The 144,179-nt window shown below is 35.4% G+C and overlaps 2 long non-coding RNA genes across 2 annotated transcripts; one reads left to right on the plus strand and one right to left on the minus strand.

The window, feature by feature from the left end:
- Window positions 1-44,324: 44,324 nt before the first annotated feature.
- On the minus strand, window positions 44,325-100,863 carry LOC126957498 (uncharacterized). The gene is made up of 3 exons (XR_007726795.1): window positions 99,790-100,863; window positions 44,758-44,820; window positions 44,325-44,628 (listed from the first exon to the last, which is right to left on the minus strand). It is a non-coding gene; the product is annotated as an uncharacterized LOC126957498 (long non-coding RNA).
- LOC126957496 (uncharacterized) lies at window positions 79,378-105,718 on the plus strand. The gene is made up of 3 exons (XR_007726793.1): window positions 79,378-79,450; window positions 96,681-96,734; window positions 105,519-105,718. It is a non-coding gene; the product is annotated as an uncharacterized LOC126957496 (long non-coding RNA).
- Window positions 105,719-144,179: the final 38,461 nt, after the last annotated feature.

Genomic DNA, 144,179 nt, shown 5'->3' on the forward strand with positions numbered 1-144,179 from the left:
ATCAATAAACGTAATCCATCACATAAACGGAACGAAAGACAAAAACCACATAATTATCTCAATAGATGCAGAAAAGGCCTTTGATAAAATGCAACATCCTTCATGTTAAAAACTCTCAATAAACATGATGGAACATATCTAAAAATAATAAGAGCTATTTATGAGAAAACCACAGTCGATATCATATTGGATGGGCAAAAGCTGGAAGCATTCCCTTTGAAAATCAGTTCAAGACAAGGATGCCCTTTCTCACCACTCCTATTCAACATAATATTGGAAGTTCTGACCAGGGCAATCAGGCAGAGACAGAAATAAAGGGCATTCAAATGGGAAGAGAGAAAGTCAAGTTGTCTCTGTTTGCAGATGACACAATTTTATATTTAGAAAACCCCATCATCTCAGCAGAAAAACTTCTTGAACTGATAAGCAAATTCAGCAAAGTCTCAGGATACAAAATTGATGTGCAAAAGTCACAAGCATTTCTTTACACCAACAATAGGCAAGCAGAGAGTCAAATTATGAATGAACTCCTATTCACAATTGCTACAAAGAAAATAAAATACCTAGGAATATACCTTATGAAGGATGTGAACTCTTGAAGGATAACTACTAATCACTGCTCAAAGAAATAAGGGAGGACACAAACAAATGGAAAAACCTTTCATGCTCATGGATGGGAAGAAACAATATCATGAAAATGACCATACTCCCCAAAGTAATTTATAGATTAAATGCTATTCCCATCAAACTACAATTGACATTCTTCACATAATTTAAAAAAACATTATTTTAAATTTCATGTGGAATCAATGAAGACCCGATATAGCCAAGACAATCCTAAGCAAAAAGAACAAAGCTGGAGGCATCACACTACCTGACTTCTAACTATACTGCAAGCCTACAGTAACCAAAACATCATGGTACTGGTACCAAAACACACATATAGACCAATGAAACAGAACAGAGACCTCAGAAATAACACCACACGTCTACAACCATCTGGTCTTTGAAAAACCTAACAAAAACAAGCAATGGGGAAAGAATTCTCTATTTAATCAATGGTGTTGGAAAACTGGCTAGCCATATGCAGAAAACTGAAACTGGACCCCTTCTTTACATCTTATATAAAAATTAACTCGAAATGGAATAAAGACTTGAACGTAAGACCCAAAACCATAAAAATCCGAGAAAAAAACCTAGGCAATACCATTCAGGACATAAGCATGGGCAAAGACTTTATGGCTAAACCACAAAAAGCAATGGCAACAAAAGCCAAAATTGACAAATGGGATCTAATTAAACTAAAGAGCTTCTGCACAGCAAAAGAAATTATCATCAGAGTGGACAGGCAACCTACAGAATGGGAGAACATTTTTGCAATCTATCCATCTGGCAAAGGTCTGATATCCAGAATTTACAAGGAACTTAAACATATTTACAAGAGAAAAAAAAAAAAACATCAAAAAGTGGGTGAATGATATGAACAGACATTTCTCAAAAGAAGACATTTACACTGCCAACAAGCATATGAAAAAAAGCCCAACGTCACTGATCATTAAATCAAAATGCAAATCAAAATCACATTGAGATGCCATTTCACACCAGTCAGAATGGCCATTATTAAAAAGTCAGGAAACAATAGATGTTAGCAAGCCTGTAAAGAAATAGGAATGCTTTTACACTGTTGGTGGAAATGTAAATTAGCTCAACCATTGTGGAAGACAATGTGGCAATTCCTCAAAGATCTAGAATCAGAAATACCGTTTGACCCAGCAATCCCATTACTGGGTATATACCCAAAGGTATATAAATCATTCTACAATAAAGACACATGCACACATATGTTTACTGCAGCTCTATTTACAATAGCAAAGACATGGAACCAACCCAAATGCCCATCAATTATAGACCGGATAAAGAAAATGTGGTGGCTGGGTGCAGTGGCTCACGCCTGTAATCCCAGCACTTCGGGAGGCCGAGGCAGGTGGATCATCTGAGGTCAGGAGTTTAAGACGAGCCTGGCCAACATGGGGAAACCCAGTCTCTACTAAAAGTACCAAAAAAAAAAAAATTTTAACTGCACATGGTGGTGTGTGCTTGTAATTCTAGCTACTCAGGAAGCTGAGGCAGGAGAATCACTTGAACTGGGGAGGCAGAGGTTACTGTGAGCCAAGATCACACCACTGCACTCCAGCCTGGGTGATAGAGAAGGACTCCCTCTAAAAATTAAAAAAAGAGAAAAGACGTGGTATGTGTACACCATGGAATATTATGCAGCCATAAAAAGAAATGAGATCATGCAAGGACATGGATGAAGCTGGAAGCCATCATCCTCAGCAAATTAACACAGTAGCAGAAAACCAAACACCGCATGTTCTCACTCATAAGTAGGAGTTGAACATTGAGAACACATGGGCACAGAGAGAGGAAAAACACACACCAGAGCCTGTTGGGGGTTGGGAGTTGAGGGGAGGGAACTTAAAGGATGGGTCAATAGGTGCAGCAAACCACCATATCACAAGTATACCTATGTAACAAACCTGCATGTTCCACACATAAAATAAAACAAAAATGGAATGTCATATGTATGGAAACCCTACAAACTCCACCAAAAACTATTAGAACTATTAAATAATTTCAGTAAAGTTGCAGGATTCAAAATCAACATATGAAGTCTGTAGTGTTTCAGTTGACTAACAAGGAAGTATCTGAAAGAGAAATCAAGAAAATAATTTCCTGTATACAAAACACACACGAAAAAATAAGAACAAAATTCTAAAATGTGTATGGAACCACACAAGACTCCAAAAACCAAAACAATCTCAAGCAATAAGAATGAAGTTTGAGGCATCACAATACCCGACTTCAAAATATGCTGCAAAGTTAGAGTAATCAAAGCAGCATAGTACTGGCATAAAAACAGACACATAGACTAATGGAACAAAATAGAGAGAAATAACAAATTAATTGATGCATTTATGGCCCATTGATCTTCAACAAAGGCAGCAAGAATACATGGAGAAAGGATAATCCCTTCATTGACTGGTGTTGGTATATCTGCATGCAAAAGAATGAAACTAGAACCTTATCTTACATCATATACAGAAGTCAACCATTTTTTCGTGTGGCATTGAGTTTATGATAATTAACTGCCCAGTTGGTTGGGTCATTTGGTCTTCAATGTGAATCTGTTCAATAGACTTTTCTTTAAAGATAAATTGGCCCCCACTCTCTTCTGGATTTCTGTAAGATGTTGTCTGCCTTTGTGGGTAATCCCCCTACTATTTATCACTTTGGTTCTGGCAATTATGGTCTTGGAGTTGCTCTTCTCGAAGACTTAAATGTAAGACTTGAATCCATAAAACTAGTAGAATAAAACATAGGAGAAAAACTCCACGACATTGATCTAGGCAATAATTTTTTAATATGAACTCAAAAGCATAAACAACAATAGGAAAAAAAAAACAAATGAGATTATGGCAAACTTAAAAAATCTTTGGCACAGTCAACAAAATAATCAACAGAGTGAAGAGGCAACCTACAGAATAGAAGAAAGTATCTCCATATCATACACATGATAAGGCTTTAATCTCCTAAATATATAAGCTGGCCAGGTGTGGTGGCTCACACCTTTACTCCCAGCACTTTGGGAGGCCAAGGTGGTAGAGCACTTGAATCCAGGAGTTCAAGGCCAGCCTGGGCAACATAGGAAGAACCCTGGTCGGGCTGTCTGACCAGCACCGATCGTCCGGCACTCCCCAGTGAGATGAACCCAGTACCTCAGTTGAAAATGCAGAAATCACCGGTCTTCTGTGTCGCTCGCGCTGGGAGTTGGAGACTGGAGCTGCTCCTATTCGGCCATCTTGCTCCGCCCCGCTGGGCAATAATTTTTTAATATGAACTCAAAAGCATAAACAACAATAGGAAAAAAAAAAAAAAAAAAAAAAAAATCAAATGAGATTATGGCAAACTTTAAAAAAATCTTTGGCACAGTCAACAAAATAATCAACAGAGTGAAGAGGCAACCTACAGAATAGAAGAAAGTATCTCTCATACACATGATAAGGCAAAAATTCCAGTAGCCTTTGCAACATAGGAAGAACCCTGTCTCTACAAAAATAAAAAATAAAAATAGCCAGGTGTCTCTAGCCCCAGCTACTCAAGAGGCTGAGATGGGAGGATTGCTTGAGCCCAGGAGTTTGAAGCTACAATGAGGTATAATTGTGCCAATGCAAACAGTTCAATGGTAAGAAAATAACCCGATGTAAAAATAGGCAAAATATCTAAATTGACATTTCTCAAAAGAAGACATACAAATAGCCAACAGGTATATTAAAAAATGCTCAACATCGTTAATCATTAGAGAAATGCAAATTAAAACCCAATTGAGATATCCACTTATACATGTTCGAATGAATATTCCAAAAAACAGAAATAAAAAAAGAGCGTTGGAGAGGATATGGAGGAAGAGGATCCCTTAAACACTGTTGGTAGGAATATAAATTAATGCAACCATTATGGAAAACAGTATGAAACAGTATGGAGTTTCCTCAAAGCATCTTAAAAGGAGTATCCTATAATCCTGCAATCCCACTACTGTGTATATAATTAAAGGAAATTAAATCATTAAATCCAAGAGATATCTAAACTCCCATGCTCATTTCAGCATTGTTCACAATAGCCAAGATATGAAATGAACCTAAGTGTATATCAATAGATAAACAGATAAATCAATGTAGTACATAAACACAATGGAATACTCTTCTGCCTTAATAAAGATGGAAATCCTGTCCTTTGGGACAACATGAATGAACCTGGAGGACATTACGTTAAGTAAAATAATCCAGGCACAGAAAGACATACTGTACGACCTCACTTATACATGAAGTATAAAAAGTTTAGCTCACAGTAGAGAGTAGAATGGTGGTTACCCGGGGCTGTCAGGGAGGGAAATTTGGGAAATGTTGGTCAAAGATACAAAATTTCAGTTAGCTAGGAGGAATAAGTTCAAGAGACCTACTCTACAACATGGTGACAATAGGTAATAACAATGTATGATATTCTTGAAAAATTGTCAGGAGAATAGATATCAAGTGTTCTCACCACAAAAATAATAATTATGTGAGGTAATACATAGGCTAATTAGCTCAATTTTATCATTTCATGATGTATACATATTTCAAAACAACATATTATATACAATAAATATATATAACTTTTTGTCAATTAAAAATAAAATATTTTGACTCTACCACTTATGGTTTTAAAATTATACTACACTGCTTTACATAAATGCAGGATTTTAAACAAGACATTTAAACAGCCTGGATATACGAAGTACCTTTAGATGCAGGTAAGGAATGAACTAGAGCAGTAAAGGACATTAGGGAAAACCAACTGAGGTAACAGGAACCAACTAAGATGGTGAGATGGCTGATATCTGCGTATTCTTACCAAACTGATCATCTACTCCAGATTACATTCTAACATGATTTTGACATGGTTTCCATTTCCTTAAATGACTGCTGTCTGCAGCTTCTTAAATCCATGTGGTAGACATCCTGGAGAAGAATGCCTGAAATGAAACAGCTGCAAGGGTTCAGATGCCCCTGTCAATCTCATTTGTCATTTTCCATCAAAGCCATCTTAGTCCGACAGGCAGTTCTGTGGTATTCTTAGTTCAGGTCTACTTAGGTGGCTGAATCACTATGACCTTTCTTTTTATGGCAACCTATTCGAACTGCTTCACTTGCCAGGGACCTCCCATTCACACTGTTGTTCTCTTCCCTCTTACCTCAAATATTGCCTTAGGCGAGATATTTTCTGAATAATATTCTCTAATAAAGGTAGTTTTCTTATTTAAAAAAAAATGAACTATAAAAATATATATCACCAGTAGTAGCTCCTGATGGTAACGTACGTTCAAAGCTCATTTAGAGAAAAATTTCAGAGGTCAATGCATGGTACAAGTTAGAATTATGCTATATTGCTTGTGAATACATAGCTCCAGCATAAGAAGCTTAGAAACTCCCTTTACTTGGTGTTTTCTACCATTTCTGATTTAGTTTTTTTACTGCATACCACAGGAAACTAAAATTGCAGCAATTTCCAGGGTCAGATGGGGAGAGAAGTCCTGGATGAAATTTAGACAGAACCACACACTTCCCTTCCCCAAACCCCCCAAGATGTGGCCCCTGGAAAGGCCTTTCATAAAAAGGACCTATCAGTTAAACGTCTCCTTTGTGGGCAGATCTGTCTCCGGCTAAGTCTAAAGGTGTATATAGAGAGTGGAAGTTTTTACAGCAATTGCTCAAAATTGTGTTTTAATTTCCATACACACATTTGGAATCTTGTGTTATTTTTAGTTTTTGCCATCACTGTTCAAACAAAGCAGCAGGTTAAAGCTTTTTTTTTTTTTTTCCCTAAATCATATGAAAACCACATATAACAAAAGTCCAGTGCTATTTTAGACCAAGTAAATACAGACAAGTAGACCTTAGACCTCCTCTTGCCTTTTGGCTCTGCTTCAGTTTGAAGTAAGAGAAGCTTTTCTGGAAAAAAAAGAAAGAAAATTATAATTCTTCAAATGAGTCTAAACTTAGAAGACCTAACAAGTAATATTCCTGCGTAGAGTTGTTTTAAATTCCATGTGGAACAATCTATAAAATACAAGACATTAGGTACTGTGCCTTTTGAATTTTTTTATTCTTAGGACAGTACATGTGGATGCATATTCTGACAGCATGTTTTGAAATAATAATGGAGATTAATTCAGTCCTTTATTAACATAATCAGCAAATATTAAATGCGTACCATGTACAAAGCCTTAGGTTGGTTTGGGAGAGAAACAATGTCTTAGTGTAGAGCTGGCCCTCAATGAGTCACAGTCTAGAAAGGAGATCAAACTATAAACAAATCATAACAACACAACGTGGAAAGTGTTAATGAATGTATGTATAAAGTGCCATGAGAACACCGAACAATGAGCAAGCAACTGTGCAGAGGAGTCAAGAGAAAGCAATTAAGAAATTCTGGCTGGGCGCGGTGGCTCACTCCTGTAATCCCAGCACTTTGGGAGGCCAAGGTGGGTGGATCACGAGGTCACGAGATCAAGACCATCCTGGCCAACCTGGTGAAACCCCCTCTCTACAATAGTTAGTCAGGCTTGGTGGTGCATGCCTGTAGTCCCAGCTACTCAGGAGACTGAGGCAGGGGAATCACTTGAACCCGGGAGGCGGAGGTTGCAGTTAGCTGAGATCACGCCACTGCACTCCAGCCTGGCCACAGAGCAAGTCTCCGTCTCCAAAAAAAAAAAAAAGAAAGAAAGAAAAAGAACAAGAAAAAAGAAAACACATTCTTTACCAAAAGGATAGTATTTTAGCTGAGTTATCAAAGTGGGTCAAAGTATCTGATACAATTTAAAAAAAAATCAGACTAAAGAAAACAAAACATACATTATAGACAACCAGAAGCAGTTTGTGTTGGATTTTAGGATGAATTTTAAAAGTAGGAAAGAACCAAAGTTTCTTGACGGCAGCTGAGGAATCTGAGCATATTCTGGAAGAAATGAGGAGACTGAAAAACTTTAAACTATTAAATAATAATTGTGAGACCTGTTAGCAAGTGCAGCAGTATAGACGGGAAAACAAAAAGACCTGTAGGAATGGAGAAAAGGGCACAAAACCAGGAACTATCCCTGAGAAAGAATCAAAAAGCTTTGGCACCTGATTAGTTGAGGGCGCTGAGGGAGAAAATTGAATCAGAGATCATTTAAATAACCTCACAGGAGGCTTTTAGTTACAAGTAATGGAACACCAAGCTCAAAATGGCCAAAATAATAGAAGTCTCATAAAAACAAATTGTACAAGGTTAGAAGAGTCACAGGAAGGGTTTCATCAGGGCAGCTCTGCTTCTCTACAACTTCCTTGAGCTGCTTTCTTCCAAACAGTAGGTTTTCTACTAGGCCGGCCCTCCTCATAGCAAGAACATACTGGCAGACTTAGCTGGGCCACTTGCTTTCTGGTTAACAGACAGGAGAGAGAGATAGCATCTGTGAGCTTTGCTATGAGCATCTCTGAAAACAACCTGAGCTTTGTCGTGATAGGACTGGAAAAGGTCTTTTGCTCACCCTGAATCAATATTTGTGGGGGTGAGAATGTAATTTGCTAATTGACTTAGCCCAAAGTTTCCAGAGGTAATCACTATTGCAAGATATAGATTTATCCCAATTAACTTAGACTTACCACGTCCCACCTCCTCAGCTGAGAACCAGATACAGTCCATTGAAAACATGTCTGCTACACAAGTGAACCAAGGGTAGGGTATATGTGTGGGAGACACTGCAATGTCTTCCAACAGGCTGAGCACAATGAATGTTTATACATATTACTTTGTAAGTAAATGGTCAAGACTGCTTTCTACAAGCATATTTTCAAGATTAAAACATGAACTGCCTTTTTACCTTTCTGTTCCTGCAAAATGACAATATTCTGTACTGATAGGTTTCTCCCTGACATAAGAAAAGACAGGTATTTAGATTTCTAATATTATCTTTCTTAGAAAGATGATATCTTGGAATATCAGCTAGAGAGTTATAAAATTTGGGTAAAGTCTGCATTTCTCCTTATTATGTTTATTTAGGAACAAATCAGTTAAAGATTCTCATTTTTAAAGAATCCCCTAATATATGCTCCCAGTACAGTGACCAATAAAACTCTTCTACCTATTTTACATTATTTGTTGTAAGTTTTCAACTAACTTGCATGCTTCTATTGGAATTATACTTATTCAGAATATGTACCATGAATCTTCTGTTACAAAAAGCACATTAATATGTTTAAAATTCTAACATAAAATTGACATATGTGTGAATTTTCTATAATTCAGTATAAGTAAAAATGCAGAGATTAACTGTTGTGTTTATTTTTTAAGTTGGTTGCTTGCCAATTTATTAGTAAGGTATCATTAACTAAAATTCACCTGATTAATAAGACTCAAACATTTGTTTGGTTGGTACTTTGTAAACTGGTGTTCAGAAGATTCAATAGGGAAATATATGTAGGGTCAGCCAGAGGGGTCAAATCCTGGTTCTGTCACTTATTAGCCATGTGATCTTAAGTATGTCAAGTATATTATTTATATCTCTGGATATCAATTTCATCACCTGTAAAATGGAGTCTCATGACATATGAGATAATAGTAAAGATTATACATAATAAAATGTGTAATGAGCCTGCCCAACAAAGTGCTTGTGTTCTGCCTTTACTGCTTGACTACTATACAACGAACTCAAGTATATTTGAAGAACAGGACACAAAGTAAAAGTTCAGTAAACACCTTTATACATTTTACAGCATATGAATGGTAAGGTTTTTAAAAACTTCTATGGTTTTTTAAAGGTACAGGAAATGTTTAAAAGTTAGATAAATCATTGTGCTACTTAAGAGAGCTAATTGCAGAAAAGGAACACCTTCATTGATTTTTTTAATCCAAAATATTTGAGTACTTAACATGTGTTAGGCACTGCACTAGGCCCTGGGATACAATAATGAATAAGACAAATTCCCTGCCTTCATGAAGCTTACAATCTTGGCACAACCAACAAACAACTAAACAAATAATTTATTATGTATCATCAAATAGTGTTAAGTATAGTGATGAAGAATGAGATACAGTGAAAACCTAGAAAGTGACCTGGCAAAGAGGGAAGTTAGCAGGCAGGGTGTCAGACTGAATACTAACAGAACGCTTCTTGCTAACTCTACATTAATGTCTACCGTACAGATTTTCTTTCAGTCTAACCAACAGAAATAACAGCTAAGCTCTCCTTACTACAATTTTTATGAATGAAGTCTTAAAAATATTGTGGCTTGATTTTCAAAATCAGTTTAACCTTACTGTTTGTTGGTTAATATGAAGAAATTATAAATTGGTTTAAAATTAAGGTAGATTGTCTTGGCAGTTGAAAGCATATGTCAACTTTTCAAAATATTAAGTTTTTAATCCAGTAAAGTAGCAAAAGATTTACTTTGTAAAGTTTAATATTTCCTTTGCTATCTGAGGACTACACATTTTTGGATTGTGTAAAGGATACAATGCAGTTTTAAAGTGTGATTTGATTTACTTTGGAATTTAACAACAGCTGATTTGTAATCCTTTTAAACACCTTCTCAATCAAGCAATACAATTTGTTACAGAGAACTGACTATCTTTGAGCTTAGCTGGATGTAACCACTAAAATGAAAAGACTGTTTCACCATGAATTGTATTGCATTGAAAGTGTGTTGATTATGAAAGTCATCAAAATGTTATCAATGTTTAATAAATACATGAGAAATAACCTGATCAATTATAACAGTATCTAAAGATGGGTGCAGATTGATATTTTATTATCAGTTTAGCATAATAAAACTTTAAAAATTATCTCTAAGGATCCCTTCAAATTGCTTTTAAAAGAGTTTTATGTTTAAATACTGATTTCTATAAATTGAGAAATATACACATGCATATTACACACAAATACATATACATGTAATGCATGTGTGTAATTGAGTCACATTTCAATTCTGCTTTTTTCTAAAATCTTGTTTGTCTCCACTCCACCAAAATCTATATAGATATAGATTAAAATACCAGATATTGGTTAGAGAAAATAGAAATGTTCAAGTTTTCTAGTGTTCCTGAACAAAGTCTAGCACCTACCTTATTAAATTCACCTGCAAAATATCTTGACTTACACAAAACTACAGGAGTTTCAATCCCTGGTGCATTTTCAGAATGCCCTCAAATGATACCATGGTCTAAACATCAATATGTAAAGATGAAGTGGCTGCTGGGACAGGAGCCAAAAGAATATCTAATCCAAAATCTTCTGCGACATTTGATGTTTCTTGACCACACCTTCTTCTGGATTGTTTCCCTTTTCTTTGGTTTCCATGACACCATTCTTGTGTACTCTTATGATTTGCCTCCCAATATCCGGGATGCTTTGGTTTTGTCTCTTCAATCATTTCCCTTTCCCCACTGCAGAACTTAAGTGTTGCTGTTCCACAGGCTCCTGCACAACACACTTTGCTCTTTATTAACATCTATCTACCTACAATTACATATTAAGAACTGCTTCAGGCAAGGCAATGGAGAGGATGGGAAGTAAGGTTAAGCATAGACTCTGCTCCAGATAAGCTTGTAATATTGTCAGCCAAATAGATAAGCTTGTAATATGGTCAGCCAAATAGATACTCAAGTTCATCTTGGGTTCTTGCTATATCAGAATGTTTAAATTTATTTAACCACCAGAGTGATATAAATATACCATACCTTAGAACAGAGCTTCATAGTGTAGTGTTGTTCTCAGGAACAAATATAATGAAACCAAATTATTCATTTCCTCATTATTCCACAGAGTCATTTATGTATGCCCCGTATGATATCTAGAGAATTTTTTTTTTACTCATTCATGAAAATCCCCTAAGGTAGGTTAAAATTACATTCTAGGGAAAAGAGCTTGGCTTTTGGATTTCGACACCCTCAGATATCATAAATAGCATATTTGTAACTAATGAAGTGAGTGAATGAGTTTGGCTAAATGTATAATATATATAATAAAACATATATATATATATATAAAACAAACACAATTTTAGTCACACACCAATAAGCACACACACTGAGCATAACAAAATATAATTAAATTCAACATTTCAAAATTAAAAACGCATGTCAATGTTTTAATTGATGATTTTCTGATTCTACTTATGTAGAAGCCATACCCCAGTGTACCAAATTAAAAAAATTCTTAAAAGTCTTTCAATTTGAAAATGAAAATCCTGTGATTTCTAATTTTGAATTATTTTATGGTTTAAATTTAGATATTATTTTTCTTTAGTGATATTTTTGTTTTATAATTCTTAAATGGAAATAAACCATGGATGAACAACTTTTAAATAATTATTTTTAACTGATAATATCTGAGTACAGGTGACTGTATTTTCATTGGTAAACACAAATATGCAAATTTTCTCATTAATATTCAGTGATTCCTACAGTTAGTGTTCTCTAGAAAGAAACAAGAAAGCCTCTGAATGTTATAATCCTTAAGAATCTCAAATACGCAGTAATGTAAGGTAATTACACATACTCTACTTTTGCTCTTTATTAATTTTCAGATAAAATGAGGCAAGACCAGAACTCTTATTCAAAATATAAGGTTTAAGCCAGGCACAGTGGCTTATGCCTATAATCCCAGCACTTTGGGAGGCCGAGGCAGGAGGATTGCTTGAGCTTAGGAGTACAAGACCAGCCTGTGCAATATAGCAAAACTCCGCCTCTACTAAAAATACAAAAATTAGCCGGGCATGGCAGCATGCACCTGTAGTCCCAGCTACTCAGGTGGCTGAGGTGGCAGGATCACCTGAGCTGGAGAGATTGAGGCTGCAGTGAGCCGTGATTGTGCCACAGCACTCCAGCCTGAGCAACAGGGTGAGAACCTGTCTCAAAACAAAACAAAACAAACAAATGAAAACAAAATAGAGGGCTTATTGAAGTAAAGCTTCTCTAATGAATTAAAAAGATCTAAAATACTATTTTCTTTTCCCTACGTTTTAGCTGAATGAGGCCAAATAAAAAAAAAAAAAATTCAAAATTCAGCCCAAGAAAATGTCCCAACAAACAAAAGATCTGCATCGACTCTCCATTAACAAATTCAGGAAATATTTATTAAGAGCCAGCTATTAGAACTGGCTACAGTTCTAGGCACTTGGAAAAAGTAAGGAGTACATCTGTGTTCTTCACAGAACACAGATAATAAATGATAACAGTAAATAAATCATATTAAATAAAAGAACAAGTAGAAGGGAACAAGTGGGTTCTTAAAGCAAGAGAGGGAAGCAATTTAAAGAATATAGGCCAGTCATCATTAAAAATGTGGCATTTCAGCAAAGATTTGAGGCAAGCAAGGGGGTTCACCACATCAATACCTGGACCTATAAATGGAGTATTTTAAGCAGGGGAAAAGCCAATACAAAGGTCCTGAGGCAGAATATGCCGAATGCATTCTAGGGCAAGGAGGGAACAGGGGATGGCACAGAGTAAGGAAGGGAATGCAGGCAGGAATGAGGTCAGCAGGTCAGAAGGCACTGGGGTGTGTGCAGAGATCACACCGGGCATTGTAAGTCATTTGTCTGCACTTTGGCCTTTACTATAAGTGAAATGAGGAATCTTGCTTTTTGAGCAGGTGTGAGGCATGACGTTGTCTGACATGCTGTGAAAGCATTGCTCTGACTTCAGGGAGCCATAGTTATTCCACAGTGAGCTTACAAAACAGGCATCAGCACCAACATCCCAACAAATCCAAGTACCCACAGAATCATAAACCACACACTCCAGAAACACCTGGTATCACTCTTCTCCATTATTATTGTTTCATTCTTCTAAAAAAGTTGTGCTGAGGCAAGCAACCAGCTTAACGATGGACTGTGAACACCACAAGAGATTTTTACAGATTATCCCATTTCATTTTTCTTCTTTTTAATGTTAAAATTATTTCATTGCTTTTAGAATTATAAAATTACATGTGCTTATTGAAATTTTTCACAATACACAGAGTAAAAAGTACAAAACCATCATGGTCTTCTAAAAAGTAACTACTAATTAGCATTTTGTTTTATTGTATATTCTTCAAGACTTTTTAATGCATTTGTATATCTTTATTTCTTCATTGTCTTTAATTTTATCATCACCTATGCTGATATCTGTATCAGCTTCTTCATTCATCATAGATGGCAAAACAGAAGCCCTGAAAATTCAGCCCTGAGAATTTGCCCAGAGGCACAGAGCTGGCCAGAAAGAGAATGAAGTCTAGACCTGAGGTATCTAGAACAAACTCCTACAAGTTTTCCCCACACAATAGATTTCTCACCACAATTCTGGATGGCCAAATTTTATTGTCGTCCTCTACAAAAACACATACATTTCTGTAGAAATTACTATGACCTATTAAAGTTAGTTATTATATGTTAAAGGAAAGAGAATTTTGACTGGTACTAAAGGAGAAAGAAAAAACTTCAATTTGGGGGCACCTCATTAGAATAGGCAGGATAATGTGTAGGTTCTGGCGTTGTGGAATTAGAGTAAGAGGACAGGATTACAGCAGAAGTTGAGAGAATCTGAAGATGAAATCTGCCAACCTTGAAATTTTACATGACGCCACATCAGAGGCTAGAGGAGGGAATGCTCTTTCTCTTCGTTCTATGTCACGTGATTCTGTGCTCCTCAAACCCACAAATCCATACAGTAGTGCTAGTACTATGACCAAGTATATTTCAGATTCAGAGGCAGTGTAGTATGGTATAAAACATTCAGGTTTGAATCCTGGGGAGACATAGGTTCAGATCTCACCTCGTTGGCTTCCTTATTTATAATCCAGAGTAATTATGCCAATCTAACAGGTTTGTTATGAATCCCAAATAACATTATATACTGTCTGCACACACACACAGACACACACACATATGCACTCACACCACTGCTTGCAAAATAAATATTTATTAAATTCTGGATACCTTTTTATCCAACAAGAGTTTATAATACTGTATTTTATTCCTGTTTCCAAATAATATGCAGATCTATGGGCTTTTGGAACATCTAAGATGGTTATTTTCCCAAATTTTAGACCAGAGGTTGAAGGTGAAAATATCTCTTCAGAAATAATATTTTCAGTGAAACTTTTTTCTCCATTTCACTTTATATTTGAAGTGAATCTAAATTATTATTACATTACTAGCTGCCTTTGCTCTTACTTAAATGCATTTTTTCAAGTTTTCACATGAGAGAATTTCCAAACTCTATCTATCTATCCATCTATCTATCTATCTATCTGTCAGTCTGTCTGTCTGTCTGTCTGTCTGTCTGTCTATCTATCTGTCTGTCTGTCTGTCTAATATATGATGTTGATAATAAAATCATTACTTGTGGCTTTAGACATACCACCTTTGGTTGTGTTGTATTAAACACAGGATCAATATCAAGACTCTATCATACAATTACACTCAATCAGGATTTCTCAAGATCACTATTGACACATTAGACCAGATAAATTTTTGTTGTGGAGGGCTATCCTGTGCATTGTAGAACACTTAGCAGCATCCCTGGTCTTTCCCACTAGATGCCAGTAGCACACACACACAGTCATAACAATTCAACTCAGTCACAACAATTAAAAATGTCTCCAGACATTGCCAAATGTCTCCTGAGGGCAAAGTCACTCTAGGTTGAGAACCACTGCACTACAGGTAGCATTGTAAAAAGACTAAATATCAAAACTAGTTTTACGCAAAATCCGTTTTGGGAAAACAATAGAAACGCCCTTATAAACATTGGAAGTGTAGCATCTTAAAAAAGGAAAATCATTTCTTCCTCCTCAATGCAGACACACTGCCACACCAGAAGTTAAAACAAAACATCCTGATTAGATTAGTGCCAACTTCACTGGTTGCCAGAACTGACTCCCTAACAGGGTGGAGCATGAAAAGAAAGTTACTTGTCTCTTCAGGCACAGACTGCCTGCAATAGCCTTTATTTGGGCAGTAGCCTGAAGAAACCCAACCTTTATTGAAACCATGATTGGTGTAAGTTTATTGTTTTTCTTTGTGGAATCTCAAAGGATACAATGTTTATTGTTCATTTCCTCTACACAGTGTCTGTCTATCCAGCCTAAGTAATGCAGGGTCCAAACTTGGGTTTGGCAACCTTTAGCCTCCAAACTGAATCCCATAAGGATAGTACTGGTGAATGCCAGGTCTGGCTTAAAATTTAAATCCCCTTGGCCAAGACTCATAACATACATGGTTTGACCAGATGTTCGGAGTTATTCCCAAAAACTCAATCCTTCTCTAGACTAGAGGAAAAACAAACCCACAACTTTCTTATTCTTCCTTAAGTTCTTAAAGTTCCTACCTTCAAACATGTTGGCATGCTATCAAGAGTGGTAGTGCTCTGGCAGGATTAGGGATGGTTAATGGCTACAAAAATATAGCTAGGTAGAATGAACAAAATATAGTATTTTGATAGCACAACAGGATGACTACAGTCGACAATAATTTATTGTGTATTTAAAAATAACTAAAAGAGTATAATTAGATTGTAACACAAAGAAAGCATAATTCCTTGGTAATGAATCTCCCATCTGTCCTGATGTGATTATTGCACGTTGTATACTTATATCAAAATAGTTCATGTATCTCATAAATATATATGCCTACTATTTACCCACAAAAATTTAAATTTAAATTTTAAAATAAAAGAAAGAATTATGTACTTGGGATCCTTACAACTTTCATGCTGCCCAAAGGTAATGACTGTGTCATACAGCAAGTGTTCTAGAAGAATATGGTGGCTGGACTCTTGTCCCAAGTCAATACTATACATCAATGTCACACTAGAATATGTTATCTCCACTTTTAGATTTTTCTGAGATAATTTTGATGAAAATTCAGAGGCTGCTCACATCACAGCTTTTACTGCTATTTCTACATGCTGAATAAGCTGGTAAAACTTCTGCTCATTACCCACCATCCACACAAGTCTCATATAGCATCTACATTAGTCCATGACACCTAAGCATCAGTGGTAAACAAGTGAAAACCAGATCATCTAAGCTTCACTGTCTCTGATATCCTTGAGCCTTTCTTTTAAGTTATACATCCCTTGTAGCTTTTTCTTAACTCTAAAGTTGGTCTATTCTGATAATGGAATGAGAAGGTCAGGTCACAAACGTGCTATGTTTGTGCCATGGCTGCAAAACCACCCTACTGACCAAGCTGGGGAATGCGAGTCCCTAGTGCCATCCCATGTGTCTGGCTCCAGGCCTCAAAATATCATCAGCAAGAAGCATCCAGTTGGCTACTATATCTCTCAGACATGCTCATAAACACACACCTATATATACCCACATATCACATTTCTCTGCCCAATGAGGTAAGGATGCCTTTTTTTGCCTTAAGTTTCTAGTAATAACCTAAACTACGGTAGGCTAAAATGTCATCCGGCTCATGGTCATACCCACAAGTGCTTTCTTAAGAGGTTTTCTGACACCATGGCTTCCAATTTCACTATTTTAAAATCCTCTTGCACAGTAAAACCCCCATACTTCTAGTATTGAAAAGATAATACAGAAAAACACTCTGCTCATGAACAAGGAGGCAGTATCAAAATGTCATCTGTGCTGGTATATATGTTTTTTTAATTTTCTGGGAAAACATTGTTTCTCTTCATCTGTTAAAAATTTAAAGTGAATTGAAAACTCTTTGGGAATGCAACCTCTGTGTGATTGACAGTGACAAGCACACATACCTTGAAAGCTCCACTGTAATGTTTATGCTTAATAAAAACAAATACTGTGGCATCTGAGAGTAGCCTAGTCAGCCATGCAGCTCTCTACCTGGCGTCTTGTAAATTAATCCGGGTGTTTATGCTGTAGATCATTCATGATGAACATATTGCTATAGCAACATACATTTCTTCCATTTTTTTCCTGTTAATTACACTAACATCACCATCAGCTACTAAATCTTTGAATTACTAATGAATGTATGTGAAAAGCAATGTCTTGATAACACGTTTTCAATATGTCCTCATCCTCAAAGAAACGATGCATGTAATTTGATTACTTTTAATTTACTGCTAAAATTTGTCAATGTAATGTTAATCCATACTGAAATTTGAACACATTGAAAGATACAAGAGGTGTCTCTACAGAATGTGTATCTCAAGGAGACAGAACATGGTGAACTGGTAGAATTCTTCCTCTGTTACCACACCATCTTCATTTGTATATATGTTAATTAGCATCTGGCAACCAGGAAATATTATTTAAACCTATGAGATGCTCAGGCCCTTAAGTTTCTGTGGCTCAGCACTAAATATTAAAATCTATTTAGATTAAGCTTTTTGGTACAGCATCTAATGAAAGAGTACAGAATTTTTAGTTGATATACAGTATGTAGGTACGACACTTTTAGAAAAGTCATGTTCATCAGTACTGTAAGATTGAAGAAAGACCTATCCCAAGTAATTCTCCAAATCACTGCATCTTGGAAAGGTCCCCTTTAGTATTGTTTCAGTTGCGCATTGATGTTTTGGTAAAAGTCTCTATTCTTTCAGGTCAATGTCTTTCTATTTAGGTTATCAAAGGAGATATTTCCTAGACATCTACTGATGTAAATTATTAGTCCTTACTCCAAATATGTCTAAACACACCCACATTATTCAGGCCAAAAGGCATGGCTCAAATCATTAGTAAAGCTGGACTTTTCTCAGAAGATCCAAATAGAGAATATTTCTATTCTCTAGAAAAAAATAGAAAATAGAGAAAATATCTCTATCTCTATTCTTTGAAAATAGAGATTTTCACCCACTCAACACATACTTGAATGTCAGGCAGAGGCAAATGAAGAGCAAAGGTGGTGTGAAAGACAGTTGGAGTCTTTTAGCTAAATAAACTAGTTCAATAAAATGTGATCATTTAGTGGCTGTTTTAGCCAGATTGCCCCTACACAATTTCCTCTTCTAGGTTTTGCTATCTATTCTAAGCTAACCAGAAGTGAAATGATAACCATCAAGAATGTGAGAAAGGAATTGCTCCACTGGAGGTTTACCATGCTACCCAATATCTTAATTTTAATTTTCTTTTTCCCAAGCTTGAGAATTTTGGGGTATTCTTGTACATCTTTTCTTTGTAAAAAATATGGTTATATAAGACTATTTCTGATGTTCATGTCTGGGAATGAGAAGAAAATATGAGGTTAAATAAGAAAATGAGGATCTATAATGATGATAGTAATAGCAATCGCTAGCATTTTTAAAAGTAAAACTCTATGAGAAGTGTTTTACCCTCACTACCGTATCTGTAAAATAAACACTGGATGCAGGTATCCTTACCTTTATCAGTTGATGAAGAAATGCAGTCAGAGAGGTTATATAATTGCAGGTTGTTGCACAGATCATAAATTGTACATGTGATATTCAAACCCAGGTCTTTCTTATGTCAAATACCCAGGCTAAAGGATATTACATAAGGCAAGGACATATCTAAAGGAAGTTTTCCATCCACTAACTGATAGAGAAGAACTGTAAAATAAGACAGACACAAAGTTCATTTCGGCAAATGTCAAATAAAAGCCGAAATATACCTTTAGATGTGTCTACTTAACTGTTCATGTCTGGATGCTCTGTACCATTTCTCCTATCTTTACCTTACATTGGTATGGTTCATTTCTTGCAATTAATAAACTAATATTGGCACATCATCATTAACTAAAGCCTCTATTTTATTCCTATTTACTTTGTTTTTGCCCAGTGCCATTTTTTTCTGCTCCAGGATTCCATCTTGGATACCCCATGACATATTATCATCACGTCTCCTCAGGCTCCTCTTGGGTCTAACAGGCTTCCCTCATGTTCTATGACTTTGAAAGTTTGGAAGAGTATTTGCTAAATATTTTATAGAGTGCCCCATAATGAAATTTTTCTGGTGTTTTTCCTCAATTAGACTGAGATTATGGACTTTTGAGAGATCACAGAAGTGATGCTATTCTCACCATGTCATATCAAGGGTACATGCTTTTAACATGACTTTTCACAGTTGATGCTAACTGTGATCTCCAGGCTGAGTTGATATTTGTCAAGTTCCTTCCCTATAAAATTATTTTCCCCTTTTCCATACTGGGAAAGAAATTAATACACACAACCCACACACAAAGAGCAGACAGTTATGATCCATTTTCTTGAAAGCAGAGTATCTACAAAAACTATTTGGGATTCTTCTGTAAGGGACATTTGTCTCCTTTCCCCACTTATTTAATCATATATTTATATCAGTTTGGATTCATGGACATTTATTTTATATTTTGTTACTGTTGCTCAACGTTTTCAAGCTTTGACCACCAGGCTCCTTTACAGATGGCTTCTGTGTCTCTTTGATGTATGTCATCTACGTGTGTGTATGTGTATATGTGTGTTTGGAGGTGGGGCCTGGTGTTCAACATTTCCTGACTTTCTGGCACTTTGAGGTGCTATAGTCCGCTTACATAATTTCTGCCAGTCTTACTATTCTTTTCAATTTGACAATTATTTGCTAAGTTCTAGGCAGTATGTTAAGATTATTAAGATTTGTATTAGCTGGGTGCAGTGGCTCACACCTGTAATCCCAGTACTTTGGAAGGCCAAGGCAGACAGATCTCTTGAGGTCAGGAGTTTGAGACCGGCCTGGCCAACATAGCGAAACCCTGTCTCTACTAAAAATACAAAAATTAGCCAGGCATGGTGGTGCACACCTTTAATTCAAGCTACCTGGGAGGCTGAGAAGTGCTTGAACCCAGGAGGCAGCGATAGCAGTGAGGCAATATCACACCACTGCACTCCAGCCTGAGTGACAGAGTGAGGCCCTGAAAAAAAAAAAAAAAAAAAAGATGTCATATCTCAAAGGAATTTAAAATTTAATTAGAAAAACAAATATGCAAACAAATCAGAGACAGGTGGGAAATTGTAAACGTGCAGTGAGTTTGAAATGTGACTTTAAGTTTCAAATTGCAATTTTGTAGAGAAAATGCTTGTAAGTGTTCTTGTAGAAATTGATGGACAAAAGAGTGTTTTACCCAATTGCTGAGTCAGAGAAGTAAACCAGGTGGAGGCCAGAAGAGGAATTCAGTATAGGCGTCATAGGGGTCAGAATGCTACAGAGAAAATACTAAGAAACATCACCACACAACATAAGCATATTAAATAATGGTGAACAGTATAACTTTGTTCCCATAAGTGCACATATCTCTACACAGGTGTGATTACACTACAATAAAGACTGCAACCATCCTTACTCTTTAACCAGAATCTGTGGATTTAGAACTGGGTATAAAATACGATGACTAATTTCACATTCTTGGTTGTTCACTCTCTAATCAATACTAGACTAAAGGCAGGTAGAAGGAGAAGTACTGAAAATTATTAAAAGCAGATCAAAGTATTAAGAAGAATAATTTTATTGTAAGATTGTTTAATAATAATTGCTATTTATATAGGGCTTACTCTACATTAGACACTTTACATATATGATCTTATTAATCCCTACACTTAAATAGTATTATACCTTAGATGTCTGTAATTTTCTTCATAACGGAACACTGAATTATATAGTTTTCTCTATCATTATCTTTTATGAGGTTATTAAATGTTGGAGCTCCTCCAGGTTCAATCCTCCAATCTCTTTTCTTCCAAATCTAGACTCTTTCCTTAGGCAATCTCATCTAAACCCACCACCTAATCAGAGACGCATTCAATATATAAATCGTTAATACAGACTTTTCCTCCGATCTCCAGACCTAAATATCTAAATACCTTACCTACTGGATAATTTTGGACATCTCAAAGTTGCTTCAAACTCAAAAATGAAAACACTTTCTTATAAAATATGCTCTTTTTTCAGTGGTTTCCAACTCAGTGAATGAGTACTGCCATATCTTACACTTGTATTCATTCCCTCCACAAGCCCTGTCAATCGTACCTCTTCATATCTTCATATTTTCCTAATATATTTAGTCTCTCCATTTGCCTCACCACTAACAAGCCATGATCTCTTCACCTGGACCAGTGTTTCTTAGCCTTGACACTATTGACATTTTGGACCAGATAGTCCTTTATTGAAAGGGGCTTGTATTAGGGTTCTCTTAGAGAGACAGAACCAATAACTATATGTAAATGGGAGTTTATTAATTACTAACCTACCCAATCACAAGGTCCCACAAATGGCTGTCTGCAAGTTGAGAAGCAAGGAGAGCCAGTCTAAGTCCCAAATCTAAAGAACTTGGAGTTCAATGTTGGACAGCAGGAAACATCCAGCACTGGAAAAAGATGCAGACTGGGAGCCTAGGCCCATCTTCCTTTTCACGTTTTTCTGCCTGCTTTATGTTCACTGGAAGCTGATTAGATTGCACCCACCAGATTAAGGGTGGATCTGCCTTCCCCAGCCCACTGACTCAAATGTTAATCTCCTTTGCCTCACCCACACAGGCACACTCAAGATTAATACTTCATATCTCTCAATCCAATCAAGTTGACACTCAGTATTAACCATCACAGAGTTGTTCTCTACATTGCAGGATGCTAAGCAGCGTCCCTGAGCTACACTTACCAGATGCCAGTAGCACTCCCCATCATTAGTGACCATTAAAAATATGTCCAGACATTGCCAAATGCCCCTGTAGGATAAAATAACCCCCTAGGTGAGAACCACTACTACTGCAATAGCATCCTTATTGGTAGCCCACATCTATTCCTCTAATTTTTCTTCACAATGAAAGAATCTTTTCGAAATTCAAAATTGATCACTGATTCACAATTGTCTCTCTGTTTAAAATCCTGAAAAGCTTCCGACTGCCCTTGTGGCAAAGGCCTAACTCCATAAAATGGTCCAGAAGGCGCTAGAGATGCTGGGTCTTTCCCTGTCATTTCAGTCCATCATCCGTGTGGGTTTTCTTTGCTCTAAGAAAGTGATTAGATCCTAATATTTGCAGTACTCCCTTCTGTCACCAAGCATTTTAACACATTGTTACATTTCCAGAAATATTCTTCTTTCCAATATTCAACTGGTTGAATTTTATCCATCCTTTTAATCCAACCCAAGCCGTCTTTCCTTGGGAAAGCCTTCTCCAACCTACTAGAGTAGACGAAATTTCCTTACTATAACTCTCATGGCATTATGCTTCTCTCTTCCTCACAGTCTTTTCAATTGCAATTTTACACTTATTTTTGAGATTATTTTAATTATTCTCCACATTGAATTGTAAGCTCAATGATGGCAACAACTGGGGAAGCTTTTGCTTACAATTTGAAATGGACATTTCTTGATTGTGCCTCCTTAGAATTAACATTCCTCCTTTCGGAAACAGTATCCCCATTACACTTTGAGGAAACCTCTCCCCATTTCATGGAGTCTGGAGTAACCCCAGACTCCAGGGATGGGATATATGACCTGGGCTTAAGCTCATCTAGTCATTCCATTTTCCTGACCAGAAATGAGCATAGGTTTCAATGTGGGCTAATGAGAGAGAGTGAACAACAGGGCTTGTATGGACAATACCTTTACAGGCATTTTCTTTTTGAGTATTATTATGTTATGAACATGATGATGTCTTAGAAGAAAGAGCTTGGAAGGAAGACAATCCAGAGGAAGAAGAGTGAAGGAATGGACACTAAGGAGATAGTTTGAGCCCTGAGTCAAGCTACCCCTGAAACATACTATCCACAGAATATACTTTTTCCACCACATGAGCCAATACATGCCTCACATGTGTAAGCCCATGTGAATTAGATCTGCTGTCACTAAAACCTGAAAATTTTCTGATCTGTCACTGGCTTGCTGGTTTCTAGAACAGTGCCAAGGAAACACTTGGCATTCAGTAAATATTTGGCGAATTAGTATATTATCGACATTAAGAAACTAAACCTTAGGGAGGAGCTAAGTTACTTTACAAAGGTTACTAAACTAATATATGGTAAAGCTTAAATTTTAGATGTGTCTGACTTCTGAATGTTGAACGTTGCTGCTGAATGCTAATGGCTGCTAAATTGTACCAGGTAAATGTTCCCATACACCCAGTTCCCTAGATACTAATACAATGGCAAGGTTACAGGAGAACAGAAGCAAGAGTAGACCTGAGATACACCTGTGCAGGGATAGGTGTCCTTCTACACAATCCCATTCTTGCCACTATAGCCGCCTTTTCATGCCTCCCAGAAATACTGAGTTGTGAAGTGCTGTATATGACCCCTCACCTAAGTCTATTACTTCTTTGACCCTTCTCTCTCATCTTGGCCTTTTCCATTCAGATACTAGTTCTCCTCATCCCTACCTACTCTAACACACTGAGGATGCACTAAACAAGAAAAGTCCCTCTTCCCTTTTGTCTACCACTTAGAACACCTTCTCCTGAATCTATGTAGGATCTTCAAACCTAACACCTAAAAGTTGTGTAATTTGTTGAAGTGTTTTATTTTAAATTATTAAACATTTTTAAATAAAAGACTATATATCATAAACCAGTGTATGCCAGGTTCACATAATAAGGCATGCATTTGTATACACACCTCTCCTTTTGAAAATAGAACATACTAGCAGCTTTTAAACACAAACACTCCCCCCCCAAAACTGCTCTCTCACCTAAAGTTTGAGTTAAAATTCTCCCTTCCCTTCCCTTCCCTTCCCTTCCCTTCCCTTCCCTTCCCTTCCCTTCCCCTCCTTTTCCCTCCCTTCCCCTCCCTTCCCCTTCCCTTTTCCCTTCCCTTTTCCCTTCCCGTTTCCCTGCCCTTTTCCCTGCCCTTTTCCCTGCCCTTCCATTCCTTCTTTTTTGTTATTTTGAGATGGAGTCTCATTCTGTTGTCAGGCTAGAGTGCAGTGGTGTGATTTTGGCTCACTGCAACCTCCACCCGCCAGGTTCAAGCGATTCTCCTGCCCCAGCCTCCTGAGTAGCTGGGATTACAGGCACACACCACCATGTCCACCTAATTTTTTTTTTTTTTTTTTTTTTTTTTTACACAGAGTCTTGCTCTGTCACCCAGGCTGGAGTGCAGTGGCGTGATCTCGGCTCACTGCAAGCTCCACTTCCCGAGTTCACGCCATTGTTCTGACTCAGCCTCCCCAGTAGCTGGGACTACAGGTGCCCGCCACCACGCCCGGCTAATTTTTTGCATTTTTAGTGGACACGGGGTTTTGCCATGTTAGCCAGGTTGATCTCGATCTCCTGACCTTGTGATCTGCCCGCCTCGGCCTCCCAAAGTGCTGGGATTACAGGCGTGAGCCACCGCACCCGGCCTTTTTTGTATTTTTAATACAGACTGCATTTCACCATGTTGGCCAGGATGATCTCAATCTCCTGACCTCGTGGTCTGCCTGTCTAGGCCCCCCAAAGTGCTAGGATTACAGGCATGAGGCACCACGCCCAGCTTACTTTCTTTGTTATTTAAATATTTATATATATATCTAAGTAGGGTGTTGAGTTTGGCATGGTTTTGGACTTTATAAAAATATTCTTTGCATATTGAATGTTTTTTTCTGTAACTCAAGTTTTTTCCTCTCGACATGATGTTTGTGAGGTTTGTCCATATTGATATAGGTCATTAATTTTCACTTTGGTATAACATTACATTGTATGAATAGTTCATAATATATTTTTAAATTTATTTAGTCGCACATCTCCAGTTTTTGCTGTATGGAACAATGATATTATGAACATTTCACATTCTGTGAAAAATTTTCTCTGGGATATATATCTATGTTAGAGATTCTGAGTCTGAGTCATAGAAGTGTGTATCTTCAACTTTGCTAGATAATACCTTTTTTTTTCAAAATTGGTCGACCCAATTTATATTTCAACTAGTAGGGTCTGAGAGCTTATTTTGGACACCTTTACTTTTCAGTGGATATATATTTATATATATCAGTTAGATATATATTTATATCTAACACAATAATTAAGACAGAGCATTAAACACTGAAGAGATGAATAAAAAAAGATCTTCTCACTTTAAGAATCCATGAGGATATCACTGAAGATGGCACATTGCAACGACTGAGGTTCTAGAGATGGGTTCAAGTCAGAAAAGTAAAATTGCTTACAGATAACTGTTTTTTAGAAGGCAAAAGCCTATACAATTCATTTTAGAAAATAATCAGAAATATTAAAGTGTAAAGTTTCTGCTCTTCCCAGTGAGTAAGTTGTTCAACAGGAAATTATGTTTAAATGGAGATTTCCAAAATGGTAGCCAAATGAGAATTTTATTTAATTTAATAAAAATTGTGCTAATAAACATAAGTATACATAAATGTGACAGACACATGTTAAGTGATCTATGCTCTCGTCAAATTCCCTTCCCTTGAGTGTGGGTGGAAACTATGACTTGCTTCTAACCAACAGAATATGGCAAAGGTGATGAGACTTCATTTCTGTGATTTTGTTACATTATCTAAGTCTCCATCTTAGCCGACTACAGGGAGAGACACTCTCTTGCTGGCCTTAAAGAAGCAAACAGCCATGTTGTATAGAGGGTCATCTGACTAGAAATTTCCTGGTAGTCTAGGAGCTGAGAGCATCAGTACTATAATCTCAAGGAACTGAATTCTGCCACGAACCAGTGAGTTAGGAAGAGGACTGCAAGCCTCAGCTGGAGTCACAGTTCTGGCCAACATGTTGACTGAAGTCTTATAAGACCATAAGCAAAGGACCCAGTTAAGTCACACGCAGACTCCTGACTCACAGCAGCAGTCAGATAATAAATGTGTGTTGTCTTAAGTCACTAAGTTCATCATGCATCAATAGGAATTTCACACAATAAATTAGCCATCAAAGGAATTAATCATAAGGATCATCAAGGCAATTACTGTTCATTTTTTGAAATCACTATTATTATTTCTCCTGCCACTTATCCTGGCTTACTAAAATAAATCCTGATAATTTTGAAATGATGGGTTCATTAAGTATGTGTCTTCCCCAACAAGACGCCTTCTCTGTCTGTGGTCATTTGGGTGCTGTGACACCTTCTTCTTACTATGAAGAAAGAGTGAAGTATCTGGAAAAGATTTGCATGTTGTGGTCAAAACATTGATTGTTACTTTTAAGACTTGGAGTTCAGTAGAAACCACTGAAGGTAGATTGGATGGGGTAGTGAGTCTTAACAGTTATTCTGTGCAGGAGACAGGAGCATCCAGACTCAGTTCACAGCTGGTAGGATTACTGCACATCTCTCACAGGGCTGTGTGCTGCCCTCAGGACAAAAGGACATGAAGAAACTGATATGAGTGTGAATGGGTTTAAAGGAAATTATTTGAGAACAAATAATTAAAGATAGTAGTTCATTATTTTTATTACTTAACTCTAAATTTATTATATGTAAGCAATTTATCCAAAGAAAGGTTACAAGGATGAATACTTCTTGGTCCATCTATTGGTCTTGGCAGAGAAAAATTCTGGCTCAATTACTAGGATAAGATTTAGAAGAATCTAAATCTTATCATGGTGTGGGACATGGTGGACATGGACATGCCCACCATGTGGCTCATGCCTGTAATCCCAGCACTTTGGGAGGCCGAGGCAGGTGGATGGCTTGAGCTCAGGCATTAAAGACCAGCATGGGAAACATGGTGAGACCCTGTCTCTACAAAAAATACAAAAAAAAAAAAAAAAAAAAAAAAAATTAGCCAGGTGTGGCGGCACAGCCCTGTAGTCCCAGCGACTTGGGGGACTGAGGTAGAAGGATCACATGAGCTCAGGAGGTTGAGGCTGCAATGAACCAAGATCAACACACCATTGCATTGCAAGTGAGACCCTGTCTAAAAAAAATAAAATAAAATAAAAAGGTTTCGAAGAATTGAGTTCAAATTTGACTTTTTTATGTAGTAAAAAATAGAAATATACATACTTGTATAAATATAAGGAAATGTATAGAAAAATGCAATTAAAAAAAACAAAGTAGGTATTAGATAGGTGAGATCATATAAGAAAGAAGCAGGTTTTTAATAATTTCTTTAAACAGCATTGTGTTATTTAACCTCTTAAAACAAGTATAGTTCCTTTTTAAATTAAAAAAAAATGCAAATATACTTTTAAAAGGAGCCCTCTACCTGATAAGAAAGGACATTAGATGTAGAAATAAACAGTTTCTTCTTTTATTTCTCGTGTATCAGGAATTTTCCCTTTCAGAAGGGAAACCCAGGCCTAAGATATTTCGTTGAAGAAAAACTCAGTTACAAAGCAATACAGAGGAAGGCTTCCTTTTTCTTGTTTCTTTTTATTTTTGTAGAAAATTTGTAAAAGAAAATTGCTTCCTGGCTGAGACCATGAATGGCAAGTTGCAACTGAGAATAAATTTTTAACATTTAGTTAAAAGTCCTTGATAATAGAGGTTTATTATACAAGTGTTAACAAATTCTTAATTATACCAGTGTTTGCAAGAAGTCCAACTGCATTATCCCAGTGGTTCAGCACCTTATGTATATATTATGTCTATCTGATTCAATTAGATCTCCAACATAATCAATACAGAAAAAACTAAAACAATTAACTTCATTTTCACACTCTCAAAGTTTGGTCAGAGAGTAGCTTAGAAATCTTTATTCTCAACAATTTAGATTGTGTGGGCTGCCATGTTTCCAGTATGGTCCAAAAATCATTATTATTGTGTAATTTAAGTTCATTCATGTTCGTTCTGGGTGCTCCTTTAAGAATACTAAACGAGAAAACTCACAACTCCAACCTGAGGCAACAAGAACTATTACAAACATTAGAATATTATTAAAATATCTCTGAGCTCCCTTTCTAGAAAATTAGAAACTAGACATGCCAGTTGTTTTATTTCTTTCCTGAATCCAACTATGGTTTGATTGAACCAGGATTGTTATTGTTCTCTTTTTGGCCGAAAACCATTTGCCTCAAATCTGCTTTTACCATATAAGCAAATATAATTATTCAAATATTTAAATATGAATAAAATCTCATTAAATATCTGTACAGAAAACCATGGCTTCTTTTTAATGAAAATGCAAAAACCAAGGATGCCTTATTTAGAGCCCGCCTGAAATGTGCCTCTGAAATGTGATTTGAATTCACATCAGAGAAAGCTCATAACAGGACAGCTTTTGTCAACTAACATTTTCTTTGCACCAACCATGTATGGTTAAGGAAGCAGAGCAATTTTATGCTAGAATATGAGGTTTGATTTGGGTCAGGGCTGCAGAGTGCAGGGAGCAGTAACACAGGGAGACTGATATTCTAACAAGCAGCTGTGTGACCTCAGGGAAAGCATTTCACCCAGTAGAAAACATCTTTCCTCAACCATCAAAAGCAGATAACAACGCTCGCCCTCCTTATCTCTAAGCAGTACAAGAGTGCTCAAATAACATATCAAAATTAGTAGCATCGTCATCTTTTCATCTTTCCTATCCAGAGTTAATGGAACTTAGCATGCGTTATCGTATTTTAGCATATTTATATGTCTATCTTCCCCACTCTTCTAACGCAGGTACTGTGACTTTTTCTTCTTTGTATCTCAATTATTGTGGGACCACAATACATGTTTGGAAATGTAATATCAAATAATTGAAATTCCTTTTAGAAAGTGAAGCATCACATAAATACAAGGTGTTGTATATGATTTTGCATCAGTATTAACAAGAGGTAGTCTTAATATGAAAATCACTTTACGAGACAGTCATTTCACACCGAGTTCTGAATTCATGGGATCTACATTTCTCTCTGAATTCAGTACTATGACCATGATGATCATCAACTAAGCCCTGACTTCCTCACTGATAGGTTCCCTACAAAACCAGTGATCTTTATAGTTTACATTTCCCATCTCACATTGAATGAAGTACATTCCATGGTGGAATTGTGTGTTAAAATTAATATGAATAATTTCTCCCAAAATAATTATTAAGCTATAAACTTGCTAAATAAGGTTCAAAAATACATGCACAAGATCATTACATTTAAAGGACAGTTTGCCAGCCTGGGCAACATGGCGAAACCCTGTGTCTACAAAGAATACAACAATTAGCTGGACATGGTGGCACATTCCTGTATTCCTAGCTTTTCCTTGGGTGGCTGAGGTGGGAGAATTGCTTGGGCCCGGGAGTTCGAGGCTGCAATGAGCTGTGATGGCACCACTACACTCCAGCCTGGGCAACAAAGCGAGACCTTGTTTCAAAAAATAAAAAAATTAAAGGACAGTATGCACAAACGTTTTCCATGGGCTCTTTATTTTCAAACAGTCAGAAAAAGAAAAAGACAAAGAAAAAAAAATCACATTTCCAACAAGAACTGTGACAAATATTAGAAAAATATTCTTCTTTTTTTTCTTTTATCTACTTCAAAGACAATGTGGCTGTCTGTACTGTAACATCACATATAGATTAGTAATGATTTGTTTGTTTCTTTTTAGAAAGATGAAAATGATCTTTTATAGCTGGGTAGAAATTCCAAAGTCATTGACCAGAACCTAACAATTTCTATAATTATCCAAATAGTATATAAATAAAACAATATCATAGTAGAAGAAGACCAATAAGATAATTTTTGAAAGTCTATGAATATAAATCAAATTATTCTATCTTGGTAATAGATAAAATTCCTTTAGTAAAACTGAACATTCTTTAGGTTAAAAAATAAATTAAATAAAATGACATTTTTCATACCACCAGTGCTTGGTATATAATGAGTAGTCAATAAATATTAAACAAATGATTAAACATCAATACAATGATTGAGAAATATGGTAGAAAATAGACTTTGTCCCCAGTTCCACTTCTTGATCTATTATATAAAGTCCTAATTGAGTAGTTTAAGTTATTCATTTTCCTTCTTTTTTATTATACTTTAAGTTCTGGGGTACATGTAAAGAATGTGCAGGTTTGTTACATAGGTATGCATGTGCCATTGCTGCACCAATTAACCTGTTATCTACATTACGTATTTCTCCTAGTGCTATCCCTCCCCTAGACTCCACCCCCTGACAGGCCCTGGTGTGTGATGTTCCCCTCCCTGTGTCAATGTGTTCTTATTGTTCAGCTCCCACTTATGAGTGAGAACATGCAGTGTTTGCTTTTCTGTTCCTGTCTCAGTTTGCTGAGAATGATAGTTTCTAGCTTCATACATGTCCCTGCAAAGAATATGAACTCATCCCTTTTTATGATTGCATAGTATTCCATGGTATATATGTGACACATTTTCTTTATCCAGTCTATCATTGATGGGCATTTGAGTTGATTCCAAGTCTTTGCTATTGTGAACAGTGCTGCGATAAACATAAGTGTGCATGTGTCATTATAGTAGAAAGACTTATAATCCTTTGGGTACATACCCAGTAATGGGATTGCTGGGTCAAATGGTATTTCTGGTTCTAGATCCTTGAGGGATCACCACACTGTCTGCCACAATGGTTGAACTAATTTACATTCCCATCAACAGTGAAAAAGCATTCCTGTTTCTCCACATCCTCTCCAGCATCTCTTGTTTCCTGACTTTTTAATGATCGCCATTCTAACTGGTGTGAGGTGGTATCTCACTGTGGTTTTGATTTGGATTTCTCTAACGAACAGTGATGATGAGTTTTTTGCCATATGTTTGTTGGCTGCATAAATGTCTTCTTTTAAGAAGTGTTTATTCATATCATTCGCCCAATTTTTGATGGGATTCTTTTTTTTTCTTGTAAATTTGTTTAAGTTCTTTATAGATTCTGGATATTAGCCCTTTGTCAGATGGATAGATTGCAAAAATTTTCTCCCATTCTGTATGCTATCTGTTCACTCTGATGATAGTTTCTTTTTCTGTGCAGAGGCTCTTTAGTTTAATTAGATCCCATTGGTCAAGTCTGGCTTTTGTTGCTATTGCTTTTGGTGTTTTAGTCATGAAGTCTTTGCCCATGCCTATGTCCTGAACGGTACTGCCTAGGTTTTCTTCTAGGGTTTTTATGGTTTTAGGCCTTACATTTAAGTCTTTATTCCGTCTTGAGTTGATTTTTGTATAAGGTGTAAGGAAGGGGTCCAGTTTCAGTTTTCTGCATATGACTAGCCAGTTTTCCCAACACCATTGATTAAATAGGGAATCCTTTCCACATTGCTTGTTTTGTTCAGGTTTGTCAAAGATCAGATGGTTGTAGATGTGTGTTGTTATTTCTGAGGCCTCTGTTCTGTTCCATTGGTCTATATATCTGTTTTGGTACCAGTACCATGTTGTTTTGGTTACTGTGGCCTTGTAGTGTAGTTTGAAGTCAGGTAGTGTGATGCCTCCAGCTTTGGTCTTTTTGCTTAGGATTGTCCTGGCTATACGGGCTCTTTCTTGGTTGCATATGAAATTTAAAGTAGTTTTTTCTAATTCTGTGAAGAAAGTCAATGGTATCTTGATGGGGATAGCATTGAAAGTAATTTATAATTACTCTGGGCAGTATGGCCATTTTCACGATATTGATTCTTCCTACCAATGAGCATGGAATGTTTTTCCATTCGTGTCCTCTCTTATTTCCTTAAGCAGTGGTTTGTGGTTCTCCTTGAAGAGGTCCTTCAAATCCCTTGTAAGTTGTATTCCTAGGTATTTTATTCTCTTTGTAGCAATTGTGAATGGGCGTTCACTCATGATTTGGCTCTCTGTCTGTTACTGGTGTATAGGAATGCTTGTGATTTCTGCACATCAATTTTGCATCTTGAGAATTTGCTGAAGTTGCTTATCAGCATAAGGAGATTTTGGGCTGAAACAATGGGGTTTTCTAAATATACAATCTTGTCATCTGCAAACAGAGCCAAATTGACTTCCTCTCTTCCTATTTGAATATCCTTTATTTCTTTCTGTTGCCTGATTGCCCTTACCAGAACTTCCAATACTATGTTGAATAGGAGAGAGGGCATCCTTGTCTTGTGCTGATTTTCAAAGGGAATGCTTCCAGCTTTTGCCCATTCTGTATCATATTGGCTGTGGGTTTGTCATAAACAGCTCTTTTTTTTTTTAGAGATGTTCCATCAATAACTAGTTTTTTGAGAGTTTTTATCATGAAGGGGGGTTGAATTTTATTGAAGGCCTTTTCTGCATCTATTGAGATAATCGTGTGGTTCCGTTTATGTGATGGAATACTTTTATTGATTTGCATATGTTGAACCAGTCTTGCATCCCAGGGATGAAGCTGACTTGATGGTGGTGGATAAGCTTTCTGATTTGCTGCTGGATTCAGTTTGCCAATATTTTATTGAGAATTTTCCTTTCGAAGTTCATCAGGGATATTGGCCTGAAATTTTCTTTTTGTTGTTGTTGTTGTGTTTCTGCCAGGTTTTGGTATCAGGATGACACTGGCCTTAGAAAATGAGTTAGGGAGGAGTCCCTGTTTTTCTATTGTTTGGAATAGTTTCAGAAGGAATGATACCAGTTCCTCTTTGCACCTCTGGTAGAATTCGGCTGTGAATCCATCTGGTCCTGGGATTTTTTCAGTTGGTAGGCTATTAATTACTGCCTCAATTTCAGAACTTGTTATTGGTTTATTCAGGGATTTGACTTCTTCCTGGTTTAGTCTCGTGAGGTGTATGTATGCAGGAATTTATTAATTTCTTTTAGATTTTCTAGTTTATTTGTGTAGAGGTATCTATAGTATTCTCTGATGATAGTTTGTATTTCTGTTGGATCAGTGGTGATATCCCCTTTATCATTTTTTTTATTGTGTCTGTTTGATTTTTCTCTCTTTTCTTCTCTATTAGTCTAGCTAGTGGTCTATCTATTTTGTTAATCCAAAAAAAAAAAAAAGCAGATCCTAGATTAATTGGTTTTTTGAAAGGTTTTTCATGTCTCTATCTCCTACAGTTCTGCTCTGATCTTAATTATTTCTTGTATTCTGCTAGCTTTAGAATTTGTTTGTTCTTGCTTCTCTAGTTCTTTTAATTGTGATGTTAGGGTGTCAATTTTATATCTTTCTTACTTTCTCCTGTGGGCCTTTAGTGCTATAAATTTCCCTCTAAACACTGCTTTAGCTGTATCCCAGAGATTCTGGTGCACTGTGTCTTTGTTCTCATTGGTTTCAAACAACTTATTTATATCTGCCTTAATTTAGTTATTTACCAAGTAGTCATTCAGGAGCAGGTTATTCAGTTTCCATGTAGTTGTGTGGTTTTCAGTGAGTTTCTTAATCCTAAATTCTAATTTGATTGCACTGTGGATTGAGAAATTGTTTGCTACAATTTCCGATTTTTTGCATTTGCTGAGGAATGTTTTACTTCCAATTTTGTGGTTGATTTTAGAATAAGTGTGATGTGGTACTGAGAAGAATGTATATTCTGTTGATTTGGGGTGGAGAGTTCTAGAGATGTCTATTAGGTCCACTTGGTCCAGAGTTGAGTTCAAGTCCTGAATATCCTTGTTAACTTTCTGACTTGTTGATCTATTATTGACAGTGGGGTGCTAAAGTCTCACACTACTATTGTGTGGGAGTCTAAGTCTCTTTATAGGTCTCTATGAACTTTCTGTTTTGTAGGTCTCTAAGAATTTGATCCTGTCATTATGATGTTAGTTGTTTATTTTGCCTGTTAGTTGATGCAGTTTCTTCATAGCGTTGATGGTCTTTACAATTTGGTATGTTTTTGCGGTGGCTGGTACCAGTTTTTCCTTTCCATATTTGGTGCTTCCTTCAGGAGCACTTATAAGGCAGGTCTGGTGGTGACAAAATCTCTCAGCATTTGCTTGTCTGTAAAGAATTTTATTTCTCCTTCGCTTATGAAGCTTAGTTTGGCTGGATATGAGATTCTGGGTTGAAAATTCTCTTCTTCAAGAACGTTGAATATTGGCCCCCACTGTCTTCTCACTTGTAGGGTTTCTGCAGAGGGATCCGCTGTTAGTCTGATGGGCTTCCCTTGGTGGGTAACCCAGCCTTTCTCTCTGGCTGCCCTTAACATTTTTTGCTTCATTTCAACCTTGGTGAATCTGATGATTATGTGTCTTGGGGTTGCTCTTCTTGAGGAGTATCTTTGTGGTGTTCTCTGTATTTTCTGAATTTGAATGTTGGCCTATCTTGCTAGGTTGGGGAAGTTCTCCTGGATAATATCCTGAAGAGTGTTTTCCAACTTGATTACATTCTCCCCATCACTTTCAGGTACACTAATCAAATGTTGGTTTGGTCTTTTCACATAATCCCATATTTCTTGAAGGCTTTGCTCGTTCCTTTTCATTCCTTTTTCTCTAATTTTGTCTTCACACTTTATTTCATTAAGTTGATCTTTAGTCTCTGATATCCTTTCTCTGCTTGATCAATTTGGCTATTGATACTTGTGTATGCTTCACAAAGTTCTCATGCTGTGTTTTTCAGCTCCATCAGGTTATTTATGTTCTTCTCTAAACTGGTTATTCTAGTTAGCAATTCCTGTAACCTTTTTTCAAGGTTCTTAGTTTCCTTGCATTGGGTTAGTACATGCTCCTTTAGCTTGGAGGAGTTTGTTATTACCCAACTTCTGAAGTCTACGTCCGTCATTTTGTGAAATTCATTCTCTGTCCAGTTCTGCTCCCTTGCTGGTGAGGAGCTGTGATCCTCTGGAGGAGAAAAGGCATTCTGGTTTTTGGAATTTTCAGCCTTTTTGTCCTGGTTGGTCCTTGTCTTCATGGATTTATCTATCTTTGGTCTTTGATGTTGGTAACCTTCAGATGGGATTTCTGTGGGAACGTCCTTTTTGTTGATGTTGATGCTATTCCTTTCTGTTTGTTAATTTTCTTTCTAATATGCTTCTGTGCTGCAGGTCTGCTGCAGTTTGCTGGAGGTCCACTCTAGACCCTGTTTGCCAAGGTATCACCAGCGGAAGCTGCAGAACAGCAAAGATTGCTGCCTGTTCCTTCCTCTGGAAGCTTTGTCCTAGAGAGGCACCTGCCAGATGCCAGGTAGAGCTCTCTTGTATGAGGTGTCTATCAACCCCTACTGCAGTTGTCTCCCAGTCAGGAGGCAGGGGTTCAGGGAGTCACTTGAGGAGGTAATCTGTCCCTTAGCAGAGCTCGAGTACTGTTCTGGGAGATCCGCTGTTCTTCAGAGCTGGCAGGCAGGAATGTTTAAGTCTCCTGAAGCTGCGCCCACAGTCGCTCCTTCCCCCAGGTGCTCTGTCCCAGAGAGATGGGAGTTTGATCTATAAGCCCATGATTGGGGCTGCTGCCTTTCTTTCAGAGATGCCCTGCCCAGAGAGGAGAAATCTGGAGTTGTAGTCTGCCTACAGCGGCTTTGCAGAGCTGTGGTGGGCTCCACCCAGTTCAAACTTCCAGGTGGCGTTATTTACACTGTAAGGGGAAAACCACCTACTCAAGCCTTAGTAATGGTGGACACCCCTCCCCCCACCAAGCTTGAACATCCCAGGTTGACTACAGACTGCTGTGCTGGCAGTAAGAATTTCAAGCCAGTGGATTTTAGCTTGTTAGGCTCTGTGGGGGTGGGATCTGCTGAGCTAGATCACTTGGTTCCCTGGCTTCAGCCCCCTTTCCAGGGGAGTAACCAGTTCTGTCTCGCTGGCATTCTAGTTGCCACTGGGGTACAAAAAAAAAAAAAAAAAAAAAAAAAAAAAAAAAAAAAAAAAAAAAAAACCTCCTGCAGCTAGCTCAGTGTCTTCCCAAGTGGTCACCCAGTTTTGTGCTTGAAACCCAGGGTCCTGGAAGCATAGGCACCCAAGGGAATCTCCTAGTCAGTGGGTTGCAAAGACCATAGGAAAAGTGTACTGTCTGGCCCAGAGTACATCGTTCCTCATGGCATAGTCCCTCATGGCTTCCCTTGGCTAGGGGAGGGAGTTTCCTGACCCCTTAAGCTTTCCAGATGAGGTGATGCCCCACCTTGCTTCTACTCGCCCTCTGTGGTCTGCACCCACTGTCTAACCAGTTCAAATGAGATGAGCCAGGTACTTCAGTTGGAAATACAGAAATCACCTGCCTTCTGCATTGATTTCGCTGGGAGATGCAGACTAGAGCTGTTCCTATTTGGCCACCTTGCTAGCCCCTCATTTTCCTTTTCATCTTTTTTTATGTGATCTAATATTGGTCATGTTTCATCAGGAGTTCTTTACCATTTTGTAAGTGAGAAACTGAAGAAAGAATTCAAACGACTTGTACGGGATCAAATAGTAAATCTATGACAGAGTTGTCAATGCACTGTAATTCAGTGTTAGAATCTTCATTACCACTTTAGACCACTGTAGTGTTTTATTCTGTCTCCTACAAATTCTCATCCCACTGGAAATACATATATATATAAGATTTTAGAGTTGATACATTAGTTATGACGGGAAAATATGTAATTTCAATTATACTTCATGGAATCATATTGCTTCTCCATTAGAGGGTCAATTTTTAAAAAGAAACTTTTAGAATTAATGTTGAAAATATGAGAAATTGGAATGTGGATAATAAAATAATGATACTTTATAAAAGCTATTTTTTTTAAGCTCCCCAAACCCACATACAATTAATTTGTAGTCACTGACATTCCTTGTTACTTTAGGGGGGAAAAAAGCCAACAGAGTGGAAAAGAACAACTGGTAAGCATGTAAGATGAGCAAGAAAGAGAAGAGTTGACTCAGTTCACTAAAATACCCAAAATATAAGTGTTCGCAACTTTTAGCATCAAGGATTTCTATCCTTAAATATTTTCCATCATAGATCCTGTGTTTTGAAAGAGCTACCTAATGACATAAACTACACTTAATAAGTTTTTTAAAAAACTCATTAAATTTAAAGCATTGAATTAGTCTAATTCCCATCCAAAGCAAATACCCCAGTTATCTCCATTGGCTAATTAAGGGTAAATCTATACATACTTCTTCTTAGACTTATTGAAGTAGTATAAAGACTCAACCACTGCCACCTGCTCACTCTAGGATCTGTAAGGACTTGCATTGTGAACAATTACATTAGGAAATCTAGTATTTGCTCCACACCCCGTAATTCTCTCTTATTTTGAATACTCATGACATGAAGAGTCACTGATGAATTCACCTCTTCTCTTTTTGGTACTCAATCTATCAAGTCTTGCTGAATCTACCCCAAAAGAATATCTCCACTTTGTCCATTTCTCTCTGTCCTCTCTTATCTTTTCTGTTCAAGGCACCATTATCCTTTTCATGGACCACCATAAGAGCCTCCAACCAATGCTCCCTGCCTCCATCTTCCTCTCCCTAAAATTCATTCTCCACACAAAATTTGGAACCTTCTTTTCAACATGTAAATAAGATAATGTTTCCTTCTCACTTATTTGAAGTTCTTTGGTGGTGATTTTTATTAAATTTAAAAGAAACCCCAGACTCATTACCATAACCTGTAAGATGTTATAACAATCAAATCCATTCCTTCTCCAACAACTTCCTTTCAAATCATTGTTTTCCTAGACACTGGGCATCAGTCTTACTGTATTTCTCTATTTTCTTCAAAAAAGTCAAACACATTCTTTACATTTGGTGTCACCCACCTGGAATTTCCTTCTCTCCGATCATCCCATGGCTGATTCCTTCTCAACATTCATATCTTAGTTCAAATGGCACCTATTCACAGAGACCTTCCTTGATGCCTTGATCTGTCACAACCTTTTCAAATATCTTCTATCCTATTATTTACCATGTCATTTTATTTTTATTAGCATTTTTATCACTATGTGAATTCATCACATTCATTTTATTCGTTTGCTTGTCAATATTCTTCCATTAGAATATAAGCTTTCTGACAATGGGGACTGACACATAGTAGGCATTTAATAAATATTTGTTGAACAGATGAATGAGTGTTATAATCTAATTTTTAAATTAAACCCATTGAGAAATATATCTGATCTCCTCCATTAGATGTGTTTATTTATTGGTGATGTTCACATTTGTACTCTTTTTCATGCATGTGGTAATCAATTCTTTGAATGAGAAAATGAAAAAAATTCATAAATTGTTTTAATTCCATCAGAGACTTCTTTGCTACAAAAAAAAGATAAAAACTTGGTTTGGGGAACAGAGTTTGTAAATGGAAGACTAACAAGAAAAATAAGAATCAATTTTAGATTTCTGGTTGAGGAAATACATGGAAACAACTATAGTAACAAATAAGGTGAAGTGAGCGGAACTGGAGAGGGAGACTAAGATTAAGGAAGGCTACTGATTGTGAATATGGGCTGCAGTCTGAGGCATGTGCAGGGATACAATGGCAAATTAAGCTGAAGCAGAAAAGATTTGAGTGGCATGTTAATTTTTCAAAAAATAGGAAACTCTTAAAGAGAACAAATGATAAATTTTCCATCTGTTTAGATGTAATTTCCTCCAAAAAGCTTCTTCTTATCCTCAAGGTATTGATTAGGGGACTCCATAGCCCTTCTTATTTCCCCTTTAGTGAATCCGCTCTGATGAGTTGTAGTTGCCAGTTTGCCAGTTTGATTTCTCTATCATCTTTAAGCTCCAACAAGGCAGTACTGTGAATATCTTAGTCATCATTTTATCCTCAGCACCTGGCAAGGTACCTGTATCATAAAAAGTGCTCCATAAATGGTTTTAGAAAGAAAGAAGACAGAGGAAAAGAAAGTGAGGAGTCAAGAAGAGAGAAAGGTGGAAGGGAACACAACATAGTGGGGAAAAAGCAAGGCAGCCTCCTCCCTCCTCAACACCACCCCTCCCACCAAGCAGTGGGTGACCAGCACCTACTCTGCAACTCACCATTTGAAAAGCTTGATATGGCTCTTCAAATGAGCACATTTGGCAAAATAAATTATTCGAAGAACATTAAATGCAACATAGTCATACTTATAAAAAATAAAACCAGTTTCAATAGTTGTATTTATAGGTTATATCTTTTGTAGGCTTTAATTGAATAAACACTTTAAATGTTTATCCAGATTTCAAAAGCATTTATTAGTCATTGATTTAATATATTCTCATACATGTGTTCAATATTTAGGCAATTTACTATTTTTATCTTAAGGAAGACTTGTCTTTTTAATTTGCAGCAAGCTATATCACACGTGTTGTCATAGAACTCTAAACTTCTTTGTTTGGTAGGGTGTGACCTTACCGTAAAAGTTATTTATGAAGACATTTGAAAATATATATACATATAGTGCCTCACTTGAAATTATTCATATATTTAACACTCGAATCATAAGCAGGAAATGGCATAAGAGAAGTGTTAATTCTATTTAGTGTGTACTTCAATCTTTTTATTTGACATTGGAACAAAGACACTCAGAAAAACTCAACTGAGTCTATATACAAAATAGCCTGCCTTGTCCTTCTCTAACAAGGAGACTCTCCTGAACTTTAGTTTCACCATTTGTTTTGGAAGAACATGTAATGCACAGTAGAATGGCTCCTTAGACAACACAAGAGTGAGCAATCAGAGTTTTAAATCCAGATCTACCAAAGGTTTCCTATTCAACAAATCAATTATTTCATTCATATCAGTTTCTTTAGGTTTAAAAGGAATCTTGTAAGTGAAAATGATCAATAAATAATTGAAATAAGCATATAAAAACAATTCACTTATGACATTAACATACCTAGTTTTAAGTGTTCACTTTTAATTTAGAGTGATGTGAATCAATTGATCATTTGTCTGTCAATTAATTGTGTTCATTGCATAAAATGTATTACAGTAACTTAAGAATGTTTAAAACAAGATTAGGGTGCTGCCTGCCCTCAAAAATCAAAATATCATTTCCAGAGAGATCTCAGAATATATCTAGATACACTGAAGTATGTCTAGGCCTTTTAATTTTTGGATCCTGAAAATATAGCCAGCCTTCCTTAGAATAAAAGGCTACACTATACTTCCTGCTTCTTGATAAAATAAATTAATCTTGAGAAGAAGTGCTTGTACACTTAATTTCTTTGACTTACTGCATTGGGGAAGAAAGGCAGCAGTATAGAATATAGTGAGCATAGAATTTTGATTCTGAACTACTGGTTTTGAGTCCTGGATCCACATTTACTACCTGTGCAATTTTGGAAAACCCATTTCCTTTCTCTGAACCTCAGGTTTACTGTCAGCATGCAAGGATAATAATATACATACTTACATAACATATCTCAACAGTTTGCAGTGAAAATACTCTCTAAAAAGCTGTGTAGAGTGCTATATAAATGTTCATCATTATATTTCCATAATCTTTAAAAAGGATTCTTTATTATGGAAAGTGTTTCAAACCTTCCAGATTCAAGTAAGGTGATTGTTTTTGACAAATTTTCCAATCTGGTGCTAGGTTTTCTGCACATAGACCTAAACAAAGTCATATCACACAGCCTCCACGTACTGAGTATTTTCCTTGACATTGACAAATTCCTGGTTGCCACACTGTACAGAAGATGAATGCACATGGGCAAAATAAGAACAGAATAAAAGCAACTTCACTTTGGATAGTGTCTAGCAGGCCCTAAACATGATGGTTGAATGAGTCTTTTCTATGGCTAAAATGAAGGCCTTTTTAGTCAAGGCTTTCACGGGAAGACAATCTATCAGGTCGCTTTTTCCCCAGATTCTTTTTTAATCCAATTTCCCTGACTACCTGCTAATAAATGAGGGCGGTTTTGCATCAATGTCTCTGCAGCCTCGTATCAAGCCAGACTTTGCAGTACAAACAGCTATTATAGGCCATATTTTCCTCTTAAAATTCAACTATATATATCTATCAGTGCTACCAGCAACTTGCCTTAATAACTTTATTAACTAGTCCAGACATGTAGTAATATTTCATGTTATCTTAAATCTCCTTCTTTATCCCCACATGCAAAAAAAAAAAATCATGTTTGTGAGATAAATCTTTAAGCATACTTTCTCCAAGCAGATTTTGGAATTCTCCTAAAATAAAAATATGAAGAGCCATGGAAGATGATTGGGATAGCTAAGAGACCAGAGTTGGCACCAGCGAATGCCAGCTAATACAATTTTTATGGAGCAAATATATTCCTTTGCTGTTTTGAAAATGAATTACAGAAACTGAAATTTAATTCCTTTTTAGGCAATTTTTGTAACTCTAATGAATTTATGAAAGACATTTAGCAAAGACAACCGAAAAATAGAGCTATCTGACATCTGGGACTTTCCTACCTTAACACCAGTTCCTGGGTCCGCTGCTCTGCCCTCATTTACCATGTGTGTCTTATTTGGTCTGCTGTATGAGTGTGGCCTTTTTCTTACTTAAAAATGAAATCAACTATACTACCATAGTGGTTTCCCTCCCGCCATTAGTGCTTGTCTTACACAGCTTTGTCTTGTTATGGTTTTAGCAGTTGTGTGTATTTCTTTCTCGAAAATTGTTAAAAAGGAGTAGAGGTTTAGCAGACTGTGGCAATGGAAAAACAGCCTGAGAATTACAAGGGCAGAAGTTGAACAACACTGTATGTTGTTTTTATGAAAATACAAATTGCCGAGAACAATTTATAAAAGGCAGATATATCTTAATAGAGAAGTCCTAACACTGTAATTTTAAATTTTGGCAGTTGTGCATAGTTCATTATAACTTTAATATTCAATTATATTAATGGTAAGTGATTTCCATATTCATTAGATTCCATATGTAGTCTGAAAGACCTGTATATATGAAAAATGGAAATAAATCTGCCTAGCTGTTGGCAAAAAATAGTGCTTTGTTCCTGTTATATTATTGCCCATGTTAGTGGCAGTGGTGAGGTAATTTTTGGGGGGAGATTTTGTTTTTTCATCAGAAGTAAGTATGCAGCAAAATTAGATGTAAAACTGAATTCCAAATATACTCTGTTCCTTACAGATTGTAACAACTTCTTAGTAATTTTTTAAGATGTGTACTTACATACAATTGATATTTTAAATAATATGAAAATTAAATTAAGAAGTAAGGTCAATACAAAAGGCAAACTATATGCACAAGAGCTATTAAAAATCTTTATTTATTTGCAGAATAAGCCATATGAAAAACAAAATCGTTATTTATATTACATATTTATATTTTATATGGTTCTTACAGCAACATCAACAATCCTATAAAGAAAATAAAGTTTCAGGCATATCATTTGTCCTCAAAAATAGTTGTTGTTAAATGAATGGATTGAAGGATGTATGAATGTCTGTAATTTAAAAAATGAGGCCAGGTACAGTGGCGCATGCCTATAACCCCAGCACTTTGAGAGGCAAAGGCAGGCAGATCACCTGAGGTCAGGAGTTCGAGACCAGCCTGGCAAACATGGTGAAACCCAGTCTCTACTTACAAAAAAAAAAAGAAAAAGAAGATATAAAAATTAGTTAGGCATGGTGGTGGATTACATGCCTGTAATCCCAACTATTCAGGAGGCTGAGGCAGGAGAATCACTTGAACCCAGGAGACGGAAGTTGCAGTAAGCCAGGATCGCGCCACTACACTCCATCCTGGGCAATAAGAGTGAAACTCCACCTCAAAATAAATAAATAAATAAATAAATAAATAAATAAATAAATAAAGTTTATTTGCAAACTATTCTGACAAAGGACCAATATTCAGAATATAGAAGGAACTCAAAAACTACTCAATAGCAATAAAACAACAACAACAACAACAAACTCTTTAAAAAGTGGGCAAAGGACAGGAACAGTCCTCAAAACCAGACATACAAATGGCCAAAGGGTATATGAAAAAATGCTCAGCATCACTAACCATCAGAGAAATGCAAGACAAATGCATGCTGAGATATCCTCTTACTTCAGGTAGAATGTCTATTATCTAAAAGGCAAAACATAAAAGATGCTGGTGAGGTTGTGGAGACATGGAAACTTCTATACACTGTTGGTGGGAATGTAAATTAGTACAGCCATTATAGAAAATAGTATGAGGATTTCTTAAAATACTAAAAATGAAACTACCGTATGATGCAGCAATCCCACTATTGGGTATATATTCAAAGGAAAGGACATCAGCATATCAAAAGGATACCCATCATGTTTACTGCAGCACTATTCACAATAGCAACAAATACAAAATCAACCTAAGTGTCCATCAAGAGATCAACTGATAAAGAAAATGTGGTATATATAGAAAATAGAATACTATTCAGCCATAAGAAAGAATGAAATCCTGTCATTTGCAGCAACACAGATGGAACTAGAGGTCTTTATGTTAAATCAAACAAGCCAGAAACAGAGAAACAAATATTGCATGTTCTCACTCACATGTAGGAGCTAAATAAAAAGTTGATCTCCTGGAGGTAGACAGTAAAATGACAGATACCATAGGCTGGGAAGGCTTTGGAGGAGTAATGAAGAGCAGTTGGTTAATTGGTACAAACATACACTTTGATAGAAGGAATAAGTTATCCTCTTTGATAGCAGAGTAGGGTGATTATTTCAAAATAACTAGAAGAGAGAACTTGAAATGTTCCCAACATGTAGAAATGACAAATTATTGAGGTGATGAATATCCTAAATACTTTGGCTTGGTCATTACACATTCTATGTCTGTAACAAAACATCACATGTGTTCCATCAATATGTATGAATATTACGTAACCATCAATCAATAAGAAAATGGACCGGGCATAGTGGCTCATGCTGGTAATCCCAGCACTTTGGGAGGCCAAGGTGAGCAGATCACCTGAGGTCAGGAGTTCGAGATCAGCCTGACCAACATGGAGAAACCCTGTCTCTACCAATAATACAAAGGTTAGCTGGGTATGGTGGTGCCTACCTGTAATCCCAACTACTTGGGAGGCTGGGGCATGAGAATTGCTTGAACCCGGGAGGCGTAGATTACAGTAAGCCGAGATGAGATCATGCCATTGCACTCCAGTCTGAGCAACATGAGTGAAATTCGCCAAAAAAAAAAAAAAAAAAAAAAAAAAGAAAGAAAATGAAGCTCAAAGAAATTAAGTAACTCACCAGAGATGGCACACTAAAAAATTTTAAGACCCTGACCTTGAACACAGGCATTCTGACTTTCTGACTCCAGTTTTACTGTGCTTTTGACCTCCCTGTGATTCCCTTTTCAACAATTGACACTGACCTTTATCCACTTTCTCCCCACTTTGGATCTAAGATATCTGAGGCAAGCAAAGTCCAAAGCAACTTACAGGCTTACCTACCATATGTGAATGTTAATTTATAGCGTTTGCTTCTTTGTCTCTGGTCAAACCTGGACTTGGGAAGACACACAAGAAAAGAGATGCATAGAGAACTGTATAGTCAAATCAGAGTGGGAGAGTGAAAAACAGGGAATACTTTCTAATTTAAGAACAGAGTGAAAGAAACATCCTGTACTCACCTTCAATTCATCCTGAGGATTCCAGTAAAAGCAATGACAGTATTGACAATCCTGATCTTCTCGCTTAAAGAACATAAAAGTTTCGTTATCTTTTCTAAACTCATAGTTCTCAACCAGAAAAACCTAATCAGTTAAAAGAGGGGGTAGAATGTAATTTGTTTCAGATTGCATTTAGTTATTATTAAATATTATTATACACTGAAGTTTACAAATGATTTAACTTAGGGAAAAGTTAGTCAATTCAAGCTTATATTTATCATAAAGCCACTCTTTATGTGCTTCCCAATATTGCTCCCTAAGACTTAGAGATCAGATTCAGTAATTATTCAGACTATGTGAATTGCTTAGAATCCAAAGTTTATGTGGATGTGTCTATGGCAAAGTTAAAGGATTGAAAACACTCTCTTAGATAGTTATTGATAGGTAGAAAAGTGATTCCACTGCCTGCCAAACATTCATACATATTTCCCAAGACCTGTAAAAAGAGTAAATAGGGACTTGCAAGAGCCACTGATTTCCCAAACAATGAGAAAATGGGAAAGAAGCAACATTTAAATAAGCTTAGTTGCTCTGGACAATTATCCCTATGAATCAAGGTGGTTTATTCTTGTATAATCATCTTGCTGGCTACCGGCTGGCATTTAAGATTAAGGTAAACATGAGTAGCTGGGAAAAAATGATGCAGCATATGAGTTGTAAGTATATTAATTTCATCTTTGTCAGTGTTTCTTATGTATGTTTGGAAAGTGATGGCATTTTTTTACCTAGTGAAATAAAAAAAGGTTTTCCTTAGACAAGGAATTTCATCATTTCTGAACTTTTACAAATGTGTGCTCTACCTATCGTTTTCATATGCTTCCTTAACCAGCAAATGATGTGGTAAAATTGTGGGTAGCAGCAGCATGAAGAACAGAACCATTTTAATTTCTCCCATCTGGCATATTAGCATTAATAAAAGATGTTTAAAAAGAGAAGCCTTGAAAGGCTTTCACCTCTTGATTTAACAAGATAATAAGGAAAGCTTGCAATCTGCCACTAAATATAACTGATAAGAATGAGTATAATGTGATGATCACCAAGATTAACCTTTGAGATAATTTGTAAAACCCTGCTGATTACAATACAATCATGTTAAGACTAGCACTAAAACTGTTGTTGTTACTTTTTAGTACAAATGAAATAGGAAAAATCCCATTTGTAGAAATATAGATTATATAGATCAGTAGAACAAAACTGGGAAGTTACCTACACCTGCCTGATCTGTAGACCAACCATAGTGGATCTCCCTCTCAATGGTGTTTGTTGATTTAATATTACAATCAAATGATTATATTGCTGGTTTAGATTAAGTACAGCGTAATACTGATTGTATGTTTCTATATTTATCTGTTTCACCTAGTTTTGTTGTTATCACATTACAATCCCCTTCACTAACACCTCATTAATATATTCCCATTTATTCTGGGTTTTTGATGGGGCAGGGGAAGATTTTACTTACCCAGGCAGTTCCTCAATTAAAATGGGATTGGGGGAACCTATTCTTCTTAATTGGAAAATTACCTGAGTGGTTTGTCCAAGCTTTTCATAGCTTTTTTGACTGATCTTTTTGATCACAACTACAGTTCAAAAGAACACTATAGCTGAAAACTACATATAACAATAAAATGAAGAGATCACAAGGCAGTTTAACAGGTCATTTATTATCCTAATATCAAAAAGTACCTAGAAATACAAAGACTGGCCTGCTTACATAAGACATACCTATATTATTCACTACCTTAAGTGAACGCATAGTTTTTGTCTTGGTTTGGCTTGTTTATTCAAGGCAAAATTTGGTAGTATAAAGTTTAGAGCTTAGAACTGAATGAGAGATGTTCCTAAGGTTTCCTTAATGGAAATTTGAACTATTTGTAGTCAGAGGAATTTATTTATATAATGAATCAATAAGTACATAGAAAGTATATTAAAGCCTCTTAGTTTAGCTTTTGCACATGTGGTATCCAATCCTGAAAGCCCCCTTTGTATTACAGAGACACAAATAAACTGGTAGCAATCACAATGAATGTATAGATGCTACTTTATCATCGCTACTATATATCTTGTTTAATTTCTCAATTGAAAGCTTAATGTCCACTGCAAAAAGCAGTGCAGATTGGAAGACAATAATGAGAATTCTGTGCACAGAATAAGGCTGAATGTGGCCCATAGGAGAAATGATAAACCCATGGTAACCATGAGAGATTTTTATTTTTAGACAGACTCAATTAATCAAAATCATTTGGCTAGGATTTTTTTTAGATAGAAGAATCAAACTCCAAAAACTCCTACTCAGTATTTAAGGCTATAAGAATATATAATGTACTTCAACCACTGAAAGTTAGAAGAAAATAAACAATCTAAGTCTTCATTCATTCTTCACATAGGGGAAAGGGGGAATTAGATCTTGCATAGTACCTAACAAGACCCATAATTTTTTCATATATTATGTTCAGTATTATTTCCAGTAATTACAAAAGTAAGTACATTTCTTGTTTCTTCGAAAAGTCTAAAAATCATTTCAGGTTGAGTTTCAAAGGTATAGAATGAATTATATGTACTAATAGGAATGCATACTATATTTTAGATGAAAAGATTTATATGTGTCCTAAAACTCTTATTCTTTTATTTCATTCAATTTTTGATTAATTAGACTGAAAAATATGCTAAATAGTACATTATTACCACTTTCATTAAAAGAAAAATAATTTTATTTCTTTTAAAAACATGGAATTAAATTGGATGACTAGTATTGATTAATATTTTTAAGTTGAAAGACATGAATAAATACATTGCTTTCTGAATTTCAAAGACTTTTAAAAAATATCAGTGGAAAAATAAATTTTTTTAAAAATTACCCTTAAGCTATATATTTTGCAAAGTAAAAAATACTTGATTCAAAGTCTAACCAAAAGGAGTTAAAAACCAAACCAAAACAAAAGCCTCCAGGGCAATTATTTTCTAAGATCTGTCCTCAAGGCAAGTTTTTCTGGAAAATTTGGAATTCTCCAGATGGTGAATTTTCCAAGAACTATAAATAACTTTAAGACAGTGTCTATAATAGGGATAAATCATAAAGGTAAATTCTTTGTTTAATAAAATAACAGCACTTGCATGTTGATTATACTGCTTGAATGGCTTTGACGGCCTGATTAATTCAGTGTTTCCACTTCTATTTCTCCAGCCAAGGGATATGGATGAATCACTAACAATTGATCACCACTACTGGGAAAGTAATGCAAAGCATATTTCATGTTAATTCCATATTGGTAGCATCAACTTTGTGTATGAAAGGTGATACAAATATTTCTCTTTATATTGAATACATTTCTAAGTGACAATTAACAAAACAATAACGCTATCAAAATAGAAAGCCAACACATTATCTCTAAATAAAAAGCATTAAGTAGCATTGAAAAATTTTATTTGTGTCAGATCTTTGCTTTTAAGTGCCAAAAATGGGGAGGAACCAAGTGCCCTTGGAGTAATGGCTGATTCTAGAGGTGGGGTAAGGAAAATACAAGATAAGCCTGGATCATCTTGTAGTACTAGAACAGAAAACAAAGAATTGTAGGGTGTGCCAAAAGAACACAGAAGCCATCCTGACAGAGCCCCCAAAGGCCAAAGCTGAAATAATCTGAGCATCAAATAAATAGTGGAATATTGGTTTATAGCCCAAAGCATAAAATATATTCCTCTGTGTCCATACTGATGTAAATAAATGTTTTAATAATCAAATAAGTGAGAAGAAAAGACAAATCCTTGGCTTGAAATTCCGTATAGTGTATGTAGATTTTCCCCTTCAGGAAGTGGAGCCTAATTCTCTTCCTATTGAGTATGGACTAGAATTAGTGATTTATTTCTAATGAATAGAGCATAGAATGAGAAAAATAGTAGCTTTACAGTGAAGAAACCAAGCAAACACTACTTTAAAAAACAGTTAAATTAACATCATTGGTGATTCCATGGGGATGTCATGTATCTTTCATATGATGTAATAATAAGGTCACTTTGCCTTTGTAATATTCATTAGAAAATTCATAACTCTAGTCTAACAATGATAAAAACATTGGAGAAACCTAGATTTGGGGGCATTCTTTGGTTACCTGGCTAGCACTCCTCAAGATTCTCAAGGTAATGAAAAACAAGATTGAGAAACTGACATAGATCAGAGGAGACTGGGGAAACATGACAACTAGACACAATATATTATTCTCATTGGATACTGAAACATTAATGAAAAATCTGATGACATGTAAGTAGTATAGAGTTTAGTTCATAGCAATATACTAACGTTGCTTCCTTAATTTTGAGAAATGTACTGTGGTAATGTAAGATATTAACCATAGGGAAAACTAGTTGAAGGGTAAACAGGAATTCTATTATCTTTCCAACTTTTCTATAATTCCAAAATTATTCTAAAATTTAAAATTATTTTCAAAGTAATTGGCATAAATAGTGATCCCAGAAAGAAAGAAACTCTTGCATACATGATTTTTTTTTTCAAAAGATGCCATGATCATTCATTCAATGGGAAAAGGACAGTTGGTTCAATACTGATGTTGGTAATACTGGATATCTGCAAGCAAATGAATGAAGTTGGGCCCTGACTTTATGTCATATATAAAAATTAACCCAAATAGATGAAATACCTAAACATAATAGTTAAAACTATAAAGCCTCATAATACTGGATTGGGCCATGGTTTCTTAATATCACTCAAAAAGTATAGGCAACAACAAAAAAATAGATAAATTGGACTTAACCAAAATTTCTTAAAATTTGTTCGTCAAAGGATGCAACCAACAGAAATAAAAGGCAACCCATGGAATGATAGAAAATATTTACCAATCATATATCTTATAAGGAATGGATATCCAAAATGTATAAATAACTCCTAAACTTAGTAACAACAAAAACAAATAATCCAGTCTAAAAATGGCCAAACAACTTGAATAGACATTTTTCCAAAGAAAATATGCAAATGGCCAATAAACACATGATTATTGCTAATTATTAGGGAAATGCAAATAAAAAATACATAAGATACCACTGCACACCCATTAGGATTCCCAATATTAAAAAAAATAAAGAAAGTAACAATTATTGGCAAGGATATGTAGAAACTGGAATTGTACATTGCTGGTGGGAATATTAAATGGTGTAGCCACTATGGAAAACAGCGTGACAATTGCTAAAAATAATTAAACACAGAATTACCACATGATTTAGCAATTCCCTTTTGGGTATATATCCCAAAGAAATTAAAGACTCAAACAGATGTTTGTATATTCATGCTTATAGTAATGTAATTCACAGTGGACAAAAGGTGGAAGTAACTCAAGTGTCTACTGATGGATGAATGGATAAACAAAATATGGTCTATACAATACACACAATGGAATATTACCCAGCTTTTAAAAAGAAGGACATTCTGACACTTGCTACAACATGGGTGAACCTTGAACACACTGTGCTAAGTACAATGAGCTATCACAAAAGGACAAATATTGTATGATTCCACTTATGTGATGTATTTGGATAGTCAAATTCATAACAACAGAAAATAGAAGGGTAGTTGCCAGTGGTTAGGGGAAAGGGAAGAATGGAGAGGTAATGTTTAATGAGTATAGAGTTTCTGTTGGAGAAGATGAAAAAGTTCTGGAGGTAGATGACAGTGACTGTTGCAATAACAACTTGCATGTGTTTAATGCCAAAGGACAGTATACTTAAAGATTGCTAAAATGGTACATTTTATGTTTTATATATATTTCACCACAATAAAAAATTTAAAAACCAATTGTCATAACATGTTCATTTTTTCTTTGTCTTGTCTCATAGATAGATAGATAGATGATAGATAGATAGATAGATAGATAGATAGATAGATAGATAGATAGATAGATATAGAGATATTATGAATGTTTCCAGAGACAGGGATCAGTTCGCTGAATATAACAAATGGAAATTAGAAACTGGATTATAAAAGCAATCATTATTAGAAATTTAAAAATTCCAAAACCAGGTAAAGATAAATTATTTAAACATGTGAGACATTTAGCAACAGACGTATTAAACTTCATTAGGTTATTCAATTTAGGAGAAGCTGATAGAGATTGATGAGGGCTAACACATTATTAACTTTTTAAAAACAATAGGATATCACACATTCCTTTTCTTGATACCAGTCAAAATAACAAAATATAACAAAATTTAAAGATGGAGATAAAAAATAAAGTATACTTTCATGTAAGTAAAAATAATCAGTTAAACACTTTGTTGAGATTAATGTTTAAAATAGAGCATTAATGGAAATAATAAACTAGCTTGAAGAAAACATCTGGAAAAAACTAACAATTTTTTGACTTTTTCTTTCCTCCTGAGGATATTTTCTTGCTTTCTTAATGTGATTTCCCTCCTTTATACTCCCTCTCTCTCAAATCCCATCTTGTTCATTGTTTCCCTAGTCAGTCAATTAATAAGAGCCAATAAATCAGTTAATAAGAGATTTTGTCTATCAGGTTTGACAATGGCATGTCTTTAGAACAAGAAAATTGAAGGAAAGAGTTATTCATTCACTCACTGCTCATTTAACATATACTTTTTAAGGGCCTAATTATGTAAAAGTTTGTTCTTGATACTGTATTCGAATCAAATACGTTGTTTCTTATCTTTTTTGTCATATGGTGTAAGCCTTTGCTTCGTTATGATTAGTCCTGCTCTTTTCCTCTTTTCCAAGTACAAGGCCATTTTTTCAAAGCTTACCAAAATTCCTTTAGATGTATCATTTCTTCATAACAACTATAAGTCTTGCATGTCAGAGCCAGCACATAGTAAGTGTTCTGTAAATGTGTTGAATGAATGAAAATTGGTGAATCTTGATGCCCTCTCAATGTCGATTGTATGTAGAATACTAGCTGTACTCTTCTGGGTTATAAAAACTTCAAATGTAACCAATTACTACTCTCAAAACATTTATCAATGATAAGTCTCAAAGTTCAATTGAAAACAAAGTCATACTTATATAAAAACCTGCTCTCACATGTTCGTCAAATGCATTAGATTGTAAGGAACTTCTTTTTAAAACCTAAAAAGCAATTATAATGCTTGAATACACTGTCTGTGTTTGATTACTAAGGTATCAATTAATGCTGAAAACATTCAACATTGTTTAAATTTCACAGAAGCCTAGCAAAGGGAAAATAAGAAGTATATACCTGGTTAGGTCAACTCTCTAAGTTATAAATTTACAATTAAAATTTGGCCAAGCTTTAGATACTTAAGAATTTAATTGACCATGTAATTCTGAAACACACTACAAGGATTCTATCACAGTAAATGCATGGTTATAGGTACATAGCTAAATCATAATAAATCTTGCACATCAAATTCTACTTTTATTTACATTTCTTTAAAAAAAAAAAACAGGCTTACCCTTGAATCAGAGACATAATCTCTTAAAACATACCATATGTCTTTTCTTGTATAGCACATGTTTAAAAAAAAAAAAAAACAGCCTTAGTTAGCGACAATGCATTGTTTGGTTTCTTCACTGACACTTCCTTTATTCTGTTGAGCAGTGTAGCAGAGTTACCCTTGCATCTTTGTGGAGGTTGGAGACTAAGTTAGTGGAGAGAAGGCTCTGGAGAGTCCAGAAAATGTGAGTGGCTGTTACAGGGCATTAACTAGAATACATGCCATATATTTACTATTCTGTTAAAGAAACAACATAAAAGAAAATCCTGTGGGGTTTTTTTGCTCACACTATCAAATATTTATAATATATAAATGTTCCTCTAGTTTTGTGAACAGAAGAGACCTTATTAAATATCAAGTGAAGGGAAATAAGGAATAAAATAATTATTGACTTTAGTTTTCTGTTTATTATTTTGAACAAGCAAGCAAAAAATAACAATTGTTTTTATGATAAAAGTGATAAGGTAATATTCAGCAGATTTATCATTGTATAATTACAGAATTCTAGAAAAAGTCTAAGGCTGAGTGTCCTATGTGGACTTGCAAAGCCTATCTTGTTCATAGGAATTGAATTTTTGGTTCAAATTCATTCAGTAGATTTTAGTCTCATTGATTATTTTAAAAGCACTGCAAAAGAGATTATTTTCTTTAATATCTGACATGATATCCCTCATTGCTTTTCTCTTAATCTTCAAATTTCTAGCCCATTAATTTTATTTAAAATAAAATGATTCTTTTTTCTGTAGGAAACCTTATTCAACCTGACTCCTTGTATGGTGTTTACTTTTATTCAAAGGCTTACTTCAACTAAGCTTGAGCATTGTTTCTCTTTTCCCTTATTTTCTCTTTTTTGCCTTTACAGACAATCCTAGACATCTACATACATTCTTTATCTAAAACCATCCATCAATGTTATCACCTGTCTATTAACCCATCCTCAATAACCATGCTTATGAGAAAAAGAAAAAAAGAAAAAATGTGAAGTAATTAAAACATATAATCCTATTTTTGTTGTTTCTTATTAGAATATAATCACACAGCAGGAATTTTTGGGTCACATTTGTTCAAAAATAATGAGTAATCATCTGCTATTTGCATATGACTTTTTAAGGCACTTTTAGTAGAAATGAAAACATATGACCACTGTCCTCAAGGAAAATTGGGCTACAAATCAGTCAGTAACAGAAGAATGGAAAAATAGAAGAATTAAAGTTCTTCTAAATTATAGTAAATTTAACGAACTATTAAATTGAATGAACTATTAAAAGTTAAAGTTTACGAAGAATAATTAACCACTTTCATCCTTAGGTTTTTACTACATTAAACTTCTAAACTCATCTTTACTTTTTTGCTTCCTCATCAGAGCCTTCGAATCTTACCCTTTTGTCCTTTCACAACCTTCTTAAAAACCTTCAACCCCCTCTCCACTTCCACAAAGATCTATTTGTCATCTTTAAAAAATATATACACACGCACAACCAGGCAGATTGGTCGTATTACACATGTATGCTTTCCAATCTGAGGTGGTTTAGCATCCTAATTCTACAATCATTTTACACATTGCTAATTGAATCCCTTTCCAGCCTCCAGAGTAGTGATCTGAAACTGCCACCAATCTCGCCCATATCCATGGCCCCCACCCTCTCCTCACATTGCCTACCTCCAGCCAGCCATATATAGAAATTAGAAGCTATTAAGGACAAACCTGTCTACGCAGAATCTTTGGTCTCTTCACAGCCTCCTCCTACCTTCAACACACATCAGTAAATTTATCTATACTGCCACCCTCTTTACTTCCTTCCTTTCCTCAGATCTCAGATTGGCCTCTTAAAAATTAAAATATTGCATTGTCCCTCAGCATTGCTCAACATATTTTTATTTTTCAAAAAATAAATATCAGCTTTTACTTATATTCCTTAGGGCAGTTCTTCAAAACATTTACCTATACTGTCTACCCTATGCCCACTATTATCTTCTTGGCCTCAATCAATAACTTCAATAATTCAGACTGCATTAAGAAAATGGCAGCTGTAGGAAGTGAAGTTCAGAGTTTCCTGAATGTATTCTTGCATATATTCACTAACATATGAACCTACTTATTTTGGTGCCTATGTTTTACTAAATGTTTTTGTCTCAGAAGGAAAAATATGGTTTCTTTCTGTCAAGGCTAATCCCTCTCCTGCAATAATAATCACAATTCCTCCTAAAGGAATCCTCATGTTTTTCCTGTATGCTCAAACTCTCTCTAATTACTAGCTCCTTTCCTCCCACCTCAAATAGTCTCAGATAACCCACCTTCCAACCCTAACTCACACAAAAATACCCCCAAAATCTTCATTTTGATCCTAAATCCTTTCCAAATTACTACAGAATTTATTTTCTTATTTTAATGACAAATTTCTGCCACAGCTTTTTGGATATCTTTATTGCCTCTATTTCCTTGATCCATTGTTCTTTGACTTTTGCTTCCCTAATAGCCACTTCTTGATATCTCTAAAATGAGCAATAGTCTCCTCATTGTGGAATCCTTATCAGCTGACTCTCTTCTTCCTCGCAAATTCTCCTTCTCCCTTTACTTTCATTATACTACTTTCTCCTGGTTCTTTTTCTAAGCGTCTGAGTCTATTTTTCTTCTCTCTCCATGTTTTCCTACTCTTCATTTGCCTGCCTATTACATGTTGGAATTCCTCAGGACATGATCCTCTCCTCACTTTATACACACTCTCTGAGGAGTGAGATATTCTGACACAGGTGTTTTAAGATGTCCTTTTGACATAACTTCTTTGACTGTATGGTTTTGATGTCATGGGTATTTTTAATAATCCTCCAAGAACAATTATTAAATGTTAACTTTAAAAAAAAATTACAAGAAAGGAAGTCCTAGCCAGAGTAATCAGGCAGGAGAAAGAAATAAATGCGTCCAAATTGGAAAAGAAGTCAAACTATTTCTGTCTGCTGATGATATGGTCATATTCCCAGAAAACCCTAAAGACTCCTCCAAAAGACTCCTAGATTTGATAAATGAATTCAGTAAAGTCTTGGGTTACAAAATCAATGTACATAAATCAGTAGCACTGCTATATACCAACAATGACTAAGCTGAGAATAAAATCAAGAACTCAATTCCCTTTACAATAGCTGCAAAAAATTAAAACACCTAGGAATATACTTAACCAAGGAGGTGAAACATCTCTACTACAAGAACTACAGAACACTGCTGAGAGAAATCATAAATGACACAAACAAGTGGAAATATATCTCATGGTCATGGACTGGAGGAATCAATATCACCAAAATGACCATAGTGCCCAAAGCCATCTACAAATTCGATGCAATTACTATCAAAATACCAACAGCATTTTTTACATAATTAAAAAATTCCCAAGATTCATATGGAACCAAAAAAGAGCCTCAATAGCTAAAGCAATCCTAAGCAAAAAGAACAAATCTGGAGGCATCACATTTCCTTATTCTAAATTATATTACAAGGCTATAGTAACCAAAACAGCATAGTACTGGTATAAAAGTAGAAACATAGACCAATAAAACAGAATAGAGAACCCAGAAATAAACCCATATACTTACAACCGACTGATCTTTGACAGGGCATATAAAAACATAAATTGGAGAAATAGCACCATATTCAATAAATGGTGTTGGGAAAATTGGATAGTCATATGTAGAGAATGAAACTAGATCCCTCTCTCTTACCATATAGAAAAATAAACTCAAGATAGATTAAAGACCCAAAATCTAAGACCTAAAACCATAAACATTCTGGAAGATAACCTGGAAATACCCTTCTGAACACTGGCCTAGGCAAATAATTTATGATTACAACCACAAAAGCTTAATGCAGCAAAAGCAAAAATATATAAATGAGACCTAATTAAACTAAAATGCCTCTGCACAGAAAAAAAAAAAATCATCAGCATAAACAGACAATCCACAGAATGGGAGAAAATATTTTCAAACTATGCATCTGACAAAGGACTAATATCCCAAATCTACAAGGGATTCTAATAAATCGGTAAGAAAAAACAACTACTTCCATCAAAAAGTGACAAATTACATGAAAAGACAATTCTCAAAAGAAGATACACAAACAACCAACAAACATGAAAAAATGTTCACATCGCTAATCATCAGGGAAATGCAAACTTAAAGCACAATAAGATACCACCTTGCCCCACCCAGAATGACGATTACTAAATAAAAAAGCAATAGATATTGGCATGGATGTGGTGAAAAGGGAACACTTATACACTGCTGCTGGGCATTTAAGTGAGTACAACCTCCATGGAAAACAGTATGGAGATTTCTCAAAGAACTATAAGTAGATCTACAATTCAACCCAGCAATCCCACTACTGGGTCTCTACCCAAAGGAAAAGAAATCATTATATCAAAAAGACACTTGCATACATATGTTTATCACAGCACAATTCACAGTTGCAAAGATATGGAACCAACCTATGTGCACATCAACTGATGAGTGGATAAAGGAAATGTGGGATATATGAACCAGGGACTACTACTGAGCCATAAAAAAGAATGAAATAATGTATTTTGCAGCAACTGGAGGCCAGATGCTGGAGCTCATGATTCTAAATGAAGTAACTCAGGAATGGAAAACCAAATACCATATCTTCTAACTTATAAGTGGGAGCTAATCTATGGGTAAACAGAGGCAATGAAAGTGATATAATGGACATTGGAGGCTCTGAAGGGGGAAGGATGGGAGGAGGGTGAAAGATTTAAAAACTACATATTGGGTACAAAGACACTACTTGGGTGATGGGTACACAAAAATCTCAAACTTCAGCACTATACAATTCATCCATGTAATGAAAAACACTTGTACCCCTAAAGCTATTGAAATAAAATAAAAAATAAAAATTACCATCTATAATCCTCCTGCCCACAAAATGAATTCAATGAAATGGTTTCATTCGAGTGTCCCATGAATAAAAATGGAAACATTAAATTATTTAAGTCAAAATGTCTTCTCCACACATTGGGTAATCTAATCTTACTGTCTTTCCTACATGGTCATAATTTGCAATCTATTACGCAGACTTCTTCTCTCTTTGATCTAAGGCTTAAATTTTTGATAGTTTACTGAACATGTCTACATAGATCCCTACTGATTTCTTTAAATTAACAAATCCAAAACTGATCTCATTTTATTCTCTTCCCAAGCAGATCATCCTCCTTATAATCCTCTCTTGTTTAGCAGTACCAAGATAAACCCAGCCATCCCATTCAGAACCCAAGAACCATCTCAGATTTCTCATTCTTCTTTTCTTACATTTGAAGTTCACTAAATTCAGTAAGTTATGCCTTCCTTTAAAGAAAAAAAAATCTGTCAAATTTTTCCCAACTTTCTAACTTCAGTATATGGCTAGAATTCAAAGCTTTCATCATTTTTGGATGCAATAGGCTCCTAACTGGTCTCTTAATATAATTTGACCATCCTTCAGTCCATGCTCCATCTTACTGCCAGGGGCATCTTTCCAAGAGCAAATCTGATTGTGTTACTTCTCTACTTAAAGCTGTGAACAGTTTCTTACTGCCTTTAAGAATAGGTTCAGCTTGTCTTTTCAGAGTCATCATTTGCCACTCCCCCACACTCATCCTGAAATCTAACCACACCAAACTAAGCACAATTCTCTTAACAAGTACAAACTTAATGCCTCCTAATTTGGAGATGCCCTTATTTCCTCCTGCCCATATCTATCTAATGAATATCTAATTTGTTCAGAATTCCTGTTGCACCCTAAATACACTTCCAAGAGTACATGTATCATATACTATTGCAATCATCTCTAAGCTGTTTTAAAATTGTTTAAAGAACAGTATCTTATTTGTCTTTTGGTATTAAGTGCATAGTAGAGTGCTGACATTTGGTACTCAGGAAATTTGGGTGAGTAAATAAGTGCAGTCTCTGTGCACATTTGAATGGTATCAAACCTTCTGATGGTGCTGAATTTTTGTCATGCAAGAAACAAGTACTTTCAACTTGATTCTTGTTTTATTGCTCCATTTAATTCGGATTAGTTTCAACATTTTTCTCTATTTCTTCTGCACAGTCAATCACCGAGTATTCAACTTCCTTTTTAAGATTCTCTTTCAAAAAAGTCCATTGACTGCTCCTAAGCAATACAATAGTAAATGAAAAAAAAAATTAGGCAAAGGAACAGTCTGATTGTTTAAAAATGATCATGACAAAGGAGGTTTCTGTGTGGTCATATTCTTACCCGACACAGATAGTTCACTAATTTGGGTTTTTAAAAAGTTATAAAGAATAAACCTTGCTTTACTAAGATTTTGCAAGCATTTAATTTTTCAGTGCTGCAAAATAGACTTGATCAACTGTTTTTCCCCCATAAGGTTCTACTTTAAGACCTCCATATGCTCAGTTTTAATAATCTGCTTCCAAAACCAGGAATCATTCCAAATATGAGTTATGGAAATATTGTGCTTCTTATTAAAAACAACATGAAAAGAAATATCTGAAGCCCAGGTATCAATCTTTAAAACACATAGTGGCAGATTCATGTGAAAGGTTTTGTATGAAGAATTACTGCTTAAAATCACTTTTACTGAGGCAGTTTAACTCGTTTCACTAGAAGTGAAAATTGCTATGACAAATATGTCACTATGGAGGTCAAATGGTAATTTGCACATGCTAAACAGCTCAGCAGGAAATTACATGTGATCCTCGAAATCACTAGCATTCCCACCAGAAATCATTTTAGAAGACATGGAGGTCACATGGATTGTGTTAGGGATAAAACTCTTTCAAACACATGTTCTACCCTCCCCCTTGGGAGGAAGAATTAAAAGGTATGGGGAAAGGTATGATCAAAGTGTTTGAAGTTAGAGAAATGTTGTAATTTAGTGTAGTTAAAGAAAGGCAACTGGAGAAAAGTCTCATCTGAGACCAGTTAAAAAAAAAGTGCTTAACTTACTTGAATTTTTAATACTATTTTATCACTTGATGTTAATAAAGTACAATTATGTTTACATATTTTCTTAGCAAGAAAATACGATATGAAAAAAGAGAAAATATTCCTGAGATAATTAAAATGTCACCCTGAAAGGAGTTGCTATGCTATCTTAGCAGATTTGCTTCACCTGCGTGTATGCTTGCTACAAAAAACATAAGATTTGATTTAGTGTTCTCATGCCATAGTGATGTGAATGGGTGTGCAATGGAAAGAAAGAGGATGACATTCAGTGCTCTCTTTTCTTCTTATTTTTATATGTTGAAGAATCCTATAATTATTATATTATTAATTAATATTTAATATTAATATTTTATATTATTATATTATTTATATATTTATATAATTTAAATATAATATTTATTATTATTAATATTATATTATTATAAATATTTTATTTTTACTATCCTGTTGGTGATCACAGGTAAACAGAAGATTGTGAACAGTACGATAAAACAGTATGATTAAAACTGTATTCCTGTGGTTCCTTCCTTCCAATAATAAGACCTGTGAAGAATGCCTAAGGGAAAAAACCCCAGGAGAGAAGCAATGCTTTTTCTTTTCTCAAGGACCCTATTTTTAACTACCTCATGGCAAAAAGCTTTCACTTCTTGGGTCTTCCCATTTTTTCTCTCATTATTGTATAAAGTTTCCCACATCTGGAAATATATTCATTCACTGATTTATTATTCACTGAGTACCTATTTTGTCCCAGGGACTATGCTGTGTTGGAGAACAATTGTGGCAAAGGTACACAGTCCCTTTTCTCAAGAAGCCTTTGGTTTCCCGGGAGTACAAATGAGGATGATAAGTACTAAGAGAGGGGAACTTGAAATTGCTTTGTGAGCATGTAACATAATCACCTTGCTCAAGATGAGTGATCAGGAAGACTTTCTGGAGGAAGAGACACCTAAGCTAAGACCTCAAGGGTGGAGCTGGAAGTTAATATTGCTTAAATGTTTGTTCTGTCCAAATCTCATGATGAAATATAGTCCCCAGTGTTGGAGGTGGGTCCTGGTCTGAGGTGTTTGAATCATGGGGGTGAATCCCAAGAGTATCTTAGTGCCATCCCCTTGGTGATGAGTGAGTACTTGCTCTGAGTTCTCATGAGATCTGATTGTTTAAGAGTGTGTGGCACCTCCGTACTCTCTCTCTCTTGCTCCCTCTCCCCTGTTCCCTCTCTCACTATGTGATGTACTGGATCCTTCTTTGCCTTCTGTCATGACTTTAAACTTCCTGAGGCTCTCACCAGAGCCAGATGCTGGAGCCATGCTTGTACAAGCTGCAGAACCATCATCCAATTAAACTTCTTTTCTTTATAAATTACCAAGCCTCAGGTATTCCTTTATAGAAATACAAGCATGAACTAACATAAAAAGTGAAGGCAGGAGAATACCCAGGCCAAGAAAATACAGTATATAATGACCTAGAAGTGTTATATGGCCTAGCTCAATCAAGAAAAGTAAATGCGTCTAATATATCTAAAGTATGGAACTCATGAAAAAATTGCTGAACAACAAGGCTGGATTGGGTTGAGATAGTGGAGGATTTTGTAAGCCATAGTCCACTACCTTGAGAGCAGTGGGAAGCCTCTGGAAGTTTTCCAACAGAAATTAGAGATCAACTTTGCATTTAAAAATATTATCTTGACTGAATTGTGGATGAGTCTAGAGACTGAGAGGCCATTAAAAGACTGTTTCAGTGATCCTGGTGAGGGATGATTGTGGTTTGATTGAGAATTGTGATAGTAAGTAACTATTCCCAAGTGTGTCATGCACAGAAGGAAAATGGCTATATAGGACTGAAGTTCAACAGAGGGATAGAGATCAATGATGTGAGTTGAGTGTCACCTTAATATAGATGCTACAGAAACTGCAGCATTAAATGAGTATATTAAGTGAGAAAAGTAAAGGACCAATGACTAAAACTGGAGGAAACCCAAATTTAGCTGGTAGTTAAAAGAGTCTTCAAAAGAGGTAAAGAGAAGTCATAGAAAAGGAAGAAAAATGTGAAGTTTCAAAAGCCAGAAAAGAGAATGTTTCAAAGGAATTTATGGTCCATAATGTCAAATGTTCTGGAAAAAACAAGTAAAATGTAGATTAAGAACTGAAGAACTGTTCATTATATTTAATAATAAAGACATAGATCTGTGAATGTGGTGAGAACAAATTCAGCAGAGTCCTAGAAATAGAGTCAGGTTATTGAGGTTCAAGTGCAAGTAGAGGTGAAATATAAAGGCATTTGTGTGTACAACTCATTAAATAACATTAATCATGAATCAGAGAAGAGATACACATTAAGGTGGAGGGGCTCTGAGGGGGAGACAAGGTTTGTATATAGTTTTTTTTTTTTTTAAAGAGAAACATTTGCACTATGAATACTAACCAATAAGGAGAGATTGAAGTATAAAGAGGGAGATGAAATCCTTAACAAGAAAGTAAGAATGCTCCAGACACAGATAGAGGGATTAATAATAGACAGAAGGAAGTACTATCACAGTTGAAAGGTAGTACAAAGTTGACAGAGTTTCTTTATGATGGCTTGCATTTTCACTTTGAAGTCAGAGACAAGACTATCTGTTGAGAACAGGGGAGAAGGGAAGATCAGAGTTTCAAGGAACATATAAATGTGTTGAAAGTGTCACTCTGGAAAGCAATAAAGGAAACCAACTCATGATTCCTAGAAATGTTGCTTGGCCCTGTTGAGGGACAAGTTGATTACGGAAACCCTGAATCTATAGTAGTGCCTGTCTTTGAGTTTGTTTGATTTTCAAAAGTTGTAGAACTGTACTGATATAAGATTAATCCAGTTTGTTTTATACAGCATTGAGACTTTTCAGAAAAGGTACAATAGAAAAACAAGAAGGCAACACAGTTTAAGGATATTAAGAGAGCATCTAATTTGGGTTGGCAAGGGTGTGAAGACGAAAGCAGACTTTCTGGGGTAAGTGGAAAAGACAAAGGATCAGAAGTCCCCACATATTCCAGAAACTGTGTGGCAGAAAAAAGTAAATTGGAGAATGGAGGTATAAAACTTATATACCTCACATGGAGTGAGATGGATGAAATCAATACTTCAAAAGAAGTTTGGGCTTCTAAGAAGATCCAACATGCAGCAATAGAATGGGATAGCTGAAGTGGCTTAAACATAAAGGTCAATCATTGACATCAAAATATGAAATTGAAAGCCTAAGTCGTTGATTAGATAGGTCATCCAAGTGGATATTGAAGCACCCAAGAAGGATGGCAGGATTTGGGATTAAGAGATCAGATGATAAAATCTTCACTGAAGGCAGGGAATAAATTCTGAAAATTGTCTTTAGTAATTCCATAGCCATACAAAAAAATGCATCATTTTTAACCTGAAATTCTACCTCTTCCAGAATGTTACGATAGACATGGCTCAAACAATTTCACCCTGAGAAAATAATTTAACTCAATAACATTTGCTATTTCAAATATGTTGATGTTATTAGTAACGTTTTAAACTGGATTAAAATGCAATTGTAAATTCTTCTAGATTATTAATTCACTGAGTCATATATAACTAGTCTGAATACCTACAGGAATCTAATATAATAGTAAAACCTAAAATAATAAAACAACACATTATCTAGAGGCACTTGAACCCAGCTTGATGATGTTATGTTAATGATTAAAAATATTATCTTTAAGAAGTTCAATTTAACACAAATTATAAAAGTTTAATGACAAATTATGTCATTCACAATCCCAACCTTTTCTCTTCATTAAATATGGCTCTCTACATACTATTAAGTCCCAATAGGCAATTTGTCAAGGAATGATCAGTAACAGAGAAGAGAAACTTACAACTACTGAAATTTGCCCCCTTAAACACTCCATTGTTGGTAGAAAGATATAAATAATGTAGTTAAACCACTCTTTTCATCTTCAATAGAGAATGACATACATGACTTAGCCTCTTGTGCATGTCTTAAAATATCATCTGTACATCAATTATTGATGTCTTTATAAGCCCTTCTACTCATGGAGTGGTGTTTCCCAAACATTGCTAAGGATGGCCTGTATTACTTGTTAAATACAGATTTATGGGAGTTTTTTCAGAACTTTTCTGCCATTTTTCTTGCTGCCAACTACCACTTCTTTTCATAATTTTGCTATCAATGTTCCTGACTCAGAAACATTTTCTCTTCTAATCACAATGTATAAATTATTGCAGTGTAGAAACTGAGATAGCAAAGTTTGTTAGAACTGTAAGTGAAATAAGAATGTGTAGGCTCTGGTTGACAATCAGGAAGAACACTCATAAGTAAAACTATAAGCATCTTTAATTTAAAGATGTTGTGGTTATCTTTCCAGATTTTATTCACTTCTAAACTTTTTGGTAATTTTCCAGATAATTGATTCTAATATAAACAGACATTTACAGTTGGACAATGCACCCAAGTGTGGTATGATTTCAGTATTTTATCAAATGTACTAATTCCCACCCAGATATGTGGTATTGCATAGATACTGCCTAAATTCCACTTTTAAGTTATAGCAGAAATAAACTGTATTTGATGCTGTATCTAATTTACTTGACAGAAAGGAAGAGATTAAACAGTTTATTTATATGCACAAATTTCCCAAAGAGAAAACCATTAAATATAGTTTCCTAATCTAATTGCTGAATTTCATAATTAGGCCAATGCTTTTCTATTTAAGTATCAGTCTTCAGTACTTAATCTGTGCAACCTGGTGAAAACAGGAGAAGAAAAAACTAACTTACAGGGCTAGAAGATGGACCTGTTTCATTGACTGTAAAAACAATATTGCAGGTTCTTTGGAGAGGCAACCAAACATCCAGCAGTTGGTAAATAAATGAACGTTTGCCTTACAATGTAAGACTACTATGAATTCATAATGACCTTAGAGAAAAGTGAAGCTGACTGCTTTAAATCTTCATATTGCCTTGTCTGAAAGGTTTGTACCCCCTGTTTTCATGAAGGGTTTATGTTCTCTTGCAGACTAGTTTGAAGATCCCTTTCAGCCCATTTGCTTGAAAAGAGAGGCTGAAGAGTCTTCTTGAACTATAAATGAAGTCTCAAAGAAGTTAGCTTTCTCAAAATGCTGAGCCTCACCCTCCTCCAAGTTGTTTGTGCTAGCTTAATGGGGCCACTGCAACCTGTCCCCTTCTTCCTTGCTGTGCTATTGAAACACAGTAAGAGGACCCTTTGAGCCAACCATCTGCTCTTCAATTAAACTAGCAAGCATTTTCTTTTCAATAATTTATTGTGGGCGTCTTTTTGTTTCCAAGTAACTGTTGGTAAAAATTCATGAATTAACTGGGAAAATAAACTAAAGAAAGACAAAAAAATTACTTGCAAGATGGAAAACTTAGGAAAGCAAGGTATGACAAGACCACATGGTATTTTTTGCCACAATAGTTGGTCCCATATTTTCCTAAACCGTGTTACTTACCCACTTTCCAATGAAAGCCTAAGAACAATTGCAATTGCTGTGGCTATAAGTAAGCGTGATGCAAGACTTACTAATAAATTGGACTGCTTTATAATTACCCGTAAAATAACAACACTTGACCCTGATTTATTTTGTGGGCTGCCTTTTTCTCTCCAAACATTTTGAAGTTAAATTTTTTTTCTTAAAACCAGATGTTTCAACATTTCAAAGAGGATGGACGGAATGCAAACTCAAGACCAAAACTGTTTTAGGTTTGCATTTGTTATTATTGTTATTAAAGAAAAGGCCAAGGCTCTATGCAAACTGGAAATGAGCCAAAAATTCTAATTTAGATGACAGTGGCCATCTTGAAATTTTCTAAACATGCAAACAGCTTCCTTTCCATTTTCTGTAAACACAGAAGCAAGGAAATATGAAAACTAGATCAGACAGTAAAAGAATTGCTTACTTTTAAACTTCAGTGTGATGTAATGATGGCCCATTTTACTTCGCTTTATGGCATGGGAAGGGTTCCATTTGGAATATCTAATTAAAGATGTTAAGGTTTAGTTAGTAATAAAATCTACAACCCACATTTATTTTTGCAAATACTTTGACAGACAATTTTGTCTCTCTGTCTGTGATTGACTCCTTTGACAACACAGGAACTTACAATAACCTCGGCTTCTCCACAGTGAGAAAAGCAAAGGGCTCCTGTTCTGTCCTCTTGATTGTATCCAGCTGGTTTCAGAAAAGCACTCACTCAGTCCACTCTAGGGTCAAGAGCTCCTAGGTAGTGGTTCCAAATGGATAAGGACAGGGAGAAAGAGGTAAGAGATAAGATAGAAATGCATAGACCATGCTGATAACAGCAGTGACAATAATAAAGAAGGCTGACAGAGTGACATGTGGAAATGTGAGTTCATTCTAAGCCAGAACCAAACAAGCCCTTTCCTAAATGATTACTTAGGTAATCGCTTTTTGCTTGATTAGATCCTTGCATTAGGCCTTTGGCTCACTTAATTTATTTATTTTAAATGGATGGCCTTTCCTAACTAACCAAGGTAAGTACTTAGAAGAAGTGGATTGACAGGACTTTTCTGATATCATTTGCACAGCATCAGGTTATAATCACTGGTTTCTAGCTAGCAGACAGCCCCTTGAGGCAGCAAGGATTTAGCACAATATCAGTGCCTGGAGAAATAAAGGCAAGGCTCATAAAATGATGTAGTGCTTTCCTGTTGTTGCTACAGAATCATTGTTTGCCAGATTACCTTGAGGGAAAGTGGCCTTCAGAGGGGGTTGTTTATGATTACTTTATACAAAATGGAACATTGAAGTAGAATAGAAAAAGATTTGATTTTTGTATGCCAGCCTTTCATACACAAAGCATGTCATACGACATTAAAAATCAGCAATACATTGTTGCCGTATGACCTGGGTAGACAAATACAATGGCTAGTACATATTCAGCAATAAGATGATGTAGTCTGTGTTGCAAGGAAAGGAAATGTTGGCCAGAAAGTGAGGTTTGTTCTGTTAAATTTACTGGGGTCTGGAATAGAGTGATAGAGTAGGAGTCCTTTTTTTAGTGATTTAGTAAATATTTGGGTGCTTATTCTGTGCCAGGCACACTGTTGGTATATTACCATGGTGAACGAAACAGATGAGTTCTCAGCCTCATGAACTCACAGTACCTTAGAAAAGACCTATAACAACTAAGTATGATAACTGTGGCAAATGCTACAAAAGAGACGCCTGGTGATATGCAGAGGGTATTATGGGAGACTGACTCAGGTCCCCTCACTTATCTTCCAAGACAAAGGAGGAAGCTGAGTAGTAGAGAAGAAGGCACAGAAAGCCTTCCAAGTAGAGGAAACAACCTGTGCAACAGTCCTACATTGGAAGGCAGCTCAGGCAGATAGGAGGAGCTGAAAGGAAGCCTGTGTGGGTGGGGGTAAGGAGTTGCAGAGTGCCCTCAGAGATTAATTGGAGGAGCTAAGAGGCCAGATCTTCCTGGGCCTTGTAAGCTCTGTTGAGGACAAACCCCAAGAGCAACAGGAAGCCACTGACATGTTTTCACTATAATCAGAAAATCCCAGGAAATATGATTCAGTGTTGCTGCCCCTGTCTGCAATTCAAAAAATCCCATTTTCTTCTTTTGGAATCATAGCATTACACATATTTTCAAGTACTCTTTCTCTTATTTAAGAATCGCCATTAAATAAATTCAGAGACCTGCAGCCTCTGGGATCTGTAACAGAGCTGATTTCTCCTTTTGCTCAGCACATTAAGAAAATGTCTAAACAAGATTATTTTAACACCAAATGCACATTTTTCAAGATTTTTCATAACAATAACCAAGGAAATCAAAAACATTATTTTGTGGGGCTTCCTGTATGATTGTTATACAATTTCTCTAAAGCCATTTCTAAACTGTAGACAGGAGAGTGCTTTCCTCTCTTATGCTGATGGTAAAAGCAAATATTTACAACACAGCCTGTGCAGGAAAGAAATAGAATCCACTTATAATCTGTTTTCTTACAGTATCTGCTGCTCAATTTTATAAGTAGCTGCCGGCCAAATATAATTCGAACCCAAACCCAAAAGTCTGTGCCTTTTTGTTAAAGGGAACAGAATATTTTGCTTAAATATGTCAAAGAAATTGTTGAGAGTCAGTAAGGGCTTTTGGTTGACTGGTTTGCTTTTTTGGCAATTCGGAATCTCATTGTGAAACAGCCTACAGAACTATGTAGCAAAAGAAGAATTATATTGTTATGAAAGCTCGGTACAAGCCTAAATTGAAGACATTAGAGTATGCATTTCCAATCATGAGTAGGTGGCACAAACATGAATCCTACTGAGAAATAATGAGATGTGTGTACATATGAACCTCCTGAGTATCTTTTTGAAAACATATCCCCAAGAGAAAATGACATAAAACAACTTGAAATTAAACTTTATTTGATGCCAGATGAGAAACAAATGTTGTAAAAACTGTAATTTTAATATAATAATTATTTGCTTTGCATGTGCAGACCAGCAGCTTCTTATACCACACCAGTTCCTTAGCCAACATTTATTTCTGAAGTAACTTGATAGAGGCTGAGATTTTAATTGCATTTTCTCCCTGATTTGTATATGGACTCTGTAAGATTTTTAGAGAAATGAATTGTTTCAGCTGGACTTTAGAAGTCACATATAGACCATTATGAAATTAAATGCTTGCTTTATAGATGTTTCATAAGAAAAAAATAACATATTTATCAATCTATTGTATATAAATAGCTCATACATTTTTGCAACACTAAAGAGGAGTTTCTTTTGGATTTCCAAACAGTGTAACTGTTTTTCCCAAGTGCTTCAACTACCAGAACCCCATTTTAATGGCAAAAATTTTGAAGGCTTTCTGCCCACAAGATAGTAGACACACACCTTCATAGTACATAATTCATTGACTGGAAAAGAGCATGATGATAAGAAAACTCTAATCCAGTAAAAATTTTAGCAGAATGTATGGTCTGTAACCACAAGTGCTTATGCATATGTTTGAAAATCAACACCTCAACTACATTTACAATATACTACTTGTTTGTTCTAAAGGGAAATGTTTGTTACACATGTGGCTATACGAGCCATTACAGTCCTTCTACGGGTCCAAGGCCAGTGGACTGAGTCCATTGGAGTATAAGACAAAAGAGTTCACAGGATACCTACAAGCATGTGTGTTAGTAATCAATTATTTTTATAAATGTATATGTACATAATAATGTTTATATCAGTTTATAATTTAAAAATTGTGTTATACTCATGGTATTATTTTATTTTCACAACAAACCTGGGAGATAGTTATTGCTACTATCTCAATAGATAGAAGAGTCTGACTCAAGTAGGTAATATGACTTGCCCAAGATGACTGATAAAATAATTATTAAACTGAAAACTGGTCAATTTATTTTTATTGGTTGACTTACACTAAGTTATGATAGGTTTCAGTATATTTCAGGATATGACCACAATGTGACAAAATCTAACACATTTGTTTTTTAAAAAAACCTTTCCTGCATATAGAGTTACATATTGTTTTAGGGAATTTTCAATCAAATATTCTAAAATTAATGTAGTCATCCTAATAAAAAGGTTTTAATGCACCTCAACAAGTTTTTTTTTCGGTCTCTTCCATTCAAAGCCACTAATGATCAAAGCACAGTAATGATCCTTAGAGTCACCCTCAGAAAGGGGAAACTATAACCATTAAATTTAGATATAATTAAAACCAAGGCATGATTTTGCACAAAACTGACTTTTTAGTTTATAATAGCAAAGGAAAAAATTACCATAAGATATGACATTATCCACCAATTTCTATCCAATGACTATCTTCTATAAAATATCCTAAAGACTTAAGAACAGGGCATGTAATGTCAGAGATATATGTATGAACACTGATCATCTGCCTCAGTTCTTGAAAAGGACTAGGCAACTTTTGATTATACCCTTAAATGTGTGCTGCCACATGCAAATGTGATGAAATTTAATGTTCTTTTTTTAAAAAATTTTCTTCTGTTTATTTGACAAACATTTATTTAGCATCTACTGAAGGAAGCAAAATTCATCATGACCTACAGGCTTACCGCAATCTTACAGTCTCATGGAAATAATAAAATATGGTGTGGAGACCAAATCAATTCCATCTTGGTTGCCAATCCACTGTGCTAACTTCTGGTTAACCCCAGTTCCAAGAAGGAACTGGAATCTTTAAGATTTCCAGTTTATCTATTGCTCTTTGTGTAAAAGCATGTAATTACCATAAATCTTGCCCTTAGGTCAAAACAACCTTGACCATCAATGCTACGTTTGCATAGCATTCTTGCCTTTCCTTGGGAGGTGAACGTCATTGTCCTACATGTTGCTTCCCTATGGTATATAAGTCATGGGTCTGGGGGATAATGGCACAGGGATCCACCATCTTGTCTTGATTCTGTTCGTAAGTCCTTATTAAAGGTTTCTTTCTAAGCAACTGGATTTGTCAGCCTTTTTCTTCAGCCTCCCAGCTTCCACAGATTTTGGGAGTATGCTTGCATAGATCTGCCCATCGTGGAACATATGGACACTGCCACTTAGTCAGAACTTTATTGAAAACAAGACAGCTATGCTAGACCATGAAGGACAGATAGACTCTGAGGGGCAGATTTGGGGAAGAAACAAATTTCTCATACAGAATGTGATGAGAAAGGAACAGAGCATGCTTAGGCAATGCAAGTAGTCCACTTTAGCTGGGCTGCAGGTTATAGGAAAGGTAATCACGGTCACTGAGTCTAGAGAGGTACACATAGACCAGACCTTGAAGAGTTTTGAGTATCAGGCTATCATCATTTGACTTTATTCAGGAGGTAAGAGGGACACTTAAATGTTTCTCTCAACAAGTTCAGAAATATATTAATATGGACATTATATAGGAAGAATATAGGATGAATAAGGAAAGATAAATTTAACAGGTGAATCTCAATTGGGAAACCAAAACAGACATGACGAAATCCAGTGAGATTATGAGAGTAGGAATGGCAAAAAAGGGGCAGATGCTGAAGACACTGGGAAAGAACTGACAGGTCACAGCAGCACATGATAAAACTGATTGAATGGATGTGAACAAGCAGAGCTGGGGAGAAGAAGGAGGCAAAGTGACTTGAAGGATGAGTAACCCAGAGAATAGGGCCACCATAAAGAAGCTCAGAAAAGTCAGCACTTGGGGGTTTGGAGAAAGGAGAAAACATGAAGAATAGTTTTGAGAAATATTTAGCTTGAGAAGCAAGTCTCCAGATCTGTCATCTAGATGAAAATGCCCAAAAGGAGGTGGAAATTCAGGTCAAGAAACTAAGAGGAAGATCAGGCCAACGTATAGGTTTAGGAGCCTTTAGAAGGAAGTCAGATGGCTAAGGGTAAAAAAAATAAAATACGAATGTCGTTATACCTGGGAATGTTCTCCAAAGTTAAATGTAGGTTTCAGAAGGAAGTCAGTATTTAACATTGAAATTTGTGTAAACTGTTACTACATAATAAAAAAGCTTTTAAAGTCAATTTTCTTGGACTATCTTCATAAGTTCTGGTTTATTGATAGATAGATAAATAGATCTGATATGTATCTCACATTTATTATTTTATATATATATAAAATAAATAACCAATATTGTGTTATATAAACTCTATTAAAATAATCCAGAGGGTTAATAACTGTAAACTTTTTTTGAAGTGATATTATGCATAGAAAATCTTGTAGCAAAGAGATGAGAAAATGGAAACAGTTTCTGCAACACATCACTTGACAGGAAGTTATCAGAGGAAGTCTTATAGGTAACAATCTTATAACCATACATGGTGTTCGTACTAGTTACCATACAGATAGGAAATGAAAGGTCCATTACGGTTTCTTATCAGCTGTATATTGGTGTAATTTAGAGAGTTTGATAGCGTGAACCTGAACTGCAAAAGCCTTCAGACAATGCCCTGTTATCAGTCATCTAACCTTTGAGTTTAAACAGCCATGTGTGTAGACTTTCTCTTGTCTCTAAAGGACATTGTCTTCCCAAAACATTTAGCTGAAGCTATTAATTTCATTCTCTTCTAATATATTTTATTTTCTTAGCCATGACACCTAAAAAACATGTCAGGCTTCTAAGATTAAAACAATACGGTGTAATATCACTGGTCTACAATTAAACACAGTATGGCTTGTTTAAATATATAGCAATGATATGATACAGACAGAGTCCCTATGGTAATCTCTCAGATTTTCAAACTGATCATGTTTATCTTTTAGCCCTTTTATAGGGATTTTCACAAATGGTTGAGCTTTCATGTGTTTAGTTTCCAACATTGAGATGTCTTAGACAATGACAAAATATTTCATGATTCTCCAGGTCCTTGCCTACTAGGGCTGAAGAGGAACCATCTGGATGCTCACTAGGTAGCCAGAAATCAGGGAGAGCTTCCCTGTGAGAGAATGTGGCAAGGGCAGAAAACTCCAAACCACATCAGTGGAGCGGGAAGAGCCAGAATCATGGAAAGTAAAGGTGAAAACAAAACAAACAAAAAAACTAGGACAGGAGTTAAAAACATTTTTTAAATAATATTAGATATCGGGTGGGGAAAGTGCATGCACCTAGACTGTAGTTTTTATCAGTACTGTTCTTATGAACCAGCAGGACTCTGACCTCAGTGCACTTCCCAGGATTAAAGATCCAGGTACAGAATGACTCAAACAGAAAAGCTAACTCCACTTCTCCACCAATGATTGTTCTCAGCTTGAACTCAAACTACTAATTCCATTTACATATTCTAATCTTGGAATATACATTGAGTCAACCTGTATCCTACTTCTAAATTTATTATTGGCTTATATAAATATTAAATTCTTTCATCCAGGTCATACTACTGTAGCAGAAATCCAAGGGAAGAGTTATTGTTGCTATAGAGACATTAAATTCTTACCCAGTTTAAGCTGGGATTTAACCCTCACTGGATTTCCTATTTTGAAATTGTTATTCTTTCACCTCAGTAAGGAGCAATAAAGTCATCATTATCATCATCTCCACTACTCCCTCTCCTGCTAGCACCACACAACCCCAATGTTGCATGGACATCTCCTAGTGTGGCATTGTGGTTTGAGAAACAGGAGTAGAGATCCTCTAAAAGCCTACCTTATGGCCCTAAAATTTATGCTCAGTGCAAAATCCCCCCTCTCATAGCTGCTGCTTCTGTCTCTAGGATGGTTTTCAGCAGCAATTCTTGATAAAGGCAACAATGACAGGTGGGCCTTCAGGAAACAGTAGTAACTTCTAGTGCCGTTTCCCAAAGAATTTATAGGATTTGTGTGTTAAATTGCACCCTTGAACCTTTCTTTAATTGACTGGATAATGGAGAGTGTTATATTGCTCTCTGCAATTATGAGCAATGATTCCTAAACTCTGTTCTTCAAGGTCACACACATACACACACACACACACACACACACTTACGCACACACACAGAGGCACATAGCTAGAAGTATTTTTGTCTTAACTTTTATTTCATATATTAATTTAATATATGAAAATTTTGAATAAATGTGCAAACAACTGCAATTGTCATACAATTTTCTACTTTTAAGAAATGCACACCAGGACACCCAGAAGTCATAAGAGTGACTTGATGACTTTTAATCTACACCTTGATGCAGTATTTACCATTTAACCCTCAGGTTGACATGTATTGTCTATTTGAAAATGATTGGCTTTTAGTAGCATTTTACAACTGTAAAATACTGTATGCTTTTAATATTTCTCACATATGAAAAATTTATACCTCATGATCCCATTTACCATGAACTATAACTGAAAAAGGAGGAAATTAAAAGAAGAGTCATATTGTTTTCAAATTGTGTCTAAATAAAACACGTCAACAAGTAAAATTCGGAATATTTCAAAATTAAGTTGATGGATCTCATTTTTTCCTGTCTTTGAAGTAATTCTTAGAGCAGTCCATCTAAGATTACCCAAATGTTGCAAAATATACAATTCCTATTCTCTTTTTTTCTACACAGTTCCTATGTAAAATAAGATTTCACATTATATAACAATATTAAGTGAATATGCCATAAAATATTTTTAATATACTGTCCTGATAAAAATGTTTTTATATTTTATTATACTTAAGCTTAAAATAATTGGGTTTCTTGTTATTAATGAAATAAAATCAATTATCTGGTTGGTGGTGCTATAAAGCTACAGCACACATATGAATACGTTTTGATCATTTTTTGAAGCTTTTAAATCAGATATGAGACCATATTTGAGGTCTCCTTTGATCAAAGTATGCAATATGTCCTATGATTTCTGTTGGTATTCCATTAATGCATTGCAACTTAATCATGTTTCAGTAGTCAGGTAAGTTTGGGATACCCTGTCCTAAAGGGTTGCTCAGACTCACTCCATTGAACCCATCTCATGCTTTGCAGTGTAACAGTTCTGCCATCCAGCTGCACTTGGCCAATTCCCTTATTGCCACACTGAGGAAGCAAGCACTCCTTCCCTTTTCCCTGAGTCAGCATTCAAGCTCTCAGTCTCTTCCTTAACAGTGGGTAAAGTGTCACACTCTATCTTGATGTTGTCCCTGAGTTTGTCTGAGTGGAGTCTATTATGCTTCCTTGATGTAGTCTCAAATCTAGTATTTAAGACTTGAGAAAAGCTTATCCATAGTTTACTTCATTTCTGCAAATAAAATCCTAGGGACACACTTAGAGTCCTAGAGTTTCCCAAAATATCTATGCAAATTAAACTGTAATGAAGATCTTGAAATACATTCATTCTATAGATGTTTCCTGGGATAATGATTCTTTGGACATAATTTCTTAGAGTGTTTAAATTAAATATTTTCTGCACACAGAATAGTAAGCGCCCTTCCAGTTTTTCCAGCTTTCTTTTATCTTTTTCCTTTAATATTGTGACTTTAAGTTCATTGTATGGTATTGTGTGTGTGTGTGTGTGTGTGTGTGTGTTCTTAATTCCCCTCTATGAAGTTGCTGTTACATTTTTAATTTGGTTGAGAAATCTTGGATTTTTATTAAAATCTATGATCGAAAACATTATTGAACTGCCAATAACATTTGTTTTGGCTTTCTTTTTCCTCCTTTCCCTTCCCTCTTCCTAGGCCTACAGATGTATTTCTTTATTATGATTACAAATTTAGATTCAGAACATATCCAAAAGCATTTTCTATCAATAGACTTCACATACACATTTTTCCTTTATCTAAAACGTCATTCTTTTTAGTCTCTATAGTGCACAAGGTGTTACCTAGAAAAGGATTTTACTCAAATTATCCAAAGCCTTGTTCATTTATCAAAACCACTGTCCACACTTCACAAAATGAACAGCAAATGGCTCCCATTCATTTTGAACTGATAACTTGGACTAGAAGTCATAGGCATCAATGCTAAAAGGCATGGAAAATTCCCACACTCCACCACCAAATCCTGACCTGGGAGATTTGTTCTAATGTTCACAGGAAGGCATAAATTGTACATTCTGCCCTGTTGACTCATAATTTTTAATGGAATAACGCAAGACTTACATAGCTCCTTTCTCCCGAAAGCATTTTAAGGATGCATACAGCATCTAAAATCCTTAACAAGAAAAATGTATTTTCCCCTGATAAAAAAAGACAGTGCCACTATGTATTGGTAGTTATATTTCACAGGGAGTGAAAGAAACTGAGGGAGACAGAGAGGGGGAGAGAGAGAGAGAGAGAGAGAGAGAGAGAGAGAGAGAGAGAGAGAGAGAAGTTGATTTACAGATTGAAGGAAGTTGATAAACTATAGTGTTACAATATAAGTTGCCTGATATTTTTATTTTGATAACTGTCCTCCAAATATATATCAGAGTAAATTTGCCCAAGAATGCACACTGCCACAGACTATCTGAAGATATAACCGTGGCTATATCTTTAGAGAAAACAAGGGGGTATACACATCTGAACACAGTTTGCTGTTTGTATGTAAACACAGAGAAGTTAGTTACTATTACCCATCCAGTCCCCTTGCTAAAACCTTAAGATCCTTTTGTATCCCTATTCTCAATGCTACCCTATCAGTGCTAGTTAAATCTGTTTATTTATCAACATCATTTTACTCTTAACGTTTCATTTATTTCCAATTCCTCTCCATCTTCCCAGGTAAAGACTCTCATCATCTGTCATAACCTCCTAATTCCCTGTTACCAGCCTCCACTCATCTTCTAATTGCTGTAGGAATGATTTTCCCAGAATAAAATTCTGATCATGCATTCAAAGTTATTCTCCAATGATTTCCAATTGCCTATAGTACCAATCTGAATCTCCTTAGAAATAAGGAACAATGCCCTTTATGACCCAGCCTTTCAGACTCACATCTTCCTGGACTCCCCTCCCATCTTCCCCATTTCCCCCGTTCCCTTACTTTTCTGGAGCTGTACAATGCACTTTTCTACCTCATATTTGCCTAAAATACATCCACTTCCCTGAAAATTCCCACTCTATCCACTTCCCTGAAAATTCCCACACTCTTACTCCCTGTGAAATATAACTATGAATACATAGTGGCACTGTCTTTTTTTCAATCAGGGAAAATACATTTTTCTTGTTAAGGATTTTAGATGCCGGATGCATCCTGAAACAGCTCTATTTGATAAATTGCTACTTTGTTCATATTCCTACTATCATATTTATTGCATTGCACATGACTGTTTATTTCCTTTCAGGAGGAAGAGTTCTTTAAAGTCGCAAATCTGTCTAAATCACCTTTGGGTTATATCGCATATGAATTTCTTGGTATGTGGTAAATGTTCAATAAAAGTTTGTTGAATAAATGTAAGATGAAATCTATGTTTGAGAACTATGATATTTTTGTTCATAAGAAAGCCAGTCTTTGAAATTCACACCCCCTTTGCCTCTCTCACACCAACTATCCCTCCACCTTTCCTGGAACATGGCACCTAGAAGCATGTTTTACTAACACCAAGCTTTAACTCCAACCATTGCTACCTCGCTATTACCCTCAAGGTTCCAAAATAGTCTCCCATTTTCCTTTATATTGCCCTGGGATTTCCTTCACTGTAAAGACATAAACTGCCCATTGATGAAGTATTTTTTCATTTGACATAGGTATTTAAATTTTCTATCTAAACCAAGAAAAAATAGAATCTTTTTTTCCACGATGATATTGATCTATAGAATAAAAAGTGGACAGATCAGGCACTATTCTACAAAAAAACCTCCATTGCAGCATCACCCAAGTTTAAGAAAAATGTTAGTACACTTAAAAAGAGCTATTTAGCAAGCTTTTAATTGCAATAAAATGATTAAACAAAACAGTAACCATTAAAATACATCCATGAAGTAATTAGATCTTGAGATAATTTTATTTTAATGGCTTTCACAGTTGGAGAGGCAGCCAAAATGGCTTCGGCTTTGACTTTGGCAATTTTACTTATTTCAAGTATCAGGAGTCATATCAATTGATCAATAGCCTAATAGTTTTAGATATCTTGAATTGTTCTATGTATAATCCAATTAGCCTGTCTATAAAGGAACCTTTTTCACTGACTGGCTATAATACATATAGAGATAATTATTACCACGCAATTTATTCAATTTGAGGTATTAAGTGCATTCTACATTTTTTTAACAGAAGCATCACACTGAATTCTGTTGTCTTAAAATAAGACCATCACCCTATTTTGCCAGATGATTTTGTTTTCAACTCAGGGAGACCTTCCTTCAAATGAGGAACATTATTACCAGTCACCATGATCACTCGCTTTACCTCTTCTACCTGAGTGAGAGATTTGTGAGACACTCTGTAATCCAGTGTATCGGGAAGTCATCTGCAAATTCATTTCCTTTCTTATGAGATAATATCTACTCAATCTGGTTAAGGTCAGGGGTTCAATTCTTTCATTTCTCTTTTTGGTCATTTTAAACGATGCACACTGTGGTCTTCACTGTGTATTATAGTTTCACTAACACCAAGCCACTTTCCAATTTTTAGAAAAATTTCCCCTTTCACAAATAGGGCTGAATTGCCTACAAATGTGAATACTTAATGATTAGATTGGAAAACTGTAGAAGATTTTAGTTTGAAGTCTTCATTTTCTCAGAAGCTTAGAGTACTTTGTACCTCACAAATTCTGAAATGTAGTCATTCAAGTTAATTAATGGCCATGGCTGGCTAGCTTCCAGGGTCTATGTACCATCCTGCCCTCCCAGTCCCTGCCCCCTGAGCTGACTGTGGTAAAGACAACCACAAGATGTGATCCACCCCCAGGATCCACACCCTTCCACCACTCATAGTTAGAGCTATGATCAGTAAACTAAAATTACCATGAGGCTTTTCTTCCTTTCATTTTTCTTTCTTTTTCTTTTAAAAAACAATTCAACTTTTGTTTTAGATAAAAGAGTATATGTACAGGCTTGTTATAATGAGTGATGCTGAGGTTTGGAGTCCAGATCCCATCACCCAAGTAATGAGTATAGTAAACAATAGGTAGTTTTTCAACCCATACCCACTCTCCCTGCCCAGTCTAGTAGCCCATGGTGTCTATTGTTCCCATGTTTATGTCCATTCAAATATGTGTGTGCATGAGAGAAATACACTTCTCTCCCTTTTTCTGCTTGCTGTACAGCTGTATGTGTGTGCTCTGCTTTCTTAAATATAATTGGATTAAAAATGAGATTGGCTGATATATCATCTCTCTTATAATGCTATATTAAATTGTTGGAATGATACATAATAGTTATAAGTATAATAGTTTTTTTTGGTTTGTTTGTTTTCCTAAGATCCAGAGGAATTTCTTGTCAGTTCTCACTTTCTACACCTATAAAGCAGTAGAGTTCCTTCCAAGGACAGATCCCAAAATTTTTCTGTAAAAGTCATATTTGTCATGTCAATGTACTTTCTCTTTAACATATTATAGAATCAGCCTAATTGAATTCTGAATTAAGTTACATGCCAGGATTAAATTGTTTTACAAAACAACAACTTACAAATGAATTTGTAATTGGAGACCATCCAAAATAAAATATGAAGTAACTTAGGTTAAAAATCAATGGGAAATGTTTTAGTAAACCTTTCTGTGATCTATTCATTAAGTAACATAAATATTTCAGAGAGATTTATAAGTTAGACTTGTAACTTAAACAAACAGTTATATAGCATAAATCTGTTTTACAAAAGTTGAACAATGGTATTACCGTATTTTGCTATGAATAGTTTTTTTTTTTTTACAAAAGGGTAATTTTTATTTATGTAAATAAATATAAATAATAAAATTAAAATATTGAGGAATAGCGAATACATTTTTCAAGAGCTGTGTCCCTACAACAGTAATCCACAACTACGCCCACATGTGGCACAAAACAAATTAATCTTTTCTTCTGTTATTTACTTCAAACTTTATTTTTTAATTATTAGCTCCTGTCATACATAGGAGAATTTTCCAGGAAAAAACAAGACAGTTAGTGAATAATTTAGCCACAATGCACTCTATAGATAATCGATTTTATTTTTTTAAAAAAAGAACAATATATTTTGGTCCAAGCAGTTTAGAGAAGTATGAAATTAAAAACATTTGTCTGTTTTCTATCAAGTCTAAATGAATCACTTCATATAGCATGATTTCAAAGCCAAAGATTGTATTCCTTTCTTTTGTTCAAAAAAATTAGAAGTAGCTGTGTACATACTTATCAATTTAAAATTGTTAGTACAGCATCTTTTTCCAAAGTCAAATGTCATATTGCAAATCATTCTAGGTTGTTAAAAAAAAAAAGAAAAAAAGACAAGCCATTAATTCTTCTGAAAACCTAACATACTTTCCTGTGCAAATAAGTCACATAATTCAGATGCCAACAATTCAGAAAAATTGAAGCATTTGGTGACTCTTCTTTTATAGCTATTTTGGAGAATCAACATAAAAGAAAAATATACAGATTTTTAAAATAAACTTGAATAATCCATTTGGTAGAACAAATTAATCTTGATGATAATGTCAAACAAGTGATAATGAAGAGGTGAAATCATGAAACCTTAAGGATCCACTGGAGAGAACACAGTGTACTTTAAAGATCTGCTCTCCTGTAGTTCTCACATGTTCTCCTGGAGACTCCAAACAATTACATCACAAAGATGGAGGCTAGAACAGTCAAGCCCCTACAGCCAACCCTGTCTCTCAAGGCTAACCTGGTAGGAAACCAAACTCAAAAGATCTTGCTGTCTTTTGTTTTGCCTTGTTTTTGTTTTGTTTTTGTTTAAAAAAAAAAAAAACTTATTAACACTGAGATTTCATTAAACAAAACACCACTTAAAATTCTAGTCAATATTTAATTTTCTTTTAAAAAACTGTGTTTGGCATAATTTTACCAGCATTTTGTCTTAAAATTAGTTTTATATTTGGCAATAAACCTTATGTCCTTGGTTAGGTTCCTTTTCCTTACTAGTCGAGAATAGTGATGGCCTCTTTCCATCACTGTGGTTGCTGATCAGATTTAATGTGTTAATTTTTGGAAAAGTATTTGCTCATGCTCTATTATTTTTCCTATTTCAGCCTTATTTGTGTGGCAGTGTTTTCAGTTATATACATACATATATGCACACACACACACACACACACACACATCCATACACAGCCATAAATCACTTCTTATACCACCTCCATAATATCAACAAAAACCAGATAAAATTAAAATCCTGTTATTAAGTCAAAATCTCAATTTCTATCTTTCCAAATCAAATTTTTCTTAAAACAATTAAATACCAACAAAACTAAGCAGTTTGGGGTTTGATTTGTTTTTGGTTTATTTAGTTTATTTTGGTTTGCTTTCTCTCTGATAGGTATTTGTAAGATGATAAAATGGCAACACAGTGGCCAACCAGAAGGTAGTTACTAGATATTTCACGAATTGGATACCATTCTCTGAATAATTAATAGTTGATTTCATATTGCAAATGTTTTCTACATATTTCTACAAATTGGTTATAAGAATTTACAAAGGGTGAAAATCAAACAGAATAGTTATTAATTTTTCAAAGGTCGCCTTGAATACCAACTCCTTAATATCAATTGCTTTACAGGACTGATCAATAATTTTTGCACCAAGCTATGAGATTTGCAATTCTTATCATAATACCAAAATTACTGATGAACATGTTAAACTGAAATTTAATTATGCCACAATATATGTTTGTAGATTGTTTTCAGAAAACGTTAAAAAATATTTTGAAATCATGGCCTCAGCTAAGGCTTGATTACATAGGGTATATGATAGTTATTTTTTTAATTGTCATTCCATTGTACATTGATTTCAGATTCATAATGTATTTTATTTATCCATCGATTCCCATCACTATCAATGGAAAATATAACCCCACATTCTCAGAAAACAGTGTTTAAGGATCACTATCTCAGTAAAATCCATTAGTAGACTATCAACTTGATCAATCTTTTGTAAAACTATCTTTTCTGATGCCCCAAGTTTCCTATTTTATACAGTTAAATTTAAAGGTATTTTGTTATAGCAAAAAGAACTCTCTTTACCTCCAACAATGTCTGTTAACAATTACTTGTAAGAAGAACCAATTTAACCCTCTTGTATCCTCTGTTTTAAAACATTCATATCATCTAGACTTCTACGTTGAATTAAAATCTAATTGTGGTGCAATTATGGAAGAGTTATAAAGGTTGTCTATTAAGACAAAGAAATTTTGATATTGGTGGACCTAAAAGATCCTTCTCCATCAACTTTTTAATACAAATTGTAAATATTTATAATTCTAATTTTACTGTGTTGCATTAGTATTTGAGTTTTATAAATATTCTGAAATTTTAAAATATAAAATTTAGAAGTATCTCTTATCATATAATTCCTAAATATTATTTCAAAAAAGTATATTTAAAATGTAGGTAATCAAGAAGAAGGAAGAAAACTCTTCTTCATGAGAAATTGGTAACATGCATATATTTCTTACAATGCTCAAGAACTAATTATTCTCAAATTACTGTTTTATAATGTTACATTAAGCATTGGTTTTCATTTCATAGAAATCTGACATTCTTCATAAGAGAATACTGATAACACAGCAACTGACCCTAAAAGCAAATTTAAACATTTTGGGAATAATACAGTATATATGAATTAATAAAGTCAAAGCCTTACAACTGTAAGCTCAAGGTAAGTAATAAACTATCAAAAATAGTTCCCTTTGGAAAGGTTTTAATACTTTCCATTTCAACAGCTTCATATCCAAGAAATATAACATGACTATGGTAAGCTACCATATGAGCTTATGTGCTGCATATATATTTATCAGGCACTTTCTTTTGAGCCTTAGTAGAGGCTGAAGCTGTCTAGAGATATATTACTTAGATATTCTGAATCTAAGTAAAGATAGAGGTAAAATGTCCTTTAATAAGAGAATCACTTTCTGTACACTTGCATTTGTCTGGACTAGGTATAACAATGAAATTATATGACTGCTTTGGCAGTTTCCAAACATTAAACATTACTGTTTGTCCCTGCTGTTTTTTAGAAGGCAAACACAAAATCATTGCAATCAAAAAGCAAAGTCTGCTCTATTTTGGTTATTCTTTTTTCAGTGTTAAATTTATCAACATAGATTTTAAAGTGTAAATTGTGCTCCTCGTTGTCAGAAAAAAATATCTATATGCTGCTTTAGATAACAAAGGAGTATCCATTTAAAAATTATGTCACACTAAACATAATAAAAAACATTTTAAAATTTATTGGTGTAAGGAATTCCATACAAAAAGCTACAAATGAACAGAAGTCTGTTTCTCCAAAAGTGTGAAAACACAAGTGCCATTAACACTGAAGCGAGTATACACCCAGCCTTGAGAATTCAATGGGTCTGCCTTCTCAATAAATGCATTCTTTTTAATGTTATTCATATCCAGAAATTACCAATGTACCTTGATACAAGGACTCATTTGTTTTGCAATCTGGTGTGATGTGAAATTGTTCCAAGACCAGCTATCTTTTAATATTTGATATGTATTTTTTAACAAAGTACTTGTGTTTATGTGAAAGGAACATAGCAAGACGTTGAATTCTTAGGAATGGTAAGAGTCCTGTGAGACAATACTTTATATAGATCAAAGCAAATGAACTTGTATTAAAATATAAAATAATGGCAGACAAAAAAATCTGTGAGCACATTTTATTTAAGAAACTTGCGGTTCATCATACACATTTGTTGTAATGCTTCTTTCTAGGCATAGAAAAAGAAAGTATATTTCTATTCAGAAATTGAATTTTAAAATAAGCAATGTGAATGAACACCTTTCTATTCTACATTATAAACTGCATATTTAATCACTTAATGTATAAATAATTTAAACTTGAATTGGACTTGAACTTTTCATTTCCTAGAAGAATTTTGAGATATATGCCTAAGAGAAGTTTGACCCTTGAGTTAATCCATTTCTCTAAAAATCCTTGTACCAGAACTTGGTTCAGCTCTAGAAAGAGTCACTGGAGTGTCACCACTTGAGTTTTAGTTCTATCTATAGATCTATATTTTCAATGTAGGTAGGCTCTTTAATTAGAGGCTCGCAATTAGCAAACTCTCTAATTGACAAGGACTCCTTAGTTTTCTAAAACTGAATAGTAATTTTCAGGCAGGCATTCAAGAAGGGATATTAAGCATATCTTTAAAAAAGTAAAAGTAGTGACAGGGAACAGCCAAAAATGTTTGTATTTACTTTCTGCTACCAAATTCCTATAAGACATTAGGAATTAGTTACTATTTATAACTTCCTTACCAACTTCCTTTGTTTATAGTCATCATACTGCTTCAAGATACAGTTAATTTGGTCAGAGAAACAATGTCCCAAAGTTTTTAAAATACACGACTGCAATTTGAGGTTTGCTCAAAGTGCAGATGAAAATTGGTTAAATTGTGGCCTAGCCAAAAATGACAAGTGGGAGGGTAAATGTTGACAACCTCCTTCAATTAGTTCCTTAACCCTTTTTGATTGGAGAAATGAGAAAGTAGAGCTGTGAACAAACATTTAGTGGGGTTGAGTGTGACAACTGGCTTGAGTCAATGGAGGTATTGGGATCTGGACATCTGTGGCTGGAATGAGTCACCAAAACTCATGTAAGACTTTTCAACATTTTTTTTAACAGGGCAGAACATCTAGATCCTTGGCCAATTTTTTTATGTTAGTTAAACTTCTTCTTTTTCCAAATCAAAAATCAGTATAAGTAGACCACAGTTATTGAGGTCAGAGATGCCCCACAAGGATCAAATTAAGAAGTCATTAAAGACTCTCAGGTCTACCAGTCACACTGGAAAGCTATGTAACTTTCCATTTCCTCATCTGTAAATTGGGCATAATACTAGTCCTGGGATGAGGAAATCAGTCAATGTATACAGAGCTTTCAAAACAAAGCCTGGCACCTGGCACATAGCAGTTGCCATATAAATGGTTATTAACCTCATCATCAAATTATTTTTCTCAGAAGCCAAATTTAAGTAATATACAGGAATACATAATTATTACATAATCTACTTGGTCAATAGCAATACAACATTTTCAAAATTAGTCCTATTTTAAATAATTTTCTATTTCAAATACTTTTGGGCATCCAAAAGATGAGCAAATATCTAAAATGCCAAGCAATATTAATTTAATACATTTGAACAGTGTATTAAACAACATTATATGCCTTTCTGAAGCTTTGAATTACAGTTGTATAGTCATTTTACTTATCTTGGTACAATTTTTTTTCCTAGTGATTAAATAACATTTCTGGGAAAACACTTTCTCTAGCTTTTAAAAGTCAGAGAGGTTGGGAATAGAAAAAGTAAACAATGTCTGCTTGTCATTAGAGATGATCTAAATAAACACATTGACCTGATAGAAATATATATATATATATGTATATATTTTTTTTTTTTTTTTTTTTGAGACAGAGTCTCGCTCTGTAGCCCAGGCTGGAGTGCAGTGGCGCAATCTTGGCTTACTGTAACCGCTGCCTCCTGGGTTCAAGTGATTCTCCTGCCTCAGCCTCCTGAGTAGCTGGAACTACAGGCATGTGCCACCATGCCCAACTAATTTTTGTATTTTCAGCAGAGACGGGGTTTCACCATATTGGTCAGACTGGTCTTGAATTCCTGACCTTATGATCCACCTGCCTCGGCCTCCCAAAGTGCTGGGATTACAGGCGTGAGCCACTGTGCCAGGCCCTAGAAATATATATACATATTTTTTTTTAATTGTGAACACAAGTGTCAGTAAAATTTACAACTTGCTTTAAGACAGCTTAGAGTTGAGACTTCCTTGAAATCTAGCTTTGATGTTTGCTGAAACCGTCACTTATCCTTAAGTAGCCTTCAGGAGTTTGCTTAAGGTTATAACTCTAGGAAAACTTACTCTACAACATATGATGAAGAATTGTTGGGGTAAAGGCAGAAGAGCTCATATACCTCGTGAGGGATACTGAATAAGAGCTGTTCCCAGTCATTCTCCAAAATTCCCTGAAAGTCTCCACGAAGAGATGCTTTAAATATTCTCTTGGGTGGGGCCATTTTTAATTTTCTCGTGCTCTCTTTTATATGATATGCGAATTAATTACAGTCATTTCCAGCTCTGACTCAAATGAGTTTCAAAATTGAAACAGAACATGGTTAGGAAAGGGGCTGGTAAAGGAATTCATACTTGAAAACATTTTCCAGACTGTTCTCTTCAGAAGGGAAATGGTGGGAGTGACAGGAGGTATGAGGTATATGTTTATGTCTTTAGAAGAATTTTCATGCCCTGTCCTTTTTTACTCTTTTTCCTTCGCAAATAATTTTTTAAAACACTAGGAAATTTTATCTACTTTCCACTAAGGTCTAGATGACTTATAGTTTTATTGCTATCTGAAAGAGTGAGGAAATATTTGTGGGTTTTATTTTATACTTTTTCAAGTATTTTGAGTGCTTTTTTTTTTTTTTTTTTTGAGACGGAGTCTCACGCTGTTGCCCAGGCTGGAGTGCAGTGGCGCGATCTCGGCTCACTGCAAGCTCCGCCTCCCGGGTTCCCGCCATTCTCCTGCCTCAGCCTCCTGAGTAGCTGGGACTACAGGAGCCCGCTACCGCGCCCGGCTAGTTTTTTGTATTTTTAGTAGAGACGGGGTTTCACTGTGGTCTCGATCTCCTGACCTTGTGATCCGCCCGCCTCGGCCTCCCAAAGTGCTGGGATTACAGGCTTGAGCCACCGCGCCCGGCCTTGAGTGCTTTTTAATTTTTTTAATCTTTCCCTTCTATTCATGCTATTTAATTAAAAGCCACCAGTGATCAATAAATCACAAAGTCCCTTTAAATTTTAAATGTGCAAAGTTACTTGTGTTCCCTATCTTACACAAACTCATGCTACTGCTTAAGCAAACCCCTTTGTAAACAGATATTCAAAAACTATACTTGAAATATCATCTGGCTGAGGACACTGGCAGGATCCAATTGTTATTGTCACAGTAGCACTCTATCCTGGTTTCCATTATTAGTGTATAGATATTTTACATAAATTTGAATATACGTATCCTTCATGCCCCAGTGTTCAAAATATCCCCCATGAAATTTCAGCTTGAGAAAAGTAACTGAATTATTTATTGTTTATAGAGTGTCAATAAACCATTAAAACTTCTACTCTTTTGCCTAGAATGCTTTTTATTTTTTTATTTTCATGGATACATAGTAGGCATATATATTTATGGGTTACATAAGATATTTTGATACAGGCATGCAATATGTAATCATCATATCAGGGTAAATGGAATATCCATCCTCTCAAGCATTTATCCATTGTGTTACAGACAAGCCACTTATGCTCTTCAAGTTGTTTTAAAATGTATAATTATATTATTTTTGACTAATGTGATCTTGTTGTGCTAGTAAATACAAGGTATTATTCATTCTTTCTATTTTTTTTTATAGCCACTAACCATCTGCTCCCCACCCTTCTCAGCCTCTGACGACCATCCTTCTATTCTCTATCTCCATGAGTTCAATTATTTTTTCTTTTAGAGCTCACAGATAAGTGAGAACATGTGAAGTTTGTCTTTCTGTGCCTGGCTTATTTCACTTGACATAATGAGCTCCAGTTCTATGTATGTTGTTGCCAATGACAGAATCTTTCCTTTTCGTGGCTGAATAGTGCTCCATTGTACAAATGTACCACATTTTCTTTATACATTCATTTGTTGATGGACACTTAAGTTGCTTCCAAATCTTGGGATAGTTCACAATAGTGAACAGAGCTGCAACAAACATGGGAGTGGTTCTCTTTAATATACTGATTCTCTTTAATATATTAATTTCCTTTCTTTTGGGTATATACCCAGTGGTGAGATTACTGGATCATATGGTAGCTCTGTTTTTAGTTTTTTGAGGAACTTCCAAGCTGTTGTCCATAGTGGTTGTACTAATTTACATTCCCATCAACAATGTACAAGGATTCCCTTTACTCCATATCCTTGCCAGTGTTTGTTATTGCCTGACTCTTGAATATAAGCCATTTTAACTATGGGAAGATGCTATCTTACTGTAGTTTTGATTTCCATTTCTCTGATGATTACGATGTTGAGCACCTTTTCATGTAACTGTATGAAAATTGTGTGTCTTCTTTTGAGGAATGTCTATTCAAATCTTTTAGCAATATGTATTTATTTAGACAAAGTCTCACTTGGTCACCGAGGCTGGAGTGCAGTAGAACCATCATGGCACACTGCAACCTCTACCTCCCTGATTCAAGCAATTCTCCTGCCTCAGCCTCTTGAGTAGTTGGAACTACGTGCATGCACCACCACACACGGTTCATTTTTGTATTTTTAGTAGAGACAGGGTTTCACCATGTTGGCTAGGCTGGTCTCGTGACCTCAAGTGATCTCCCTGCCTCAGCCTCCCAAAGTGCTAAGATTACAGGTATAAGCCACATCTTTTAGCAATTTTTAATTGGAGTATTAGATTTTTTCATATAGACTTGTTTGATCTTCTTATATATTTTAGTTATTAATCTCTTATCAAATGAGTAGTCTGCAGATATGTTCTCTTTTTCTGTGGGTTTTCTCTTCACTTTGGTAATTGATTCATTTGCTGTGCAGAAGCTTTCTAACCTGAATAGGTTAAAAATGTGATGTGATCCCATTTGTCCATTTTTGCTTTGGTTGGGGAAATTCTTGTCCAGTCCAAAGTCCTGGAGATTTTCCCCAGTGTTTTCTGGTAGTATTTTCATAGTTTAAGGTCTTAAGATTTGTCTTTAATCCACTTTGATTGATTTTTGTATATGGTGAGAAGTAGGAGTCTACTTTCATTCTTCTTCATATGGATATCCAGCTTTCCCAGAACCATTTTTTGAAGAGACTATCATTTCCCCAATGTATATTCTTGGCACCTTTGTCAAAAATGAGTTTGTTGTAGATTTATGGATTTGTGTCTAGGTTCTCTGTACCATTCCACTTATCTATGTGTCTTTATACCACTACCACACCTTTTTGGTTACTGTAGCCCTGTTTTATAATTTAAAGTCAGGTAATATGATTCCTCCAATTTTGTTCTCTTTCTTACGATTGCTATGGCTATTCTGGTCTTTTGTGGTCCCACATAAATTTTAAGATTTTCTATTTCTGTGAAGAATGACATTGATATTTTGATAGGGATTGCATTAAATCTGTAGATTGCTTTGGATGGTATGAACATTTTAACAATATTGATTCTTTCAATCCACAAACACGGAATATCTTTCCATTTTTTGTGTGTCTTCTTCAATTTCTTGAACTGATGTGTTATGATTTCTGTTATAGAGCTTTTTGTTTCTTTGTTTAAGGTAATTCCTAGGTATTTTATTTGTAACTATTATAAGTGGGATTACTTTCTTGATTTCTATTTTAGATTGTTCACTGTCGGCAATATAGAGATGTTACTGATTTTTCTATGTTGATCTTTATATACTGCAACTTTACTGAATTTATTTATCAGCCCTAATAGTTCTTTCAGTGGAGCCTTTTGGTTTTTTCAAGTAAGATCACATCATCTGCAAACATTTTCATTTTTTCCTTCCCAATTTGGATGCCCTTTATTTCTTTCTCTTGTCTGACTGCTCCAGCTGGGACTTCCCTATAGTACTTTCCTTTCCTCTGCAATTATATATAACTTTTTAAGCATTACTAATTATGGTGGAGGATATTAAGCAATCTGATGACCTGAAAGTATTAATAAGTTTTCCTCGGTGTCTAACTAAAAATTGGAGAGAAGATGATTATTCTGGGAACAATATGAGTTTGCAAGCAGGGTTTCCAAGATGAAATTTAAGACAGTGTATCACATCAGCATTTCAAAATTTCAGAAATGTCTAAAAGTGTTTGAAAGTGTACATCATGAGAGTAGCAGAAACCAACACTTCTCAATATGGAGCTTTTTCTCAGAGTGATCAACCAGCTACATGGTGGCAGGTTAAATGCATTGGGCCACTTCCATCATAGAATAGGCAGCATTTTGTCTTACGGAATAGACCCTGGATATAGATTTGAATTCCCTAAATGCAATGCTTCTGCTAAAAATGCTACCTGTGGACTAGAATGTCTTAGTACCACAATGATATTCCATACAGCATTACCTCTAATCAAGGAACTCACTTCACAGCAATGAAGTGAAGCAATGAGCTCATGCTCATGGAATTCAGTCACTCACCATCTTCCCCACTGTCCTGAAGAAGTTGGCTTGATAAAACAGTGGAATGACCTTTTGAAATATCAGCTGCAGCTCCAGGGGGCTGTATGTGGTCTGAATCAGCATCCAATATATGATGCTATTTCTTGCATAGCCAGAGTCTGTGGTCCAAGGATCCAGAGATGGAAATAAAAGTAGGACCACTCGCTGTTGATACATTATGACTTGTGTGTGTGTGTGTGTGTGTGTGTGTGTGTGTGTGTGTGTGCGCGCGATCTACGAGCATTTTTTAATTCCTGTCCCTGCAATCTTAGACTCTGCTGACCAAGAGGTCTTAGCTCTACATCCTAGTGATTTACTAGCAGAAAGTTTTCCTCCTGTCCCTGCAACCTCAGGCTCTGCTGGCCTAGAAAGTTTGGTTCCAAAAGGAGGAATGCTTCCACCAAGAGAGAAATGATGATTCAGTTGAACTGGATTGCCACCTATCCGCTTTAGATTCTTCACACCTTAAGCAAAGGAGGGAGTTATTGCACTATCTGTGGTGACTAATCCTGACTACCAAGGAGAAATTGAACTGTTATTTCACAGTGGAAGTAAGGAAAGGTATGTTTGGAATACAGGAAATCCCTTAGGCCATTTCTTAGTATTATTATTCCCTGTGGTTAAAGAAAATGGAAAACCACAACACAATTCAGGCAGTACTAGGCATGGCCTAGATCCTTCAGGAATGAAGATTTGGGTCACTCAACCAGGTTAAAAAGCCACAGCCAGCTGAGATGCTTGCTGAATGTAAAGGGAATACAGAATGGAAGAAGGTAGTTATAAATACCAGCTATGACCACATGACCTGTTACAGGAAAGAGATATGTAACTGTCATTAGTATTCCCTCCTCATTTTGTTATAAATATGTGTGTGTGTGTGTATGTGTATTAATACCATGTAACATAAAATGTATTGACTTTGTACAATGATATTTAAGTTACAGGATATCAAAGAGAAGAGCAAACAATAGTCAAGAACTTTGTATTCTCTTCTGGGGAAAAAAGTGCATTTTTGGTTGTGTGCTGGATAGTCATATCATATCAGGCAGTTTCATTTGAATATTAATTACAGTTTAAGGAGATGTGTATGGGGACCAATTGACAGAAGTCAACTTCTGGTGATTAATTTTATGTATAAACATGACTGGCCCATGGAATACCAGATATTTGCCCAGCTATTATTCTAAGTATTTTTGTGAGGGTGTTTTCAGATGTGATTAACATTTAAATCAATGAACTTTGAGTAAAGCAGATTGCTCTCCATGATGTGAGCAGGCCTCACCCAAGCAGCTGGAGACCAGAATAGAACAAAAAGACCAGAATTCTCAGAATCTCCTGTAGACAGGAGACAATTCTCCAGCAAGCTGCCTTCAGACTGTATCTACATCACTGGCCCATTCTTGTTCTATAGCAAATGGCCTTTGGATTCAAACTGGAACATTGACTCTCCTGGGTCCCCATCCTGCCAGCTCACCCTACAGATTTTGGACTTATCAGCCTCCATAATTATGTAAGCCAATTCCTTAAAGGAATATATATATAAAATTGATTCTGTTATTTGGAGAACTTTGACTAATAAAATGTATTAATGAACTTTTCATTATGACTAAGGGCACATTGGATGTGCCCTTGTTATTTCTCCTTCTAGCTTTTGTGTTTCTCTCTCTCTCTCTCTCTCTCTCTCTCTCTCTCTCTCCCCCCTCTCTCCTTTCTCTCTTTCACATTTATCCTCCTATTTCCTAATTTCATCATATTCACCAAATAACTCATTCCTTGGAAAATTATCATCTTGGCAATCATTTCATCTCAACATGAAGTAAAACCTCAAATAATTCTCAAATATATATTTCTCAGCCGACTCCCTCTGAAGTTACAGATCCTCGTTTCCAAATGCTTCATAGTGATCTTCATCTGCTTATTTATCAGATTTCTCAATATGTTAAAAACTGAACTGTTTTTTCCCCAAAACTATACTGTTTTCTATTTTCCTTATTCTGTTAATAGCAAAACCTTCCACCCTGCATATTTTGGTTACTCTAGCTCAAAATCACTTTCACCCTCCCTTTTTCTACACAACTTGTTGCTGAATCCTGGCAACCAGTTGCACTGGTTGTTGCCTTTTCCTTTGCAACATCTCTATCATCTATTCTCCCCTTTCCGTCATTCCTCTTTCTCTGCCATTTATGTCCTGGTTCAATCCCAGGTTAGTTCCCCCTGGCTTTCTTCAACAGTTTCTAACAGGTTTACCTTATTCTAGACTCTTTCCTTCTGTCCATTTCACCTATGATGCTGAAATTATTTTCCTGAAGAAGCCATACAAAAATCTTAAGACAAAGAGAAACGAGTGAATGGAAAATATGTCCTCATCCAAATAAGTAAACCCAAGTGTGTTCTCTATTGGAGGGATGGACCATCATAAATGTAACCCAAGTTGTGAGGTAGTTGTGCTGTTGATGGCATCCAAGAACAATAAGCCACATACAAACGGTACCAGGGTATAACTTCAAAGGAACAAGGCAGAGTCAAGAAAAATTTCACGTTCGGTTTGAAAGAGAAAGATGGGAAATCACGAAAGCTTCAGAAGATACAGCCGATCAAAAAGCCAAGGATGAGCAGCCGACCTTAGGTACATGGCTATTACAACTAATTCTCTCTCCAGCCTCCTGGAAACATCTGGCATTGCCAGGGCTGCTCCTGTCTACTGATATTGGGACAGTCAGTGACCAAGGATGATTTGGTGTATGTTTTTAATCCTGCCTCTTGACTTTAGGATTCTTAAAAGCAAAGGTGCTAATTTTCATTGTAATACTTTGCTTCATACTTGGTTGTATACAACTTAATTTTGGTAAACACAAAAGAAAGCAAAACAAAAAATCTTTAGCCTAACATTCAGATCCATTCATGATCTAATTCTGGCTTACCACTTCAAACTTAGTTCTCATCAGAGATTCTTGGCTCAAGCAAACTGAGCTGATGGTCTAAGTACATAGTTCATATTTCCAGCCACTATTCCAGTAGTCTTCCTCATGACCAGAGTTCTTTTTCTCTATATGTAGGAATTGTATTCAGTCTTCATGGAGTATCTTAAACGCCATTTCCTCCAAGAAATCCCACACTTCAAACATGCCCTCTACTCACTCTCTCTTTTCTAAATCCACAGTTAAAAAAATGAATTATTTCTGAAGGCATTCATAATTTTCCCTTCATATTATTGTTGCTTTTATACATTATACCTTCCTATTTTCTGTAAGTTCTCTGACAAGAATTCCTATCTGAGTCATCTTGGTCTGCCTCCCCTGCAACAGCAGTAGTCCTGTACACAGTGAACACAATATATGTTTGCTAAACTTAAAAATAAATTTGTTACACTTCTTAAGTTTTAAACATCTATACTTTATGTCACCATTTCTTGACCTGGTACATCAGCAGTAGAAGAAATCTTAACAAAATAATTCTTCCCCTCCCTTTTCAATTGCATAAAGCCTAGTCCTAGATTTTTGCAAACTTCATCAAATATGGTCATTGAATATCTGGGAAACACTAAGAAAGGCAGATACATACTCTGATGAGAACAATGCTAATAATGATAAGAGTTATACAGCACTGTGATGTGTTAGACATTGGTCATTGCATACACTAACTTAAATCTCACATCACTCTTATGATGCTAGTATAGATGAAGAGACTGATGTACAAAGAGTTTAACAAATTTGCCTAAATTCAAGCAACGTGTAAGTGGTAGAGAAAAGACTCAAATCCAGGCAGTCAGGAATCAGAATTCATGCTCTTAAGTCCACTCTACAAAATACAACTCCTATTATATTCAACCTACTATTCAGAAAAATGTCCATGTTGAAGGGATGGTCCTTGGTTTGAAGAATATCTCATCTTCCAGCTCCCTTCAATGAGTGACCCTTGAACCCCTTCTCAAGGGTGAATGGAAGGCACTCTAGAGCAAAGGGCACATGAGGGATCAGGGACTCCAATGAGTATTCGAAAATGACATTGGGGCAATGAAAATTTGAGTAATACAGCTCCAATGTCATTATATAAGGATTTCAGTACAGGGAGGTATAGAAAATGACGTGTTTCAAGAGTGTTGCCTTTGTAGTAGCCTCAGAACCAAACTTTCTAAAAAGTAAAGTGGAATATATGTGAATACTGGAATCACGAATACCCTTATTGCACACACCCTGCTGTGAGTTACTCTTTGAACAGAATTGCTGCTTAGACTTCAAACCACTGCTGTGACCTCAAGAGGTTAGCAGAAAAGAGAAATTCTTTGGTTTAGAAACCATAACATGGGTATAATGCCATTTAAAGGCCTAAGACTTAGAACTGAATATGGCTTTTTGGGAAAAGTCAGTCAATCCTCTTCTAAAAAGGAGGAAATCTCAATGAAACCTAATGCTTTTAAATTCCAGATTAATATAGAAAGACCTAATAGGAATATAATGTGATTTTACCCATAAAAGTAGATGTCATATTCTTAAACATCATTAGCTAAATCATGTTCTTTAATTGATCATGTTCATACTAGACATTTTTTTTTTAATTTGCGACAATCTTTTCAATGTGAAATGGTAGATACCTGCTAGTGCTCTGGAGAAAGAAATAGTGAAATATAGGCTACATGAAGTGTTTTGGGACCATGAAGAGTATATAACATAGCAAATTAAAAAATAGTTCAGGAAGTGAGCAAGCCAGGCAGCCTCACTATAAAACAATGGATTTAAACTACATATCTGTAGATTTGATAGATGAGGAGCAGGGTTCTCTTAAGAGAGAGTCCCAGAACAGAGGGCAGAAGTGTTTATATAACCTTGTGATTGAACTAGAAAAACAAAAACAATAACAACAACAAAACCTCTAAGATTGCAATTCTGAAATCATATATGGGTAAATGAAAATTCCTAACTCCTCTCTCCCAGTCTATATTTTTAAAATGATTTCTGTCCCTTTCCCTCAAATTCAGCAATTTTTGTCCTTCAGCATATAACCAAAAAAGGATTTTCTATTTTTTTTTTCAGGAGGCAGGACATATGAATCCCTTTTACAACAGCTGCAAAAAATAAAAATAAGATACCTAGGAATATACTTAAACAAGAAGTGAAAAATCTCTATAAAGAGAACTACAAAACACTGCTGAAAGAAATCACAGATGACACAAGTAAATAGAAACACATCCCATACTCACGGATTAGAAGACTCAGTATTGTGAAAATGACCATACTATCAAAAGCAATCTACATGTTTAATTCAATTCCCATCAAAATACCAACAGCATATTTCACAGAATTAGAAAAAACAATCCCCAAATTCGTATGAGGCCAAAAAAGAACCCGAATAGCCAAAGCCAATCCTAAGTAAAAAGAACAAATCTGGAGGCATCACACTACTGGACTTCAAATTATGCTACCAGCCTATAGTTACCAAAACAGCATGCTTCTGGTATAAACATAGGCACATAGGCCAATGGAACAGGAGAGAGAACCCAGAAATAAAGCCAAATATTTACAAGCAAGTGATCTCTAACAAGGCATATAAAAACAGAAATTGGGGAAAGGACACTGTTTTGTAGATGCTGCTGGGAAAAATGAATAGTCACATGTAGAAGAATGAAACTGGGTCCCAATCTCTCACCTTATACAAAAATCAACTCAAGATAGGGCAAAGGCTTAAATCTAAGACAGAAAAACATAAAAATTCTAGAAGACAACTTAGAAAATCTCTTCTAGACATTGGCCTAGGCAAAGAACTCATGACTAAAACCCCAAAGGCAAATGCAACAAAAACAAAAATAAATAAATGGGATCTAATTAGATGAAAAAGCTTCTGCACAGAAAAGGAAATACTCAACAGACAACCCACAGAATGGCAGAAAAATGTTTGCGAACTGTACATCCAACACAGGGCTAATATCCAGAATCTACAAGGAACTCAAGCAAATCAGCAAGAAAAGAACAAATAATCCAATCAAAAAGCGGGAAAAGGACATGAGTAGACATTTCTCAAAGGAAGATATGTAAATGGACAAAAAACTTATGAAAAAAATACTCAACAGCCTACTAATCCTCAAGGAAATGCTAATTAAAACCACAATGAGATATTACCTAACTCCTGCAAGAATGGCTATTATGAAAAAGTCATAAAACAATAGATGTTGGCATGGATGTAGGAAAAAGTTAACACTTATATGCTGCTGGTGGAAATGTTAATTAGTACAACCTCTATGGAAAACAGTGTGGAGATTCATTAAGGAAAAAACAGTAGATCTGTTCAATTCAGCATTCAATTTGGCAGTCCCATCCCACTACTGGGTATCTAGCCAAAGGAAAAGAAGTCATTACATGAAAAAGACTCATGCACATTGTATGTTTATTGCAGCACAATTCACAATTGCAAAGATATAGAACTAACGTAAGTGCCCACTGACCAATGAGTAGATAGAGAAACTGTGGTATATATATATATATATATATATACACCATGGAATACTACTCAGCCATAAAAAGGAAAAAAAATGCTTTTGCAGCAACTTGGATAGATCCGGAAGCCATTATTCTAAGTGAAGTAACTCAAGAATGGAAAACCAAATACCTCATATTCTCACTTATAAGTGGATGTTAAGCTATGGGTATGCAAAGGAATACAGAGTGGTATAATGGACTTTGAATACTCAGAAGGGGGAGGATGGGAGGAGGTGAGGGATACAAACTACATACAGGGTACACTACTTGAGTAACTAGTACACTAAAATCTCAGAATTCAATACCATGTAACTTGTCATGTAATAAAAAACAACTTGTACCCCAAAAGCTATTGAAATAAAAATAAATAAATAAAATTAAAATGGAAAATCTTAAGAAAAAGAAATGATCATAATAATAGTTATCATTGCTATATAGATAATATAATAAAAGAAGGAAGGGAGGAAAAGAGGGAAGGAGGATGAGAAGAGAGGAGGAAAGGAGCAAGGGAGGAAGGCATGAAAGGAGAGAGGAAGAGAGGAAGGAATGGAGGGAGACAGGAAGGTAGGAAGAGGGGAGAAAGAGAGGAGGACGGAAGGCAGGAAGGCAGGAAGGCAGGAAGGCAGGAAGGCAGGAAGGAAGGAAGGAAGGAAGGAAGGAAGAAAGGAAGGGAGGAAGGGAGGGAGGGAGGGAGGGAGGGAGGGACAGGGTGGGAGGGAAAAAGGAATATATAGTTTTAGGTTGTGTCATTTCTTATAAAATATATTAGGTTACATCATCTCCTTCTCCTTTCAAAGAAACCTATCAAAATAACACCTTGCTAGTTTTCTCTGGGGTTGTCATTCTAATCATGTTCATATATACTAGTAAAACATTTTGTTACTAGAGTATTAATATTTGGTATATGACTGAATCTCTAGCACTCATAATAAACATTTGCTCTATATAATAGATGCTCTTAGATTTCCTTTAATAGATTTATTAATAAAAGAATAACTACTGGTGGAGGCATCTGTGATGCCTCCAGATTTGTTCTTTTTATTTAGGATTGCTTTGGCTATTCGGGTTCTTTTTTGGCTTCATACGAATTTTTTTCCCTACAATACTAGAATCATCAGTAGATCAAGCAGATAAATGTGCATCAGAGATAAATACACATCATCAGTAGATACAGCAATTAATTGGGCAAATGTTTTCTATGTAAGCAATGTTTCCCTTTTTTTAATCTCTTCCAGTCACTTTTGAAGAAAAATACTACAAAAATACTTACATGATGTTCATTGCCTCAAGTAAGTGATTTTATCATTCTAAACTGTTTAAAATAATCAGCCTCATAAAACTTTAATGACCATCACTTTCTCACACTGTATTTATAGTGAAACCTCCTTATTCATTTATCAAGAGACAAATACTCAAATACTTGCATTATCAAATTATTACATGACATGTGTTTCTCTGTTCCAAGTTCCAGATGTGTCCAAGTAAACTGTAGTCTCATAATACAAGCTCAGTGCTCTATAGACTCTTCCATACAAATTTCATGGATTGTATCAGACTCTGAATATTGAGAGCACTTAAATATCATTGAAATATGTTTATCTAATTTAATTAACTTTTCCTACCATATTGAGTATATCAACAATAGTTTTACCACTATCCCTTAGGCTGAATGATTATAGTATAATTTATGGAGATGAAGCCAAGAGCATATAACTAGTAAATCATCTATCATAAGCAAAGTGGAAAAGCATATTCCCTCTGCACAGGTGGATGATAATATTTGTGCCAAATAATATAGCACTTCTCCCCCTCCTTGGTATTTTAAACATGCATTTTGTTGTCAGGCTCCCTGCCAAAGGCTGCATGGGTCACAGTGGAGTCTCCCTAATAATTCAAAAGGTGAGTTAATTAGAGGTTGCAGTTTGGAATGTTATCAAGCTGCCGCTTAGACATCTTTCTGCTTTCCATACAGGTGTGAAATATTGACAGCAAATTTTAGAAGTGTGATGACATTTTTACCTTTCACGTACTTGATTAGATTTTGATATGACTCATACTTTAATGGGAATAGAAACTATACCCCTGTTCAAGTAGCTATTTACCATAAGGCAGCACTGGGGAAGCTCAAAAGAAATGTAGTATTTAACGTATTAACAAAAAACTCTTGGGAATTCCTACCTTCTCCCATTAGAGCACAGAGGTTGATTTCGATTTTTTTTGGTCAAAATTAACCATTTATACCACAGTACCTTTCATTAACATATTTTGAAATTATGATGACACTGAAAGCAGATTACAATGAAGCTTTGTTAGTTTATAGTAATACATTGATTATATAATCACATTTCCTGAATAATAGTCCACTATAGAGATAATGTCAACGTTAGGGCTGTTTTTGCCTTAATATCATATCAGGAGAAAGACTATAAAGAGGCCCACATTTTGTCATGTATCTGGGAACATCTGGGTAAGAAATAAGTGAAAAAATTAGCTACAGCATAAAGGGAGACAGTTCTATAACATGTATTTTATCATTACACTCCTAGGAGTTCAAATTTTTTAATGCATTTATTGTGATTAAGAGTTTTAGATAACGATTGTATCTAAATATCCTTTTTGAATTGCCCTATTTTTTTTTCCTACAATACTAGGATCATCAGTAGATCAAACAGATAAATATGCATCAGAGATAAATACACATCATCAGTAGATACAGCAATTAATTGGGCAAATGTTTTCTATGTAAGCAATGTTTCCCTTTTTTAAATCTCTTCCAGTCAAAGTCAGACACAAGCTTTAATCTAATGTCCCATGCAGGTCTTCTATTTTCTGATTTCCCCCAAATAAAAGGCCATTTGCTAAACCTCCAAGTTTGACATAAAATCTTTACATATGACCTTTAAATATTTTTGCGTATTTTATTTACTTTTCCATGAGTGATGAAGATGATGATAATGGTTACGATGATAATGAAAATGATAGCAACAGAATTGAGGACAGGTTTGTTTTAAATATTTAAAAATTAAATTTAAATTGATTAAAATTCACCCAATTATTGGTCTTTTTATGTATTTGTGGAAAGTATTTTAATTTTGTTCCAATGAAAGCAGAGCCTCAGACAAGGGTGTAAAAGCATGTGGATTGGTTTGGAGGTCATCTCAGTAAGCAGGAATGAAGGAGTGGCGAGAGGCAGGGTAGGAAAAGTGCAAATGTATGAGCTTATTATTGACCTTACTTCTGTAAGGGCTCAAGTCTGCTCAGACCTCTAAGAAGCGTACAGAATGCCTTCCAACATTGTCCACCTGAAGAAGAGGAGTTGGCCGTTCTTATTTCTCATTGTTTAAAGTTTGTCCCCAGGGGCGATATATTTTCCTTTTTCTTTTTATTCTTTTTTTTTTTTTTTTTTTTTTTTGAGACGGAGTCTTGTTCTGTCGCCCAGGCTGGAGTGCAGTGGCGTGATCTCGGCTCACTGCAAGCTCCTCCTCCCTGGTTCACGCCATTCTCCTGCCTCAGCCTCCCGAGTGGCTGGGACTACAGGCGACCGCCACCACGCCCAGCTAATTTTTCGTATTTTTAGTAGAGTCGGGTTTCACCGTGTTAGCCAGGATGGACTCGATTTCCTGACCTCATGATCCGCCCGACTTAGCCTCCCAAAGTGCTGGGATTACAGGCGTGAGCCACCGTGCCCAGCCATATTTTCTGTTATTAAATACCCCACACTTGTTAGCAGTGTTCATTTCAGGCCATAGGTGAAATGCCAGCATAGCTGAAAAAGCCCAGAGGATGTAAGCTGAAAGATACCAACCAAGTGCTTGAGATAGGAAACCACCATCCTGAGAGAAGTTATGCCTGGGCTTACAAGAAACCGACCATGAAATGCAATTGTGGTCACAAGCATATGTGGCCAAGGGGATGAAATGAGGACACCAAAGATATCCATTAAGAATTAAGTTATTTTTAAGACAAAAACTCATACAAGTTTTGTTGTGGTTAAATTTTTAAGTTCTCTCTCAACCAAATATTTTGCTTGAGTACAAATTAGTGACTGGCATTTCATCACATTTATTTTCCTTTGCCTGACAAAGCAACTAAGAGAAGACAGCCTTGACTGTATTAATGTAAGAAAGGAGAGGAAAGGATTTCCTAAGACTTCCTACCTCTAAGCACAGACTGGTGGTTTATTATTGTACAAATTTTGTCTTCTTTGATAAGGTAGACCAATTCCCGATAACAAGCAGTAAAATGATCAAAATGAACACGGCAGAAAAAAACTTATTGAAAACCAACATAATTCATAAATTGTGTTAGATGGAATTATTGATTGGAGGATATTTATTCCCTTACCTCTCCACACCTATGTTATACTGTACATTTGTAATCTCCAATAAATCAGGCCTCCAGATGTTCAATACTGCCTGTAATACAAACAAAAGCTTGATAAACATTTGTACATTGGCATGTCTCCTCTCAGAACTCTCCCCCCATGAAAGGCAGCCACCATACAGATATCATACCCTCAAGAAACTAGGGCTACATACTCAGTGAGAAACCCAAAAGGAAGAGAAGCCATCTTAGACTTTCTGGCACTGAGTTCTCATCTGAAAGTAGATGTTTGAGTGACCCCAGTTATATCATATGAAGCAAAAGAACTACCCCCAAAAAAATGAGAAATAATAAACACTGCTTTTTAAGCTATAGTTTTGGATGTTTTTTTCTGCAGCAATGTATAACTGATACAGAAATTGGTGCCAGAAATGGGATTCTATATAACAAAAACTACAACACGTGGCATTAACCTTGGGAACAGCAAATGAGTAGAGGCCTGAAGGCGGCAAAGAGATTGTTTGGTAGAGGCTTGAAAACCAGTTAAGAAAGTGTGGATGAAGCTTGTAGAAAGAACAACCTTTTGTTAGTGGAAAGACGAATGAGATTGTTGCCTGTGATAACTCTGAAGATAGAAAATATGCTTAAGAAACGTATGGATATTTCCAGGTAGAATGCTGAATATGTCAATTGATTCCTTTAGCCCCTTCTGATAAGGTATTGTAAAAGATAGTTGAACTAAAGATAGAATTGGTCGATTTCCAAGCATAATTTAGAGAGGATATTTCCAATCCAGAACTCCGTGGGTGAAAAAATGAAAATCTTTCTTATTTTCAGCTTCTTTAGGCAGAAAAAAAAAAATTAAGAAACTATTTCAGGGCAGAAAAAAAAATCCAGAGTGCCACCAAAAAGGCATGACTTTGGGGTCAAGATCAAATTAAAGATGAAGATATAATATCCTCTGTTGAAACCTCAAGAGATTTAAGGTAATGATTTAAAGGCCTATATGGCATCTTAGAATTCTCAGGGTGTTGTCCCATAGCAGGCAGCCTCAAGTAGAGATGAGCTGGTCTTGAAGAGATGTATGAGTGTAGCTTCAACCTAATTTAGTAAATTATGGTTTGATGTATAGAAAACCCATAAGTTATTCAAAGGAGTTGAATCAGTTTTTGATAGAAATAGTTTAAAGTTAAAAGATGTACCCGGGCCCCCAGCTTTCTGCAGACAGGAAACAGGTTGGAAATTTTTTTCAGCTGCAAATATATGCCATTCCTCATGGATAAGGAAAGATAAGTCAGAAAGCAAAGCCAGGAGCTGAGAGGGTGAAGCTAAGAGTCAAAAGTGTGCAGCCATGAGTAATGGGTAGGAGAACCATGACCAAGATGCATAATTGAATTTTAATCAAGGCAAAGTCCCAGAACACGGGAAACTGAAGACACTTACCCAATACGATTGGTAAAATGTATTGCCATGAAGAATACTATTATGTGCCTTCAATTCTGCCTCTTTTTAAATGAGAACCTCTACTGTGCTTATCCTGTCCCATTGTGCATCAAGCATGTGTGGAGCAAATAACCTACCTTTTTAGTTTTCAAACATTTGCTACCCAAGAAGTCATGCCTGAGGAACAGTATCTAAGAAGCTACACATAAGGCACCACATCTGAGACATCTCATTGTACCAACACATTGTACAAACAACAAATTTTGTGTCCTAGGTACCTCTCCTACCTAACTCTATTCCTGATCCTTCTTTAAAATCAAATGTGTAAAGCACACCTGTCCCAACTGACCTGTAGACACATTAGACAGAGGTAAATGTTTGTTGTTGTATGTTACCAAAATATTTGTTATTTTTTCCTCAACAGGGTGAAAATATAAACCTTGATAATCAAACTGTGACATCCAGATCCATGATGTCTGCATCTTTATACTCCATACTCTTACGAATTAAATTGTCCCCCTCCATCAAAATTCATATGTGGAAGCCCTCACCTCTATGTGCCTATATTTGGAGATAGGGCATTTAAGGAGATAATTAAGGTTAAATGAAATCATAATAATGGGGCCCTAATCCAGTAGGACTGGTGTCCTTATAAGAAGAGAAAAAGACACTAGAGATTTCTAGTCTCTAATGGAAAAGAGGAAAAGGTCATGTAAGGACACAGTGAGAAAAGACAAGCCAAAAAGACAGACCTCATCTGCAAGCCGAAAAGACAGACCTCATCAGAAACCAAATTTTCTGATACCTTGATCTTGTACTTCCTAACTCCAGAACGGTGTGATAATAAATTCTGTCACTTAAGCCACCCAGTCTGTGGTATTTTGTGTGGCAGCCCTAGCCCACTAATACACATACCTAGCATAGTGCTGAATGCATTTTTAAAGTTTGCTGCATAAGTAAGAGCTTGCCATCTCTCCTTCTCTCAGCATGAAGTATATCTTATTTTTAAGCAAAATTTACAAAGCTCCAAAATCCAGCATCCAAAGAGAAAATACCTGCCCATTAGTCACAGAATATAAATTGTATCCTTCAAAAGATTCATTTTGATTTTGGTTTTGAATTGTTGTCTTTCTCTGAATCAAACTTCTATGGATACAACCTGCGTTTACAGATCCTTTCTTTAAGGTGTACCACCTACCCCTTGGCTTTAGCATATTGGTCTTTGTGATTGATCTAGCAAATTCAAATGTGGCCATTTTGCCTTCAAGAATGTCCTAAGGTTTTAATCATTATAATACAAAGGAATATGATTTTTAAAATCATAGAGCCCATGTGGTGCAGGAAAAAATGGTTTAGATCAAGAACCATAGTTACAGTCCTGGCACTTGAGTCACAGGTAAGGGAATAAAATTCCATGGTCATGATTTTCTCAGCTTTCAAAGTGAGATGTCAAACCAGTGATTCCTGAAGCCACTTCTCGTACTATGGATTTATGAATTTGTGACTATGAGTCTTAGGACATATAGTTGCCTGATTATTTGACTTATATCACATATTGTCATGTTATTTGTTAATGCTTTGGTCTAATCCTAAAATGTAGTTTATGGATTTTTTAGTGTAAATACCTGATGTTCATTTAAAATACATGTACGAATTAAGTGTAATTTTTCTCAGAGATTTTGAACATGAGAAAAATGTACATCAGTGCTACATAATTAAGTACCATTTATTTTTTTGCACTGTTTAGGCAAGTAGAGATATTCAATTGCCATTGAAATATTTTTGTAAACCATGCAACCTTTTGCACAAAAGATAATTATGAAATAGCTAACATTCATTTGACCACAACCAATAAATAATTTATGAACTGGGTGTTTGAAATTATGCAAATATTCTAAATACTTTTTGTTGCCTGTACATCTGAGTAAGTATGATTCAGAAGAAAGTGTGCGATGGATTAATAGATTCAACATTGAAGAGATTTGCATTTCTACAGAGTTCTTTTCTTTGCTGGCTCCTACTATCTTTAGTATCATGGCTCAGAAAACAAGCTTGACAATACTGTCTCTAAATGTATTTGAATATCCTGGCATCCCTATTCATCAGCCTCTTTGATGCTTTAAATGTCTTTTGCTTTCTTTCCAGAACTCTTTATGAAGGCAGAGAGATATGCTTTTAGTAGAGTATCCAACTATTTTATAATACACACTAAATGGAGGGGAAAATAGGTGTCTTTAAATATTTTATATATCTGTGATAGCCCATAGCAGAGTTCTGATAGAGTAAGTTGCAGAATGGGCTCATTACTGTGAGCATACTGCATGCCAGGTGCTACATACATCACTGCAATGACTAGGAACTGTTGAGTTTATGAATTCCCTATCAAAATGGAAATCTTATTGACAACTACAAATTGATGGACAAACTCCATTAGCAATTATGTTCATATTGCCTTTAGAAATATAGGCTAACATTGCATGAAGGAAATGAGTTTGATTTTGATTATAATCAAGTATAAAAAGCTCTTATCATTTTTAACAGTGTATCATCCAAAAATATTTCTTAGAGAGTACTGTGAAATTTAGGGGTCATTCATTTTCATGTCTTTCAACACCCTGTGGTGGGAAGCGGGGGGGAATTTCTGTTAATAAAGATATTCAGAAATCTTAAATCACTATTACTATCCTAAAAAAAGATTTAATATTTATATTGCTAATGTGCTGTTGTTTTATCTAACATTTTTTGGTTATCTAACAGCTCACTTTTCCCAGATATACCTTCATTTCTGACCAAATTTCATCACACAGGGTAATAGATGTATTGATAGATTGGTACCGTCCATTGTTCTATAAATCCAATGAGTATTTAAAGAATAAGAAGAGGGAACTATACAAAGAGCTATGGATTGGCAAAGATATTTGACTATTTTTTAATATTAAAAAGTCTTTTTCCTGTAATGTCCAATTGCTTAAGAGTTGTCTAATATTTTACATATATCCACAAAAGAAAATTCACATCATGTGAGTTTATACCTTATTTACTATCGTGCTTATTTTCTCTGAAAGAAACAATTTCGCTTAATCCTACTTAGTCTTTCATCCTCACAGAAGTTCCTAAAGCAATCATTAAGTTTCACTGTTAATACAAATACAAGATTTTTTAAACATCTTATTACTATTTGCCCTGTTCATATCCTCAAATGTCTTCCCCTCTATTTACTCATTTACCTCTTTAAAAAAAAAAAAAAAAAAAAAAAAAAAAGTGTTTCCTTATGTGTTTTTCTGCCCTGAAAACCCAGACCCACAAACTCTGATGACTAGAACAAAGAGCTCACTCTTTTTGGCACTGTTGTATGAATAATACTTGCTTATTTTATTTTCATTTAAATGTGCTATGTCTTTTGTTCTATGGTTGCACAGCACAGAATCGCCCACCTACTCCACTCCCCTCAAAATGGAAGGTGGCACTGTTTTCTTAAGTTATCCATAAATAGTGAAGCAAAAGAACACATCAAAAGCTGTGCACCCTGGGGATTGCTTATTCTGTTCTACATAGAATTCAGCTGAGTTAACTTTAAAACATTCCTTTTCATTTAAGTGCTCCCTTAAACAGCGTAAAGGATAGAGCACCACATAAGCTGCTTACAATTTCAACTGCACATTTTATCAGGAAAGCTATCTATCCCAGATTTCTTCTCTTCAGAAAAATTTTAATGATCCAAGGTCACACCTTTTAAAAAGAATGAGGTCTAGTTTTACATAAGAAGGTCCAACTTGTAGGGTTTTATTTTCTTTTTATGCTCAGACCTCACAAACCGAGGACCGCAGTCTTCAAATAGCCTTCCTTGTTAAAATTGAACTCAGAAAAGAAGGTTATTCTACCTCAGAATTTTAAATAAAGCTTCTACAACAAAGTTTAGTGTTCCAAAGCTTTAAATAAATCTGAATTAAAGCAGCACTCCATCACTAAGGTGTTTAAATTGGGTTGCTAATCCCCTTACGCTTGAAACAGGGCCTGGCATTTTGGGGGAAAGCAGTGTAGACCTGGGATTGCTTCTCAAAGTGTGAGCCTCAGACCACCTGCATCACCATCCCCTGTAGTGCTTACTCAAAACAAATTCCTAGGCCCGTCCCAGTCTGACTGAATCAGATTCTCTGTAGGCAGGCCCGGTACCTGCACCACTGACACATTCCTCAGGTGACTTTTGCATCAACCACAGTTTAAGAACCACTGCTGGGCATCCATCACTGTGGCGGAAGGAGTCCAGCTGGCATCACCTCTTAACCTCTTAAATTCTTCCATTTCAGGAGACTGGTGCTTTTAAGTTGAACCTTACCACCACTTTGAGACCAGGATTATGCTAAGAAGATTAAGGTCCCTCCGAATATTCAGAACTTTTGTCTCCCTGCTGTCAGCAACCAAGGAAGCTGGCAAACGCTGGTCTCACACAGTAACATTTAGTGCCGGTCAACACACCGTATGGGCTAACATCTGAGCCCAGAAATAGGAAAGGCGAGTATAAATAGATTTGAATTGGGGTTGGACAAGGATTTGGCAGGCAAAAAATGACTGTGTGTTGATGGGGTGGGGAAGAATAGCTGCCAATTCAGGGATCCGTGGTGGAGGAGCTTCCTGACCCCTGTCCACCCCAGAAGCTAGAGGTTCCTGTATGGTCTCTGGACTTCTGAGCCTTTGGCTATAATTAGGGAGGTTACTGCTTTTCCTGGCTTCTTCCATATGCATGTTAGTTGTGTTTGGCATTAAGCAGCAGTGTTTGAAGAGTGTCTGGCCCCCACTAGCATTTAGTTGAGCCAGTCACTGGAAAAAATGACAATGGTATCTGGCATAGAATTCAGGTGCTAAAATACCTTTATTAAAATAGAGGAAATGGCACCTATTAGGAAGTGACCCCGAGCTACTAAGTTTTATTAGACTGAGAAGAGGTGTTTTTCCCCCCCTTTGAAGCATATTGTAAATTCCCTTCTGTCTTTCATGGTATTTAACTACAGAAATGGGTGCATTCAGTAATTTCAGATTTTCAGTGCTATTTTTATTACAACTCATTTTGTGTAGTATCAGGGAATACCGAGCTGTGACTTGGCATGTTTCAATAAAACTTTTTGTACATATTTAGCTAAAAAAGAAAATTTGATGGGGTAGGAGAGAGAGTCAACACTACTGGCAATTTCCCATTAGCAGTGCAGGAGGTAAAAGTCTAAAATAAAGCTTGTGGGAAAAGTCTGAACATGGCATCCAAGCTTAAAAGAAATGACATTTCCCTTTTTTCATCCTGAGGTGGGAGAGAAGACTTGACAGAAGTGAGTGAAAACTCACTCAGTAATATTCCTCTGAAGCCAGCCCTGATGTCAGCAGTGAGCATGTTAACCAACGAATGAAGTGGGCCATGTCCACCCTCCACAACTCTATAAAACCACTTTAAAGTTAGTACGAGGTGCTGGCTCTCCCCCTTTCTCAATGAAAAGCATGCTTCTTGATTAAAAATATGTGTTTCTACTTTATGCCAAAACAAGAGAGCATTATTTTCAAGATGATCATAGAAACCAAGTTAAATGTGTTTCTTATTTCAAGAGATAAAAAAGCATTGCAACGGTGAAGAAACATTCAGTGCTGAATGTTGGTTTAATGTAGCACTACTATGCACGTAATTTATTTTGAAACACAGTGATGTATGAAAATCTTCAGCATTCTTGACAGAATGAGATTACACATCCATCTCCCTCTATGCTTTAAAGAAGAAAAACCCTTGACTTAGCCTGCCAATGTTTCAAATAATAACTACGTATGTCTGCATTGTAATACTCCTCCTGTTATTTCCACTTTCAGAGATAGAAATTCCTGGGATAATTTCATTCATAAAGGGTTCCCTTAGGAGTAAGGTGGATGGTCAGAAAAAGATATTGAAGATAATTTGTAGTCCTGTTGGACAAATTCTCAACTCAGTTTGATTCTCCCTTGTCAGTTAAGAGACTAAGGAACATTTGAATGTGGATGGGAGAGACAATGTTTAGGGGATGCAGGTAGCTCCTTCTGAAGAGGGTGAGCTATATTAGAGGGCAGCAGGCTCTATGGGAATGCATACCTTTACATGGAAGCTCTTTTGAAGCTTGAGAGGAGAGGGATTACTGTCTGACCCTGGAAACTAAGTTAGTAGACAATAACATTTTTCCACCCTTCACCTTTTCTTCTGAAGCATGGAGCAGAAATTATGGGTGAATTATATGGTGTGCAAAATAAAGGGAGATGTGAAGAGAAACAAACCAACAAAAAGGTTTACTGTCCATTATGGAACAAGGCAACTTCTTAATTTGAGCTACTTAATTACTCTTGAACAATATTGAAGATGAGTGTCATTTTGACATTCTGGGTTTTAAGAATACTTTACAGAATAGATTCATCCATAAACAGAAAAATGCAGCCACATTCCTCTGGATGTTTTCTCTTCCATATAACTTAATAGCTTTTTAAATCAATTCACATAATTAGCAGCTTACCTACCCATCATTTGACAATTAAAATCTCTATCAACAGATATTTCTTACTTTTAATGGTTTGATTAACCTAGACCCAAGAGGTGTCTATTGAGTCATTAAGGTTTAACTTTGTTTAAGTTAGGTTTAGCATTAAAATACATATTATAGCAGAAAATTTTCTTGAAAATTATTAATCCATTAATGATATTCAGAATAAATCTTTATTAGAATACTTGATTAAACAGAATAATGCATAGCCCAACTATTCTAGACAATACATTTTTCTGTAATAATGCCCTGAAAAGACAGATGGTAATATTAGATTATGTACCAAGAATAGCTAAATTGTAAAATCTTGTGCAGAGACATTAATACGTAAAACCTTAGAAATATGGAATTAATTAACTTATTTATTAAGTATTTATTTAGTATCTACTATGTGCCTTGTAATATATCAAATATTAAAGAGTACCTGAGAAACACATGGCATTTTTCCTTTCCTCGAAAAATTTCTAACATACATCAGATATTCACATTAATAACCAAAGAAAAGCATACTACAGAATGTAATCAGAGCATAAAATATAACACCTAAGCAATATAAACAGCCAAATCAGCAGATAGAGACACTGGTCCAGAAAGGAGAGGAAAAAATAGTTGTTTTATTTACTAGCAGCATTATTGTTTTCCAACCAACAGTACCTACAAATTGTGGTAACTCACAAGTGAGTATACAAATGTATATGTGCCTTGCCAATATATTTCCAAACTTTGCACAGCTCACTCTTAAGTTCAGTTTCAGCACACATCCACACAGTATGTCCTATGTCAAGGCCAAAAATATTCCAGAAATCAAATATTAAAATTATGCATCTCATGATAGTAGAAAGAAATGGTCTTTAAAATTTTGCATCCTGAAAAATCATAGATATGAAAACCTTTCACTTCTTCATCTACGAACAACCAAACTGTTTATCAGATTGAGTACCCTGGGCATGAAAAATTGCTAGACTATTAGTTTGGAGGATTTCTGGGACTGGTGCTGTGCTACCACTATTACTACCCAGGCATAATAGGCACTGCTAGTTCTTTAGTTATTGTTATAGCTGCTAGGAGTCTTTTAATAGGTTATTTAGAAAAAAGAAAAGAGGACAATTGACCCTGGGTGGTTTTCAAATGGTGCTATTACTGGTTTGTTTTCATAGATTGGCAGTACCCTACAAGAGGCAATGTTCAAGAAATAAAATTACAGTTGTATTAACAGCTTCAAATTAGGGGTGTTTTTTCAAATCATTGTGTAGGTTTTTTTAGCACAAGAATGAGTGGTTTTAATTGGGCCTTCTTCCTGAGAAGGCTTGAGGAAAACTCTTCAGCCCAACAGAAGGAAGGGGAAACCAGGACAAGAGTCACATTATCATTTTTCTGAAATTGCTTGTCAGTATCTGACAAAAATCTTATCATAATTTTTATTCAAAGAAATAAAATGCTTGGAGCTGATCCTCTGCCATAGAGCAATAGAGTTTAGATATCTCACTTTGGAGGAAAATCTTCAGAAGCTGAACTGCCCCAGGTTCTCGCATAATAAAATGATCTTCTGAGAAGTTGACTAGCATATTTTGGCTGTGAGCATCAGAAAATACCACAAACAAAATATTGGTATAGCTTCTAAAACACTCAAGCTGAATATTAAAAGCATCTGTTTTCAAGGAATATAATTATAAAGTACTTGAAGTGAATCAGGAGGCAGGATTCACAAAACATTAGACATGTCATAAACAAGCCATTTGACTTATCCAAATACTATGGGTAATAGATGGACTGCAGATTTACAAAGGAATACTTTCATTGAAGATTCTGACATCAGAAACCATGACGGCAAGGGTCAAATGCCTCCTGATGTCATTCTGGGATGAATCAATTCTGGGCCATTTTTTGAAGTAGTTTGATATTCTTTTTTTAAGAAATATATGAACAAAGATAGCCTTAATATTTCATAATCTGGCGAATTCAGGCAGTCAAGACCATTCCATCAAAGAATGTGTTGATGGTGAGCATTAGAATACATTTTACACCCATGAATTGTGGCCACACTTTGTCTGTAAAAGGGCATTAACTGTCCCTTAGGAGTAAAAGATTCAAATGTGCTAAAATGCAAAGTATCTCCTTTGTTTTTATTTGCACATATCAAAAGCAAAAAAAAAAAACTTCATTGTGGACATTATGAAGTCAAATGTAATTCATAATGGTACTGCTGTTTTGTGAAAGGAGAACAGACAGAATCCACTTTCTAAGATTAAATTGAAACTTCCTTCTCCAAATGTTAAGCTAAAATTATGGGCAAAATTCTTTTCTCACATTTGCATCATGGGACTTAAGCCTGTTATTCTTTCCTCCTACAAGACAGGCTCCTGGGAGTCCTACATACTTATCAGGAGCAAAATATTGGATTTGACATCTGCAATATACATCTTTGTAGAATTTTGTCCCAACTCAAAATACAAGCTTGCTTTTTATTGTTCTCTTGAGGTCTTAGAAAAGAGTTTGTCTTTTTACAGTCTCAGAAATGATATTAATTTTCAGAAAGAAAGTCTCTGAAAGCATTAATCCCATAGGAATATATTGAGTAACATCATTTTACCCTACATATACATTCATAAACTTTGTACTACTTAGAAGAAGAGAAAGCAGGAAGGGGGAAGATAAGGAAGAGGCGAGGAGGATGAAGAATGATATATTGTGAAAAGAAGAGGTCACTAGGTGTAAAAACTGGACGCTTCCAAAAGCAATGGGATTCTGAGGTTAGCATAACCTGATGTACTCATGGGGAGCGATTGCTAAAATTATAGACTGAGACAAGTATTGAAGCTTTATGTTCTCTTTTATAAAACTCTCACTCTCCTTTTTCACTCATTTAATGTGCTTTATTTGACTGCTGATTGGAGTATTTGACCCTGGCAGTTCTCTTCACAGATGGAATGTTAAGCCTGAGAACCTTTAGCAAGCTACACAAGACCAGCCTTCGGACCCAATGACATCTTTGAACTCTGGCTCTTTCCTCAAGCTTGATTAGAAATTTTTTCCTGACTGCCAAAGGGAATGGGAACCTTTAATGAGAAATGGTGCTTTGTGCAGGAGCCACTGATACAGAAAGGAGAGGGACTCTACAAATTAGAGGCCAACTTGACTGAAAAGCTATGGGACTGAAAAATCACTCTACAAGACTGCATCATTATAAATCATCATATAATTATGCATGCAATATATGAAATGAACATAAAGCATATGGAGAATAATCTTTATAGATACTGTTAATATGAATCTTAAATGCCACCATAAATGTTTTGCTACCTCAAACTCGTAGTGCTATAAGAGTGAATCAATGAAAATTCTGCCATTTGAAAAACGACAATATATGTACCACATCTTATGTTATTTAATGTTCTTTTCACTAAAAGAACAATTTTGGTTTTGATATGCAAAGTTTCTTGTGGGGGAAATATATTTCTATTGGTGTTATTTTACTTGTATTATTTTTCTGATTTTATTAATATATAGAAGAGCTGAAAAATAAAATAATTCTTAAAGGAAAAAGTGCAAATGCTTTCTGTAAAGCATACCCTCTGAACTCTGGGAGGTATGCCATTAAACGTGAGCTTGGCTTGTTTAGTTTGTTGGTCTTCTCTCCTGAGAAACAGCTAGCTTAAAATTAAAATTAAAATTATGAACAGGATATCCAAAACATTCAACTAATCTGATGAATATTATTTAAAAATTAATAAATTATCCATGGGATTGTGAAATTTGATTAAATTTTTCAGGAAAGGAGATTCATCAAATTATTCTATAGGTCTCCATTAAGGCATTCTAAATTACTCTATATGTTTCTGGGATATAATTAGATATGTTTTTCTGTATACATGAGGCATTACAATATTTCAGTCACAGTCACAATTTCTAAAGAGACCACCAAATCACTTATAGGAGAGAAGCCTTACTTGTTGCTCAAGCTTTCTTTGAACGGTGCCTAATACACAAGATAAACTTGGAACCACATTATTTGTTATCTCTGTCAGGATTTCAATGCTTTGATCCATTCAGGAAAACAGAGTTCAAATTTTTATATAAGCTCAGTCATAGATTACATGGCCTACAACATGAAAAAACCCTGCAGGAAACGGTTAGGCGGCAGCATGGCTCTTTTTCACCTGGCTGGTTATTCTAGCAAACTGATTACCCCTATCACTGCACAGAAAGCAAATTTGTGCTGTGGTCTCTATCAGTGCCCTAGTTTTTCTTGTTTCGCTTTTCTGCGTTTCAATCGAATGCACCACTGAGACACTCTTCTCTTTACCTTTCTTACAAGTTGTCTTTTCTTTGTTCAAAAAACATAGATATGCTCCAGGAATACTAGATGTTTACTGTAGTTACTCATGCAGACTGAGTGTTTTCAAGGCAAAGAAACTGGTGTTTTTAAAAAGATCTCTATTTTAATCCAATCCACCTCCAGTGCTACAAAATGCAATACAAAAATGTTTGTTTTAAATATTTAGCAGTTACCAGTTGAACGAAAGAATCAAGGCTCAGAAATAAAAAGATATAGACTTGATAGCATATTGGAACAACATAATTAATTTTAACTTTTAATTATAGTTAAATGTGGGAGTCCCACATAGTCATAATTCAACAGTTCTCCACATTTTATATGCCTGATCACATCCACTTTGTTATCAGCATTGTGCATAGGATTCTTTCGGGTGTTTGTGTTTACTTGTCACCTAAAATATAAGCTATCTCTCCTAGCTTTTTCTCATATGCAAATTTCATCAGCTTTACATCAACATTTTGTCTATGAAGGGATTGGGGGAAAACCAGATGACTTGTGTACATGTGTTCACACATGTATACACATATACATTCATCTTGAGAACCACCATATTTTTAAGATTCTTAGACATCTTTTAATGAGTTTTTGAAGACAAGTACAATGAATAAACAAAGGTGTTAAATATTTTGAGCAACCCTATAAAGGTGTCTGGGCTTCAGTACACTGACGATTCTGCAAAACCAATGAGTTCTTTCAGACTACTGACAATGCACCAACTCGTCTCTCTACACCTGTGGCGAGGCACATCCTCCTTTCCAGCCCCTACTTACGCTTTCCTCAGAGGTCACTCTTATTCTGAATTGTGTGTTACCTATCTGCCTGCTTTATCACACATGTACATACATTGTTGGCTTTCACTTAGTTTTGAACGTTATAAACAGGCATCATACTGTCTGCATTTTTGGACACTTGTTTATTTCAATCAAAATTACATTGGTGAGATTTGTCTGTGCCATTGTATGTAGCTATAGATCAAGTTAATGTTTGCTGCTGTGTAATATCCCATTATGTGACTATATAATAATTTTTTATTTATTATTCCACTAATGGTCTTTCAAGTTTTCTTCTCCATTTTTTTTTTTTTTTTTTTTGCTTTTGTGACATTCCCTATGAGAATTCAAGAACATATAAAAATTGAATATCTGGGTCACCAGATAAATGTTAAGCCTCACAAAATAAGGCCAAATTGTTTTCCAATGTTTTAATCTGCATTTTTCAATTACCCTTACAGCTAGTATGTAAGTAACATTAAATGGAAATTTGAATAGATGACATATGACTGTGTCATTTGAATAAATAGTAAATGAATATAATGACATTCTCAAAACATATAAAAGAATACACAATGAAACTTATGTCCCTTTTCATTTCTATCCCTTAATCCTTCATGTCCCCTCTTCAAAGACATGCCTTGCTACCAATCTTAAATAAACTATTCTTTAAAAACCTTTAATGTCAAATCATTGTTTGGGCATGAATTTGGTTTTTTTTAAGTATCCAAATATATTTAGGACAAATTTAAGTAATAAGTAAGCAATAACATTTTGGGTCAAAATTGAGTTATGTCTAAAAAATAATGACTTGATGTGATAAGTGGTATCTATTGAAAAGTTACAGCTGACAACATACTTAATGGTGAAACACTGGGTGTTTCACCAATAAGATGGAGAATAAGGCCAGGATGTCCACGTTCACAACTACTATTCAATAGTGGACCAGAGGTCTTAACCTGTGTAATATGACAAAAAGGTGAGGAAAAGCAAAGGCAGAAAAAGAAGTAATAAAACTATTTCTATTCACAGATTACATGCATATTTACACAGCCAGTCCTAAAGAATCAACAGGAAAAGAAAAAAAACTACTGGAACTAACTTACAAGTGAATTTAGCAAGTCTCATATTAAAAGCCAATGTATAAAACCCAATTTTATTTCTATCTACTAGGAGCAAATGATTGGAAATTTAGTATTAAAATGGTTCTATTTATATTAGCATAAAATATTTAGAAATTAATTTCACCAAAGATATATAAGACTATACTGAAAACTAAAAAATGTTGCTTAGAGAAGTTAAAGAAGACATAAATAAGAAGGCCATTAACATGTCTGCGGATTAGAAGATTTAATATTTGTGATTCTTTTAAAATTAACTTATAAATTTAACTCTATCTCCATCATAACCCTATTAGGTTTATTATATAAGTTTACAAGCTGATTTTAATACTTACATGAAAATGCAAATGACTACAAATTACCATAACAACTGGAAAAAGATTTTAAAAATTGCAGGTCTTACACCACTTGATTCTAATACCTACTATAAAGTTACAGTAAAAAATCAGAATAGTACTGGCATAAAGATGTACAAATAGATTGATAGAACAGAATAGAGAATAGAATTCAAACTGGAAGCAATTTTATACAGATAATTGGTTTTTCAATCAAGGCACCAAAGCAATCCAATGGGGGAAAGGCAAATCTTTTTAACAAGTGGTGCTGGAACTTGATATTTCCATGAAATTTATTTATAAGAAAATACTTGTCAAATACTCAAGTCTTAACTAACCATAGTGTATTTTTCAGCCATATTTTAAGTAACATGGTGTTCCATTCACTTGCAACTCAGTCAACAGCACAACTACGTGTCCTCAAGACATCCTGAAATATCAGGATGCAGTGGGAGTACTTTACATGTACTTTCCATTTTGTCACACAGAGTGTTAGAAAGTTATGTACTCAAGGATAAAGATATAATAAAATTAATAATTTATACTGCTTTACCAAGGACAGTATTTAGAAGAAACTAATTTATTTTTCTTGTAAGTGTGCGGCAGTATCTACTATTACAGTTTGGTGTCACTGTCTTTCTGCTAAGGTTTCATCAGTTTTCCCAATCATTACTTTTGCAGCATCCGTGTAAATGTCAACACTGTGAAAAAGGCAATAACATCCTACTACTGTCGTGAAAATCGCATTGACATTGCAGTCTCCCTAAAAAGTCAAAAGGACCCCTCTCAGAATCCACAGACCAAACTTTCAGAACTAATGATTAGATGACTGGTAGATAGATAGACAGATACATAGAGATTTAATTAACTGAAATCATTCAGCATATTGAAAGAGCTATTATTAAGTAAAGCTATTACTATGCATCCAGCCCCTTATGCAGAGAATGCAGAGAAACAAATGCCCACCCACTCTCATCCCAGTTTGTTTACAGAGATCCAAGTCTACATTTTTCTATTTTCTAAATCAGTTGGAAAGAAAACAAATTTTCATAATAATATACATACATACATATGCACATGTGTATGTACACATAGACATTGATGTTATATACACATATAATAAATGGGCATCTCGAGTTTTTATCATGATGGTTTTCAATAATATAAGGTATAAAATGTTCTTAGACCGAGCACTTCAGTTGGATTCCACACTACGTAGAAAGGTTGAGATGCAGCTTTAACCACTAAAACTACCCAAGACTTTGTATCTTACTGCTCAGAGGCTAAATTTCCATCCAGTCCAAACTGTGACCACATCACTGACAATCTCACTGTAGCATATCTAATTGTGCTACACTATATTATTCAGGAAACACGATAATATTATGTTTAACTGTTTGATTTCTTAAGTGAAAAATTTTGTGGGATAGATGCTAAAGGGGAGAGAAATTTGCCAAGACAGGCCTTTAAAAGACACAATAATTAGCTAGAGACAACACTCCTTCCCCAGGACTAAGGAAAGGCAACAGTCAATCATGGTATATCGTGTGGAGAAAAAAATGTACCCTTTTAAAATATTTCATATCTCTCTGCAATTTTTAGTACTCATCTGCCAGGCAACATAATAACATTCCTTCCCACATGTGTCCACATTAGGTCAAATATCGATTTTTGAGCTAGATGAATAAAACAAAACATTTGTGAAAGAGCAAAATATCAGTCACATCTAGCCAGCCAGATATCATAAAATATCAAGTAGTCAACATTTAGATTCTTTAATGTTTAGACTGTCAGTTGTAGGACAACTACAAATTAAAACCAAGCCTCCTCTCATCATAGTTTCCTGTTATATTTGAAAAAGTTATTCTGGGAAAAAAAAAACCCTGATGTTACTCTCTTCGTTTTCTATGAGGTCACAGCCGACCTGCCTACCTTCCTTCCTTCTCAAAACTTTGTTGAGCACCTACAATGTGCCAAATAGTCCTGTAATATCTCATAGCGTGGTATTACGCCTCAATGTGTTTGGCTTGTCTATAGAAGTGATTAGGGAATCTTTGGGAACCAATGCAACAGAAACTATATACCCATAATACATTACCTAAGACAGCAACAGCTTCTTTGCTATAATTATGAGTTTTCACCCAATCTCAGCTATCTTTTCTCCTATTGTATCCCAACTTCTGTGCTGATGATTGTGTGCTGTATTTTTTAATATCTCCTGTTATGATGTTACTTTGGTATTGCATAATTTCCTGAATTTTACTCAATTCCACTCATTTAACAACATTGACTATTCACTTTGCAGTTTACTCTCTTTGCTTTGCTGTATTTATTGCCATCACTGAAATTTTGACTTACTTATCATCTTCTGCCATATTTATAAAACACACGTAAATCTGGGAAGACAGTCTAGCATAATGTTTAAGTAAGATCTTGGACTCTGAAGCCAGTCTGCCTGAGTTTGGATTCCAATTCAGTCATGTCCTAGCTTTGGGGCCATAGACAAAACCTAACCTCTCTAAACCTGTTTTCTCAGCAGAATGGGGGTAATCACAGTAATTCCTTCAAAGAGTTGCTTTAATATTAAATGAGATAATGTACACAAAGCACTTAGCATAGTACTTGGTATATGGTAAGAGGGAAACAAATATTACTTCAATGAAATTAATATGGTAAATAGATTACATTTGTCCTAAATTCACTCATCTTGATTGCTATAGGTTAATTAGTACACTTCCCACTTTCATTCATTACTAATAATTGTCATTCTCGCCTGCTAACTTTTAGACTGGAACTTCCCCCTTCAGCTTTTCTGGGTCTCCAGTTTGCTGACTGCAGGTCTTAGAATTTGTCAGCCTCCACAGCGCAAAAGTTAATTCCTTGTAATAACCTCCCATGCCCTAACCTTTTTGTTTTCACTATCACTCACTCTCTTTCTGCATGTGATATATACATGCATCCTATGGTTCTGTTTCTCTGGAAAACCCTGAATAATACATGTGGGAATGAGGGCAAACTGTAGAGTGCATGCTTTCCTCCAGCTGATAGCTTTCTTGCAAGAATGGTGACCCAATGCTACCAGATAATTTGTCAAAAGAGTACAGAAATCTAAGATTTTTACTATCTCAATTTTTAAATACTGGCAATAAAGTTAAATAAAGCATAAGCACATCTCATCAGCCAAGCAAAACATGTTTAGAGGCCAAGATATCCCAGGATCTCTCATTATTTACCTCTGCTTTAAATAGGAGCCATTCGAGTTTTCCTGAGCAAGATTATTATTTTTTTATTTTTTGAGAAGGAGTTTTGCTCTTGTTGCCCAGGTTGAAGTGCAGTGGTGTGATCTCGGCTCACCACATCCTCCACCTCCCAAGTTCAAGTGATTCTCCTGCCTCAGCCTTCTGAGTAGCTGGGATTACAGGCATGTGCCACCACGCCCAGCTAATTTTGTAATTTTAGTAAACACAGGGTTTCCCCATGTTGGTCAGGCTGGTCTTGAAACCCAACCTCAGGTGATCCACCCCTAAGCAAGATTATTCTTATGTTAGCATATGGAAAGAAATAAAAGAGAAGCATACAAGGGCTCAGAGACAGTTAAGAGGTTCTTGCTACAATGGAAGTTTGAAATGATAAAGTCCAGAATAGAGTTCTAATAGTGAGACTACAAAGGAAGGAACACCTGAGAGATGTGGAAGGAACAGACAAGAAGGAGGAATGAAATTCACCATTCCAAGGACCAGGCTAGTGATTAGGCAGTTGGCAGAAGTATTCCTTCTCCTGGTGTTGCAACAGTCACTTACATTTCATTTCTTTGACCAAAAAAAAAAAAAAAAAAAAAAAAAGTACAGGAAAGCTTGTTCTGTGATGTACATGCTTTTATTGAGGTAACACTAATTAACGTAATAGATATGCTTCAAAAGTGCAATAACCTAAGAAATAACTTCAGTGCTTACAGTCCTATATGAGTGTAGGATAAGTATGCTCTCCACAATGATTCAGGGATCTAGGCTTCCTTCTCTTGAAGCTACACCACATAATAGGGCCTCTGGGTCCTTCACTCAGTTCAACAGACAGGTAAAAAGCCTGGAGGATCAAACAGAGAGTTTCTGATGAGCTCCATCTGGAGGTGGAGCGCATCACATTTGCCCACCTTTTATTGAGTAGAACTTCATCACGAGGTCATACCTAACTATCAAGGTGGAAGAAGAAAGAAATTATATAAACAACCAACCAGTTGGTCATACTAGTATAAGCATTTATCCTTCTTCTTTGAGCTCATTTTCTCAACTATATAATGAAAAGTTTGGATTTGGTACTTTCTGAGATTCAGTTTAAGTTTTTTACTATTTGAATAGAAGCATTTTAAAGCAATAAAGAAAACACTAGACATGTTTTCTTCCCTCCATTTTAAAATCCACAGAATATTTTTTATGATTTTTTTCCATTGATTGTTTCATATTATAATATTTTCGTTAAGAAGATACTCTTCCAATTACAGCTAGATTCAGCTTGCCCTTTGACAAATCATGAACCACTGTCACAAAAGCAACAGACAGTGTTAATGAAATGTTATGACCTTCTTTGGTTAAAACAATTCAAAGTCAGATGATATATTAAAAGCATTGTGTCCACTACATGGCAAAGCTGTTATTTTCTAGATACTTGGATGGAAGCAAAGATTCTTTCAATGCTGATTTACAGCTGGATACCAAGAAATAAAAATCTCACTGGTCATCTCATAAACAGTCTCCTCATTAGTGCTGAGGATCACATCTTCATAACCATCCTAGCTCTGAACAGAGTGAAGGTCACCACATGGACCTGTCCTTTCTTTATACCCCTCTGAACCAAGTCTAAGATGGATTACTCTTGCAAAATGACTGATGCCACTACTTTAGGATGGCACTCCTCAAAGGTCTCCCTTCAGTCACTGTACTTTATCTGACTGTACATAATTTTTACCCTTGATGATGACATTGTCCTTATTTAGCACATTAATATTCTGGCTTCTACTATATTTTCTTTCACTACTGGTCAGTAGACCACCCACTCTACTAATGGAAAGAAATCTTTTTTTAAACACCTGTACTTTTGAATTATAGGACATTTATGGAATAATGTTACGCTTTTTTCTTAAGATAATACCTTATAACATTGTTTTAACTGATGAAAAGCAACGTTCAAATGATATATTTCATGACATTTTATTAGCAATTACCATAACACTGATCACATACAATAGATCAACATTCCGCGATATTTCCTTTCTGTATTTCTAGATGCCATAGGTATTCCTACAGTAATGAGAGTGAGCATATATAAAAAGACAATGTATTTTTTAGACTTTAATTAACACTGAATGAAATTATGCTATGAAGAAATAAAAGATGAACAGCTCTTTCTTTTCATTCTCTTGTTCTCTCTTGTTCATAACAAAAATAATTTATAATTTCAACTTTTCCTGCTGCTTCTCCAATATCCCAATTTTAAAACCCAATCAAAAGATGCCAACATATTCCAAAGTGAGAGAATGCTTTGGATTCTGTACTCCTCCTGTCTTCCTCATCTTTAAGGGATTTTAAGTCTTTTCTTTCCCAAGCTGCCAGTTATGCTGAATTGTTCTGAAATGTGAATGACTTTTTTGTGTAAATACGAGCTACCATCAACTACAGTAACAATGCGAACTTCACACTTGTCATTTACTAAAACCTGCCTTTTGAGCCCTGTCAGTCATGTGCCTCTACATGTGTGTTTCTTGGTTAGAGCAGCGTTGTTTTGTGGCAGCTTCTGTTTAGGAATTCATGTCGCTGTTTGGCATTTATGTAGTTCAGCTGTTAAAGAGTCAGGGTAAGAGGAAAGAAAACATGCAGGAGTGAAGGTTTCAGGGGCAAAGCAGGAAATAAGAAGGGGCTTTAGGTTATGAAATAACAATGCCAACCATGTGGCAGCAATAAACCACAGGCACAACCCCTCGGTTTAGGAAAGACACTGCGACGGAAGAACAGATGTAGCTCACACCCCTGCTGCTGATCTGGGTGGCCAAGTGCTATTACAGAGGGCAGGTGTTGCATGAAATATTAGCAGTTACGTTCACCTTTCAATATTTTTCATTCTTTACAACACTGAGCTTGATTACAATGTGTGCTACTGAGCTTGGATGTGCTTAAAGCAAAGACAAAGAGACTCTGGAAAAGAGACATACGGATGAGAAGCTAAATATCATACTTTGGGTTCTAACTAGAGTTGACAGAACTGTGCACGATTCATAACGTGGGTTCAAATATGCCCAGAAGTTCAGATATTTATCCAAAAATTTTCTGTATAAAACTGTATCCCTTGGGGCTCCTGCATGTTAATGAGAAAATAATAAGAGTAGGCTTTCTCTGGAGTTCTCAGACACTTTGAGCTTCTTATAAGTCTCAAAATCACTAGGAAATCCTGAGTTTAGAGATTTGAGGTTCAGGGAGTAAGCTCTTTCAGAATATGTACACAAAGAGTAATGCAAATTAAATTTCACTCATTTTCTAAATAACTCCAGAAAGGTAATACAGGTTCTCACTCTTGTGTAGCTGACATTTTCTGTTTGTGCTTGCCAAAGAAAGAATGTAAATCTCTAGGGATTATTTGTAGGATATGCCTTATAAATAGAAAGAGGTAAACAGATAGAAGTAAAATAATAATGCATAGAAGTTAAAAAAAATGTTTTCAAAATCATTGCTTTCACTCCATAGCTGCTCCCCATCTTTCATTACATAATTTGTTTTGCAAGTGATGTATTATAAATTTGTTTTGAAATCTACACTGTAAACAATTGTGTCTCTACTGCAATATGATAAACCTTAACACATCAGCAAAATATCCATACATTATTAACATTTCAATATTGATATATTAATATTTTCTTAGTAGAAAGCTTCTTTAAAACAGCCAGACACAAATGACTGCAAGTAACTAAAAGGTACAATCATACTTTAACATATGAGCACAACATAGTATTTATAGCAGATTCTCATTCATTTCCAATTTCATGGGCACACACATGTATTCTGGCTTCATTTATACTCACCTATTTTTAGTTGAAAAAACCTCTCAGTCTAATAACTGAAATGCTATGTTCGTTATGACTAAAATTATCTACACAGTGTGGTGTATGTGTACTGATAATGTCCAACAATAAGAATGTTTTGTATTTGTACACAATGAACAATGCTGTTACACTTAAAATCTCTTCACCTATAATGAAAAAAGAAAAAAAACCTGTCAGCCGAGGGTACACACAGCAATTTTCACACATTTATTGTTTCCTTCTTTTTAGTCCTTTACCAAGCCAGAAGAAGAGTAAATTAAATTGCTTTTCTTTTCTCTTCTACATTTAGAAACTGTATTTCATCAGTTCTTTGTGCCGTCAAACTTAAAAAAATATATACAACAAAGTGGTTAACTTAGGCATCGAGTCAATCAACTTTTCGTTTCAAAGGTTCAGCAACGAAACTATTACTAGATGACTAAGAAAAAAATACTAGATGACTAAGTAAATCTAGTTATTAATTAACACCTCAATGCTTCAAAAAGAGATGCGAGTTGGACATGAGACCTGGGAGTATCTCAAGCTTTATGTTATGCTGTGCATGGCATGAAACTGTTGACTTTTCTTTTCTGAGAGGGCCGACAGTGTATTTCCAACTTACTATTAGAAATAGTATCTTAGAAGATTTACTAAATGAATGCTACAAAATAATAACAAATTAATATATAGCCATGGGTCTCACTTCTAAAAGATTTTTAAGTACTCACATGGGCAGCACAATAGCAATAATACAGAGAAGATTAGCATGGTATTTGTACATAGACAATATGTAAATATGTACAGTCATCCACATTTTTCAGTAGATACCAGCAGCCAGGGGATGTGGGCAGGTAAAAACTACGAAGGGGCACGATGAAAGTTTGGGGTGGTAATGGAAATGTTCCATATCGTGATTCTAGTAGTGGTAATATGACTGTATACATTTGTTAAAACTCATCAAATTGTACTCTCAAAACTGGTGAATTTTATTTTGTGTAAGTTATAGCTCAATAAAGCTGACAAAAAATGTTCTAAAATACTAAAAAAAAATTGTAAAAAGTATATTATTTCTCCCATTCATCCCATATACTAAGTGGAGAAATAAAATTTCATGAAAAGCACTGCACATTCTCAATTATAAGTGGGAGCTGAACAAAGAGAACACATGGACACGGGAGGGGAACAACACATACTGGGGCCTGTTGTGGGGTGGAGTGAGAGAAGGGAGAGAGCATTAGGAAAAGCAGCCAATACATGCTAAGCTTAATACCTAGGTGATGGGTTGATAGGTGCAGCAAACCACCATGGCGCACATTTACCTATGTAACAAACCTGCACATCCTGCACATGTACTCCAGAATTTATAAGGAAAAAAAAATTAAAACAAACAAAAAGTTCATGAAAAACACAGGGACTTTCCCCATTCTATTCTTCTATGTTTGAAGAATGCAGGCATGGCAGAAGCAGTGGGTTTTAAGTTAATTTGTCAATCTCTGACAACCAAATAAAAATTCACCATATTTAGATACAGAAGTAATTATTTCAATGTAATATCTAATAAACTAGATGTTAAACTAAAGAAAATGTTTAGGAAACATGTAAAATTGAATGATCAATAATTGATAATGTGCTGCTTCTCAAAAGCAAACAAAATATATTGAAATCTTTTGCCCATTTTTTGATGAGATTATCAGATTTTTTTCCTATTATAGAGTTGTTTGAGCTCCTTAGATATTCTGGTTATTCATTCCTTGTCAGATGGGCTTCATGTACTGTATGCTAAACTTAAAATTTAAAATATCATGTCCATAAACATTAAAATAAATAAAATTATTTGATCACTAAAATAAGCAAACAAAATACTTTAAGAACAATATCTTTCCTCAAGGTAAATATTATTATTCAACTTTTAATCATAAAAATCTATTTTTCTTTCTCCAACCACTCATTGGATTAAAACTTAAAACAAATATATATGTTCACATGTTATGCACAGAAAATGTTATGTACAAAGAATATGTATATAGGTCTGCGTCTGTCTCCAGTATATTCACAACAACAGAAGTTTTTGTCTTTTTTCTCTTTAAACTTTTTTTTTTTTTTTTTGCATGTCAATTTGATGAGGCAGGAAAAATGAAGCTGGAAAAGAAAACAAAATTGAAGCTAAAGACAATAGAGAAGATTGATTAAACCCACATTATCAAGTAAGTGTCAATAGCAAGGAGCTACTGGGATCCTGCACTCTTTTCCTCTGAACTTTTAGCCTTACGTCCATCAAGCCTCAAGATAACTATCCATCATGGAGTCAAAGTGGCGAACAACTGTGTGGTCCTTTGATAAGGGACAGTGTCACAATTTGTCTCCTTCTCTTCCCACAGATCACCACTAATGGGGCAAGGCCAGGCCACAACAGCTGCAAATAACCCAAAGACATTCCTTAGTGTAAAATAAATTATCAGCAAAATTGTAGAACAGAAATCTAAGTAACCTTCAAAAATATCTAAATTCAATGATTATTTACTTGGATGTCTCATGTCAACTATATTTGTTCTTTTTCTAAATACTAGTTTTGATGAATCCAAGTTTTAAGTATAATTAAATAACAGGATTGTGATACATTAGAAATGTGATTATGTTAACTATCCACTGAGAGTTACAATGTACCATGTACAAAATCTGAGTAATATTTAAAATCTGTAGCTGGACTATGTTGTCATTTGTGCAGTGCCTACAAGGAGGTAATTCATGCATTTCGATGTACGATAGAACATCTATGCCACTAAAAGCAACACAATTTAGTAAAGTTCCAGCATACAAAATCACCATACAAAAATTGGCAGCATTTCTGTACACCAATAGTGAACAATCTGGAAAAGAAATCAAGAAAGCATTCCATTTACAATAGGTATGAAATAAATAAAATATTTAGGAATAAACTTAACTAAGAAGATATGAGATCCCTGCAATGAAAACTGTTAAGATTTTGATGACAGAAATTGAAGAAGACATGTATGGAAAGATATTCTGCATTAATGAATTAAGAGAATTAATATTGTTAAAATGTTGATATTATCTCATTGATCTAGAGATTCAAAGCAGTCTTCATCAAAACACCATGATATTCTTCAAAGAAACTTTTAAAAATCTTAAAATTCATATGTAATTGCAAAATACCCTAAATAACCAAATCAATCCTGAGCGAAAAGAATGAAACTGGAGGCATCACACAACCTGACCTCAAAATGTACTTTGAAGCTGCAGCAACTGAAAAAGCATGACACTGGCATTAAAAAGTGGTACCTATGGTAACTACCCTGACTTGATCATTACGCAATGTACACATGCATTGAAACATACACTATATCCCATAAATATGTATAATTCTTATGTATTAATTATAAATAAGAATTAATTAATACTTTTTAAAAGAGCTATACCCAGCCTTCTCTCCAAAAAAAAAACTCTCAGCGTAATTAATGAAGAATACTTAGTATCCTAGAAAATGACTATGACGAATATTAAAAGAAAGAAAGAAAAACTTTAAAAATACTAGTTATGATTAAAATTATGTTAAACGGCCAGGCACGGGGGCTCATGCTTGTAATCCCAGCACTTTGGGAGACCGAGGCAGGCGGATCACTTGAGGTCCAGAGTTTGAGAATAGCCTGGCCAACATGGTGAAACCCTTTCTCTACTAAAAATACAAAAATTAGCCACACATGGTGGCACATGCCTGTAATCCCAGCTACTCAGGAGGGTGAGGCAGGAGAATCACTTGAGCCCAGGAGGTGGAGGTTACAGTGAACTGAGACAGCACCACTGCACCCCAGCCTGGTTGATGTAGTGGGACTGTGTCTCAAAATAAAGAAACAAATATATATATATACACACACACATATATACACACACACACACACGTAAACATATACATGTTAAAAACATATATTTGTATAACATAGATATGTTAAACAGTCACAGAAAAATACTTAGAAACCTACAAAGTATATCAATTGTTATATTAGTGAGATTATAGACAATAATTTTTTCTCTGTTTTATGCTATTTTTCAGAAATTATTTTACTATTTCTTCAGTTTTTTCTCTATACACTTGAAAACTTAGCAAGTTTATATTAGGGTTCCCTAAGATAGTGTCAGTAAATATTAGCTTTAAAATAAAGAGTTCTGTATCATCACCAAAAGGGAAGAAGTCATCTCAAGCAGACTTGGGATTATCTTACCATGGGCCAGCAGATCTCTGCCTCTTGAGCAGGGAGCAGCTCTATCTAAGGGCACTGAATAGAAATGCATTCCTAAGCGAGTGTTCGGAGGCCATGTGAGCTACTCTGAGTTCTTCCACTGGAATAGAATAGCGTGGAAATGAAGCAAGAGAGTCTAAGATTTTATATAATTAGTTCAGAACCTCGGAAAATACCCTAGTGTCACCAAGCAAAGGGTTTATTCTTCCCCACCCTGACCACATTTCTCCCCTTAAGCTATTTGTTTATTTATTTATGACAAAGTCTCGTTCTGTCACCCAGGCTGGAGTGCAATGGCATGATCTTGGCTCACTGAAACGTCTGCCTCCTGGGTTCAAGTGATTCTTTTGCCTCAGCTTCCAGAGTAACTGGGATTACAGGTGCTCACCACCATGGCTGGCTAATTTTTGTACTTTTAGTACAGAAGCAGTTTCGCCATGTTGGCAAGGCTGATCTTGAACTCCTGACCTGAAGCTATCCACTCGGCTCTGCCTCCCAAAGTGCTGGGATTACAGGTGTGAGCGACTGTGTCTGCCCCCCTTAAGCTGTTTAGTTCATGAGTTCTTTTGCCTACAAATAGCTCTTGGGGTTCATTTTAGACTGATTTTACCTGTGTAAAAATATTTGAGTAGAAAACATTGAGTTTCCCCAGACCCCAAGTCCCTCTCTAGGAAGACACAGTTTCTTATTCCTTACATGTCTTCCAACATTCTCCAACAGCCGTATTGTCTGAAGTACATTTTGTTCATCTTAGAGACATCTTTGTGCATTAATTTTTACCAAAATACAGTCATGTGTCAGAGAAGTACAGTTAGCTAGTATTATTTTCAGTTCACATTTTTATTGGAAGTGGACAAGGATGAGGTAAAATAAGACCTGTGAACAATGGGACAGTAGATGGGAATAGGGACCACCAAAAGGGAGGAGAAAGTTCCTTGAAGGCGAAGGGAGGAACCCAGCAAATGAAATCTTGCTTCGACCACCATCTGATCCTGGGTGAATCCTGTTGCTCCTGGTTAAGAATGTGAACTTTAGAATCAGACCAACCTGGATTCAAATCCTGTCTCTACCACCTAGTAATTTTGAGGTCACAAACAAGTTGCCCACTCTGCCACAATAGCATATTTCCTTCAGTGTCCCATAGGAAAGTAATATATATCTCATGAAAATATTCTCAGTAACAGACCAGGTAATTGTGTATTTAACCACGTATAATAAAAACTTCATAAATATTCACTACTATTCTCTTTATTTTACCTTTTTGTTTTCTTATGTAAATTAGGGTCACATCGCACTCTCTAAATTCGTATTTTCAGTGAATTTTCAAACTCTGTTAAAAATATCTGATTACCATCGCTGTCCCTCTTGATGGTCAGGACTAGATCTCCAAAAGTCATGCAGGCTTAGGAGGATTTTATCTTCTGTGTTGAGAATATCAGGCCTGTGTTTTAGCTTCTTACATACATGGCATGGAAACTCTACTTCTATGCTTCTTGGATGAGGAATTTAAACTGCCCGTTCTATCCTAATCTGTTATAGAATGTAATGAGCCCCCCATATGTGAGCTGTGTGAGAGTGGAGTCACATGCAAAGACCAGTAAAGAAATGGCTGTCTCATCACAAGCCCCCAGATGAGGCCTCTCAAATTCAGAGGGCAAACCAAAGAGCCACAAGACCCAGGAGTTCCCTTGAAGTTCAGTTATGAGTGTGATGAGGGGATCAGGACTGCCACGTCAGCAAGACTGTCCTGAATCTAAAGGTTTGCTCAACCTGAAAAACTGCCAGAAATGTTGACTCTTAATTAGCCACACAAACTCCTTAAAAACTGAATAACAAAGAGATTCTAATTGCAGTGTATTTAGTTTGTCATATACAAACTGTTTGGAAGTCCCAAATTCCAAAACATTATGAAAAAAAAAAATCTTCCAAGTGTGTATGGCAAAATATAATTAGAGTACAATGAAATTGGTGTTTTAAGAAATGTATTGATTTTTGTTTTTTAACTCTATAGATATGAATAAAAATAGTCCTAAATAATAATTGTGATGTGTTAATTGCTTTTTACCTTCTCATGAAGTCAGCAGAAGTTTTGCTCACTGAAGGACCATAGGAGAGAGGCCTTTGCTGGAACCAAAAAATGCTACCAGTTATTCCAATTTGATGAGAAAATTAAGTCTATATTGCATGTAATAATAACACATAAGCATGCTCTAACAGCATTTAGCAATACAAGCATTATTCCTAAGAGTATTTTCAAACATGGATAATTATGAAATTTAGGTCTATTAGATTATCAAACAGAATGAAATTCCTAACATAAAAAAAGAGAAAAATTTGTATCATTTTTTGCTTTGCATTTCAGAAGCCAACGAAGCAAAAATTATTTTTGCTAAAGCTTTCCCATTCACAAGGAACTACTTCACACACATACACACACGCGCACGCATACACACATACCCTAATACATGAATGTGTATGGCAGCATCTTACAGGATGCTAAGCATGTGATATATATGATAAACCATTGCTATGCCACAAATCTGGCCCTAAATTGTCCTGTGTGACTATTCAATGCAGACAGTGTTTATGATAACCCAATTTGAGAAAGCTGCATTACAAGACCAGATTCTATTTTTAGGCTGGATTTTTTCTAGACAGATGTTGAAAACCCATAAAGAGGATTTTTTAAGTGTTATTACTGGTAAGTTATTGCACCCTTAATGTGGTCCGTACTGTGGCAATAGAAGATTCAGGAAAACATCTTTTCTTTCTGTCTCTTTCTCTCTTTAAACTTTATTTATAGCCTTGCAAAAGACTAGCATTCACATAACCCGCCTTTGCAGGCATGCCAGAAGATTAATGATATCTCAGTGTTCTTGAGAACAAAAATGTGTCTACCACTGTGTTGAATAATCTCCCCTTTCACACATTAAAAGTGAGATGAGGACTACTTTAGAAAGCAAGGACAATGTGTCACAAAGAGTTACTTGGCTTAAAGACATACCCGTATTGCTATCCTGAATCACAAATTGTTTTCATGCATGTTATCTTGAGAATAGGAAAGCTTTTATCACCATCACTTTTTAAATTTTACATAGAGCCTCAAAATCTGACTTATTCCAGCATTTTTTTTTGTTTTACAATCTGTTGCTGGTGAGAATTGAGAATTGGGAGAAAGTTATTCATAATGACCTCTCACTCTACTCTCCTCAAATTTGGCTAACAAGAACAAAAGCTATTTGAAAATTTAAATACTACAGATGTAGCAGTTTTTGTTAAAGCTACCTTTTACCTGGCTTATAGTAATAATGATAACATTAATTCAACTTTTGTTAAAATCTTACCTCATTCCATGAACCATTCTAAGTGTTTAACATACATTATCTCATTTAATCCTCATGAAAATCCTAAAAGGTAAATACTACTACTATTCCATTTAATGGAGGAGAGAATTTAGACTTAGAGAGATACATGACTCACTCTAAATTGCCCTCGTAATAAGTGACAAAACCAAAACTCCAGCTCTGGTTTGCGGGACTTCAATGTCACACTCTCAACAACTATGATATACTGCCTCTCTGGCTACATTCATTTACTACGGGCCATTACTCAGCCATGTGATACTTACAGAATGTTTATAATTTCCAGGCATTTATTTGCCAGTGTTTAAGTACTTACCACATATCAGTGTCCACTGTTAGTCTTCAGAATTATAAAAATGAGTCAAACACAATTCTTGCTCTCGAAGTGTAGTGGGACCACAGAGCCAACTTGATACATTCTCAGGATCTACAGTTTTGCAGATCTGCCTGACATCATATAAAACATTAAAATGCACTCACATCTGACTTTAAATATAATTCACATAACCACATCCGAGTTAAGTTATTGCTTGAGATTATTTTTATAGGCATTTTAACATTTATTAATTTTGATGCAGTTTTTCATAATTTATAGCCAGAATATACATATTTTTCCACAATCTCAGAAATTTTTGCCCAGGTCAATGCCCGTAAATTTAACAGTACATTGTTCCCAGTGTGAAAGAAAGAAAAGTAAAGGATGAAAGTGATACAATGTGGCAAATAAATAACAGAGATATCTGCAATGAATTATAAGAGCCAAAAAATACAAAGAGCAAGGGAAACTTTAAAAAAACATAGGATAAGTAAAGGAGTTTAACATGTAACCCTCATTTACAAAGCTATTGAGCTACAAAAATCTGTGTTGTCTCCAAGAAATGTCAAGAAATTGCATCTTAAGAAGCACATTTGGGCAGCATGATAGAGGATAGGGATGGAGACTTAACAATTTAATGTATTTTCATTGTAGGTGTTTGCCCTTATATAAGGAAGTCTCTAGATATTATGCTGAAAATTCTGTTTCTTTGCTGTACTGATCAGAGGAGCCTGGGTTTCTTTAAGGCACAATAGAAATTATAATTGACATTCTTTTTTAGACATTATTTTTATTGCCAATTTTCTTAAGAGAACTAACTACACTTTTTAATTCAGAATGTTAATTCATCAAGTATTTATAAATTATTTGGGACAATACTACATATATGAAATATATATGTTTATGTATATGTAAACATAGTATTTATAGTATGTATGCCTATACAGTGTACATATTCATTATACATGTATTACATATCATATAGCATATACAAATATAGTAAATATTGTATTTCTGTGTATGTACATTTATATGCACATACACATACACAAGCATACATATATTTATGTATACATACCAAGCAATCAGGGATTATATCTATATGCTTTATGTTCACAACCTTCAAACTTCTTTTTCAAATATGAAGTATATCCAGTGGAGAAGAACAAATCCTATACTTCCCATTAAAAAAGTTTCACAAAACACTGACCAGAAAAACTTCTGAGAGCAAATGGAAAACTTCAAGGGTAAAATCATATACACACACACACACACACACACGTAAGAAAAAATTTACTTTGTAACTGTTTTTAAGTAATTCTCTTCAAAATATTTAACATGTTTAAAATCTGTCTCCTTTGAAAAGTTTGTTTGATAGGGCCAGATGTGGTGGTTCATGCCTGTAATCCCAGCAATTTGAGAGGCTGAGCGGGTAGATCACCTGATGTCAGGAGTTAGAAACCAACCTGGCCAAAAGGTGAAACCCTATCTCTACCAAAATGCAAAAAAAATAGCCAGACATGGTAACACATTCCTGTAATCTCAGCTACTAGGGAGGGTGAGGTGGGAAGATCACTTAAACCTAGGAGGCAGAGGTAGCAGTGAGCTGAGATCACGCCACTGCACTCCAGTTTGGGTGACAGAGTGAGACTCCATCTCAAAAAAAAAAAAAAAAAAAAAAAAGAAAGTTGATTTGATAGGACAGGAAGATTAAGCAAGTAGCTAGGTAGAGAAATCTGTAATTTAAGTATATCTTAAAATACTAAAGTGAAGATAAGTCTATATTTGTGGTTAGAAATGGGAGTATTGAGACTAAAACCAAGTGATATGGTAAACCAATCTAACAGAATCATACTATCACTAGTTCAAAGCTGTATTACTGAGGACTCTTGCTCTAAATGAACATAAAAGATTATGGAATTGGAGAGTTTGTTTTCACCTTGTGAAGCAGTAGGGGGAAAAAAAGGATGAACAAGTGCTTTAAAACATAGGCAGAAAAAATAACAGGTTATACAATGCAAAAATTTAATATGAACAAAGACCCAAAGAACTGAGAAAAATTCTCCCTTTCAAACTGTAAAAATGTGAAGTCTTTGAATTACTAAAATAAATTGGCTGAATAAAATATAATATCTGTAGCTGTGACCAGACAAGACTGAGTTGCTGCCCAAGGCCTAGATATTTGGGATGATAATTATGTCAGGCTCAAATTAAGTTGTGATGTCATTAAATTTGGCATCACCCTAGACCACATATTTCATGCCTTAAAATATTACTCCTCATTGTGTAAACCTTATAGTTATAGAACCTTATAAATTCATTTGTATAATGTTTTAATGATATTCTAAATTTCTTTTTTTAAAAAAAGCAAATTATGAGCTTTGACCCATTTCTCAGTTATTCTTGCTTGAAAAGACTTATTGACTAATATATTTGCATCCACAAATCTTTATCCTATACATTCTCAACTACTAACATTAATCTAGATGCTGGGGATATAACCTTGAAACATGTGGACATGATCTTTACCTTGTTGAAACTTGGATTCTAACAGGAAAAGAGAGGTAAATGGACAATCGCAAGGCAACGTGATATGTGTTATGATGGTAAAAGTAAAGGCATTATGAGAAATGTCAAGAGAAATGTCTTGGAGGAGTCAATGCCTATGAAGGCGTCCTAGAGAAAGTAAAGTGTAAACTAAGGTCTACTGTATCATTATCAACTGAGCCAGAAAATAGTAGGGAAATTAGGGAAATGTTTTAGGCAGAGGAAACAGCATGTGCAAAATGCCAGGGGTAGAAAGCATGGATTCCATGCAGGTGGGGAAACTAGAGAGATAAACAGAGGCCAGATTATACACCACTTTAAAGAGACTGTATTTTCTGAAGCTGAGAAATAAAATGATGAGATTTACTTTCTAGAACTATTTTTAATCCTCTATATAGAATAATGAAGACAACACTAGAAGTGGAGAAGCTATTTAGAAGGTTGTTTTAGTAGGTCAGGCCAGAGGCAAATTAGGGAAGAGGCAGTTGAGATAAAATGAGATTAAGGGACTCCTTAAGATAAAGAAAATGTAGGACTTGATATTACATAGGAGTGAGTCAGGAGGAGGAATAGAGGAAACAAATGTAACACTATGTTCATTTAATGAACAACTAGGTAAATACAGGCACCATTTAATGAGGGGAGTGAGGATAGGACAGGGATGATGACAAGCCCATTTTCAACATGTTGAATGTGAGGTATATATAGGATGCTAAGCGGGCAGGTGGATATAGTAGTCTGATGCTTAGTATAAGATCTAAGCTGGCAATAGAAATGTGGACATCATCAGCTTATAGATTTTACAATAATGCAAATTCTAAAACCAAATGACATTGGGCAAGGAAAATGGGTAAAGCAAAAGAGCAAAGTGCCAAGGGCTGAACCAGGAGGAAGCCTAACATTTAAGGAATAAGAGTGAGAGAAGCACTGGGAAAGAATTGAGGAAGAGACAGCAGAGAAAACTTCATGTAAATAAGAAGAGTGAAAAAGTTCCTGTGAAAGCAAGTGCTCAATAGTGTCCAATGGGGCTGAGAAGTCAAGCAATACAAGGACTAAGGGGGTCCTTTCTCCTTGTACAGGCCATTTGGTGACATATGAGATCATAGTCTCAAGGTAATATAGGACAGAAGTTAAAATACCATATAGAAATAGCATAACAAATTAAGAAGTTTCCATTAGCATATATAAATACATATATGTGTATGTACATATATACGTTGTTTGTACCTTCACAAAGTATATACACACCTATGTATACATACACTCTCATTCAAACATATTATGATGTGCATACTATTATCATCCTCTTTTCCAGATGAGCAACTGGAGACACAAAGGGCACACAATTAATAAGTGGTAAAGTTAGAAACTGAAATAGGCTGAGGACTTGAATGAGAAGTAAAGAAGTAGAGAATGGGAGTGTAGATAATTCTCTCCGGCAGTATGGCTGTAATTTTCTTGGCGAGCTTTGCCTGGGATGATTGCTCATCAGGTGCAAGCTATCTGAGGACTACTATCCAAATGGCTGACTGAAACCCAAGAGAAAACAAATGGCTTATGAAATAATTTTTTCTTAAATACTATGTGTTCAAGTAGCAGTGGTAACAACATAAAAAAAAACTTTCTTTACAATGCACAATTGCCTTGAGCTTTGACAACAATCCACTATTTATTGTTTGCCATTAAGTCTAAAATTCAAGTGTAACCTTAAGTGACACTACTTCAAGAATGATTCCAACAAAGTTCTCCCAAGGGATCTACCAATGTAACTACAGTCCCATACACTGTATTTTAAACTTTTAGTACGCCTGTATGAAGTACCCATTTTGTGTGTACATTGTCTGGTCATTGTCCTTCCAGAAACATCTTTATGAAGCCAGGATATGTTCAGTTGGTCAATCTGCTCCACCACGGGAAATTCATTAAATGATAAATTGTCAAATAAGTTGAGTTTTTAATAGTACCTGTATCAGTGAAACATCACTGATTTGTATGGAATAAAAGAAGAAATTCTTAATAATTTAATTTTCATTTACAAATATTTTAGGAATGTTGTATAGCCACATTCATCATCTACCAGTACTTTATTATAAGCCATTGTTGAATGAGAAACCACATTGAAATATTTGCTATTTGCATGACTTACTACTCTAGTATATGTAATATGAGTGAGAGGATAATTATAATTAGAAAACCTATTTTTAAATGATATTTGGAAACACAGAGTGATCTCCAAAAGTTAAAAAAAAGTGAAAAAATACACTTAAATAAAATTGTTAAAATCATGGTAGATCAGTAATTTTTGGAAAGTTTAGGACACCGTCTATTCAATTGCCATTATCATTCCAATTTTCAATTTGGTTCTGCTTTCCATCTCTTCCTTAAAAGAAAAACAAAAGTTTCATTGCTAAAAATGAAAACCAGTAACGTTTGCAGTAGCCTCAAGATTTTTTTTACCCACAAGTGCCCATTTTCCATAATTGAATTTCCCAGTACAGTCCTATGAACTTTATTGTCAGAATGACTGGCTAAAGATGCTCTATTCTCCCCCAAGATGAAGAATTACTTAAGGGATGCTAAACACAATGAATATGAAATTGAAAAAACAATGATTTGGTTTTAACCACAAAAAGCATAATAATACTTAGTTAAGCCAAAATTTTACAAGAAAATAAGTTCTTTTTTCAATATTTTGATATGTTACATTGGTCATGTCAAAATGAGGTTACGCTGTCCCTAGGACAACCCTGAGAGTCTAATAGGCACTGCTCCAGACCTCACCATTCTCATAAATATGAAGTCTCACATGTCAGCTCAGAGAGAGGTTATGGTGCCCTCCTTCACCGATAAGAGACACATTAGGGGCTGTAGCCCTATACTACAGACCTTATTTTAGCATTGAATACCTGATTTTTAAAGGTCACCTTTCCCAAATTAAAGGAAGAATGAGACAGGTAATGTGAGGGCTCCCGTGTACTGACTCCAAGTGCTTACATAAGATTCTTTAAGTTTCTCAGTAAGAAACCATACCTCAAGTGACACATGGGTCAAATTTACAGAATATTGAGTGTGAGAGAGAAGTTGGGAAAGGAGGAAGCTTTCCTTCTTTCTATTTCTAGAATGTGATATAGCTGGGATATTCACAAGATTCTCATCTAAAGGAATAAATAAAGCCATGAAATATTTAAAAAGTGCGAGGAAGTAACTGGGGAATACCTCCATGCTTTCTTGATTTTTGTTTTTCTATACTAATACTAAGTTGGAATTTTTAAAATTTCTTTTAACCACCTCTTCCCTGTCTTACAAAGACAACCTTCCTTTGTCTTAACCTGTCTCCTCTTAGATGTGAAATACTCAGAATTATCACTGTGGTTACGCGATAAAGCGATATCTGTACCTCAATCCTTTGGTTTAGACCAGTAAATTCAAGGATAATGACCACGTGGACATCTGCCTTTTCTAAGCTCTCACTACCTAGAACACAGAGAAAATCCACTTGCACTGCACTTGCCTTTTTCTAAAGGGTTATCACTAAAGCCTAGATAAAAACGAACTTCACCATTTTCATTCCAGAGTCAGGTATCCTCACTCAACACACCTTTCCGTTCTCTTTCTCTTCTGGCTGATAAAAGACTGAAGTCCTGGTTATTAGACCAAGCTACAGAGATGTGTAAAGAACACAAGGAACATGAGAATGTGAGAAAAATAGGAAAAATGTGTTTAGATGTTAATTGTTAATAAGTGAGGAGTTACTACTTAGCTTTTTGCCTCCTAGACTTTATCTGCCTCTTCTTACATTAGGGAAAGTCTACCTTTTTAGTTTCCTCAGTAATAGCCTTCAATTTTACCCATCAGAATCTTTCTTCAGAAACCTAAACTGGATTTAGTTATTGCAATGAGAGTTAGCATGAAGTCTTTTTTTTTTTTTTTCCAGAAATGATATAGGCAACTAGAAAGCAGACGTTCCAAAGTCGACATTCTCTACAATTAATAATCGATTTGGGTTCACAGAAGCTAAATGTTCCATCATCAAATTCTTCCTCTATTTTCTAAACAGAGACTCTCAAAGATACTGGGTGAGCATATTGATGAAGACTCCGGAGTCAGCTGATGATGATTCTATCATAATTGGCCTTCTTTGCAGGTTCGTTAGATATTTACTTTTTTTTCTACTTTTATTTATCTATGCAGATAAAGTTACTGTTTTTCAGTTGCATTATAGTGTTGCCTACAGCAGCAAGATAATGTCAGAGACTGAGGTAGACTTCTGGTGACTGGGCTCTGTATCCTGACACACATGTGATTTTTTTCTTTGTCATTTTATTTATTTATGTATTTATTTACTTTTGAGATGGAGTCTCACTCTGTCGCCCAGGCTGGATCCATCTCTTTCTTCACTGTTAAAGCATTATTTTCACACTTTACATGTGAAGCAACTGAGGCCCCATGGGGTTAAGAACTTGCTGAATGTCCCTTTTTTCATAAGGAAAGAAAACATACAGTGCACACCTTATATGCATGGCACCGTATGGCATTCATTGTGCTAATGAAAGACAAAGTAAAAAGGCCCATTTTATGCTATCCATAAGTTTGCAATTGTGAAAAACATTCATCTACACAGAAAATTCAAAATATTATATTACAATTAACAAGTCTACCAGCTATGAGGCCTGGAGTAAATTTAGAGAAGTACCAACTTCTCTAAATCTCAAACTCTATTTTTTTTTAATGAAGAAAATTATAAATATTTCTATAAAATTTTCTGAGGACTACATGAATTAACATACAGAAAGCTCCTGAAGAGGGCCTAGCATGGTAGGCATTCAGTAATAAACAGTAGTTATTGTTATTCACCAAACTCTGGTGATTTCAACATTTAAATAATTTCTCTTACAGCTTGAATGAGGTGTATTTAGGAAAAATAAAATAAAGTACTGCTTTAAATTGCAGGTAGTAAACATGAAATATTAACCTAAGGAACTGTAGAGGCTAGGTACATAAGTAGCTTAATGAAGGGGTTATATAAATATGGCATTGACAATGGACTTGGACAAAGAAGAAAGAAGGTTGTTGAGAGGTTCCTGAGTTCTGAGGTTGACAGCAACAAATGCAAACTTTACTCTCCTACTAATACTTATTGCAGTTATTAGCAGGTTTAGCACAAAATGAACCCATTAGGTAGCAAAGCAGTTTCTCTTACGTTAACAGGAGGCAGTTTATCCAAAATATCTGACTTATTTAATGCACATGTAGCAATGGACAGAGTTCAGAGGCTCTGATGCATGCTGAGTAGGGGGGCAGAATATAGCTGGAGCTTGCATGTCCAACTAATTATGTTTTAGGTAATGACTTCAGGGCATAGTAAATATGCTAAGAACAACAAAATCCTCTGGTATGCTGATCAGTTTTATTTAGAACAATTCTAAGCATGCAATTGTGACTGCCTAAAGCATACGTAAGTTGACCCAACTTCCTTCCTTTCAACTCGTAAAGAATAAATAAGCCCCAACCAATAAAAAGGTTTTTAAATTTCTTAGCAAATAAGATTCCCTTTATTTGTGTAATCTGAATATTTTTCCTTTCTACTAATGCCAGGACTGAATTATGACAACAGTAATTAACCATGAAATTTCCAAGACTGCTTCTTTGCAAAGATCCCATTTGCATTATAGATCAACAAACCACTTTTTCTAAGAATGAGGATTCAGATTGGCTTTTAATGTTGTTGGCTCTTGTTCACTCCTCTACTAGTTGAGCGTACTGGGCAGAGAGTGGTGAACTGGTAAGCCCTAAAGATGCCTATTGCCGTCATTCAGAGTTCTGACAACCTTCTCTTATCAGCTGTTCTGCATATAGAAGAACAATTCATACTCTTGCTAAGGCTAGAAAAGTGAAGTATCCAAAGATATTGCTTTCCAATAAAGTAATAATGCTCCATTAGCTGTTTTGCTGTTACACGTTTTACCACAGACAACTCTTCTTTAGGCTGCCTTCCCGTGTGTGGCCTTGTGATAAATTTTATCAGTGGTCAGCGGGACAGGGTTGCAGGCTGGGCAGTAACACAGTGGCTTTTTATCTAGCTTAGTTCCCCCTCTCTTGCCCCCCACCCAAAGCGGCATTTTCTTGGCATAATTTATGTTGTGGCATTTCTGTCGGTAGATGTGGTGTCAGCAATTTGTGTTCCTAGTGGAAGTTTACATGGAAATGAGATACTTAGTCAAAGAATAAAATTAAAGATGGGATAAACTAGTGAAAACTGTAATGCAAAGGTACTTGCGCCTGTTCATATTTTTAATTTTTTTAAGAGGACTGTCTCTTGCTGAGAAAGCTTGTTTTCCAAGTCTCAAACGTTGGTACAAATAGTGTGTATAAAGTACACCTAAAGCTAAATTGTCAGCACTTGTGTTAGAAGTTCTTACATTCCAGAGGCATGATAGCAGCAGCATAATATTTTAAGTTAAGGTGATATTTAAAGTTTTAGAACCTAGAATGTTTAAGCACAATTCGTGGTGTTTGTACCTTGGAAAAAAAATACGTACATATGGTATGTATTTTTGTAAAGTTAAAAACTCAGCCCAGTGGAAATTTTAATGGAGAAATCATTTTACTGAATAAATACTCTTTGTCCCCATATGGTTTACCATAAAAAGATTTTCAGTTATCCTATAGCAGGATATTGAGAGCATTTAGAAATAGCTGTGTACTGCATTAGAAATGAAATAAAAGCATTGTTTAGACTTCTTTGCCAAAGACTCTTCAGATAGTTCAAGCTCTACAGTTTAGACTCCCGACTTTTCCATCTTAGAAAGGGTTCTTACATGAATTGAATCTTCATTCCGAGGTACAGCAGACAGGAAAAGAGAGACACAGATAGTGCTCTTTCATGCATCTACAACCTCTCTAGGGGTTCCCATTTCATTCTTTTCCTCATAGAGAACACATTTCCCAAGAAGCAAGGCAGCACAAAGACGCGTGCATCCTCTAGACGGAGTTTCAGAGCATTACCATACGCAGCTTCCTGCCATCTCATCGAGAACAGATTTTTTTCACTTACATTTTCATATGTTTTTTAAAGTATTTAAAAAATATCTTAATGGCATTTTCCCCCTTCATTAAAATTTCCTAGTTGATCCATTCGTCATATGGACTGTATTTTTGAGTATTTAGTAATATTCTGAGCTGAATGTGAAATGATGGTTACTTTATACACAAAGATATCCAGGAAACAGATTTACTTCCATGAACGATGCCTGAATTTCTGAAACAAGTTTCCTCTAGTCAAACTGGCAAGAAAGACTTGAACTCCATTCGATGGAAATTTTCACTTTTTTGAAACAATTTAAGAACCCGTCTTTAGTAATTTTGATTAAAGATGAATGTTTCAAAACTTGGTCCCTGTGTCCAACGTGTATCTACCATAGTCCCACTAGGGTTCTGAATAGCAGAGGAGTATACCTAGCTTACACATACCAAAATGCCAATATATGTATTCAGCTTTGTAATTATGCCTTTAAAAATACCTCGCCATATTTAGCCACTCCTAAATATGTATTTACACAAGTCTACACACTGTAAGTGTTTACCTGGGAGACAGGAAAGGTCTCTCTGGTAAATAATATGGTTTTATAGCTTTTCATGAAGGAATTTTTTGTTTGCTATGTAAAAAAAATCAGCAACTCTCAGCTATAATTTAATAAAATTTTTCTTTCCCTGTAAATTTACTGCATAGCACTTGAGGTAAAGTCCTCCAATTTTTTTTTTTTTTTTTAAAGACAACACTGGTGTTAGCTTTGGATACAGAGTGGCTTTGATTCATTTTACGAAAGACTTCAGACCTGGGTATGATTTCTGAAGACCCAACAAATAAAAATAACCTGTCAGATATATTTTAGAGCTAAGGCTATTGAGTCATTACCCTTTTTCTCAGACTTTTAAATATCAGAATCTCTAGGAAGATCCAGACGATTTAAAATGACTTTGCCCTGAATTTTCTAGATCATGGCTTTATTTTTACACTTTATATTACATGAGTGGATGTAGGTAAAACAATCTCAACTGATAAGTAAAATTATAAAATTCACAATATGAATAAATTCTGACAGAAAAGCAGAATACATTTCCCAGTATGCCAGTTCAAGGACAGAAAATTTTTAGTGCATATGCCAAATTACAAAAAAAAAGTGGTCTTAAGCAATTTAGTTTATCTAACTTACTCTTTTGAATCTGTAAATTAGGCTGTGACCTAAACTAGAACGAATGAATGATAGGTCCAGACTTAGATTTTAAGTACAGAATATTAAAGAGAAAAATATATCTTTTTTAAAAAGACAAGCTTGTTCTTTCTTAATAAATTGAAAGATACAAAGTAAAATAGAACATCCTTGGAGTTGAAGAGCTATCCTGATATTTGGTAGATTCTCAAAACGCATTCTCCATCCCCTTCCTTTCCCTAACTTTTCTCTCCTCTTAGAATCTGAGACTTTAGAAATCACCTGACATTAACCAAATGCTCCTTCCCACTCCTGAGCCACTTTTGGGTCCTGGACAAGGATATAATTTAATTTGGAATCCTTTAAAGTATTTTAAGAGGGAAGATCTCTCTAAAGGTATCACTCTTGTAGTTACTTCACTTCCTTCTAGAAGATAAATGTGCAGGATTTCCAGCAGTTTCTCTCTGGAACCATAGAAGATTTCCCTGTCATCAGTGGACTTAGAGACTAAGAATAGAGGAGCAAAGAGAGAGGCCCTTTACCTGAATCCTAAAGACACTTAATAAACTATGGCTTTACATTTAAAGGATTCCTCCTCTCTTTCTTTGTTCTGTGTCTTTCAAGAATTTTCCCTTTCAGAATCTTTGTGTGCATGGGTGTTTGCGCACAGAGGGTGTGAGACTGATGTGTGTTGAGAAAGTGAGAAATATAGGCATTTTTAGCAAGTCCAGGTAAGGAAACACTGCAGGCTTTTTCAGGATATAAACATATCAAGTCTTTTTTTAAGGGCCCCAATTATTTATCTTCCACATAAAAAGCATGCTGAAATTTGTCAATGTAAACAGGTGTTTGTATGTCTTCTTATGTCATATCTACGTACAGCTTGGAAGAGATCAAGAGAGAAAGAGATGGAGACAGTGTATGTGTCTGTAGTGGTGTGAGTGTGTTTTATATATAAAATATAAGGTATGAAAATATTCATATCCTAAATTCAGATGTTTTAAAGTACTTGTAAACCTTTTTCTTCCATTTGTTCTCAAAATGTTGAAAGATGCATCCTGTTACAAAGGATTAAAACAATTCTTTAAAATGTGAAAACAGAATTTATTTATTTTTCAATATACTAGAAATTTAAATTAAAAGATATGCTTGATGGACATAGAACAGAGGGTTTTGCAAGTAGATCAATAATTCAAATCTGACACAGAGAGCACTGAATATCCTACAGCTGCCTATTATGAGTATCTAAATCGAATGCAACGAATAGACATTATATTTTCATACGAATTTTATACCTACTCTGCTAATTGAAAGGGAACATAGTGTGCTCTTTCTGTTTTCAATTTACACTTTTGAAAATTATTCATTTTACATTTTCACAAAAGTAATAGTAAATTCATTGTCATTCCAGTAATACCCACACATGTATCTCCAAAGGACACAAATAATATGTTCCCCACCTTTTGAGTATGAACCAGCAAGGTATAACTCTTTCCATTCCATCCTAGATTCCCATATACTTTTAGACATGGCAGGTTAGAAAGAACACTCCTATATGCAGTACACAAATCCATTAACGGCCATGCTGAATTTTGTCACCAGGTACTGCAAGAACTAACAAATGAGCTAAATCACTGACCCTTATGTTGGAGTCAGAGTCTGTTAGAAGAAGCACTGTCTTCTGTCTCTTAATATATCCCAGATATTTGGGGAAACACAATTATTTCTATACACTTACTTCTGACCAGTCACACCACACCTTATCCCCACTGAGACCCAGGCACAAATTCAGAGTGCCAGCTTAAGTAACAAATGCCTGCTGTGTTCAAGATTGCTCGTCCACCTCCTTGTCTATTTTCTTGGAAACAGACGTGTATATTTGACTCTCTTCCCTGAAGATTATTTCCTGAAGCTATGACAAGATCGCAGAACTTTAGAATTTGACTGGAACCTGAGACCTGCATTCATTAAGATGTGGGATGTTGTGAAGGAGACTCAGCTAGAATTAAGAAATTACACTTCAGTGTGGCTGCGAAGTGTAATCTCAAATGTACATTATCTAAAATTCCTAAGTGGCAGTGCCATTCTAATCCTCACTGGTTGAATCCATCCTGGTACATTGCATTGAGCTTCTCTAATGTTACCTTGTAAGCCTACACAGTATTCAGGAATAATAACATAAAGTTATAGGGGAAACACAGCCATATCCTACAGAGTGCAGTTAAAAGCACTGGGACTAGTTAGAGGAAAATAGAGGAAATTTGGAACCCCCTTCAAATATCTGAAAGACTGTCATGCAGTTCACAATCTTTTTTCTTTCACCACTTTAAGTAGATCATGAAAGACTGTCATGCAGTCTTTCAGGGTAGATTAGGCTTATTTTGTATGAAAGCACCGTAAGGTAGAGTTTGACTGAATATGAAATACTTTCTAGAAGTTGTGCTGCACCATGAAGAAAATAACTGTCTCAAGAAAGCCCAGGCAGCATCCAAGAATAGGGTAGATGACTTTTTGGAGGTTGGGCTAGATGGCCTTTGACCCCTTTTTCATTGCTGAATTTGTGTGAATCTAAAAAACCATCCCCATTCGGGGAGTTTTCACCTGTGCTCCTGGAGAAGTATCAGGGTACTGTCAAATCAGAGTCACCCCAGTGAGGCATATTTTTGTTTGATCCTTTCTAAGCCTAGGATTTCTGTCAAGGAATCTGAATTCCCTGCAGTGAATATTATCATAAAAAGAACATGAGTTCTACAATCAGAGAACCCTGGTTTAGAATCCTGGCTCTTCCATTTTATTCACTGTGTAAATTTGAGGAAATCATTGAGCTAAAGAATCTTAGTCATAAAAGTGAGGATTATTATTCCCATCTCATAGGATAGTTGTGAGCATAAAAATCATCTGAATATGCCTGGTGTATGCATTAGGTACCTATTGCTGCAGCTGCATAAGGACATAATACATAGGTATTGTGACCTAAAAAGCCCACTCCTAGACATGATCGGAGAGGATGCTTATATTGCAGTAAGTTCAATGTAGTGAATTATGATGATGTATGTCAATTACCTGCTTCTAAAAAGGCTCCCTTTTCTATTAAGAACACACACATTTCTATTATTCTGGAATAGGAAAAAGATCCTGTGGTGGTTTGTAGCATCTTAGAAAATGGTGCTACAAACATATCAAATGTGGTAAATGAAATAATAATCACAGTGATGAACTTTATCAAAATTTACATGAGATAAATAATGCAAAGGCAGGGGAAATTATTCCCTACCAGGAGTAGAAATCCTCAGCATAGCTCATTCTTAATTTCAAGATTTTTCCAGTAATGCAGAGTCTATCTGATTATTATTTCTTTATGTGTTTCAAAATCAAGCACCGATGGATTAAAGCATTGGTCACATGTACAAGAGAATTGCCTGATTTCTTTGCTAAAGAGATACTTTTCACTCTTGGCATATGATTCCTAAATTTCCAAACTAAATGTTTTGGTCTTTCAACTGGGAGGATGATTATTTTCACCTATTAATGGCTGATGGGTTTGATCCAACAAAAGTGTTGAGTTTATTAACCAGTTATTCTGTATAGCATACCCCCTGTTAAAATTAATATGTATAATCCTCTGTATTTATTCTTGCCTCCAGTATTAACCTATTTATATTTAACATGGCTATTCCATCGAAATTGGTACCAATGATCTTTAATCTAGTCAGTCTTCATCACGTGTATGGGGGATTTCTGGCATGAATTTGGACTTTTACCATGCCTTGAAGGACACTGCCAGAGCTTCCGGGTTCTTTGCAGTAGGAACAAGAACATGCAATTCACACTGAACACGTGGCATAGGTTATAATTCATGCTGAAATCATTCTGTATGCCCAAGTGGGGATGATTAGATTTAATGAAAACATTTACCCCTAACTTAGATTGGTAACCTTAAATATTCAGCAAAGTGAGGCAATCTTTTCAACTAGTTGAATTCGTTTAGGGAAGCTAGTTATAATACACAACTTCATGCAGCAACCAGAAATGTGAGTAGTTGGCAAATGGGGATACATGTTGCAGGAACACAATTCTCTCACTCTAGCACAAGTGTACATGTAAACAAGA

The sequence above is a fragment of the Macaca thibetana genome, chromosome 6, assembly GCF_024542745.1.
Source record: "Macaca thibetana thibetana isolate TM-01 chromosome 6, ASM2454274v1, whole genome shotgun sequence".
Lineage (NCBI taxonomy): Eukaryota > Metazoa > Chordata > Mammalia > Primates > Cercopithecidae > Macaca > Macaca thibetana.